Source organism: Amphiura filiformis, chromosome 4 (assembly GCF_039555335.1).
Source record: "Amphiura filiformis chromosome 4, Afil_fr2py, whole genome shotgun sequence".
Lineage (NCBI taxonomy): Eukaryota > Metazoa > Echinodermata > Ophiuroidea > Amphilepidida > Amphiuridae > Amphiura > Amphiura filiformis.
In genome coordinates this window covers 40,839,323-40,983,501 of record NC_092631.1, presented here as the reverse complement: position 1 = coordinate 40,983,501, position 144,179 = coordinate 40,839,323, and the positions used below count along the sequence as shown (strand labels likewise).

Below are 144,179 nucleotides of genomic sequence, written 5' to 3'. Positions count from 1 at the left end.
AACAAGTAGACATGTTCGCGTCTATGGAACATGTTGCGTTTGTTGCGAGTACTACGCGGAGTGCGCGCCCGTGCAATTATACAACATTTATGCACAGTCAGTCGTGAGCGCGGTCGCTAAATGAACTGAATCGGCTAGTTGTGAAATGAGGATCTCGAAGAATCTCATGGTTTCTCGCTCGCAATCCGTGTACAATAATTTAGACAAAAACATGCTGAGCACTGACTGACCTGAAAAATAAGGTGTATACTGGCATCTGCTTTCTGAAAAACATTTCAAAATTGCTTCCAAATTGCTAAGAAGGCATGTACATTTAATTCTGTGATAAAAAACGAGACCATGTTTGCTTTATTTTTGTTGTTTTGATCATTTAAATGGCACTAACTTTTTGTTGAATTTTTCCAAATTGAAAACCTTAGGCGACATTCGTCTACCTCCTCTCCGATTTACCTAATCATGAACTTTTTGACGTCATTTTCATGTAGTTCACATAATTCCGCTTCGTTTGGTATATTTATACGTATGTGTTATTTAGATTAAGTGTCTAAATTGTTCTTCAACAATGATGGAAAAATGTGAATTTTACCGAATTGCAGGCATTTCTCGTGGTATTTTTTGCGTCACCTATCAATCAAAATCAACATTCGGGTTGTCTGCGCCCTAACGCAAATACCGCGCCGGCGCGCGGTTAACTTTGCCTGACGCTCGCGCTATGCAAGTGGTGTGCAGCAGGGCCGTGACACTCGTATTCAATCCCTGTACAAAAATTGAAGTCACTTCGGCAGTTTGATTGACGGTTGCTAGGGAGTTTGGTACCATCGGAATGTTGATTGACAGTTTTGGGTAGTTTGGTACCCTAAATTTGTCCAAGATGGCGCCCATCGACTGCCAATTTTTCGGACCCCTTCCAGCAAAAAAAATACAGCTTATTTAGCCAGTCTCGTCATAGGGTCCTCGAACAGAATATTTTCCTAGCATATTGAGCTAACTCCTCAGCTATTTGGTTTTCACGATATGATAGTAATAGAAAGATTCGACCAAATGTTCGCCGTTTTTCGCCATTTAATTTTTTGGAAACGATGACGTAAACATTGCATCATCTCTTCCACAGGTTATACACTCATACACGTACAGGGGTACTATGCCATCACATGCATTATCGCGCATAGGCTGAATGACTGACTTCATTTGCGCAAACGAGTGGCTTATCCTATAGTATATTAGTACTCGAGAATCCTTGTGTGCAGTGTGATACGCGTTTCAGTTCGTGACAGCATAAATAAGTAAACAAAAAGTTTTTAAAAACCTGAATATTTTCAAAGCTCAATTCATCTTCGCCGATAACTGTCTACCTCCCGGGTGATTTACGTCAATCTGTACAACATTTTCGTGGCATTTGTGTACAAAACCGTTTTATATTTCATATTTGTGATTTTTAAGATTGTGTTATTTAAATTACAAATACAAAATTAAGTTTAAATATGGTGCTTTTTTCCCAACGTTTTACTGAAATTCTTTAGTTCAAAACACACGTTTATTTTTCATCTAAATAATCTTTGATTTCCTTCTTTTTTTTTTGACATGCAAGTTCACTAGTTTGGTATGATAATTTGAGAGAGTGATAATTTTTCTTGTTAAAATAAAGAAGTGAGAGCTCTTCAAACAGGGGAATGTCACGGGCTGATTGTTCTCGAACCTCATTTGACCTTTGTAAAAAGTGTCTACCTCCTGGTCGATTTACGCCAATTCGTACGGATTTTTCGAGGCACTAGTATTCAAAACCTTTGTATCGGTCATATTTTTGAATTATACGAATGTGTTATTTGAATTACCGCCGAAAAATGGAATTTAATACTGTGTTTTTTCCGATTTTTGTATTGAAATTTGCTAGTTCAAAAAACACGTTATTTATCCATCTAAATAAACTTAGATCTATTTCTTATTTTGCAACGTGCAAGTTTAATGGGTTGGCATGATAATTTGAGAGTTTTGTAATTTTTCGTGTTAAAACAAAGAAGTAAGAGCTCTTCAAACAGGGGGATGTCATGAGCTAATTAGTATGCATAATTGGTCACGGAGCATTACGCGCACTGATTGTTATGCATATTTACTTTCACACAGAGCAGCGTTTGAGCGTGCTCACGACTGACTGTGCACGGCTAGTAATTTACTAAAGCTGGTTTCATACTTTCTGCCGCTTGCCGCTGAGCGGCATGACGCTTCATCATGCCGCTTGTACTTTTCTGCAAGCGGAGCGGCACACCGCTAAGCGGCAGCGGCATGACTCTGAAAGCTACTCTTGCCGCTCAGCACCGCTCCAAAATCGTATTTTGTTCTCATACGTCAGAGCGGCACCGCTCCGAGTTGACTTGAATTCAACTCCCAGCGGTGCTGCCGCCGCGGCAAAGCGGTGGAGTAATCGATATATCGGCTTGCCGCTGGTCACCGCTAGCGTTTTTAGTGAGATTGCGCAGTGAAGTAAAATCATCTTCAGAGCTGCAAAGCGGCAAGCGGCAGCAAAGTATGAAACCAGCATTACGGAGGCTTTGATTGGTTCTCACTATCTAGGAGTGTATACAATATCATCATTTCGCCATTTGCCCACTTCAGTGCCCCTTTGTTTTTGGGGTTTTTTTTGTTTCTTTGCATTCCGTACCCATTCAAATCTTCGAGGTGTAACTTTTCATTAATCTCCTAATCTATACAATGAAAATTGAGTTTCTGCATGACTATTCCGACACGCCTTAAGGTTATTATGATGTTGCGATTATAAAATTTGAAAACAAAATTTGATTAGCAAGCTAGCCAGAGCTGCATCATCTTTTCTTCCATGAAAATGAAAATACAATGCGTTTGGTGAATTGTAATTCATTATGGAAATATAATAGACATATTAATATTGAATAGCAAAAACTTGTTGCATCGAATATTCGACGTGGACCAAAAAGTGACACTAACAATACCAAATCCTTTTATTTATTTTCAAACATATTTTCTCATTTTTAAATAGGCCTATATCACATTCTCAAAGATCATAGTTTGCCAATACCATGTTCCTGGTTTTGAGGGAGCGATTGACATATTTTGATACAGTTTTCTTATAATTGACACCCTTCCTGACGTTGATGACGTTTTGGGCGCTTTGGCTCGGCTAACTCTAATCAGCCGGAATCAGTGGACCGGAAAATTCAGGGCAACTTTCATTGCCTCAAAAATGGGTCATTAAAGGGAAAAACCCCGGAAAACATATCAAGTACTGAGTAAAATGAAATCATTTACTAAGATATATTATTACTGACTTTTCCTTGGTCTCACATGAAATTTCTTAACATATCCAAACTGAATGTAGAACGTAGCCTTTAAAGTGTAGGCCTATAGGCCTACCCGTGGCCTATACGAGGGATCCAACATGAAAGCTTACATCGGCTTTGCCATTTCAAGCAGCTTTTGATGACATAATGGTAATCTAGCTGAAACTTAACCAGGTATTTTCTTGTTTTGAAAGGTGCAGTAGCTTCTAGTGACAGAATTTAAACTTCTGAAGTCCAAAATCAAATATCTACAGTTGGTAAACATCATTAGCAAACATTCCTGACTTGAATATCTAAAAGTTGATATCCATGGTTTAAAAAGGGCACCTGAGTTTGAGAATAATTGTACAAGTGTGCACTTTTCAAATATGTATTTGGATTTCCCTTACGATAATACATGTGAGAGATATAAAGGCTCGAAATGGTAAAGAGACTTTCGAGATAACCTATACTTAGAATGTCATGTACGTAGAACTATAATAAAAAGGGTTATGCAAGGGCCAGAAAGAACCATTTTAGGCATGAGAAGCCAGGTTCTGTTAAAGCCAGAAGGAACCATTTTGAGTTCTTGCAATTTCCTAGAACCCCTAGTTGTCCTGTATGTAGAACCCCTACAACCTGTTTGTTTCTAAGATTGTGTCATCAGTTGATTAATAGGCCTACTCTGTCTTCGTGTTCATGGATTTCAACCCTAAAAGTTCAGTCAGAGCACTCAACTTTTGAATAGACGGGTATAATGTGCCTGTCAAGAGTTACCTTATAACTGGCACCCATCCTGACGTTGATGGCGTTTTGGGCGTATTTGGCTCGACTAACTCCAATCAGCTGGACTTAGCGGACCGGAAAGCTGCCAGCGAGATAGCTAGATCTCACACCACTCTTCGCCATACATACATTCTCCCACCCACATTTCCCTAACATAATATGAAATGAAAAAAAGGGAAATTTAGTTCGGCAGAGGCGCCATCCAGTTTTCTGGTCCGCTAATTCCGGCTGATTGGAATTAGCCGAATAATAAGAAAAGACCCCTTTTTTAAAGTCAATATGCTAGATGAGACCCTCCTTCTTTTTTACATTCTACCCAATTTTATCATAAAAATGCCATGAAGTAATTAATGAAGAAACTTAAAATCAAACTATTGGCATCTATATTTCTATTGCAAATTTGCAAAAAATTAAAACTTTTGAAATTTGTTCCATATTTATTGAAATTTCTCTACCCGATAACTCCTTTTTTCAAGTCTTATACCCAATAAACCCATTTTGTCAAAAATTTACACGCAATTACCCTTTTTTCATTTTTATAATGCCCAATAGACCCTTTTAATCACCATTTATTACCGACAGGCCCCTACTACCCAACGCCTGTCGGCACTATACCCCAACCATCCCCCCCGAGTTCAGTAGGGCATACATGTTTAGAAAATGAACGCTTTTCCAGTTTTTTGGCCACATAGGGGCCAAAAATTACTTTATGGCCAATTTGGTCAATAACGAAGCATTTTAGACAGTGCAAACAAATCCTTCTTTGACTTGCTTTTGCATGACGAGCAATTTGAGACCATTTGCGTTGAAATCGGAGCATTTTTAATTTTTTTTTTTTTTTTGGCCAAAAAAACTGACCACCGCCCAAAATTTGACCTTTTGCTTATAACTCAAGAACGGTAAGTCGCAGGTAGGTCAAACTATACTTTTTCTGAATCCTTGCAATGAGAGGAATAATTTGTTAACCAGATTTGAGCAACTTTGAAATTTGACCACTGTGTTGACCTTTAACCTTGAATATGGCCGGAGTGCCGGTATTTTTGTTAACATCTTGAATGTGTTATAGGGGAATTAAAAGCGAAAACAAACATTTAAATAGGAATCTATTCTTTATGCAAATCACACATTATTGCTTTAAATGTGTTTATCGTTAGGCCATAGACCTAGGGGCTATAGTTAGCCCTTAGTGTTTTTGAGTATTTACGTGACTGTTTAATTTACTGTTTAATTTGGTTAATTTAGTCTTTACCTCATGTACCTTAACTGTAATCATGGTAACCTTTAAAGGTAGGCCTATTACAAAGTAAACGTATTGAAGTGTTTAAACAAGTATTTAAAACCCAAACATTTTAATTTTCGGTGCATTAATAGGGAACGCTATTATTATACCAATTCCTGTTTAACAAAAATCTAACTCCATACTTTTTTTATCGTTCATTAAAAAAAGTTAGGTTTCTAGCATGTTTCGTTTTGTACCTTTACTCTGTTGAAATCCCGAAATCTAAAACCCCAGATTGTCGCCAATTAAATATGCAAATTAGGTTATTTGTTGTATTTTTCGCTTTTATTTAACCAAAGTATTAATTAATAAGTTAATTGATTAATTAGTTTCTTTCTTTCTTTCTTTCTTTCTTTCTTTCTTTCTTTCTTTCTTTCTTTCTTTCTTTCTTTCTTTCTTTCTTTCTTTCTTTCTTTCTTTCTTTCTTTCTTTCTTTCTTTCTTTCTTTTGTATTGGTTTTTTACCTATAAGGCCCATTATTGTCATTTCGGAGTAATGACCTTTCGGAATAACGAACCCTATTGAATCGAATTTACAACCAGGTTCGTTATTCCGAAGGGTCAATACTCCGAAGGGTCATTACTCCAAAATTCGGAGTAATGACCCTTCGGAATAACGACCCTTGTTTTAAATTCGGAATAACGAGCATGGTTTTAAATTCGGAATAACGAGCCTGGTTTTAAATTCGGAGTAATGACCCTTCGGAATAACGACCCTTGTTTTAAATTCGGAATAACGAGACTTATTTTAAATTAGGAATATCGAACCTTGCTTTAAATTCGGAGTAATGACCCTTCGGAATAACGACCCTTGTTTTAAATTCGGAATAACGAGCCTTATTTTAAATTCGGAATATCGAACCTTGCTTTAAATTTGTCGTAATGAACCTTCGGAATCACGACCCCTGTTTTAAATTCGGAATAACGAGACTTATTTTAAATTCGGAATATCGAACCTTGCTTTAAATTCGGAGTAATGACCCTTCGGAATAACGACCCTTGTTTTAAATTCGGAATAACGAGCCTGGTTTTAAATTCGAGTAATGACCCTTCGGAATAACGACCCTTGTTTTAAATTCGGAATAACGAGCCTTATTTTCAATTCGGAATATCGAACCTTGCTTTAAATTCGGAGTAATGACCCTTCGGAATAACGACCCTTGTTTTAAATTCGGAATAACGAGCCTTATTTTAAATTCGGAATATCGAACCTTGCTTTAAATTCGGAGTAATGACCCTTCGGAATAACGACCCTTGTTTTAAATTCGGTATAACGAGCGTGGTTTTAAATTCGGAGTAATGACCCTTCGGAATAACGAGCCTAGTTTTAAATTCGGAATAACGAGCCTTATTTTAAATTCGGAATAACGACCCTTGTTTTAAATTCGGAATAACGAGCGTGGTTTTAAATTCGGAGTAATGACCCTTCGGAATAACGAGCCTAGTTTTAAATTCGGAATAACGAGCCTTATTTTAAATTCGGAATAATGAGCCTACTTGTAAATTCGGAATAACGAGCCCTGTTTTAAATTCGGAGTAATGACCCTTCGGAATAACGAGCCTTGTTTTAAATTCGGAATAACGAGCGTTGTTTTAAATTCGGAATAACGAGCCTAGTTGTAAATTCGGAATAACGAGCCCTGTTTTAAATTCGGAGTAATGACCCTTCGGAATAACGACCCTTCGGAATAACGACCCTTCGGAATAATGACCCTTCGGAGTAATGACCCTTCGGAATAGTGAACCTTCGGAGTAATGACCCTTCGGAATAATGAGCCTTGTTGTAAATTCGGAGTAATGACCCTTCGGAATAACGGTCCTTCGGAATAACGACATGACCCCGAATTTTCAGTGCAGTAGTTGTAGTCCTTGTCCCTATAATATACAATATCTTACTTGTCACCAATGCGCTATAATTTTTGAGAAAAATGCAAAAAATAGGACAAAATTAGCCAGGGGTGTAGTACCCGCTTAATTCGTTACTGACAAAATCCGGCAATAAATGTCAATTACCTTTGCAGCCTATTGACCATAACCTATTTTGCGATATATAACGAAACATTTTACGGTAATAACTATTCCTTATTTGACTTGTTTTACATCACGAGCAATTTGAGAATCCTTTTTCTGAATCCTTAAGACCAGATGAATTATTATACTTTGGTATGGTTTGTAACAAAATTTGAGCAACTTTGACATTTAACTCCTATGTTAACCTTTGATTGACCCTTGCGCGCTTCGAATCACTTTTTAATTTTGGGAACCTTTTTAAATCTGGGAATAGATACCCTTAGTACTTTAAAGAAACTAGGTGTCATTAAATCCCAGAGGGTTTCATGAAAAGTAGCTAATGATGAATCGAACGGACGAGAACACGAAATACACCACTTGAGGATTAATAAATATAGCAGTTGGATGTGGCAAAACATCGGCAGAATGCAGGGGGCAAGAAACAACAAATTTAGGCACAGAAGCTTCTAAAGTTCGATAACCAAAAATTATTTAGAATGTTTAGGTAAGTACCAAGTGCCCGGCTATGTAACACTTTTTCAACACAAATGTCAGTAGCGCCCTTTTAATCCGATTTTATTTTGTATGATAGGGGCCCGTTGGCACTTGCCACGTGGCAGTCGGATACTAAATTTCCCATTTTTATTTTGTTTTGCACTTATTAGATGTGACTCAAAGGGACTGCATTGTATACTAACCTGGCTACACGGTGCAACATCATCTGGATACGTGGTGCAACATCATCTGGATACGTGGTGCAACATCATCGGGCTGTGTGGTGCAACATCACCTGGATACGTGGTGCAACATCATCTGGCTGCGTGGTGCAACATCATCTGGCTGCGTGGTGCAACATCATCTGGCAACGTGGTGCAACATCATCTGGCTGCGTGGTGCAACATCATCTGGCTGCGTGGTGCAACATCATCTGGATACGTGGTGCAACATCATCTGGCTGCGTGGTGCAACATCATCTGGCTGCGTGGTGCAACACCATCTGGCTTCGTGGTGCATCATCATCTGGCTACGTGGTGCAACATCATCTGGCTGCGTGGTACAACATCATCTGGCTGCGTGGTGCAACATCATCTGGCTGCGTGGTGCAACATCATCTGGGTACGTGGTGCAACATCATCTGGATACGTGGTGCAACATCATCTGGATACGGGGTGCAACATCATCTGGCTGCGTGGTGCAACATCATCTAACTGCGTGGTGCAACATCATCTGGATATAATGCAACATCATCTGGCTACGTGGTGCAACATCATCTGGATACGTGGAGCAACATCATCTGACTGCGTGGTGCAACATCATCTGTATATAGTGCAACATCATCGGGCTGCGTGGTGCAACATCATCTGGATACGTGGTGCAACATCATCTGGCTACATGGTGCAACTTAATTAATGTTTACCAAATAACGTGAACAAATATGGCAAGTAATGCCAACACAAGCGACAAATTGCTGCTTCGGAACATTAACTCCAATGTCATTAAGGATGAACTACGTGTCATTATCCTAGAAATTGACAACATTAAAGAAGACAATTTAGTGGCCATTGAATTCAATTCCGTCGGTGATGGTGTTACCAATTCAGCCCACTTGACCTTTGATTCGGTAGAAGCTGCCGAGGACGTTTCATCTGCACTGAAATTGTGTCCTCTCGGCCTGACTTTTCACCACTAGAAGTGATCTCTGTGGCTAATTTTGAGGACGTTGAAGAGGTGGATCCTTTAGGGATGGTGCATATGAAAGAACCTTACGAAGATACTGAAGAAGATGATCGTGTGTTAGGAAATGATATTGAGCATATTTCAAAGTTGCGATTTGACCGTTCTGAACATGTTCAACCGTCAGAGAAACGCCCACCTTTGTCAGAGAAGCTGTCTAATCCAAAATACAAGCATGATGAAAAACGAAAGCCTGATACGTTGGAAAGTACCGACATTATAGCAGAAGTACTTGATGAAGGGAAACCAAAATCAACTAGAAAGAATGCAAAGACCAAGCCAAAGACCAACAGAAGTGGCTCGTTGATATTGAAGATCAGAAAAGTTGATAGTACTCTGGACATTGACACCTTCGTCATATACCTTAAGAAAAAGGACGTAACGTTTTCGAATATTGATTTTAATGTATGTGATGACAATAGTGAGAAGGATACTAATGAAGCTACACTTTACTTCTCAAGTGAAGGTGATGCTCTCGCAGCTCGCGATTCTCTAGTCGGCAAATGTGCAATTGGTGAAGAAAGTGCAGAAGCGGAAGTGATAATAGAAGAGATTGACGAACCTTATAAGCGAGGGCCAGAAGTTGGGGCAAAGGAAAAACAGACGAAAGATTCCAAGCCTGCAAAGCAGAAAGCTCGTCAAAGAAAGGAAAATGAGAAAGATAATCAAGCTGAAACAGGACGAAGGTCAGGCCAACGTCATGCCAACCATCCTATTCTGCCTGTGTACAAATCTCCGCCTCCAAACATGCCACCAGACAAGCATCCGCGTGGACAGCCCGTACACGCGAATCCTGGAAGTGCGCAACCAAAAATGAATCATATACCGCAACAACCTGACGGTCAGTTTCGTGGTCACCCACAAAACAAAATAACACGAGGTCAAATGTCCATGCCCCCTTCCAACTCAGACAAACATCAACGACATCCAAGACAAGGACATGTGCGTGATGCTCATCATGAAGTAGATATACCGAAACAAAAAGGAACTCATAAAGTAAAAGGAGGTATTTCAAGTGGTGACGTACCAAACAATCCGGTAAGCAGCCACCAAAGGCCAAACCACCCAAACAGAATCGTAGCCATGATGAGAATACCGATGGACAAAGTTATCCTAATCCGCGTGCATCTGGAGGAAATGCTAGAGAGAGGAAAATGAACTCTAATCAACGGGGAAACAAACCATCACGTGCGAAACAAATGCGTGACAAATTATCAAGGTTGGAAATGGAAACAACAGAAGCGAAGGTGTCTCGAATGCTGCAGACAGGTGGTACCCCGATGTATGAAGAAAACGAATCAGACGATGCAATGGCTGACGGCGCAGCTGCAGATAATGATGACAACGACAGCATTATGTCTGGTCTAAGTTCTGCAAGTCATCGGATACAATCTCCTGGACAAGATAGGCTTTCATCTTCGTCATTGCTTGTGACTGGTTTTGATTCATCAACTAAATGGTTTACCTTTGAGCAGTTCCTCAAGGAGCGTAATGTGAATTATGTAAGACACAGTTTTCGTGGAGTATCGAAAGATCGCCAGCCTTATGCAGTTGTTCATTTCAAGACACCTAGCGATACAACAAAGGGCAAGAATGCAATTCATGGCGCCATCATGAAGTCTTCGAATGGAAACGGTAGTATGTTGAAAGCAAAATTCCAATGGACTAATGACAGAAACAGACGACCTGATAAAGGGACCTCTTCAGCGGCTGATAACAAAAGTGAAGTGGGTAGCACAATCTCAACACAAAGCACCTCTAGCAAACAGCAGTTATCCAGTAGTCTTGAAATAACCGGAATCAAACAAGGCATCGATCCTGTGGCATTGTCTAATTTTCTTCAGGAACAGAAGGATAAGTTGAAAATCTCGAATTATGAATTCAAGGAAGACGGAAAGGGTAATATGTATGCTTTGCTCCATTTTAAAGTACCAAAGGATTGTAGTCGTGCGAGAAGTACACTGCATGGAAAACCTTTAGCTATGAATGGAACCAATATTAAAGCTACTTATCCAAAACGCAAACTCACACAATCTGTAACAGTTGCAAATCACATTTTGAAGTCACCTGAAGACACTGGGTTGGCACCAGGGAGAGGAAAAGGAAGTTCAGGGTCTTCCTGTCAACCTAATCAGCGTTTAACTTATAAAAAGACTAACCCAAACCAAGAGCGGTGCTATGTGGACGTCACTGCCATTGACGAGTCTGTAGATGAAGAAGACTTCAAGCGGTTTCTGCGCCGTAAGCGGATTAGACCGAATAATGTAAAGTGGTGGACTGTCAAAAGACCAACAGCCAGCAATAGAGCCAACCTCAATTTTAGCAACAAAGTAGACGCCACAGCGGCACAAAGTATCCTGAATGCCTGCTTACTTGGCGAGGGAGAAATAATAGCTGAAGTGAAAACGTCCAAAGGATGCCGAAACCGCATAAGACCATTAAAGAACTCTAAATATATCGACAATGACGTAAATGCCGATGGACATGATGATGATGATGCAAGTACTGACATCAGCAGTGTTATGTCTTTGAAAAATAGAAATGAAATCAGGCGAAAACAGCGTTTCGAAACTTCGGTGAATGTAAGAAACATCGACCCAGATGTAGACGAAACTATGTTTCTTCAGTTTCTCTCAGGCAATCTGGAGGACTTCAGCGAATTGCAGTTCTTCCTGTCAAGACGTAGCAACAATGCTATCATAGGATTTGATTCTGCAGAAGAGGCGAAAATAGCCAAGGAAAAGATTCAGGGGAAACTGCTTGGCAAAGGTCGCAAAAGACATCTTCAATGCTCTTTAGTGGACGGGTACTCGAAAAACAAAAGGTCTAATAAAGATACAATGGAAGAAAGGTCAACAACCGATACTGACATGTCCGCATTCGGAGATGACGGTGTTAAAGACAGAGCAGCAGAGGCTGCGGTGTTAAAATTGGAGAACACCGGAAGAGTTCATCGAGGAAGGCCACACCCTCGTCAACAGAAAGGAAATCCAAATGATGTTGTGATCAAGGATATTGCTCGCTTTGTTGGTGAATCAGAGTTAGCTAAGTTGATAATGGAGTCTGACTGCAAAGGTTTTGTCAATGTTGTCATTATTGAAGATGAGGCTGCATCTTCCAAGCGATCCGCTGTGGTGACATTTGAATCAAGAGCTTGCGCCATAGAAGCGACTACAAAACTCTTTGGAAAACGATTGAAGGGATACATCTTGAACGTGAGACTCGCGCAAGAACAGACAGGTCTCAGTAGCTTAATTGCTAAGAAGAAAATCCAAGCTTTGCTAAACAAAATCGAATCTGAAGGAAACAAAGTTGATGTTGAGCTAGCCACCAGAATTAGTGAGTTGGCGTTTCAAGTGAAAGAACTGGAAGAAAAACTTAAAGATTTTGAAGATTGTGATTCAATCAAAGAAGCCATCCAGCTTGATCAACAGAGAGATGCTGTCAAACAACAGATTGAAGAGGTTCAGGGCTATCAAGCAGAATTTCAACAGGTGTCTGTTTTGACAAAATCTCAGTTAGATCAAATGCAACCGTTGACAGCTGATAATGTAGATTTGACAGTGTTAGACAATATAAGTCAGCGGTTTTTTAGAGAATGCCTCCGAACGCAGAGACCATTACCAATCTATGGATACAAATCGTTTATTTTAGAAACCATTACCGCATCTAATACAAATGCATGTGTTATTCGCGCCGAAACGGGCTCTGGAAAAAGTACACAAGTACCACAGTATCTGATTGAAGATACTAAATTTCTAACCAGTCCAGATGGCTCCAAGAAAACCGTCATCTGCACCCAACCGAGGAGAGTAGCGGCGATATCATTAGCTCGACGGGTTGCTGAGGAATACGGTTGTAAAGTTGGGGAGGAAATCGGGTATGTTGCAGGGCAGAGCAGAAAAGTGAGTTCCAGAACACTGGCAAAATTTATGACAGACAGAGCTTTGCTCAACATATGCCTGGCGGATAAGAGTGACCTAGCAGACTGCGCTTGCGTGATTATTGATGAGGCTCATGAAAGATCTGTAGATACGGATATATTGCTTGCGATGCTTAAGAAGATGCAACATCGACGTCCAGACCTCAAAGTTGTAATCATGTCGGCCACCATTGACGTTGACCTCTTCTCCAAGTATCTGTACAACTGTCCAGTTGTCGATGTACCTGGCAGAACATTTCCTGTTGATACAATCTGGTGTGGATTAGCAGAAGGCAAATATGCCGGAGACTACTTAAATAGAGCAATTGAGAAAACTGAACAGACACATCGACAAGAAGACACTGGTGACATCCTTGTGTTTTTGACATCACAGAATGAAATAGAGCGAGCTTGCAATCAGACAGCAAGCTCCTTGAAGAATGGAGATGTCATTATTTTGCCGCTTCACGGCCAACTTCAACCTGATGACCAGATGAAAGTCTTCAAAGACACGCCAGAGGGAAACGTAAAATAGTATTTGCAACAAATGTTGCAGAAACTTCAGTGACCATTCCTGGTATCAAGTATGTCGTGGATTCTGGTATGGTGAAAGAATGTCAGTATGATCCTCAGAGAAACATGAGTTTGTTGAAGGTAACTGCCATAACGCAAGCATCGGCAGATCAAAGAAAGGGTCGTGCAGGGCGCACAGGACCAGGAGTCTGCTATCGCTTATATAACAAATCAGACTACGATGAGATGGAACAATCTTTGAAGCCAGAAATCCTGAGAGTGCATCTAGGAATGGCAATGTTACAACTGATACAGATGGGTGTTCAGGACGTGGAGAAGTTCGATTTTGTAGAATCTCCCGAAAAAGGTGCTATCCAACAAGCAATGATGTCGTTGGTTCTTCTTGGCGCGGTGGATGATGAGAAAAGGCAGCTCACACCTCTAGGAGAAAAAATGGCACAGCTGCCACTGGAACCGAGACTGGCCAAACTGGTCCTAACTGGAATCGAGAAAAATGTTGGCGATGAAGCCGTAGCACTTGCAGCTTTAGTCTCAGCACCAGGTAACATTATATTCAGAGGTAGTTCAGAAGTAGAACAACGGAATTCGGAGATGATGAAGTTGAAATACAGTTCTGAAGGTGGTGATATCCTCACTATGTTGAAGATCTACAAGACATGGTCAACTGTACCAGAAAAGGGTCGCAATGTATGGTGTAAACGCAATAGTATGAATGCCAAGACATTTCGCGCGGTGAAAGAGAATGCAGATGAAATAAAACAGATCTTGAAACGAAGCTTGAAGATTGAGATTGAGCAGACTGAAGTACCTGATACTGATGATGACGATGAAAACGGTAGTACTTTCTTAAGGAAGATTTTGATGTCCGTATACTTCGAGAATTTGAGCGTTTACAACGGGCACCCAAAGGCAGGATACACCATCGTAGGACAACAGAAGACTGCTGTGGTTCATCCATCGTCAGTCTTGAAATCGATGAAGTCACAACCAAAATGGCTCATTTATGGAGACCTCAGAAGAACCTCTCAAGATTTTGTATGCGATCTCACGCCAGTAGAAGCTGAATGGATTGATGAAATGGTGCCACAATTATTCAAAGAGAAGATCGATAGAGAGGCTCTTGAACGAAACATCATCAAAGAAGTGAAGATAACAAATGTGGGTACAGCACTGATGAAAACATTGGCCATGAAACGGTTCGAGCGACTACGAGGTCTTGAAGACAGAATCACAAAAGAAAGCGACACCCCTTGCATAATAGAATCAGACTGGGCAGCAGGCAGTCTCAATATCTTTATAGCAGCTCGCGGAGAGGCGTGTGCCAGAACAAATATTGCTGAATACCTGAAAGATGAAAGAACCCAAGCACGACGTGAACAAAAAGAAGTACCCGTTGGATCGTCTGGTAATGTGAGACATGTAGTAGTCACTGGTGGTGAAACAGGTTTTGTTCTGATGGGGGATGAGTACAGATCGCTTGACATAAGCAGCATTCCGGAAGGAGTGAGTGAGGAAGAAGTGCTCCAACTGTGTGGATGTCAACCTGATCAAGTGAAAGAAGTATTCAAGTTCCCAAGTCATTGGTCGCAAGCAAAGAAAGGGAAGTGGGGAAGAGTAACATTCTTAGATCCGTCTGATGCAACACAGGTTAAGAATAAATTGGATGGCAGAGTGTTCCCTGGTGAGGAAGAACCAATATCAGCACAACCATCTTTGCCAAAGCAAAACACATTTGATCCTCGGAGGAAACCAGCCATTGAAACAAAGGTTGAAGTTACATGGTTTCTGGGACGTTCAAGAGGATTCGGATTCGTAACCTGTCAAACAACCAGAGACTCGGCAAGACTCATGGATGATATACAAGGACTCCCACTCCGCGGAAGACAAATTAATTGCGAATTTAAGAAAGAGGATACTAGAGTAGTGTTCATAAGCAAGCTTGATTTTGATGTCACTCAAGAGGAACTTGAGAATGCTCTGAAGAGAGCCAGCCGTGTATCATTTAATTCGGTCTCTATAGCGCGAAACAGACCAACAACTATTATGAAAAATTCCACGGCTAAGAGGCATCTGCGTCCACTTTTCAACGTCGACGGTATTGGACAACTAGATATCAACGTTTTAGACCCCAGGTCAGAGAGGAGTCAAAGGAGAATAGCATTCGTAAACTTTGACCCGTCTTTTCATCAGCAAATGAGTGAGAAGGTGAAAGTGCTGCAGACGTTACCAACGTACACGGACAGTCGAGAGATTTATCACATACGCATGCGTGTAACGAGCTACCTCTTCTGTACAGAACACATCTTGAGACTCTTGAAAGATCAGATTGAAGATTTCATTGATGCTGTTGAAGGGAGTGATGTAGATATCACAGTGAAGATTATGCAAATGAGGAACCGCGCTGATGCAAAGCGTTTGCAAATATCAGGAACTGACTATCAGAAGGTTAGAATCTTATTTACTTCGACAATAAAAGAACAACATAGTCATTAAACTTGTTTAATAACACTTGCATTTTAATTCAAACAATAGCCACGAAAATCTGTCTACATGTTTTACGTTATCAGTCGGGAGGTTTGTCAGTTTTTGTTGTCGTGGGAACTAGTGGTACGTTTTGGTGGACATTACTGTCTAGTTTATAGACTGAACCATTTTAGAAGCTTAATGTTGTTTTTAGTATAAAGCTATTATGGAACATGTACTATCACAGCCGTTTTCGCCAAACGTTTATGAAAATGTTCAACAAACGTTTGGCTCCTTATCCGTTTATAAACAGTTTGATCATAAATGTTTGACAAACGTTTGTGGTCGGCAATTGTTTGACACACGTTTTATTATTATGTATATTAAATGAATTAAATAAATGTTTGGCAAACAATTAAAAAATTATTTATTAATTGTTTGCCAAACATGTATTTAATTCATTTAATATACATCGCTACTAAAACGTTTGTCAAACAATTGTCGATCACACGTTTGTCAAACGTTTATAATCAAACGGTTTATAAACGGATAAGGAGCCAAACATTTGTCAAACATTTTCGTAAACGTTTCGCAAACGTTTGTGATCACTAAATGTTTGTCAAACGTTTGGCGAAAACGGCTATGTATATGATGGAGTTAACTATTTAAAATGACAATTTTAGGGATTCAAAGAAAAAAGTTGGAAAAAATAATAGAATTAGAAGACAATATAAGGGATACAAAATTAGGATTGCTGAAAATTTGTCTCGCTTTAGAATACGATTTTAAAGTTATCATTCATCCAGGTAGTAACAACTATAATTGAAGACGCGACGTAATTGGTTGCTGACCTGCGCAGTACGGCATTTTTGGTCTGATTGACAGGACGTCATACGCAAACCAGTCTTTTTGATTCGGTCTTCAATAATACTGAGTGGTAATATTTCACATCCTATCCCGAATGCATTATCAGGCCAACTTTAACCTGTGACACAACAACATCTACTTCACAGGTCAACGAACTATTGCCACCAGAACACCAGCTAAGCCTGATAATGCATCCGGAATGGGATGTGAAATATTGCCACTCATAAAAGGAAGTCCGGTAGATCATAATACAATCTCAAATTCTCGCTTTAGAAGCGTCTAGAAATAAAAGTTATTTTTACTTGTGTACTTATCATGGTCAGTTTCTCAACTTTCCAGATACTCCAAAGTTGCCAAACATCTTTGTTTTGTTTTATATCGTGCAGGTGTATGATGTCAGGATAGCTTTGAAAACACTCCTCCACGGAGAAGAAGTACCTATTGAAGACTTTGTCGGTGTTGACAAATCAAGTCAGTGGGTGGAAAGAGCGCTGCTAAGCCTCTCTGATGCCCGACTTGAGGAGCTTCTTGGTGATGCGAAATCGGCTTTCATTGACACTGATAGACGTCGCCGAGTTATTCATATCTATGGTAAAGAGGAAGACAGGGAAGAGTTCAAGATGCTACTTCAAGGTTATTTCCTTTCGTTGACGGATACGCAACCGATTAAGATGCAAAACATCAAAGGTGCAATTTGAGAGCGCTGGTTTTGAAGTTTGGTCCTTGGCTTGAGCAGCTGAAAGAAGAACCTGGAGTTGAAGATGTGACCATTGATACAAAGAGAGGACTGATGATGTTGACGGTTTCGGAAGATTCCAGAGAAACAACTCGGGAGAAGATTGAAGAATGCTTGAAAGACGTCAACAAAGTGGAAGATGTAAGTGAAGAAATCGAGTGTGGAATTTGTTTCTGCCCAGCTGAACCAGATGAGAAGACGTACCGTCTTCTTTCATGTGGACACTACTTCTGTCTGAAGTGTCTTCAGAACCTTCTTCAACATAACATGACTGACAAGATTTTTCCTGTCATTTGCCCCTGCGAAGGTTGCATGGAATCACTGACCCTTGTTGACATTCGCACCATTATACCTGAAGAGGAAGCTCAGAGTAAGTTCTTTCGAGCAGCACTAGAAGCATTTGTATCACAGAAGAAACATAGTGACTTAAAATTTTGTCCTTCGCCTGATTGCTGCATGATCTATCGTCGATCTCAATCTGGCGTAATGTGGGCGTGTTCGGAATGCGGCCATCAGATATGCTCCGGCTGCGGAGGAGACCCTCACCCTGGAAACATGACATGCCAAGAGTACAAAGTCAGCTTACAGAGCTCTGACGCGATTTGGCAGTGGGCTCGAAAATCGGGTAATACCGACGACGTGAAACAGTGTCCCACTCAGGATTGTGGTGTTATTGAGAAATTTGCAGGTTGTAATCACGTGACATGCACTCAGTGCAAGAAGCACATTTGCTGGAAGTGCCTTGCAGTGTTTGATGCCAGTGAAGAGTGCTACCACCACCTCCGTACTGTACACAGAGGATGTTTTGATTACTGAAGAGGAGCACATTTGTTGGAAATGCCTTGCAGTGTTTGTTTGATGCCAGTGAAGAGCGCTACGATCATCTTCGTGCTGCACTCGGAGGATGTTTTGATTACTGAATATTTGAAAATGTGCTTACTTGTTGACGGAATTTGATTACCATCTGATGTTCAGCTTAATCATATACGTTTAAGAAGATTAATATACTAGTAATTAGATCCGACAATACAGATGTAATCTCATTAAAAAGAGCGAAGACGCCAACAATACAAGACCTGTGTGATGCATTAACACCGGGCCGATAAATGACGTGTATATACTATTCGCTGTAGAAATGATGATGTAACAGGATTAACTACCATAGCATTAGAATATTTTTGAATATATCGTACTGCACTAGTACGTTCACGCGATACCTCTGCATTGAACCATAGATGTCAAAGATCAGGGATAAATCGATCGTAATTCAATAGAATATTCATATCATGCTGATCACTCACACCTGTAAGATTAGTATCTTTGAAAAGAGTGGTATTGTATGATTGCAGACATACACAGGTGATGAATGCAACCTGCTTGTAGTGCGGGACGATATATTCAAAACTTAATGTATTCTCCTATTCCTGTGGTAGTTAATCATGTTATATCATAACAGTTATACGTCGTCGTCATGATTCCCGTCATGATTCCTTCATACTGATGAAGTATTCCCGGACGAATGACTGACGAATACCGGGATACTTCAGTGTCTGTCTCTTCAACATAACCTGATAACATGACTGACAACTATTCCCGTCATCAGACCCTGGCCAGGAGCCATTTACCCTTGTTGTCATTCGCATTATTATACGTGAAGAAGCTCAGAACAAGTTCTTCTGAGCGACACTACGGAGCATTTTTACCCCAGAAGAAACACGACGTCCTGATGTTTTGCCCGATTGCAGTATGATCGTCGATTCGAATCCGTCGTAGCGTGGACTTGCACAGAATGTGGACACCAGATTTGTTCTGGCTGTGGAGGAAACCCTCACCGTGGAAACATGACGTGCCAAGGGTACAAAGTCAGCATGGAAAGCTCTGATTAGATTTGGCAATGGGCTCGCACGGCTGGCGCGAATGTGAAGCAATGCCCCACACTGATTTTGGTTTTATAGAAAAATATGAAGGTTATAGTCGGGTGTCTTGCATCAGTTAAAGAATATGCTGGAAACATCTGGACTCATTTACAAAAGTGACCAATTATATGCACCTTGCAGAAAAGCGTGGTGGGTGTTTTTATTATTTGGCGATCGTGATGAACAGAATGTAAAGGAGAAAATGGCAAAAGCAGAAGATGACAAAAAAGGTTGTTTTGTCCTTTCCCGACCGACCCAAAAATCTAAAAATCACCTGCTTTTTATAGGGGAAAATATTTAATTTTCTAATGGTAAAAATGTTATGAAAATTGTTGAATGTAATTAATGTAAAAAAAATGTACATGCGTGAAATGATTGTCACCTGAAACCGCCAAATAAGTTTGTACCGTAAATTAGATATAAACAACGACCAGCATTGTTTGTAGTTTTGGAAAATAAAAAAAAACTGGGAGGTTTTTCTCACATGGATTGGTATACACCATGCACACACTTCTGGTTGCAAGCTATGAAATTGCCTACTCCCTATTCCAGAAAAATACAGAACTTTTTTTTGTGAATAAAAAAATATTATCCTGTTTTGCCAAATGAAACATAGCTACATCCTAATCCTTTAGTTAGTCCTAACTAGCAATAAAAGTCAAATTTTAATATTTAGCCCATGGTTTTTGGATATAAGGGCCAAAAACATGCATTTTTAGGGTGTTTTCAACCTTTTTCGGATTCTGTGACAATCAAGCCCAAAGACTTGAACAAAGACTAATTTCAATAAGCATTCTAAATTTTGGAAAACACATTTTCCAATCTTTTTCATAACCAATTACCAAATATAACATACAATATTTAAATTATGAACTAATTCTTATCCTATACTCAAGATTTTGAATGCTATTTTGTGACTACAATTGTAAGAAAACATGCCAATTAAATTGCATGTTTTTGGACCATTTTTCCTCAAATTGCAAAAATATTAAAATTTGACTTTTATTGCCAGTTAGGACCAACTAAAGGATTAGGATTTAGCTAAGTTTCATTTGGCAAAACAGGATAATATTTTTTTAATTCCAAAAAATTAGTTCTGTATTTTTCTGGAATGGGGAGTACATTCATCATTTGGTCTAAAGGTTTGAATATTTATATAAAAAATATCTAGAAGATATGATCAGTAAGTAGACATGATCTTTTGTTTTAATTTGTGTGCTGTCACATAGAAAGGAAACCTTGAAAGATACGGTATCACTTTGGGTGATGTTTTCCAAATTATAACAATTCAAGTAGAATGTATGTAGTGTATGGTGTTTTTGCGTATGTACTTTTGATGGTTATAATGTACAATTTTTTAGTTTTCATAATTGCAGTTTGTTAAGGGGGTACTACACCCCAATTTTGTACCAATTTTTGCATTTTTCTCAAAAAATATAACGCATTGGTGACAAGAAAGATATATATATTATAGGGACAAGGACTACAACTACTGTACTGAAAATTCAGCAACTCAAGGCAAGTGGTTATTGATTTATTGATCAAATATTGGTTTTCCTCATTTTTGACTGTAACTCCACAACTGTTGTCTGTGCTGAAATAAAATTTCCAGTGCAGTAGTTGTAGTCCTTGCCCCTATAATATACATATCTTACTTGTCACCAATGCGCTATAATTTTGAGAAAAATGCAAAAATACTGTATGATATAAAAAGTACTTATATAAGTCTATATTATTGTAAGAGTATTGGAGTATTTTTAATGTTAATAATTGCGAAACGCCGGCGGTAGAAAAAAATACAAATGCAAATTTACGATTCATGCCTTACGATTTATCAAACGAACACAATCGTGGAATACAATAGATATGCCTATAATAATTTAGTATGACTTCGCGTAAATAAAACCTAATCAATGGCACATCATAATTACAAATTGTATCTCAAACCTTAGTCAAATCAGTTCTAAATGCATGATTACAACGCAGCATTATTTCATAATGGTACGAGGGTGGGTCAGTATGTAATAAGAGTTGACCTTTTACCCATATATTGAATATTTGGATGGAATTTCTTTATGATCACATAAAGACTGTACCTTTGTTTTTCAAACCATATAATTATGTATAAATGATACCGTATACTTGATAACGTAATAGCATTAGCATACAATCAATACACTGGAGACACTGGTAAATCACGCAAAAAGGCGGGCCTTTTAAAATACAGCAAAGGCACGTGTTTAAAATGTCCGAGAACAGCAAAAGTAAAGTGCATATGGCTAGTTTTGGGCAGGAATAAACACTAGGTCCTCAGTTTGCTTTTGATAAAATATGAGACTTGCCATCAAACTTGGGTGGAAATGGGACGTCTGGGAACTTCAACGCCTTTAGGGCTTGAATGGAAGCAACATTAGCCTATTCTACAAAAATGGCGAAAATGAAAAATCAGTTATTAAAAATGACATTAATTATCTCCAAAATGAAACATATTAAAATAGGGCCTAAAATATTATAAAATGCTATGATATTTTTAATTTAAATATTCATATGAATTTTTATGGATGATCCCTACCTCAAATGAAAAGAAAAGTTTTAAAAATAAATTTCTCATTCAAACGATGGCCTCTCTCTCTCTGTACCACTACTTTTGTATAAATGTAACAATAGTAGAATATTTTCTGGGAGACTCCCGTTAAATGTTTGGGGATTATTTAATAGAACTGGCAAAAAAAATTAAATTTCCATGTTTGCTATTGTTGGCAATATCAAAATGTTTATAGACAGAAAAGCCTTGTTTTTGTCAAAAATAAAACATATTTGACCACGCATTTTAAATAAACTAAAACCTTTACAGCCCAATATATTCATATTCATATTCAATTCCCTCAAATGAGGGAAATTTATTCAGTATAATAAAGCCTCCGGCCCTAAAATACATTGTAAATTACATAAACAATATTAACGTATACATCTACTGACGAAAGTATATCTCTCTTCTTACATGCATTAAATAGATATTTACACAAATTTTTCAAGATCCTGCTATCAGAAGTCTGCCTGAATTGGCAATACTTCAGATCAGATGGATTTTCACGATAGTATCTAGGAATAAAACGTTGCCGCTCATTCCTAAAATAATCACACACTAGAACAAAATGCAGTTCATCTTCGACCAATCCAGACAGCTCCAGACTCACATAATTTACAGAGACGTTCATCGCGTGGTATACCTTCACTTTTCATATCTTCCTAAAACTACTTCCAAATTCAAACTACCCAGTCGGAGTTTAGTCAACAAAATCTTCAACATAACATTTTCAATTATAAATAAATACTTTTCACATATGATCTCAGTCTTAAAGATTGAATACTATTTAAACTTAGAATTAGTACGCATAGACTCAGCAAAACGTTGTAGTTCTATGTCTGTACAACGTTGCTTAAAAAGTGAAATAAAAACATTTTTATTGGCAACACCTTGTGCAATCCAAACGTGACCAAATCCTCTAGAGAACAAATTATTTTTGACAGCTAGTGCCCCAACACTCCTGGCCACGTTCGGCTTTGTTGTACTGAAATTTATAACACTGAAATAATGTTCTATTATGACTTAAGGCTACATGCTCTTTTTTTTTTGGTTGAAATTTTTGGCGGGAAATAATCCCGCCAAAACATTAAAGTAATCTTTTCCCACAACTAAATATCATAGTCAGGAAATTAATGATGCATCTGGTAGCTTAGATCATAACTTTCATTATACTTAGTTGCAATTATCCCAGAAAATTCTTGATTTCTTTTTACAGAGTCTTGAATTGTCGATGTTTTGGATCAAAAAACATCACTCGGTGTATTTTGAAACTCGAGGCATTAACTCTTCTCAAATTAGCCCCAAATCATAATTTATTATATGCACGTGTAGCAAACAACCAATGGGAATAATTGGACGTTGTTTGCGGAGCCTAAATTTGGTTTGATTTTATTTCACAATAATTCTAAGGTGAGAATTTTGACCTAACATGTCCTTTTTGGATTTCCAATTTAAATTCATTGATATGTGATATTTTGAATAAATAAAGAGTACGCTTACCTTTCTGCAACACTTCCCGGTATCATTAAGCATCTGCTGATAACCAACATTTAGCTGAAAACGGTCCCTTCCTATCATTTTTGAACAAAATATGGTTCAAAAGTGCGTACACTACGCGTATATAATGGCATAGCGAGGTAATGAAGAGAGCTATTTACGGTGGGGTATCTATTGTAAGCTATTAGGGTAGGCCTATAGTATATCTTCCCGCAAGTGATAAGATGTGCATACATAAGGGCGGTATATTCAAACGATATTGTCTGGATCATTGAGTATCGATTGCGCACGTATACAGTAACACGGATGTGTGGTCCTCCCAGGTTTTGACATGAATTACAAATGACGTCGTGAGTGACCCAGCGTTTTCATTTTATTATTACAAAATTAATCGTCGTTTATCACGAGTCCTAAGAGTCGTACCAGTTCAATTCATCAAAATTAATTTGTATTGAATGAAAAACAAACAGACAAGTAGGGCGAGTTTCCCGACAGGAGTCTTATTAAGCCGTAGTCTTAAGGTGGCCTTGAGGCTACTAAGCCTAGCCCGCTCTCGAAGCCCGAGTCTTAAAGGCCCATTCAGTGATTTGCTCATCCGGACGATCGTAAAAATCATCAAAATTCAGATTTTGGTACCTTTGTAATTGGCATAGATGTGCTAACATAGCCTGCTAGTGGTTCGGTCGAAAGCCGTGTATTTTAGACAAAATAAAGCATTTGATGATTCTGGACTTTTGATACTGACAGTACAAAAAGTCCGACTCGAGATCGAAAGAAGCTCACTCTCCACGTACCAACACGCGTTGCGTATTGTTTCTACTACTTATTACATCACTAGCTACTATTTTAAACAAAATACACAATTTTAACTGTTTTTCATATTTGAATTGACCGTTAGTTTGCCTCGGTGATCTTTAATTGCTTATTTTGTTTTCTACTACAAAATTGTAGCTTAAAAGCGTCTGTTTTAAATCAATTTAGACTCTACTTCCCCCGAGTTAGAAACACTGGACTAGGAAGTTTTTCCCGTCGATTGGTGGCGCACTGTACGAAAATCTCGATTTTCTCAGAGTTGAAGTAGAAAACCTTTCTAAAACTTCTGTTTTTTGACTAATTTGTCGATGTATTCAGGGGAAAAGTGGTTTAATGAAATTCTGTAGACTTATTCTTTATTTCTAAGCAACTCTGACAAATTTCCATTTTTTTAATGTTCCTGTGAAATCACTGAAAGGGCCTTTAACTCTAGCCGGATTTCTTCAACGCAAATTTAACCTAGTCTTAGTGGCCTTGTAGGCTTAACGCTTGACAACCTCGTCCCTTTCAACCAGCGACTTAATTGTATAGGCTGTTGGAGGTAGATGTACATAAGCGGTGGTCCTCACGGTTTACCGTACTAACAAGGTTGCCGTCTCATTTATCGCAATGTTCCCGGCGCAATCTTGTGCTTGGGCTAAATACCGTAGGCCTACACAACTTGATGCAAGATTATTGTGTCTGTTTTCGTGTCTTTTATGTATTATTTTATTTCCACTTGGCTTTTTATTTGTCCAACTTGTATGAATGATACGTATATGCTTTATACTCGTGATTTTTTTTTTTTTTTCCAAAAAGGGTAAAACTGTAAGCCTAATGGAAGGGAATCTGTGATTCCCCTAAAAAGGAAAGCAACCAACGTGCTATCTACTGCTGATATCAGTAGTCTTCTCAGATCTCACATGAAGTTATCTGTTGGTACAATATTTATAATTATTTAAGTAGAAGATATAGCAATATTATATGCATCTTATCCGTAAATTCAGTTTTAATTCTGCATGCATTATTGTTTTGTGTCAAATATTTACTATATCTTTACCAATTTTGTCCTTCTTCTGTTGTATTAAATTGATGTCCAACCTGGTATAATATATAGAGTAAAGTTACCACATGACCCCAAAAAATTGCAACAGAAGGTTTTTGGTATTTTCTTGCAGTATAAGGTCTAATAAATAACATATCAAAAGTTTAGAAAAATTGAACTTGGGCGAGGGGTCCAACTGTGACGTAATCAAAAGGGCCGCCAAAATCTGGAAAAATACCCATTAATCTACTAATTTTATCCATTTATCACTCGTTATTGTGGGTTCCACTGGTGACAACCTTGTTCAGAAGTACCTTACTGGATGTAGTATGGAATCTTTATATTGTGGTATTCAGATGGATCGATTTGACAGCCATAATGAATTTCAAATGGCCGCTATTTTTGTGTTTTGGCTTATGAAGTCAAATCATGCACGTAATTGTAAGGGGAAACTTAAGGCGTTAGATTTTCTAAAATAGCCAATGTCCTTTGCACCAATATTCCCATTCAAATTTATAGAGAGGTAGGCATACGAACCAAATAAACAGCAAGAGTGAATTTCAAAATGGCCGCCATTTTGGTATGTTGGCTTATTGAGTTAAATTATGCACGTATTGTAACTTGAAACTTGAAGTGACAGAAATTTAGATTAACCAATATCCTTTTGCACCCATAGCACTATTAATATTATACTTTCAAGTAGGTATTACCAATTTGGCAGCCATATTTACATTTCAAAATGGCTATTATAAAACATCAACATCAACATCAACATCAACATCAACATCATCTGAGAATAGTACATGATCCATATTCTCACATATAGCCTATATGTCCACATGCTCCAGTGCAATTGAGTCCATTCTTTCTGCAGCTACATTCCATTGTAATGCATCCTGCAGAACAATTGCATCAAATCATCTTCAGCAATGATTCTGGTGCTGGATTTCTTTTCATCATGTCTTTTCCAATTTGTCATTGAACAATCCATCCCCAGTCAATTGGATTCATACCATCACTTTTACACATCCACTGGTTTCATAGATTTCTCAGGTTTAACAAAGTTCTTTGCTGATGTGCAAACTTTTTTTTGGAAAGAAAACGGTAGCATAAGGATTTCAAAGACTCTGATTGCTGACCATTGAACAAGAACACCATTGCTTTGCGGCCTTCACTTTCTACATATTCGTGATCCATACTGGGAGTGTGATATGTCTACCTTATTTGCAACCCGACTCTTGCGGCACTGATTTGTGTTATCCTTTGTGCTTGGTTCACCAGTGTATCTATCATAAACAACCGTGGCCTTGCCATAGTGATCATAAAGATGCATTATTATCAGCAAGGGAACTATAATGTGCTTCCTTCTGTCCACTTCAAGCGATGTAGAAGAGAACCTCCATCAAGAACATAGTGAACAGTCCTTGGAACTGTCTCAGGGGCATTATACATTAGCCTCTGATGAGGACCCATGATCCTGTATGGCTTGTAATAGTTGTGCTTTATCTGGCTTATGTACATACTTTGCCTCAAAGATGGTGGATATGGTGATAGTTCATGATAAAGCACCTTATCTCATCACAGATCTCCAGATTGTGAGACAACCAGGAACCTTTGAAATAACAGAGCTGCATGGATCAATGGTTTGATCAACAGTGACCTTGACAGTCCGAGCAGATGCAAGCTATATGAAAAGACAGCATGTCCTTCCATTTGTTTGACTGTATCTTTACCTACTTTGAACCGGTTTTGCACATTAACATCATCATCATTATTTATCCTTTGTCACTACTTGGACTGTCAAGGTCACTGATGACCATTGCACCACTATTACAAGCTCACTTATCAGAGGCTGATGCCCCCGAGTCAGTTCCAAGGACTGATCACTATGTTCTTGATGGAATTTCCCTTCAGAAAATTATGCATCTTTCACATTTGATCACTATGGCATGGCCACGGTTGTCTTTGATGGATACATTGGGGACCGTATGCAACAGAAAGAATGCTATGTGATCCACGCTGAAGGAGATGCAGATATGTTGATATAGTGAAAGCAGCAGTCACAATGGCATCATTTAAGTCAACAACCCTATTTGGAGAAGACACATCTGTTGGTATATTACTTCTTCATTATGCAGAAAAAGACTGTAAGGACTTGTTACTTTCGGTCTGACAATGATAAACCATATGTGTTTGATATCAAGGTTTCGAAGCGCTTACTCAGTTGTGACATTTGTTCGGATTTGTTGTTTGCCCATACGTTTTCAGGTAGCGACACTACTTCAAGAATATTTGGGGTAGGCAAGTCTGTATTCAACAAAATCATCAATGGTGATCCTGTATTACAAGTTTGCTCCAAGGCATTTCGCACTCCCAATATGGATCAACAATATGTATAAAGTGAAGGCTGCAAAGCAATGGTGTCCATGTTTAATGGTCAGCAATCAGAGTCTTTGGAATCCTTATGCTACAGGTTTCTTTCCAAAAATTGAGCTTTGTTAAACCTTAAATACTTCCACCCACAACCTCTGCTGCAAAGCTTCACTCCAGGAGAATGTATCTACAGGTCGTGCAGTGGATGTGTAAAAGTGATGGTATGAATCCAACTGACTGGGGATGGATTGTTCAATGTGGCAAATATGTTCCACTCATGATGAAATAAAGTCCATCACCAGAAACATTGCTGAAGATGATTCGATGCAATTGTTCTGCAGGATGCATCACAATGAAATGTAGCTGCAGAAAGAATGGACTCAATTGCACTGGAGCATGTGGACATATAGGCTATAATGTGAGAATATGGATCAAGTACTATTCTCAGATGATGATGATGACAACTAATTGCAACATAATGTATAATACAATGTGGTCAATGTATACTACTGTCAACAAAGGCATCGCATCGTGGTATAGCAAGATGAATTTTTACATATTCCTACTTAAAAGTATAATTTTAATGGTACCATTGGTGCATAGAATGTTGGTTATTTTAGAATTTCTGTCGCTTTAAGTTTCAAGTTGCAATACGTGCATAAGTCAATAAGCCAACATACCAAAATGGCGGCCATTTTGAAATTCACTGTTGCTACCAACTTGGTTCGTATGCCTACCTCTATATAAACTTTGATGGGATTTGAGTGCAAAGGATATTGGCTACATGTATTTTAAAAGAAAATTCAACGATTTAAGTTTTGCCTTACAATTACGTGCATGATTTGATTTCATATGCCAAAATACCAAAATGGCAGCCATTTTGAAATTCGTTATGGCTGTCACATCGATCCATCTGAATACCACAAAAAAAAGATTCATTACTACATCCAGTAATGCACTTCTGAACAAGGTTGTCACCAGTGGAACCCACAAAACTGAGTAAAAATGGATGAAATCAGTAGATTAATGGGTATTTTTCCAGCTTTTGGCGGCCATTTTGATTACGTCACTGTTGGACCCCTCGCCCAAGTTTAATTTTTCTAAACTTTTGCTATGTTATTTATTAGACCTTATACTCAGAAGAAAATACCAAAAACCTTCTGTTGCCTTCTTTTTTATATGGTAATTGATGTCGTATTTTGATCCAACTAATAGGCACTCCAAAATAATAGGCCTACTTATGAAAAGTACGAGTATCAAACTATTAAGGCTTGGATAGGGACAGGTGGTATCATATAGGTCTTCATGATGATGATGATGATGATGATGATGATGATGATGATGATGATGATGATGATGATGATGATGATGATGATGATGATGATGATGATGATGATGATGATGATGATGATGATGATGATGATGATGATGATCATGATCATGATGATGATCATGATGATCATGATGATGATGAAAGAATTTTTTAAAGTTATATTGTGTTAAAAAATTCTCATCATTCAAAATGAGTAGGTCTTATGATAGCAACAGCTACTTAAAAAAATTCAACTAACTCAAATGAACACTAAAATAAAATGCTGAAATGTTCAACTAAATCGAACAATTACTTACCCACAGTGGCGTAACTAGACATTTTCATTTGGGGGTGGGGTGGAGGAAAGCGGGGGCCAACATAATAAATGAGGAGCAGGCGTCGTTCATGCTGTTTGGGTTTGTAAGGGGTGGAGTGGGTCTGAGGAGTTATGGGATCTGCTTGGAATGTGTCTCCGGAACATTGGCGTAGATTTCTTTTTGACATGGGGGGAGGTGGGATTGAAAAAAATTATGGTACAAATGCCATATTTAAGCTATTAAAGCTGGTGACATATAGGCCAATGGTACAAAAGTGGGATAAATGCAATTTATTTAACCTTAAAATTGAGTTTTAAAGTTAAAATGACCAAATATGAGGTTAATTAATAACTCTCGAGAAGTAGGCCTAATTTACCTTTTTCAAGGGGGGGGGGGAGCTCCCCCCGCCCCCAGTTACGCGACTGCTTACTCATGTTAATTGAAAGACCGTCAAAAATATGAAAGATAAACTTTGCGTTACAATTCAAATAATTTGTAAATTGAAATAGACCAAGGCTTACGACCTAAGACCTGCTCTGAGGCAGGGCCAAGAAAAGCCGCTGTAAGCCTGGTCTAACAGGCTTGCGTAGACTACGGCTACAGAAGACTGATTTCGAGAAATGCAAATTTTACTGAAGCCTGGGGCTAATCCTACAAGCCTAGCCCATGGGCTAACAAAGCCTCGAGGCTATGGTAGCCGTGCTTCGGGAAATACGTTTTCAGTTAAGCCTGGTCTTACGACCTCTTAAGCCTTGAGGCTAGACAAGCCAATTGCTAAGCCACCCGTCGAGAAATTCGCCCGTAGAGTCATATGTCTTTCTATAACTGTATTCCTACCAAAATCTGATTTTCAATACACTAGAAACGTGTTGATATGTATATCTTTGAAAATCGCCGAATGTTAACCACAGTCACCGTGGCACAGTAGGCATCTTTAGCATTCATAGTGCAATTGGCAGTGGTTCGAACCCTGGTGAAAATTTTAGTATTTTTTATTCTTTTTACCAATGCGCTGTGCCGTTTTTTAAACACGCCCCTGAATGAAATTGATGGGCAAGTACCCTTAAGGGCTGGGGTATGAACGTTTGGACAGTATTTATTTTGGGACATTAGAGCACATCAGACATATCGAATTGCATTCTGAATACGAAGAATGTCATTCTGATATCAAATAATTTTGGTTTTTGAAATTCGCAATTTAATACACATTTTATGGCAAACCATTAAAAATTGATATTTTGATATTTAACAGTACTCGAAGTAAACTTTATAAATCTGATGATTTATACTTAACGTGTATGTAGGTGGGATGAAATGCCGACGATCAATTGAAAATTTTGACCTTTCGTATTGAAGATATGGATTTTTTTTCCCAAAACACCAAAAAAAATAGGTCTTTTGGGAAAAAATCTATATCTTCAATATGAAAGGTCAAAATTTTCAATTGACCGTCGGCTTTTTCCTCCTGCTACATACACTTTAAGAATATATCATTAGATTTATATAATTTACTTCGAGGACTGTTATATATCAAAAATTTGAAAAATATCACATTTTTATAATTTGTCATAAAATTTGTATTATATTGTGATTTTCAAAAAATGAAAATTATTTGATATCAGAAAGACATGCTTCGTATTCAGAATGCAATTCGATAGGTCTGAGGTGCTCTCATGTCCCACAAAAAATACTGTCGAAACGCAATAAACGCTCATTTTAGATCCCTTAATTCAAGAATATATAACCAATACTTGATAACTCTCATCACTGAGGGTTTGAATAAACAAATGATATCTGCCCAATTCACCTCGCACACCATCACTAGAAGTTGTTTTTGGTACGTTGAGTAGGTACCTGCAGAAACTTAAATGGTTTAATGAACTGGAAGTTTGTACTGTTCCCAAAAGGCAGCATTCTCCATACTTTAATTCCAGAGAAAATACAAAATATACAACACCACCTCATTTCAGCCTCTTAGCGGGCCTCTTAGTTCCCTTAACTCATTTTCAGCCAGTGACTCTAGACATATTGATTTTATGCTAATGCTGTTACGTAATCATGTGTGTGATATAATTTTTACATGTGTTGTTTGAAAGACAAAGGTAGGCCTACAGTGGTACATCTTCTCTGGTTTATCAGTTAGCAGCCTGCACAACCGATTCTTTAGAAATGCTTAGTCGCGCTGAAAGTCGATCGATACATGTTAAAATCAGCACAATTCAGAGATACACCTTTTTGCTATGAAATTAATTTTCTCGGTCAAATATAAAGCAATATTTTTTTTTTCTTCAGTAATGTCAGTTAAAAACTTGGTGCTTGGATATACATTTTTTTTACAAATCCTGGTGTTAAAATTAAGCATCAAATTGTGTCTTTTAGTGTGATATTTTTGATTTTTATAGGCCTTCAGTTCGCACGCGAGCTTTTTACGGAATTCATTTTTAGCGTCTCAAACTAATATAGTTTGCTAAAGAAAGATATTTCCCACCTCTGTAAAGCACATCGTGTGGGTCTATATATTATAGTTTTGTTAGAATTTCCGTTTTTATTTTACCCTTTTTCCCTTCCTACTCCGAAAATGTCTAACTCAGTACTTTTATCTCGAGAGCAACCAACAGAAATAGTCGATATTTCCTTTGTTGTTTATCCAGGTCAATTTTCCATTGAAAGCAAATTGCCCGACCAGCGATTTGTTAGCCCAAATCCCCAATTGAGTGTTCTGGTTAAACATGATCAGTAGGAGCGCTATAGGCCTGGGAATTTCTTTGCTATATTGAAGTTCTAGCAACACTGTAGCCATGCCGGTATTCCTATTAAACCCAGGGATATCGATCCACAATGCTAGTATTAGCCTATAGATTTCACTCGTTGATTTTGAAAAATGGTCAGCCGGCAGTTAAAATAGTGAAATGAAAACGCAAATTCTGACAAAACTATGATATATCGCTCACGGTGATGTGCGTTAGAAAGTTGGGAAAAATCCTTCATTAGCGAACTATCTTACTTAGAAAAGCTAAAAGGTTGATCAAAAAAGGCTCGCGGACAGAGTTTAAGCCTATCAAAATCGAAAATCTTACACTAAATGACTAAATTTCACGCCTAAGTTTAACACTAGAATTTGAAAAAAAATACAGTATCAAGCACTACAATTTTTCCTGATATTTACTGAAAAAATGAAAATGATTGCTTTTCATTTGGCCGAGAAAATTAATTTTACATCGAAAAGGTGTAACTAAAATTTAGCTCATTTCAACACCAAATTCGATCGTTTGTATTGCCTCATTAAATGACTGAGTGAGCCTTGCCAAACAAAAGAATCGGTTGTGCAGGCTGCTAACTGTTATGTGATCATTGAGAAATGCCATGAAAACAATCCATATATGGCGTCACAAGTCAGCTCTTATTACATACTGACCGACCCTCGTAGTATTTCGCACTTATATCATTCATATTCATAATGAAAATTCCTTTAAAAAAGGAATGGGGCGCCCAACTGTTTGGATACTTTTTTTCTCTTTAAAACAATAATGTAATATTAGCATAGAAAGCAAAGAAAGATTTGGAAATATAAAGCTATTTATTGCAATGGGAGAGGTGTAAAATCGTTTGCATGGGATGTAAGAGGATTGGTTTCAAATAAAAAGGAATAAAGCTCAGGTTACCATTTCGGTTACTATTGTTAGGAAATGGTAGATCATGTGGGGGAGTGATTGTTGGAGCAAAATTATTTCAGGTTTACATATTTTATCCTTATGGATTGTTGTAAAACAGCTTTTATTTCTTATGATTGACTGCATCAGGTTACCATTTGGTAGGAAATGGTTTATGATGGGGGGGGTAATTATTTTATTCAGAATATAGGTTTACATATTTTATCCTTATGGATTGTTTTCCAAACAGGGGTATTTATAAATTTCTTATGATTGACTGCATCGGTAAAGAATACAAGGACAAACAATCTGAAGAAGTGTTATTTAGTGATTTAAAAAAACCAAATCAATACTAAAAGATATATGAATATTAACGTTTAGATAACAATGCTTTAGGCCTATACATACTAGTCCTAGATTAGATCACTTAACGTGTTATAGAAATAGATTTTATAGAATTATAGGTTGTTACTAAGGTGCTATAAACATTTAATTTATTTTTCACAAAATATTTAATAGGCCTACTGAATACAAACTAGCCCATGTTCAGGGCCTACGTGATAGTACATAATAATCATTGCTATTAAGCCAGAATTTATTATTGAATAAAGCCAATACATATCTCAATATGTGCTGAACAACACTGAGAACTAAATGCCAAAAGAAAACCCGTAGGCATACAATACCGATTTTGTTCAAGTTTCTCCCTCTCTAGCTCTGCAGGGCTTCCATCACCTTTAGTCAGGTAGTTTGACAAATTATCTTTTGTCTCAACACCGATAATATTGCATTTCCCCATGTGGAAATACACCTAAAAATATTTTTATTGGACAAAATACGTGTCATACGAGTGAGCGGTTTTGCCGTATCGCACATCACCTGGAACATACTCTGTGTTAGTATAGCGCCATCTCTTGATTGCTAAGATCTTGGCCATCAAGAGATTTCAAGAGATGGCGCTATTAAAGAGACTGTAAACGGGTTCAAAGGTCTCGGTTTATTTGGTGTTTTTATAAGTCCATTAATTTTGTATTTTAAGCAAAGAATATAAGCACAACATTTTATCCCGTACATATCAGAAAACAATAATAAAATCAAATCCTAGCAAATTGTGGTTTTATTTCTAAGCTGGGCATACTTTTAAGCAAAACAGTTGCGAAGTAAATCTAGCAAGACCGAAATTAGAAGCTTTTTGCAAAGTCAAGCCAAATAATGGGCCGCCGCCGTAGCGGGCGCCCCCCAAAAAGGACAGTTTAAATTCGTCCTAAAAATCGAAGTCGCACTAACTCAAAAGCATTTCATTATTCGGTCATTGAATTTCATATTTGTATCAGTAGGCCCTATATTTCACATTTTGTATCATTGATATTCGTCAAATCTGTGATCAATTTCGTCTCGCGTGGCGATGGTTTAGTAATCGTAAAAGCAATTTCGTCTTTTTATATCATTCATTTTAATACATATGCCATTTATATTCGCCAGGTACTAAATGGATGTATAATATGCCTATAAAAGGGCAGTGTTCGTTATGTTGAAGTTCTTATTCTTAGTTGAAAAGGAAAATCTTAAATAATCAAAGAATTCTATAAGAAAATGAAAGAAAACACATAAAGATCAAGACTATAAAGAATAGAGTAACGTTAAAGAATTAAAAAAAAAGTACCGTATACATGGAACAATCTGAAGGAATAGTGGGAATTTCCAATCAAACAGGGACATAACCCAAAACATCAAAAATGCTCAGAACTTTAAAACTGCAAGTGCTAAAAATTTGGTATCGAATGCTCTTTAAATCAAGTCGTCTTGAATGTTTATCCTACACATTCTTAGAAAACCTGTTTTTGGCCAAATGTGTTACTTTTTTGAGGGAAATAAGACCTACATTTTAGATCTCTTTTGCGCATATTCGTTGATTTTTTTTATTGCATGTTGATGTTTTTGTTTGTTTGTTTGTTTTATTGCTTTTATATATTGTTTTAGGACACCATCAAAATACAAATGAGTGATTTTTTAGCATGTCCTCCGCTCTAGCACGAGTTTTTTCACAGCTGTCCCATATACGTATAAAAGTTGATATATTCATTTGGCAATGAGAGAATGTAGCCTGGAATTTAAAAAAAATACACTTTGAATGTGTTTTAAAGCGGGAGCATAAAGTATCTAAAAGGTTGCCTAAAAAATTGCCTATAGGCCTTGTATGATATACCAAAGAAAGAAAGAGCGACAGAACAGAATTACATTCAATAAAACAATCAAGAATAATCTCCACAAGAAAAATAAAGTTACTTTAAAAATGTTTTGGAATAATCTTTAACATGTTTATTTTGTAACAATTGGATTAAAAAAGGTAAAAAATTAAAGCCTACATATATGAGCTCATAAGCATAAGTAAAAGATAAAATATATTTAAAAATATTTAAAACAAAACAGACCAAAAAGAAACCCCAAAAATGAACGCACGATTAACATAGGGCTGTAGGCCTATATGAAACGAAATTAAATGAAACGATAATGAATTTCAATAACAAATGACGAATTTGTTTTTGCGAAAGGGATCGCTACGTATTTTCAGACGAATTTTACCTGCAATTTGACGAAAATCAATGACACAAACACGACATATAATGCTACAATGTTGAAATCTAATGGCACAATAGTGAAATTGAACTGTAGTTTTTGGCTCGAAGATTTTTCGGGACGAAATTGAAATGTCTTTTGTACGAAAATCACAATGACACAAGTGCGAATTACTCTGGGAAAACCTATATTAACATTTTTACATTGTAAATCTTAAACTTTTCTTTTCTGTATTATTATCATAAAACTGTTTTTCAAATAACAATGCATATTTAGCATAAATCCGTTTAATAGAGCAAACGCATATTGACATAATCCAGCCATTCTTATAATCCCAATACTATGGGTCATTTTCATTACATGCATTTGGATATTATTCCTAACAAAGAAAACCCTGTTCTACGGGCCCGACCGACCCAGATTTTGAACAAATTGGGAAAAAATTCCTGTACAAACGACCCAAATTTCGACAATTTCATGAACATTTTTGTGTGTATTTTCCCACATTGCAAATATCATAGATTTTGGTGATATTTTTTGGGTCATTTCAAAAAAAAAAAAAAAAGCCCGACCGACCGACCGACTTGAAAGGGTTTTTTTCGTCGCCTTATTCGCACTTTCCTTTTAAAGGAATTTTTGAAAGTCAGAATGTCAGTTCTTGTTATTATCCACAGAATTATTCAAGTTATCTTATAATCTTCTCATACATTAGTCGTAAATGCCCTATTGGGGCTGTACTCAATAGCCAATTTGTGTGAAAAAAAAGTGAATCGTTTTTACTGTTTTATATGAGTATTTTAATTTAATATTATGCAACCTGCAACACTAACCAGTAACAGATAAAACCCAATTTTACCATGTTTAGGCCTACTCAATTCATTATTATGTTTTGATGAATCCAAGTGTATGAAAATCAGTGGTGGCGCCACAGGGGCACCAGGGGCAAATGTCCCCAGACAGAACTCTTCCCCCCCCTCCCGTAAAACCCATAATTACGAAACTTTCACTTTTTGCGGCAATTTTGATACAACATTAGATCGATTAAGCCGATATTTAGCCTATTGGTCGAAATAGGAGTTTTAAAATATTTAACTTCCAATAAATATTGGGCGAAAAGCATCAATTTTATTATTATTATGTTTTGGATCAATATTATCACACACTTGGATTCATCCCCCCGATCCCCCCTCCCCGAAATTCCCTTTGTCACCTCAATGCCCAATCCCCCCGAAAAATTCCTGGCGCCGCCATCCAACACATAATACTGATGATAAAATTGGATGCTTTACGCCCAATATTTATTGATCGCGCTATGAGTTTTAAAATATTTACGTCTCGTCCAATATTTTAAAACTCCGATAGCCCGACCAATAAATATGGGCTCAATCGATCCAATTTTACATCAAACTATGGACACCAAAACAATGATCATAGGCCTATCACTGTCAGCCAGGCTATAGCTATTTTAATATAGACAGTTTCGGTATTAAAACAAGAAATGTCTTTAAAAAAGACAATGCCTCAAGAGATTCCAGCGGGCACCATCTGTTATTTGCCATAAGAGATACTTGAAATGCTAGCTTTAAGCCTAGTACAAGGAACTTATACGATGTCCTCATATTCACAAACTGATACTATCTGTCCATCGTATAAGACTATTACCGTAAGGCAGCGTATTGAATGAATATTAAACAGTCAAGAATAAGCTCCGCCACCCGCTGTTTCGGATCCCTCACTGTCTCCCAAAACATCAAAAGCGTTGCGCGTATACTTAAGACTGTCCTTTTTCACACAACGCAGAAAGTAAGGCCAACTTGCCTACAAATGGTCAAATTTTGGCAAGAAATATCTCTGTATTAATAATCCTATGCAAGTCCCACATCACATCCATCACATCGATATCGGCGATCGTATTTTTTTTTTTTGAAGTTAGGCTAGGCTGGTTACCACCAGCGTCATGCGCGTGACGTGACACAGCTAAAATAATCAACCGGAAATCGGGGATCATTAAAACGTCAACAATTTCAAAATACGCAATGACAGTAAACTTAATGGCGAGCGGTCCCAATTTTGAGCCATACAAGTTTACGTGGTGAACTAGCTTTATTTAAGCCATCTTGCAATGGTAATAATTCTGATGTATTTAATGCGGGAATATACCCACCCAGTTTTTGCCCACTTTGTACATATATTTTCAATTTACACCCCCAGTTTTTTAAATTTACACACCCAAACCTTCTGATCCTGCCTAAGACCCTGCCTAGCATGGAGGACAGGCCTAGGCAAAATAAAAGCTTGTTGTCTAATAAGTTCTGCGCAAGAGTCATTTATGTCAACAAATTGTTCGCAAATCCACAGCAGGGTTGCAAATATACCATATGTCACTCGGAGTGCGACAATGTGTACAGATAAATTTATCACAGGTATTTTTCTATTAATTTGGCCATTCGTCTGCATATTACCAAAAATAATGCATTTTGGGCGACCGCGTTTCTCCCTGAACGTTATTTATGTCGACAAATTGTTCGCAAATCCACGACAGGGTTGCAAATATACCATATGTCACTCGGAGTGCGACAATGTGTACAGATAAATATATCACAGGTATTTTTCTATTAATTTGACCATTCGTGGTGCATATTACCAAATAATTTTTTATAACCCATTTTGGCCCACCGTTTCATCATGAACGTCATTTATTGCGACAAATTGTTACAAATCCACCGTTAGTTTTAAGAATATAATACATGGCATAAAATGTGACAATTTATCAAAATAAATTGATAATGAACGCTTTTGTGGATATTTGCCAATACAATTATACATCTGACATGTATATGAATTATGATTATGTCTTCAGGCTGTCTTCAGTCAGTAGGAATTCAGATGAAAGTACATGCAGCTGAGACTAGTCAATGCTAGTCTCAGGTTGTAGTAAGCTCTACAAATTTCAAATGTAGGATTTGTTCTCATTGCTTACCTGTGTTTCACATCATATTTTGTGGTCAAAATGATTACAAATGTGTAATTTGCAGTCATTTCCGACGGCTAGTAAGGATTTGAATGCACACTAAACCCCAGGCCGTGACACTCGTATTCAATCCCCTGTATAAAAGTGAACGGCAGTTGACACATCGTAAGTTTGAGTGACAGTTGCTAGGCATTTTAAATACAAGATGGCGGATGTCGATCGAGTACGTGCTATTTTATCAGCAAAAATACAGCTGATTTAGCCAAATTCAACATGGGGTCATCGGTTATAATATTTTCCTAGCATATTGAGCTAACACCACAGCTACATGGTTTTTCACAATATACTAGTAATAAAATAAAGAAAATCAGTAAGCTTAAGACGAATATTACCAGGGAAGTGCAACCCTGATATTACCTAGGGGAGATCGGGGAAAGTGGAACATATTTTTTGTCCAGCCCAAACAGGATTACGAGCAAGCAAGGCAAAACGTAAGGTTTACAAGATACATATTTGGTGCATACGCACCAATATGAACCTCGCGCCAATCAACCTTTTTTGTTCCTTATGACCGGAGGAAAAGTTGAGTACACGTCTCTTTAGGATATTTGATTAAAAGATACAGAGTTAAGTGCACAAAGTACAATAAGTGACTATATCTCATTAACCAATGATCGTACAGATACGCGACCACTGAATTTTTTGTTCCTTATGACCAGACGAAAAGTTTGACATATCGCACGACTCTCTAGAATATTTGGTTAAAAAGATAGAGGGTTAAATGCACAAAATTGGAAAAGTGTAACAGCTCTATCTCATTAACCAATGATCCTACAGATATGCCACCGCTGACTTATTTGTTCCTTATGGCCAGAGGAAAAGTTTGACATATCGCACGACTCTGTGGGATATTTGGTTAAAAAGATAGAGGGTTAAGTACACAAAGTAGAAAAAAGTGACTATATCTCATTAACCAATGATCCTACAGAGATGTGACCACTGACTTTTTGTTCCTTATGACCAGAGGAAAAGTTTGACATATCGCACGACTCTGTGGGATATTTGGTTAAAAAGATAGAGGGTTAAGTACACAAAGTACAAAAAAAAAGTGACTATATCTCATTAACCAATGATCCTACAGAGATGTGACCACTGACTTTTTGTTCCTTATGACCAGAGGAAAAGTTTGACATATCGCACGACTCTGTGGGATATTTGGTTAAAAAGATAGAGGGCTAAATGCACAAAGTAGAAAAAAGTGACTATATCTCATAAACCAATGATCCTACAGAAATGCGACCACTGACTTTTTTGTTCCTTATGACCAGAGGAAAGTTTGACATATCGCACGACTCTGTGGTATATTTGGTTAAAAATAGAGGTTAAATGCACAAAGTAGAAAAAGTGACTATATCTCGTTAACCAATGATCCTACAGATATGCGACCACTGACTTTTTTGTTCCTTATGACCAGAGGAAAAGTATGACATATCGCACGACTCTGTGGTATATTTGGTTAAAAAGATAGAGGGCTAAATGCACAAAGTAGAAAAAAGTGGCTATATCTCATAAACCAATGATCCTACAGAAATGCGACCACTGACTTTTTGTTCCTTATGACCAGAGGAAAAGTTTGACATATCGCACGACTCTGTGGTATATTTGGTTAAAAAGATAGAGGGTTAAATGCACAAAGTAGAAAAAGTGACTATATCTCGTTAACCAATGATCCTATAGATATGCGACCACTGACTTTTTTGTTCCTTATGACCAGAGGAAAAGTATGACATATCGCACGACTCTGTGGTATATTTGGTTAACAAGATAGAGGGTTAAATGCACAAAGTAGAAAAAGTGACTATATCTCATCAACCAATGATCCTACAGAGATGTGACCACTGACTTTTTTGTTCTTTATGACCAGAGGAAAAGTTTGACATATCGCACGACTCTGTGGGATATTTGGTTAAAAAAAGATAGAGGGTTAAGCAAAGTACAAAAAAGGATGCAGCCAACGATATGAACTTGTAGTCACCTGCTCCGCAGCCGACTGATGATTCCGCTTTGCCCCGTGTTCCATTTTGCCCCGATCTCCCTAAATATCTCAGGCTGAACTATTTAGCTACCGTTCACAAAAAATTCGACATTTTTGTAAGACGGGGGGTGCAGGCCCTTTAAATATCCCTAAAATCCTTCACAGATACCTTATTTCAGATTAACTTCTTTAAAACAATAAAAACTTTACACATTCAAAGCTTTATATTCTTTTCAAAGTCCAGAATCAAGTCAAACATTTTTATAATCACTCTTCAAGGCAAACATTTTACTACAACCCCGTATAAAGAATTTATGACCGTCCCTTTCTTTTTATTTTCTAATGCATAATTCATTAGCCCGAAATGCAGACTCATTGAGCATTTTGTACTGTAAGAACTTCGTGGCAACATGGAAAACGTAGCCCAAATGTACTTGACAGAATGATTTGTCATGGCAATCCGGCCATTATTTCGCCCAATAATCGTGTTTCATGTTCCAATTCGAATACATACTGCTTTCGGCAGAAAAAGGTTGCAAAAGCAAAACTATGGCCGTAGCGTGTGTGGGATTTTCGAAATTTTGCGATCGATTGACACCCCCTCCCCCCACACACACACACCCCGTGCCCCTATGACGCTACACCACTGCATTACAACACAAATATCTCAGCTAAGGTCACTTTTTAATGACAGCCGAGTAAAATAAAAGATTATAGTGAATAGATACATTTTTACATGGCTGTTTACCCCCGGGGCTGTCACCTTTGTCTAAAAATGTCACACGAAAAACTGAGCACAAGCAGATTTGGCTGCTCTACTATATAAATCTTAATCTACTACTAGTACTAATCAATTTTATTATATTACCATCTGACTATTACCACGATTACGACGACTAGGGAATTTCAATCAGTACGTCTCTTACACGCATGTTGTGTTACACGATCTAATGGTAGAGTACACAATCGTATCGCTATATCTATAGCGGTATGCGAGTGATTGAACGAGTTGGAATGACATTATGACGTCATGACTTGGGAAACCGGAAAAACTAGTCCTGTACAATTCGAGCAATTTCATGCAATAATATTTGGGAAATTTCGAAATGCTTTAATTTAAAGATAATTTATCATATAGTTCGTGCATAATTCAATGTTAACCGCTTCATCAAGCACTACGTGTCGAGCCTGACATATCGTGCTACATGGGGCTACATGCTAAAAGTGCAACTTGTGAAAGATCTGCAAAATTATGTCTACCACTACCAGTACCAGCTAAGGCTCAGCAGTTACCGACAACAACAGCATCAGCATGCAGCATTGCAAACTGCAAGGTAGGACCATGGTAGGACATATTATGTCTGGCTATTATTGAAATGTTCTTTTGTTCCACAATATGTATGAATTAAGAAATATCATGTAGGCCGTGTAGGAAGAAAAATATGGCCCGTGATTGTAGCCTTTTAATAATTTTAACCTTTTGATATGCAGCTTTAAAGTACGGGCATTTTGTGATCCATCAAATTACCTCATCAATCCCCCACTTTTCCCAAAAAAAGTGAGATTTTTACACCACTGGATACCAAGAAAGCTGTTTTCGGGATGTGCACATTAAATATTTGCAGATATATTATAGAATCCATTATTTAGCAACATAAGTCAACATCACTTAGCAAAAAATTTTTATATTTTTTTCCATTGATAATTGGTAACCTGATTTTTCGTATAGCACTTCCCTATGGCTTAATAGGCGCCACCTATAGTGTGATGTGAACATGATTAAATCTGGATATATTTCTTGCAGATTAATTGCTTTAGCAAAAATACTAGAATTTGAATTTCGCTCTGGGGCACCAGCTGAACGAAATACAACACATTGTCTGGAGCAGTGTAATACACATAATCATGCATAACTCACAAACGCATAAAATCGGAATCAACTGAAATTTTGGAAATAAGCATGGATATCTACTGAAAATGTCATAAAGAGAGGATGCTAGGATCACGTAAATCCTCCTTTAATATAGGCCTACAATAATCGTAAGATTATTAAGGACCGCTTCATTATTTAAAGGGAGGAGGTGGGAGGATTTCAAATTGAGTTCATAAAGTTACACAACCCCCTAGCAGCATTTTTAAATTACACAACCACGAGATAACCTGATTATCCGGGATAACATGATTATCTCGGGATAATTATCCCGAGATAACCTGATTATCCAGGATAATATGATTATCTCGGGCTAATTATCCCGAGATAACCTGATTATCCTGGGATAACATGATTATCTTGGGATAATTATCCCGAGATAACATGATTATCCCGGGATAACCTGATTATCTCGGGATAATTATCCCGAGATAACCTGATTATCTCGGGATAACATGATTATCTGGGATAATTATCCCGAGATAACCTGATTATCTCGGGATAACATGATTATCTCGGGATAATTATCCCAAGATAACATGATTATCTCGGGATAATTTTCAAAAAAATATTTGTTACATGTCACCCATGAGGCTCCGAAGAACAGGTAGGTCAAGGAAACCTACATAAATATGTTGTTTATAGATACTTCACTTGACCCAAATATATGATTTTTTATGGTGATGAGACACTCGCACATGGAATTTTAGAGGGATTTTGATAGCAGTTCCACATAGAAAAGCTGCTATCATCATGAGACTAAGATCTAGAAACACCACCGAAATGATGTTTTGTTAGCTGAATCTTTTTGATGAAAGTCAATCTTTGACAAGATGTAACTTTGCTACGGAAAGTGCTATGACAAAAGGTTTTCAGTTTTGGCTTTTTTACTCAAGGGCTTTAATTTGATACATAAAATGATACAGTTTGATGGCAAATTTGAATTCACCTGGCATACCTACATATTCAGTTATCATGAGTAATTGAGTATAGGGACAACAATTTGATAAAGTGTGTGCAAAAAAAAAAAAAATTTGCTATTTCAATGCTAAAATTCAAAGAGGGATGTATTGGAGTCACCAAGCCACAGGCAAAATTTCCCAATCGTCCCACTTATCGTCCCACTTACCAGGACAAATGTGCTCGAAGCGTGTGAAAAAAATTGCAATTTCAATGCTAAAATGAACAAAATTGAGGACAATCTTGCCAAAGGAAGTTGCATAGGGCTTTACAACTTTTGGTTAATTTAGGCCCAGTATTTTGATCCAGTATACAAGTTTTATGCTTTTTCCAGGCATCAGAGGAGCTACCGGTACCCTAGCACTCATATTATTTATGAATTACATTATAGAAAGGATGGAATTATAACTCTTCATTTTTGAGATTCGTGTTCAAGTTCAAGATGAAAAAAAAGAAAGAATTTACAAGAGCACATCTTGCAGATCTACTCTCGGAAAGGTTTTCCTGAGATACATGCGCCTGAAGCGCTCAATTTGGCATTTTATATCTAAATGGGCCAAAATGGGGTTACTTTGGGTCTAAAATAGACCAAAATGAAGATGCAAATCGTAAGTTTTGTCACAATATATCTGTCGACTGAGCAGGGGCGAGGGACTGACTTACCACCCTGCCCTATGGCTAATCTCAATTGGTGCTGATGAACAGTGGCATAGATTTCATTTTGACATATGAGGGGGAAGGGGTCGGAAACATTTCTTGAAGTATTATGTGAATCCAGCACCATTTGGGGACAAAATAATTTTTATGGTACAAATCTTGCCTGAAGTGCACAAAAAATGTTGTCATATTGAAGCTAAACTCAAATATGGTGCAAAAGTGGAATAAATTCGTGCGAAGTGCGAAAAAATTGACACTTGTGGCTAAAATGGCCAAATATGAGATAATTATGTATGGTTGCTATAGAGAGAGAGAGAGAGAGAGAGAGAGAGAGAGAGAGAGAGAGAGAGAGAGAGAGAGAGAGAGAGAGATACATCACAAGGCTATCCATGATAGGCCTACTTGGTCATAGTGAATAATTATTAAATTTCACATGACCCCCCTATCAGGAAAAATAAAATTACATAACCCCCCCTGTTTGTTAAAGTGAAAATCACATAGCCCCCCCCCCCTACATTTTTCCTGCCCCACCCTCCCCTTTAAATAATGAGCGGTCCCTAAGGGGCTGTGCAATAATCATCTGTCCCAGTCTCCCATCCTAGCTGGGCCAGGTGGCTGGAGCAAACGATTTTACAGGGCAAAATTTTGTGGGTTTTTTTTTTGGGGGGGGGTACAATTTTTTGGCAAAAAGTGGAGGGGGGGGGAGCAACTTGCGATTTTTGGAACGCTCGATCATGGGGTTACTTTTATTTTAAGTAATGTACTTGAAATTGAAATAATATGAAATTGGTTAATTTTTTCCAAACATGATTTTTTTTCATTTTTATGTTTAAACATGTCCCAAATTGCACCTAAATTGAATTCAGCGGTCAACAGGCAAAGATCGACATAAAGTCGTTAGGGGCTGTGCAATAATTATGAGACCGGGCGGGGGTGGCAAAATTTCCAAACGGCCTGCCAAAATTTTGATTTAAAGCATTTTATTCAAAGGCGCCCGAATGAATGTGTGCCAAAAATTGTTTGCCCCCCCCATCTTGGCTGGCCAAATATTGCTTGCCCACCTTCGGCCCCCCAAAAATGTCTTTGCCGCCCCCCCCCCCCCCAATTTTACCCTCCCCCAATTTTACCCTCCCCCAGGGCTCATAATTATTGCTCTTGACCCTGGAATTATGGAAACTTTTGGGCCTCATAACTGCAAAATGTTGGTCTAACTCTAAAGTACATAAAAGTATATCCATATTTAGAATGGCAAAGACTTTATCAATTCATCTGCAAGATCAAATTTGGGCCAAAATGCTCATTTTGGCCAAAAATGTTTTTTTTGGCCCACTACTTTTTGGCTCAATGTAACAAAATAATTATTGGGCCAAAATGTTCTTTTTAGTTCTTAAAAATTAGATAAAATATCTAGGAACCATTTTTTATTTGAATTTGGAACAACTTTGAGAAATTGGCACCAAAAATGGTTCAATTTTCAAAAAAAAATCATAAAAAACCCTAATTTTCACCCAAATTTCAAATATTTTTGGTGAAGTTGGTCAAAATAAAAAAGACTGAAAAAAAACGGTTCCTAGATATAACGTATCGCTTGTCTTGAGTCACTGAAATTCCAGTGTACATGTAGTAACTGGATTCCTTGCCCCTATAATATACATAACTTTTGTTACCAATGTGGTATTCTTTTTTTGAGAAAAATGCAAAAATAGTCACAAATTTATAAAGGGTGGTAGTACCACCTTAACAAAAATTGTAACATAACAGTATTAACAACTTTCAGTGTTTCTATCAATTTTAAGCGAAATAATAGGGTAAAATGAGTATATAGGCTTTACTATCTCGACCGTTTAACCATGCGTCTCTTGGGGTTTGGGTTTTTAAATACAAAAGTGACAACATTTGGCTGATTCCAATTAGGTGTAAGTTGCAAAGCTTCAAATATAATGTGACTAAGTTACCCAATAGTCAGTGGTAATAGTTTTAGTTATGTTTTGATTCTGAATTTGGTAAATCCACACTGTTAATATTTTTATATTAAACAATTCATTAGACAAATATATCGTAGAAGATGTATCTGCGACCATTTTGTAATACTTCAGTTATTATACCATTCTGAATTTGGTCAATCCACACTGTTAATATTTTTATATTAAACAATTCATTTATACCAATATATCGTAGAAGATGTATCTACGACCATTTTGTAATACTTCAATTTTTATACCATGTATAGTACATGTATTTTATATTATGATATATCCAGGCCCGTAGCCAGGATTTATTTGGGGGGGTGCTGATTTTGAAAAAGTGGACTTTTTTCAAAATTTGGACCTTGTTGGACTGGTGGGGGCAGATTTGGACATTTTTGGACCAAAAAGGCATTAAAAACCTCTATTTTTTCACTCGCTACGCTCGCAAATGGGACTTTTTGGGTCATTGGCATTTCTTGGGGGGTGCGCACCCCCCCCCCCTGGCTACGGGCCTGGATAATCCAATTTGATAGTATGGTATTTTGCCTTGCTGATTTTGAGAACTTCTCTTTTTGCCCTAACTTCTCAATGAGAAGATAGGGCAAACAAACGAAATGCCTTTTATCTTTTTACATTTTTACAAAACAGCTGTTTTGCAAAATTGATGATCTGATAACTTTTCATGTTTTTGCAAGCTCATTCTGACGCATGATAAAATACTAAATCAGCCTAAATCATAATTAGGCCTATAGCTTATACAATCCCAATAAATGGATCATTGTGGTCTTGGTAACAGTATGCACTGTTAGAACACTGGGTATCAGTGGCGTAACCAGTGGGGTGGCGGGCCCCCGGACAAAAAAAAACTGGGAAGAAGAGCAAAAAATTGGGAAGGGAAAAGGGGGAAGGAGAGAAAAGAGGGAAGAAAAAGGAAGGAGAAGAGAAAAAGGGGGAAAAGAGGGAAGAAGAGAAAGGGGAAAGAAGAAAAGAAAAAAAGAGGGAAAAAAGGGGAAGGGAGATGAGAAAAAGGGAAGGGAGAAGAGAAAGGGAAAGAAAGAGGGAATTTGAAATTTGTACTCTGAAACACTGCTTTTTTAGCTTCTAATATGCCAAAAACCAGGAGCTTCAGGGCGCTCCGCCCCCTTGACCCCCACCGGGGCTTTGCCCCTGGACCCCACCAGGGCCCCTAAGGCGGGCCCCTGGACCCCACCCGTTTAACGCTTCGCGGCCAGCCGCGAAGCGACTTTTGGTCAACAATTGGGAAATTTTTCAATCTTGCCCCCGGAAGGTCAGGTCTGGTTACGCCCTGCTGGATATAAAACCAATTGGGTTAAAAACTTTAACCCATGAGGGTTGTTCATATGCTACCCAACGGTTGGGCAAAATGGCACTTTTACTCAACAAGGGGTAAATTTAACTACTGAAATAACCCAATGTTGGGTGCAATTTACAGAATGATGGGCAAAATCTTTTATTCAGAGATTTTACCCAACAGGATCTTAAGGGTGGTGCAATAATTATGTGGCAGGTCGAAAGGGGGGGCAAGCGATTTTTGGCACAGATATTTTGGACATCGTTTCTATATTACGCCCTAAAAAGGTGTAGGAAAACATTAGGAACACGTTCAAATATAAAATGCAAAATTTCCTGCTCGCTACACTCGCATTATATGATAAGACAATTTAAGGTTATAAATTAGGGTTCCCCAAAATCTATAGTGTGTAAGGGGGGGGCAAAGATTTGTTGGCACAGTGAAGGGGGGCCGGGGAGGTTTTTGGCACGTCGAAGGGGGGGGCCAAAGATTTTTTAACGTCGAAAAGGGGGGCAAGCGATTTTGGCAGACCACTTTGAGAATTCACCACCCGGGATAGGCCTATACATAATTATTGCACAGCCCCTAACCAAGTCTTCTTACAGTGTGAAACCGGATGATGACCAAAATGATTTGTCCTCACTAACTCATAAAACCACTAATATTCATAAAGTGCAGAAATTGTTCTACTCAAAATCCCATGTTAGTGTTTGTTGAACTCAGATGACATATTGTAAGTAACGTGTAGACGGATCATGCAACTAGATAATTGTAGATATGGATATGTATTTGCATTAGCAATGATTAGATGATATCTGCACAACCTTTGGCCATAATTTATGATAAGAGTATTCAATAAAAAAAAAAAATTCCAAATTTATATTTGGTAACTGTTCTCGCGCAATAGTTGATGCCTAAACAATTTAAATATTGATTCTTATAATGACCCGTTTTAGTATTGGTACCCAGCAGCAGAGAATATATCTTGCCCTCCATCCCAGAATCATTTGCATAATGATACATCATCATCACCTCATTTCATCAATATAAATATATTACGAATAGACTGGCAAAACATAGCTCAATAATCATGAAATAAACATCATTTACAAGATCTGGATATACTGGGTGCCCCTCCCCCCCCAAAAAAAACCCCAACAACAACCAACAACAACAACAACAACAAACAAACCAGAACCCTCATTGCGCCCTGACTTATGTTGTAAATAAAAAGTAAGAAACAACAAAATGGGAAAGTAAGAAAAGTAATAAAACAAATAGGCATGAATAACCAAGAAAAAAATAAGTAATTATTGCAAGTATAGCAAGAGAAGTCCCATTCCACATCCATTTTGCCGACATCGACAAGTTAATGACACTTAACAAAATCCATAGCCCAAAACCACACCTGTAAAGCCCATTCCCTAAATAAAGTTTGTTATTTGAAGCCGTTTGATATTCATGCATGGTACGTGTACTCCTTTTCAATCTTTGAAGTAGCCAAACCTCCCCGTGGACTGAATGAAAAACGGGTACATTTCTTTAAAAGAGCATATCTTCAAAAGTAGTGAGCCGATTGAAATTTTTTTTCGGTTTATTAAAACTGACGAATAAAGGTTTCTTTACATACCAAAATATATTTTATCAACTTTTCAAAAATAGGAGGAAAAGGGGGCGTTATGAGGGTTCTGTATTTTTGCGACACCCTGTATATAGGCTACTGTGTTCAATAAGGTACATTTTCTCACTACCGTCGTATCGATTCATGTTGTCAATCAGAATTGATGCATAGTGGGAAATACAAAAATCTTCTCTGACCCAGCACACAAGTTTGACAGGAAACGTTTGAATGTCGGGTTATATAAAGGGTATAAAATAACTCATTAATGTTCCATGTATGTTTCTCATGTTACTCTTCTAAAATGTTTTAATAACATTCAAAAACATTTTTTAAACGTGCTGCAAAACATTCTAACATAACCCCGTTATATAAGGTATAATAGCTGGTATATAATCTACCTCACCTCCCGACACACACCCATCCAAGGCCCATCTTCTTCAATCGTTATAGCGCCATCCTTAAATATAAATTTTATACTGGTGCTGACAAAAATATTTTGCAAAAATGATTGCCAACAATTATAGATGTTATAGTCTTTTATCATATAAAACGTTTTTAAAACGTGTTCATGACCTTTAAATAACCCCACACAATGTCATTAAACCATTTTGACCAACATCAAAACACGTTTAACCCGGTTTATAACCTCTTTTCAAAGGAATTGGTTGTTGTTTGTTTTACCCAGGAAATTCATTGATATTAAGGGATGGAATGAGCGTTTTGAGCGTTTCGACAGTATTTTTTGTGGGACATGAGAGCACATCAGACATATTGAATTGCATTCTAAATACGAAATATGTCTTTCTGATATCAAATAATTTTCATTTTTTGAAATTCACGATATAATACAAGTTTTATGACAAATTATTAAAATTTGATATTTTTCACATTTTTGATATACAACAGTCCTCGAAGTAAATCTTATAAATCTAATGATATATTCTTAAAGTGTAAGAGGAAAAGCCGACGATCAATTGAAAATTTTGACCTTTCATATTGAAGATATTGATTTTTTTTTTTCAAAAAGACCTAATTTTTTGTGTGTTTTGGGAAAAAATCCACATCTTCAAAACGAAAGGTCAAAATTTTCAATTGATCGTCGGCTTACTGTTAAATATCAAAATATCAATTTTAATCATTTGCCATAAATGTGTATTACATTGCGAATTTCAAAAATCCAAATTACTTGATACCAGAAGGACATTCTTCGTATACAGAATGCAATTCGATATGTCTGACGTGCTCTAATGTCCCACAATAAATACTGTCCAAACGTTCATACCCATCCTTAAAGTCCACTTGTTATAAACCCCAAAACCCTCGGCTTTGTACCAGTTTTATGACACCAATAACAGAGGCGTAAGGTGCGGAGGGTCAGTGGCGTAACTCCTATGGGCTCTGGGGGGCGTGCCCCCGGGCACCCGGGCTAAGGGGCACCCAAGCCTGGATAGCCTTTGACACGATAGTACTTTGTTATAGGAAAGAAGTGGAAACCTTTACCCACCATGCATTGAATTACTCTTCATTTGGGTGCCCCTTCAACACAAAATTTTTCCCGCGCTTCGCGCGCATTGCAACATATAAATTGTCATTTTAAAGACCTAAATTCAACTTGATTAAATACCAAATTAGTGGTATTTATGCACATTTTCGCGCGCCCGCACGCAATTGTTGGCAATCTGTTAGGAAGAGGGGGTATTTTGTATTCTTGCCCCTGGGCGCCATATGCTACGTCACTGCAGCTAGTGACGAGTCTCCAAAGTAAAGACATTAGAGAATATGAAAACATTTTGTTTTATGAACATGAACTGCATTGAAACATGATATAAATTTAATCTGAAACACTTCGTAAGTTATTCGGTAGATCTATGGCTTTCACTACTAAAATTGATTAGCTCTGCACCATGTTGGTCAGGGGCACCGAACTACTTTCGCCCCGGGCACCCCTGACCCAAAGTTACGCCACTGCGGAGGGTGCTCTCGACCTCGCACCCTGCCCCGAGATGTTATGAGAAATCATGCAAAATCAGCCTATTCTCAGTATTTTAGGAACATATCAGCCCCGTGTGTGAACAAAAGTCCCTTTGTTGGGAGGCTGACCCCTCCCCTTCCCTCCTTCCTTCCTTCCTTCCTTCCTTCCTTCCCTCCCCCTCCCTCCCTCCCTGTAACGTAAGTGTGAAATTATGAAATGTTAACTTGTACTTACGATACTAAATTGCAACATGTGTTTTGTTTTACATTTATTAGATGTAAGCCCAAAGGGAATACAATAACATGGCTACGTTGTGCAACTTCACTGTGCTACGTCGTAATGCAACACAAACATGGCTACTTGGTGCAACTTTACTTTTACTTGGCTATACGTGGTGCAACTTGATTAACGTTTGCCAAAGAACATGAACAAACAATATGGCTAGCAATGCAAGTGAGCGGTTGCTACTTCGCAACCTTAACCCCAATGTCACCAAAGATGAGCTGCGTGATATCATCCTGGAAATTGACCACGTGGAAGACGAAAATTTATTGACCATTTTCTTCAACTTGGTCGGTGATACCAATTTAGCTTTGGTGACATTTGATTCTGTACAAGCCGCCGAGGACGTTTTATCCATCCTTAACGGGTTCCCCTTGGGCCCAATTTTTCACCCATAGAGGTGACTTTTGTTGCCAATTCTGAGGGCCCTGATGAGATGGAGAATTCAGCGTCGGTTCGTATGAAAAAAATTCATGAAGATACTGAAGAAGATGATAGTGTATTAGAAAAGGATATTGTGAATATTTCTAAGTTGCGACTTGACCGTTCTGAACATGATCAACCATTAAAGCAACGTTCACCATTGTCAGAGAATTCAACCAAGTCAAAATACAAGCGTGATGAAGGACGAAAGCCTGATACGTTGGAAAGTACCAATGTTACAGCAGAAGTACGTCAGGAAGGGAAAACAAAATCTACTAGAAGGAAGACAAAGATTAAGCCAAAGTCTAAAAGAAGTGGCTCCTTGATATTAAAGATCAGAAAAGTTGATAGTGCTGTGGACATTGCCACCTTCCGAATATACCTCAAGAAGAAGCAAGTAAAGTTTGCGAATATTGATTTCAAAGACTGTGATGACGATAGCGACGAGGAGACTAATGAAGCTACACTTTATTTTTCAAGTGAAGGTGATGCGCTCGCAGCTGAAGAATCTCTACTGAACAAATGTGCTATTGGCGAAGAAGGTGCAGAAGCTGAGGTGATATTAGAAGAGATTGATGAGCCGTATCAGCGAGGTCCAGAAGTTGAGGCAAAGGATAAACAGGCGAAAGATTCTAAGCCTGCAAAACAGAAACCTCGTCAAAGAAAGAAAAAAGAAAAGGAGAAAGATGGAGCAGAACAAATGTCCGGCCCGCCACGTGGCAATCATGCTAATCTACCCAATCAGGGGTACATGTACCAAGCTCCGCCTCCAAATATGCCGCCAGGTCAGCATCCGTATGGTCAGCAAGGATACATGAATCCTGGAATTGCGCAACCATATATGCCACAACAACCTGGTGGTCAGTTCCATGGTCCACCAAACCAGCACATGTTTACTCAACCGCCAAATAGATACCAATATCAATCCGGTCCACCTCCTCTTTTAGGTTCAATGCCATTTAATTATGGGATGCAACAACCAGCGACTATGCCTGGAAACCAAAGGCCTCCATTGAACATGAATTACATGGGACAGCCCCCAAACCAAGGTTATAGACAAATGGGCCCACCACAAAACCCGAGTTACACGCCACAGCCGAATTATAATGTACCGAGATTTGGTTTCGACCCAAACCAGCCGCAGCAGCCACGAGGCCAAATGTCCACATCACCTGCCAATCCTGTCCCACATCAACGCCATCCAAGACCAGGGCATGTGCACGATGATGAAGTAGAAATGACACCGAAACATAAAGGAACTCAGAAAGTAAAAGGAGATATTTCTTCTGGTGACGTACCAAAAAAATCCGGTAAGCAGCCACCAAAGGCCAAACCACCCAAACAAAATCGTAGCTATGATGAGAACACCGATGGACAATGGAATCCGCGTGCATCTGGAGGCAATACTAGAGAGAGGCAAAAGAACCCTAATCAACGGGGGAACAAACCATCACGAGCAAAACAAATGCATGATCAATTAAAAATGTTGGAATCAGAAACACCAGAAGCGAAGGTGTCTCGAATGCTGCAGACAGGTGGCACTCTGATGTATGAAGAAAACCAGTCAAATGATGCAATGGCTGGCGGCGCAGCTGCAGATAATGATGACAACGACAGTATTATGTCTGGCCTAAGTTCTGTAAGTCGCGGCAATCGCCATCAGTCAAATTCCCACGGACAAAGTAAGCCGTCATCTACGTGTTTGCGTGTTACTGGTTTTGACTCATCAACTAGATGGTTCTCCTTTGAGCAGTTCCTCAAGGAACATAATGTACCTTATGTAAGACATAGTTTTCGTGGAGCATCGAACAATCAACAGCCTTATGCACTTGTTGATTTCGAGACAACTCGCGATACAGCAAATGGCAAGAAAGCAATACATGGTGCCATCATGAAGTCGTCGAATGGGACTGGTAGTATGCTGAAAGCACAATACCAGTGGGATGATGGTGGTAAACGACGATCTGGTAATGGGACTGGTTCAGCGGCTGATAACAGAAGTGAAGTGGGTAGCACGATTTCAACACAAAGCACCTCTAGCCAACAGTTATCTAGTAGTCTTGAAATAACTGGAATCAAACAAGGCATCGATCCTGTGGCATTGTCTAATTTTCTTCAAGAACAGAAGGATAACTTGAAAATCTTGAATTATGAATTCAACAAAGACGGAAAAGGTAATACATACGCATTGCTCAATTTTAACGTACCAAAGGATTGTAGTCGTGCGAGAAGTATACTGCATGGAAAACCTTTAGCTATGAATGGAAGCAATATTAAAGCTACGTATCCAAAACGCAAGCCCATACCTCCTGTTGCAGATCACCCGGCAAAGCCATCTGAAGCCACTGGTGTGGGAAGAGGAAGTTCAGGATCTTCCCGTCAACCCACTCAGCGTTCAAATGACAACCACGATGGACAAAAACAAACTTCTAACAGGTCTAAAAATAAACCAAACCAGAATCGGTGGTATGTGGATGTCACCGCCATTGATGAGTCTGTAGATGAAGAAGACTTCAAGCGATTTCTTCGCCGGAAGCGGATTAGACCAAACAATGTAAAGTGGTCGACTGTCAAAGGACCATCACCTAGCAATCGAGCCAACCTCGATTTTGCCAACAATGAAGAGGCCACAGCGGCACAAAGTAACCTGGATGGCTGCTTACTTGGCGAAGGAGAAATGGTTGCTATAGTTAAAATGTCCAAAGGACGCCGAAACCGTAGAAGACTAAGACATAGCTCTAAAGGCATCGACAACGATGTAAATGATGATGACAATGATGATGCTAGTAGCGACATCAGTAGTGTTTTGCCATTGAAAAATGATGATAACATCAGGCGAAAACAGCGTCTTGGAACTTCAGTCAATGTGAGAAACATTGATCCAGATGTAGATGAAGATGACTTTCGCGAGTTTCTCTTATGCAATCTGGAAGATTTCAGCGAATTGCAGTTCTTCCCATCGAAACGCTGCAACAATGCCATCATAAAGTTTGATACGCCAGAAGAGGCGAGAATAGCCAAGGATAAGATTCAGGGAAACTGTTTGGCAAGGGTAGGAAGAGACATCTTCAATCCTCTATAGTGGGTGGGTGCTCTACAAACTCAAGGTGTAATAAAGACACAATGGCAGAAAAGTCAACCGATATCGCCATGCCTGAATTCGAAGATAATGATAGTCCCAAAGATAGTCCCGCAGGTGCTGGAGTGCTAAAATCGCAGAACGCTGGACGAGTTAATCGAGGAAGACCACATCTTCATCAGCAGAAAGGAAATCCAAATGATGTTGTGATCAAAAATATTGCTCGCTTTGTTGGTGAATCAGAGTTAGCTAAGTTGATAATAGAGTCTGACTGCAAAGGTTTTGTCAATGTTGTCATTATTGAAGATGAGGCTGCATCTTCCAAGCGATCCGCGGTGGTGACATTTGAATCAACAGCTAGTGCCATAGAAGCGACTACAAAACTCTTTGGAAAACGATTGAAAGGATTCACCTTGAATGCGAGCCTCGCACAAGAACAGGCAGGTATCAGTAGCTTGATTGCTAAGAAAAAAATTCAAGCTTTGTTAAACAAGATCGAATCTGAAGGAAACAAAGTTGTTGTTGAGCTAGATGCTAGAATGAGCGAGTTGGCGTTTCAAGTGAAAGAACTGGAGGAAAAACTTGAAGATTGTGATTCAATTAAAGACGCCATCCAGCTTGATCAACAGAAAAATGCTGTCAAACAACAGATTAAAGAGGTTCAGGGCTATCAGGCAGAATTTCAACAAGTGTCTGTGATGACAAAATCTCAGTTAGATCGAATGCAACCGTTGACAGCTGATAATGTAAATTTGACAGAGTTAGACAATCTGAGTCAGCGGTTTTTGAGAGAATGCCGGCGAACGCAGAGACCTTTACCAATCTATGGATACAAAGCGTTTATTTTAGAGACCATTACCGCCTCTGATACAAATGCATGTGTTATTCGCGCCGAAACGGGCTCTGGAAAAAGTACACAAGTACCGCAGTATCTCATTGAAGATACTAATTTTCTAACCAGTCCAGATGGCTCCAAGAAAACCGTCATCTGCACCCAACCGAGGCGAGTAGCGGCGATATCATTAGCTCGACGGGTTGCTGAGGAATATGGCTGTAAAGTTGGGGAGGAAATCGGGTATGTTGCAGGGCAGAGCAGAAAAGTGAGTTCTAGAACACTGGCAAAATTCATGACAGACAGAGCTTTGCTCAATATATGCCTGGCAGATAAGAGTGACCTAGCAGACTGCGCTTGCGTGATTATTGACGAGGCTCATGAAAGATCTGTTGATACGGATATATTGCTCGCGATGCTTAAGAAGATGCAACATCGACGTCCAGACCTCAAAGTTGTAATCATGTCGGCCACTATTGATGTTGACCTCTTCTCCAAATATCTGTACAACTGTCCAGTTGTTGATGTACCTGGCAGAACATTTCCTGTTGATACAATCTGGTGTGGATTAGCAGAAGGGAAAGACGCCGTAGACTACATCAACAGAGCGGTTGAGAAAGCTGAACAGATTCATCATCAAGAAGATACTGGTGATATCCTAGTGTTTCTGACATCACAGAATGAAATAGAGCGAGCTTGCAATCACATAGCAAGGTCGTTGAAGAGTGAAGATGTCATTATTTTGCCGCTTCACGGTAAATTGCAACCTGATGACCAGATGAAAGTCTTCAAAGATACGCCAGAGGGGAAACGCAAAATAGTATTTGCTACCAATGTTGCAGAAACATCCGTCACCATTCCTGGTATCAAGTATGTCGTGGATTCTGGTATGGTGAAAGAATGTCAGTATGATCCTCAGAGAAACATGAGTTTGTTGAAGGTAACTGGCATAACGCAAGCATCGGCGGATCAAAGGAAGGGTCGTGCAGGACGCACAGGACCAGGAGTCTGCTATCGCTTGTATAATAAGTCAGACTTCGATGAGATGGATCAATCTATGAAGCCAGAAATCCTGAGAGTGCATTTAGGAATGGCAATGTTACAACTGATACAGATGGGTGTTCAGGATGTGGAGAAGTTTGATTTTGTAGAATCTCCTGAAAAGGTGCTATCCAACAAGCAATGATATCGTTGGTTCTTCTTGGCGCGGTGGATGATGAGAAAAGGCAGCTCACACCTCTAGGAGAAAAAATGGCACAGCTGCCGCTGGAACCGAGACTGGCCAAACTTGTACTAACTGGAATCGGGAATAATGTTGGCGATGAAGCCGTAGCACTTGCAGCTTTAGTCTCAGCACCAGGTAACATTATATTCAGAGGTAGTTCAGAAGCAGACCAGCGGAATTCGGAGATGATGAAGTTGAAATACAGTTCTGAAGGTGGTGATATCCTCACTATGTTGAAGATCTACAAGACATGGTCAACTGTACCAGAAAAAGGCCGTAATGTATGGTGTAAACGCAATAGTATGAATGCCAAGACATTGCGCACTGTAAAAGAGAATGTGGATGAGATAAAACAGATCTTGAAACGAAGCTTGAAGATTGAGATTGAGAAGACTGAAGTACCTGATACTGATGATGACGATGAAAATGGTAGTACTTTCTTAAGGAAGATTTTGATGTCCGTATACTTCGAGAATTTGAGTGTTTACAACGGGCACCCAAAGGCTGGATATACCATCGTAGGACAGCAGAAGACTGCCGTGGTTCATCCTTCGTCAGTCTTGAAATCGATGAAGTCGCAACCAAAATGGCTCATTTATGGAGACCTCAGAAGAACCTCTCAAGATTTTTTATGCGATCTCACGCCAGTAGAAGCCGAATGGATTGATGAAGTGGTGCCACAATTATTCAAAGACAAGATCGATAGAGAGGCTCTTGAACGAAACATCATCAAAGAAGTGAAGATAACCAATGTGGGTACAGCACTGATGAAAACATTGGCTATGAAACGGTTCGAGCGACTACGAGGACTTGAAGACAGAATTACAACAGAAAGCAACACCCCTTGTATAATCGAATCAGATTGGGAAGCAGGTAGTCTCAATGTTTTTATAGCAAGTCATGGAGAGGTGTGTGCTAGGGAAAGGATTGCTGAATACCTCAAAGATGAAAGAATCCGAGCACGACGTGAACAAAAAGAAGTACCCGTTGGATCTTCTGGGAATGTAAGACATGTAGTAGTCACTGGTGGTGAAACAGGTTTTGTTCTGATGGGAGATGAGTACAGATCGCTTGACATAAGCAGCATTCCAAAAGGGTTGGGTGAGGAAGAAGTGCTTCAACTGTGCGGATGTCGACCTGATCAAGTGAAAGAAGTATTCAAGTTCCCAAGTCATTGGTCGCAAGCAAAGAAAGGGGTATGGGGAAGAGTGACTTTCTTAGATCCGTCAGATGCGATACAGGTTAAGAATAAATTGGATGGCAGAGTGTACCCTGGTGAGGAAGAACCAATATCAGCGCAACCATCTTTGCCCAAACAAAACACATTTGATCCTCGGAGGAAAACAGCCATTGAAACAACAGTCGAAGTTACCTGGTTTCTGGGACGGTCAAGAGGATTCGGATTCGTAACCTGTCAAACAACTGGAGACTCGGCAAGACTCATGGATGATATACAAGGACTCCCACTTCGCGGAAGACCAATAAAGTGCGACTTTAAGAAAGAAGATACTAGAGTAGTGTACATAAGCAGGCTTGATTTTCACGTCACTCAAGAAGAGCTTGAGAATGCTTTGAAGAGAGCCACCCGTGTATCATTTAATTCGGTCTCTATAGTGCGAAACAAACCAACTACTATTATGAAGAATTCCACGGCAAAGAGGCATCTGCGTCCACTTTTCAACGTCGACGGTATTGGACAACTTGATATCAACGTTTTGGAGCCAAAGTCAGAGAAGAGTCAGAGGAGAATAGCATTCGTGAACTTTGACCCGTCTTTTCACCAGCAAATGAGCGAGAAGGTGAAAGGTCTGCAGACTGCACCAACGTACACGGAAAATCAAGAGATGTATCACGTACGCATGCGTGTGACAAGCTACCTCTTCTGTACGGTACACATCTATAGACTCATGAAAGATCAGATTGACGATTTTATTGATGTTGTTGAAGGGAGTGGTGAAGACATTACGGTGAAGATTATGCAGATGAGGAACCGTGCTGATGGATGGCGTCTACAAATAGCAGGAACTGACTATCAGAAGGTGAGAATCATATTGGGTTTTTCCCTAATTATAGTAATGTAACAATAAAATAATAAAGAGTTTTAGACAATTGCTACCTATTACCTATACTGAGCACCTCAATTTAATGGATGACAGCGCATGTCAAACATCCCACATGAAGGCTATGTTTTGAAGTCCAAAACACTGTGCACAATTGTTTATAAATTCATTCAAAATCAGTATCTAATCATTAACCTATTTCATTATGTATATTTAACTCTATAAGTCTAAGTCGCTAACTCTAAACCCTAAAAACCAACTTTAAGTCTAAAAGACAACTCTGACTCGATCTCAAATTACTTTTACTCTAATAACACTTGCATTTTAAATCAAACAATCGCATAGAAATCATTCTCTGTCATCAGCAGTGCAGTTAGACAGATTATTGTAGTAAGCAGAGTTTAATTAACGTTTCTGGTGCATATCATAATCTTAGTTTTTGAGAGGACAGGTGATAGATTGCATGCATATTCACAATTTTGTTGAAGTATAAGTCATAGTTTTCTAGGGAAATTTTGACAAATATTAGAACTACAAGAAGAACGGGACGCAAACCAGTGTTGAAAATTGCCTCTTATTGTTTTTAGGGGCGTTCAGAAGTGAACTTTATTTTGCCTTGTCTTGTAATCGTGGTCAGTTTCTCAACATTTCCAGACACGCCTGAAGTTGCCAAACATGTTTATTTTTTGTTTCATTTCTTACAGGTGTATGACGTCAGGACAGCTTTGAAAACACTCCTCCACGGAGAAGAAGTACCTATCGAAGACTTCGTCGGTGCTGACAAATCAAGTCAGTGGATGGAAAGAGCGCTTCAGAACCTCTCAGGTGGCCGGTTAGAGGAGGTTCTTGGTGATGCGAAATCTTCTTTCATTGATATTGATAGACGTCGCCGAGTTATTCATATCTATGGTAAAGAGGAAGGCAGAGAAGAGTTCAAGATGCTGCTTCAAGGTTATTTCCTTTCGTTGACGGATACGCAACCGATTAAGATGCAATTCATCAAAGGTGCAATTTTGAGAGCGTTGGTTTTGAAGTTTGGTCCTTGGCTTGAACAACTGAAAGAAGAACCTGGAGTTGAAGATGTGACCATTGATTCAAAGAGAGGACTGATGATGTTGACGGTTTCGGAAGGTTCCAGAGAGACAACCCTGGAGAAGATTCAAGAATGTTTGAAAGACGTCAACAAAGTGAAAGATGCAAGTGAAGAAATTGAGTGTGGAATTTGTTTCTGCCCAGCTGAACCAGATGAGAAGACGTACCGTCTTCTTTCCTGTGGACACTACTTCTGTCTGAAGTGTCTTCAGAACCTTCTTCAACATAACATGACTGACAAGATTTTTCCCGTTGTTTGCCCCTATGAAGGTTGCACGGAACCACTGACTCTTGTCGACATTCGCACTATTATACATGATGAAGAAGCTCAGATCAAGTTGTTTCGAGCAGCATTAGAAGCATTTGTGTTGCAGAAGAAAGAAGCCGTTCTGAAGTTTTGCCCTTCGCCTGATTGCAGCATGATCTATCGTCGATCCGAATCCGTCGTAGCGTGGACTTGCACAGAATGTGGCCATCCGATTTGTTCCGGCTGCGGAGAAGACCCTCACCCTGGAAACATGACGTGCCAAGAGTACAAAGTCAGCAAGGAAAGCTCTGATTCAATTTGGCAATGGGCTCGCACGGCTGGCGCGAATGTGAAGCAATGCCCCACACCAGATTGTGGCTTCATAGAAAAATTTGAAGGTTGCAATCGTGTGTCTTGCATCAAGTGCAAGAAGCACATATGCTGGAACTGTCTGGACTCATTTGACACAAGTAACCAGTGCTATGCGCACCTCACAGAAAAGCACGGTGGATGTTTTGATTATAATTTGGGATAATAATTTTTGACTGTTCGGATTGCTATACTGGCATAAAGAATGCACAATCAAGACGAACATGCCTTTTTCAGTTGACATTTGCGAGACTATAGGAGTTACTATGATTCTTCTAATCACGTTGCGGTTGTCTGCATGATGTTGATGGTGTAATTGAAGACTAGTGGAAGTATAGCCAACGTGATAAATAGCTTGCTACAACTGTTTAGAAATTATTTCTATAAGTATATATTTTTCGATCATTAATCAATTGTTAATGCAGGTCAGTATTAATTAAACATTAAAGCAATAATGTGTGATTTGCATAAAGAATACATTCCTATTTAAATGTTTGTTTTCAATTCACTGATCACATTATCCTCTTTTAATTCGGCAAGCCAAACATATGAGGTATAACGAAGAAAATTGCGATTTCATTCCAGCTCCTACAATGCGTGTACTACGCTCGCCGATCGTATTACTTGTAACAATGCACGGAGCATTGCGCTCGACGTGTACGTGTGTACACATAAGCTGACATCCACGGGACATGTTTGTAAGCACTCGATCGGTGAGCTCTATTATAAGAAGTTAAATTTTACTGTTATTAAAGTACTTGAGGCTTAGTCTTTTACGTGGTATTTTAGTACACCACAGGGCATTATAATAATGCAAAAAGTAGAAATCGAGTAAAATTGAGGACGTCGCTGTGAAGCAAATCACACATTATGGCTTTAATGTTTTCGAACAGAATAACTATAATGAAAATGAGATTTTAACCATTTTTAACATCATAATTTAGAAACAAAAATTTAATTTAAGTTTCTGATTGGGAGCTTTCATTTTAAAATATGATTTTGTTTGCACTTGGCATACATGGTATACGTTTTCTGTAGTCTTGAATTTCTTGACATCACATTCTTTTCTACACTTCGAAAAATCCGGGAAATTTATTTTGGGAGAAGACTGCACGTGGAAACCGTGGCTGAGGTCAATGCCCCCGTTTCCCCGCCGCTGTTGCTGTGAATAACCATGGAAATAGTAGATAAGAGCCTCGACATGCTGTATAATGTAGTGTTCTAATTTCAACAACAAAAATAGGCGACGGGAAAAACAAACATGTACGGGTCCGACCGAGACGGATTTTAGGTGTTTTTTCCGAATGCTTTAAAGATCAGGGCGAGTCTGGTTCTTGTGGCAAAAGCGGATTCATATTGACTGACAAAAAATGCGAATGAAGCGAGTTAAAAAAAGGGGGCAAATTTGGACAGATTTTGGTGATTTTTAGGGTCATTCCATTGGGCAATAAAACCGTCTGACCAACTAACCAAAATTGAAAGGTCCATGCACCCGTATAGGACGGTTTTTCCCGTCGCCTCATCTTTGTCAAGAATGTCTTTCTACAAATGAAAGCAAATTTCATGCACATAATTATATTAATACTATAGCAAAAAGATGCAAAATTATTTTTCAACCCTTTAAAAAAATGTGTTATTTTTTATCAACAATTATTTACAAACATGTTCAATACGCGTGCATGCAAATCACGAAATCTGAAATAGCTTGAAATCGGCAACACATATTCAAGAAAGCAATTAACTTTCAAATAAATGTATTATTAAGTTAAGTTTTTAAGTTAAGGTATTATATAGTTAAGTTAATAAGTCTTGGATTGATATATATGTTGCGTATGCATGTATGGTCAAAAACGTGATTTTTGTTAAATATATCGGGCACAAGGGTGTGATAGAGACCCATTCTAATTGGTTAAAGGCCGCATTCAGAGATCCCAGCGCAAGTTGACAAAATGAAAGTTGTTTTATAAATTGCTTTAAAGTGAAGAATAAGTCATTCATAATGCCATTTGGTATTTTTGAAATGAAAAATGTTGCAAAAACCGAAGAAAACAGAATTATTTGAAGTCCCATACATGTAGCTAATTTATTTACTGTCAGTATAGTATATAAATTGCAGATTTATGTAAATACCTTTGTCTTAAATACACAGTTTGCGGCTGGATGACTAGCAGGGCTATGTTAGCTCATCTATGGCAATGACAAAAGTACCAAAATATGAATTTGGATGATTTTTACGATCGTCCAGATATGAGCAAATCACTGAATGGGCCTGCAACGACACTACCATTGATCCCAGCGAAAGCTTAAAACATTAACATTTTGTATGAACTGTGTAAAGGTGAAGTAAAATAAGTCATTAAAATTGTCATTAGGTATCTTTTTCATGTGAAAACGAGAATATTGATAAATATGCAGCTCAATTTAAATCTAATGTATAGCTACAAACGTTATAGTGTTTTTATATACCAACAATTTGTTCGTTGATAAATCACAAAACCAGACTTTTGCATTTTGTAAAGAGAATTGGTGTGCTAACTGCAAGTGATAAGACCACAAAAACGACTTAATAAGTGCAAAATGTCAATGTGGGGTAAGTTTGTTCCGAACAAACGTATCCCACATTGACATTTTACACTTATCATGCTTATTAAGTCGTAACAAACTTACCCCACATTGACGTTTTGCACTTATTAAGTCGCTTTTGTGGACTTTTCACTTGCAGTTAGCACACCAATTCTCTTTACAAAGTGCAAAAGTCTGGTTTTGTGATTTATCAACTCACTGAACATGCTGAAAGTTCTAGTACCTTCAACTAACGACTCGACAGATTTCAAACTTTCACGTCAACAGAAGTGTAAGCATGTAAAAAGTAACACAATTACCCAAAAATTATCCAATATGAATTATCACGAGTCGATAAAGTTAGAAAAACATGGTCAGATGGAACCCCCTTGTGTATTATGGTTATAAATGTTTAGTGAAATAGAAAAGTATTTCTGTACATATTTATCTTCACATTGTTTGATGTATTTTTGCCTCGTTACGTGGCGATAGCTAAGTTTGTCTTAATATGCACTTAGAGAGCTGGCATTTTCTTCAGAAAAGGGTCCCAAGCATATCAGCGACTAGAGTCAATCATTTTATGAAGCCTCTCTCGGGTTGTACAAAATTATGACAGCCTAGAGTTCTGCACCCACAGGCCTAAAACATATTCAAAAGGACGATCAGGAAATGTGTTATACTAGTTCTGCAGAGCTACTTTATTTGGAAAGAAGTGCTTGCGAGAAAATATCAATGTAATTTTTGTCAATATCTAGTAACATTATATAGTTACAAGTCCTTTGATATAAATGTTGATAAGTTTATGACCCCTTATTTTTCTTAAAAATATGACGCCCACAGAAAAAAAAAAGCACGTCATATAGGCCTATATATGTTCAGGGACCCGTACCCACCTTTTGAAGAAAAAGACTGCCCTTTAAAAGAGCATTTCGTGATCCACATCATCACCCCCCCCCCCACACTTTTCTCAAAAAAGATTTGTTTACCGCTGCAAACCTCCTACATAATGTCTATGTACAAAAAATATCTTGCAGATTAATTCGTTCAGCAAAAATATCGTGAAATTTGAATTACGTTCTGGTACACCAGAACGAAATTACAACACATTGTCTATGGAGCAGTAATACATTATTAAATCATGCATAATTCGCGAAATCCGAATCAACTGAAATTTTGGGCATAAGCTTTTTTCGTCGATATCTGCTGAAAATGTCATAAAAAGATGATGCTAGGATCACGAAATACTCCTCTAAACCATTTTAATGTCAAAAAAAATCAATCAAAATGTCATAAAAAGATGATGCTAGGATCGCGAAATACGGTACTCCTCTAAACCATAAGTTTAATAATGTGTGTCACATCTTATACGCTCTCTGTTGATTTCAGGTAACTTAATTGCAGGGCAAGAGACCCTATAGCGCACCCTATAATATAAGGAATGAAGGAAGGGAATGACTTAAGGACAGCAACTACAACTACTTCTACAACTACAATAGTGCAGTTATGTCTGCAGTAAATTTTCCATTTACAACATTTACCGGGTTTAAGTGCTGTTTGTGAAGTGCCAATAACCCAGGGCTATAACTAGTTCCATCTACCATCAGTCACAACCAATTAGCCTAGAATGGGCCACTTGACTGCCATGGTTACCATTTCCGGTTGGCTTCACACTGGTTTGGGCTCTCTCTATTGAGTTTCATGCGATCTTCTGTCATTTTACGTATCAAGGCGGTCCCCCGTTATTATAATGACTATGCTAATGAATTAAAGGCTGGCATAAAGAGTATAGATCAAGCTTGATTGACAGAAAGTACTAAATTCGTACCTCAAACAGTTTCGCGACACCCGTCTTCCAACTGCGGCAAACCCAGGCCGGTTCGGTGAGGTGAAAATTAGCATAACTTGGTGGAAAGATATTTTTTGGCGGGAAAAGGTCACACAGGGGTCAAATTTCAAAATTGCTTTAATCTCTTTAAAAACTATACCAAAGCATTCCTCTAGTCTTAAGGATTCAGAAAAAGTATAGTTTGTCATATCTGTGATGTACCATTCTCAAGTTATAAGCAAAAAGGTCAAAGGTCAAATTTTGGGCTCCACGTGGGTCAACTTCGAAAAAATGCTCCGATCTCCTTAAAAATGGTCTCAATGTGTTTGTCCTTTAAAAACACTCCAAAATAAGAATAGTTTGCCATATCTTGGATGTTTCGTTACCAAGGTAGCAGGGTAAAAGAGGTCATTGACCATTGAACTCCTATTGACCCCGACCTAGTTTTCGATGTTACGCATGTAATTAAACAACCTAAACAGTGCAACTATTCTTTAAATGAATTATGTTTGCAAGCTGAACAATTTGAGACCATTTTGGTTAAAATCAGACAGTTTTTAGTTTTTTGACCTCTGTTGAACCCAATATTTGACCTTTGACCTTTTCGGTTATAACTCAAGAACTGTACATCACAGATATGGCAAACTATATTTTTTCTGAATCCTTATGACTAGAGGAATAATTTGATATAGCCTAGTTTTTAAAATGATTGGAGCGATTTTGACATTTGACCCCTGTATGACCTTTTCCCGACAAAAACTACATTTCCACCAAGTATATTTTAGTATACTTTTTGTATGCTGTTCAGGGGACATCCGACTAACATTCATAGCAGTGAAAAAAATTATGTTGCATTTAGTGGTGAGTAAAAACCCACGTTGACTGGACTAACACGTATTCATTTAAAACTAAAATTTGCGGGTCAGCTGGAAATCTGTAAAAAGTATATGTTCCGAAAATAACCAATAAACATGTTGCACCAAACAAAATTGTCTAATTCGGAGGGGTGAGGGGCCACATCGCCCCTCAGACAACCCTATCGGCGCTCCGCGCCGATGTTCAATATTTTGACATTTTGTTCAGTTCAGCCCCCGGCGCGCCGGTCTCGGAATCTAGAAACGCCCTGTAGGCCTAAATAATAACGATGATAATAATTTTAGAAAATAAAAATGTTTTAATGAAATAGTGAATAAAAATGCTTCTAGTTTCTTCTTGGTATTGGTTGAAATTGTTTCCATGAGTCGGGGCCTGAACAATTAATTTACTACTCCATATAATGTTGCTGTTCAAGTATAAGCTAGTATAATACTCTATGAAATATTAATGTAGAAGTTTGGTACATTCATCACCACATGTTTTGATGTGTACGGAGAATTGAAAGTCTGCCAAATGTCGTCGATGAAGAAAAGTTATTCTGCAACATTTAAGCTCAAAGTTATGAAAAAGAGCAACACAATTTTTTTAGCATTCCCCGATTTTTTACGTTTACTATCAATCAATCAATCAATCAATCAATCAATCAATCAATCTTTATTTTCATCAATCTCATACAAACATTATTATATAGCATTATTATATACAATTATTGTGTATTAACAAGATAACAAGGTAGGTACATCACAAAGCCGAGGCCTGATAACGATGTACCACCTTTTAACTAACAAATAATTATAATTTAATCAAAACAACGAATATACACATAAACATAAATAAAAAACAAAGAACCCATCTTAATTTACCATAATACAATTTTAAGCAAACAAATATTTTAGCAGTAGTATAATATCAAGTAGTATAGTGAATAACATAGAGTCAGCACAATATGAATTATAAGGACCCATCTTAATTTACCATAATACAATTTTAAATAGGCAAATATTTTAGCAGTAGTGTAGTATCAAATAGTATAGTGAATAACATAGATTCAGCACAACATGAATTGTGACATTATTTGTTATCTTTTAGATACCTTAACATACTATTTTTGAATTCATTTACCAGTTTAGCTTCTTTAATTTCACTTGGCAAACTATTCCACAGCCTAGGACCAAGTGTTAAAACATCAGTGACTTTATGGATGTCAGTTCGATAATTCTCTTTCTTTCTGGTATTATAATTGTGAATAGACTTCATGTTTATGAACAAGTTGTCAAATGAACTTGGTAATAGACCCTTATGATATTTGCACATAAATATACCCAGTTCTTTATTATACAGATGGCATATATTAAGTAAATTGTACTTTTCAAACAATGGTTTGGTGTGGCAAAGATACGAACTATTATTTATAATTCTTACTGCTCTTTTCTGGAGCTTCACAAGTCTGTTTAAATTATACTTATTAGCAGAACCCCACAATATTATACCGTAGCTTAAATATGGTAAGATTAGCGTACAATACAGCTGATACAGACTTGTTTTTGGTAAAAAAAGTTTAAGCTTGTTTAGGACACCAATATTTCTAGAACATGTTTTACTAATATTGTTAACATGTGACCTCCAAGTTAGGTTGTCATCAAGTGTAATGCCTAGAAATTTAACGTCATATACACGTGAAAGTTTGCATCCATCCAGAAATACATTGTGGACATCAGTTATATTCTTTGTTTGATGAGGTGTTCCAATAAACATAAGATTTGTTTTACTGGCATTCAGGGATAACTTGTTACACTTAAACCAGTTAACAATCTCCTTCAACTCTTTATTCATATTGTCACAAAGCCTTTGAATATTGTTATCAGATAGAAAAACAGTTGTGTCATCTGCAAATAATATAAACGATAAAAGTTTGGATGTTCTGCTAATGTCATTCATATATATAATAAATAGTAATGGCCCCAAGATGGAGCCCTGTGGCACCCCACACTTCACACTGGTATACTATATATAAAGAGTGTACCCCGAGCCTGCGCTTTAATTCATGAATTGGATAGTAAAATTAGCAGGCACTCAACTTGGGCTAGCTACAACCCTGATTAGGCCTACTCGCAAAATTATTCCCGCTGCGCCGGTCACGTTCACCAATCACCAACATTTACTAATATCGTTTGCGGCTGGGTTTTGAGACTAGGGAGTATGTGATTTATGAGACGTCTCTGAATTATGATACTGTCAGGTGTCTCGGCACTGAAGAGTCTTTGATATCAGAGACGTCTTTGAATTAGCAGTGCCCCCGAACTGATATAGCTCCATATTCGAATCACTATAGATTCAAATTTAATCATGCATTGAATTGGGAATTCGATTGACTATGCATAATTTGAAACAAAAAATATTGAATTTAATTTGAATCGAGTCAATAAAAGTAATAGGGATAGAGAATTGAATTGGGAATTGAATGAAAAACAAATTATGAAGCCAGTGGAATAATCGAATTAAAATCAATCAAAATAACACTACTCCAGGCGGTGATGGAAGCGATATCGCCAATTTTGAGGTCGCCATTGGATTAACACATAATCATGAAATCTTCATAAACAATTCTAAATTTGTTATGTGGTGTCAAAGCAAAATTATCTTACTCTAAAACCGTCGGGGTACGACCGTGTACCACACTGCAAGTATGTTAATTTTCCATTTGTAATTGCTAACCGTGAATTTTGAAAGGGGCTGTCAGCCCTGTATCTTCGCCAGCCTCATACGTCACGTGTTGCGCTTCCTATGCCGCCTGACTACTCCGGGCGTCCTGCCCTCCCCCCTCCGACACACAAACACAGCCACCATTTAAAACGATTGCACTGGAGTCTAACTGTTGTTTTGCGATCTCGCCGAGGGTCAAAGGTTAATGCAAAATTCATGAGTGTTGAATTTGAGGATGACACGGGCTTGTTTTCCGCCTCCAAATTTGTCGAAAATACCAGTTTGCAGGGAGCGTTTCGTTTGAAATGAGATAAACTTAACTAGCAGATAAACTATGGTAAGTAAACCTTGTATTGTTGAAGTGTATAAATGTAAGGAATCTTGATCGTAGTCAAGTCTAATTCGTGTTTATTTCAGATTTGATCATTCATGCATTTATTGCACATGTACATCAGAGCTTGATGATTATAGACCTTTTTCTCAGACGTCACCAATCAATCGATATTGGGGTCCAGCATTCGAGTCATCAGCACCCAAACGCAAATACCGGCGGGCTGCGTGATCAACTTTGGCGCCACGCCAGGCGCCCTGCACGGAACTGCCAGCTCGCAGTACGCGTTTACTAGTTCGCCGGTGTAAAAAGCTTAAAAGTAGGGGGGTCACATCATTCTTTTATCTACAATATAAATGTTTGGCATTAAGTTTTTCAGAAGCATCTTGCAAAATGATGAAGATAGCAATTTAAATGGTTCAAATTGGATAAAGCGTTTTGAGTTACGCCAATTTAAAAGTTCGAAAAAATGGCTGTTTTTCAGCATGATTTTGATAAAACGCATGTTTTCGACAATATGGCATGTTTGAAGACTTAAAAATCAAAATTATATGCTTCCTATGTCCGGTTTTCACTTAAAGTTGCTGTATAACCGAGTCTTTCAACATAGATATGTCAAGAGGTACATCATTTGCTTCAGTTTTTGAAAAAGATTACTCCAAATATGGACTAAAACACCAAAATCAAGGATCGTCGCACTCTCATTTTAACCCCTTGCAGAATAAAATTGCAGATTTACGACAATCTCAGATTAAAAATATGAATTGTGAATGGCTGCATTTACACTAAGCCAACTCTAACCCTTGGGTTGAAACACAAAAACAACAACAAAAGCTTCATGTGCATCAAAATATTGTGAGAAATTGCCTCCAAAGTGGGGAAAATCTAGAAAATCAAGGAAATTGCCGCTCAATGTAAAAAAGTGCTACAGAATGAAACAGCAAGTTACGGACACCCTCGGAATAAAAATATCAACTTTGTACATCCATATTCAAGGTAAAACAACTCTAGGACTTCAAGTTGGACCACTGCAGTAGATAAAAACAACAAGTTGGTCATAATATGTTGATAACTACACTCCAGAAATGGAAAAATATGAAAACTTCACAAGTAAGGTCAACAATTTCTATGGGAAAATACACAGGAAAATGGCCAAAAAACAAATGTTTCAATATATTGCCATTTTTAACCCAACATCCTAGAAATTTCTTGTTTACGTCAAAAGAAAGATATTTTGTGGAGATTCAGGAAAAAGGAGTCTCAATTTGATTGCACATGAGGCACACAGTAGGGTAACTCATCATCTACAGTCATCATATCAAAATTTCACCCTTGGACAGCGTTTCCTATGGGAAAATACACACGTTTCGGGCAAAAAAACATCAAATTTTCAAATTTATCGTAGAAAAAAACAAGTTGTGCCAAAATAAAGATACATTTCTCATGGTTCAGAAAAAGTAACTTTAAAATTCACTACATCGTTGGCACCGGTCGAAAAACTCACTTTCTAAAGGCAATTTCTTAATTTCTTCTGCGGATCCAGACACTGGTCTTTGCTGATAAATAATCTGGTGCTTTCACAGAGCCGCCGTGTAAAATTCAAAAGGTCATTAATAGACCTAAAAATATTTTTTTTGTAACTACACATATATACTAAATAAATATTTGAAAATGTTTAGGTCTCTATGAAGAAAACAATTTGATATTTTTTTATGCTCAAAACATGCCGTTGTTCATTTATGGGTCGTATGCAGACACCTAATGAGCTAATGTGTGACCCCCCTATTAAAAGTAAACAAAAATGTGAAACAAAACAAAAATTTATTTTCAAATTATGGCGGATTTTCCGTATCTTTTGTATTTTGTGGTATCAAAGCAATCTGAAACAAAGGTAACCAGTAAGTTAAAAATTATTTTATGGAAACTATGTGAAAGATGACAAAACAGAGGAGAAAATACGCAGTATTTGGTGTTTTCGCACTGTATGTGGGCATTAGTATGCCTGCCACTTCCACATACTTGTGCATAATACGGAAGGTCGATTTGTGCCCATAAATGTTTAGGCCTATGTTAAACTGTATTATGTTATACAAATTGTACAGCTATCATTTCTACCCTATGACGAACCGACATACCTGTAAATCAAATAGCCCACAAAAAACTGGTCATCGCTGGTATTTTTCATGAAGAAAAACAACACTTTTTTACGCCGGAACATGTCCAAAACACGTCAGCTGACGTACAAGTCTCCCCACGCATGTACATAAACAAGCCGTGTTCATTGTTTAATTGTCACCTGCAGCTGTTCGCAAGAAAACTTTCTGCATAAAATTACCTGGGGTCGTTATCAGGCCTGAGACACACTGGCGCTAGTTTGAGGACAGTCAATATGAGTTACTATAAATGTCGGCACATGCAGAAAATGCGTGATGGGTCGCCATTTTGTGACTCGTGCAAGCTAACACAAACAAATTATTGGACTTAATAATCTTTGCAAGTTTTAATAAAGCGTGCATCTATCATGATAATATTACATTTTATTATTTTATTATTTGAATTACATAAGCTATGTCAATTTTGTGTCCATGTTAATTTTTATATGGATTTACCTGTGTTGATTTTAAACCGTTGTGAACGTGGAGCTACGCAAACTGGCAGGCGATTACCCACCATGCAATGCGAATACACGGAAATGATCCAGTTTAGGATGCATCGCAGTTCCTATTGTGTAAACCAGGCGTAAACCGCCCATCCAACCTGATCGCAGGGTTCCCGTTAAGGATTTAAAAATGTGCGTCATGTGTGACGCAAGTTTGCTGACAAGGTTGAAAAAACTTGCGTCCAGACAGATTTTTGTGCGTCCATCTGAAATTCACGATCAATCATAGGGGAGATTGGGGTTAGTTGGAACGCGGGGTAAGTTGAAACATTGTATTTTTTTCTGACACAAAAAATTAATTTGGTAAAATACTGGCACCTAGTAATAGGTATTAGTATGGGTCATCCACCAAATTAGCAACAGCACTGATGCCCCACCAGTGTTGGCTTGGGAAAGGAATATCTGTTTTTTGACTTACTGACTAATTTTTATACCCCTCAGAAAAGATGCGTTATCTCCATGTTGTTTGAAGATTCAGGGGATTATTTTTTGAGTATCATAAGCACTAGTAGTAAGCCCCAGAATAATGTTAAATAAAAGTTTTATTGTATTTCTTATTTTGTGTAATGAACTTTGAAATGTAAAAATAGGCATCGGGGTTAGTTGAAACTTTTGAGGTGGGGTTAGTTGACACGTGAAAATCGCATAGAAAAAATATGGTTAAAAATTTGACTTTTTAAAATTTGTAACATGTTTACCATTTCTTCAATATTGCTTTAATATGGTTAAAAAGCAATAATACAAGCAAAAAGTGCACACAGAAAGTACATTTTATAATATTTTAGGCTTCTCATATTTTGGTCCATGGTGACACTCATCACCTTGTGTCCAAAGTATTGACCCGCACTCCCACATATTTATTTATTCATTTTTTCACACTGATTGTATGTTAAAGGGTGCCTTCAAGGGAAGTATAACCCCAACAACACAATAATAATTATTTTGAAATTTTTACAAGCTGTGTTTCAACTAACCTCACCCTATGTTTCAACTTACCCCAGGGGTGGGGTTAGTTGAAACACTTTTTTTCAAATTTTCAAATTGGATTATATGAATAATCATAAGCTGTCCAATAAAGTTTAAGGCTGTATTTGTAGCATGTATGTATATGTTTATACTGATATGGTTAGTGTTTCTTGAAAGTAATCGGCTTGCGTTAAAAAGACGATTTTGTGAAAAATGTTTCAACTAACCCCAATCTCCCCTACTGGGAAACGCCGCGGAATTTCATGGTCAGAACGGCAGCCCCTTGTTGCTAACACATGTACCCGTACCCCGGGTCTACACTTCATCAAATGTTGATTGTTAAAATAAAATAAAAGTGCATTTTTGCCATGATATTCCATCTCCAGTCGCTATGTCAGGGATGCCAACCTTGCAACTCAAGAAACTGTACTCACAGACCCCAAAAACTGTATTTTGCCATACAAAACTGTATTTTTTAGGGAGCGAAGCGACCGTATAGCATCGCGTCATGCAGCCGGGGTCCAGGGGCCGATTAAGGCCCCCTGGTGGGGTCCAGAGGCAATGGCCCGGTGGGGTCGTGGGAGCGAAGCCCCCAAAGCTAGAGTGTTTCTACACTGTAAAAACCCTTTTAAGCCCCTTACAGAAGACAAATTTGATAGTTAAAATGCAATTTTCAAAGAGGCTCCATTTTGGAGTTATAGCACTTTTTAATGTCCACTTTCCTATACTAAACCATGTACAAGGCATTTTTGAAACTGCTGCACTGGCTTTATTACATGATTTGCATGGCTGGCCTTCATATATGATGAACTATTACAAACTCATAATTCATTGATTCAAGTGGACCATTCCACCAGAAGTCAAACACCCACCTCCCCCACCCCCACCCGGGGGCCACTGGTGATTACTATTTTTCACAGCAAGGACAAGGTATGTATCAACAAGAAATTAAAATGTAAAATTCAAAGAGGCTCCATTTTCGAGTTATAGCACTTTTTAATGTCTACTTTCCTATACTTAACCATGTACAAGGCCTTTTTGAAACGGCTGCACTGGCTTTATTACATGATTGGCGTGGCTGACCTTCATATATATGCTGCACAATTTCATACTAATAATTCATTAATTCAAGAGGACCATTCCACCAGAACTCAAACACCCACCTCCCCCACCCCCACTGGGGGCGGGGGTCACCTGCGTGGCCTACCTCACATCATAGATACATGCTTGAAACGCTCAAGCATATTTGAATAAATATTAATGTGCCACTGCCTGCACCATTAATTTTTTTAATGTGCATGCATCATCCGAAAGTAGGCAGTTAGGTAACCATCTTGTAGGCCTATTCTTTTGCACCAATTGACTAAATACTTTTAGAAGACATTGCATATGTAGCAGTTAGATAGTTAATAAAAATATTAATGTGCATGAACCATCTGAAAGTCAAGAACAAATTATTTCGGAACCATATTGTAGGCCTATTTAAACATATTAAATATTTTTTAATGTGCATGCATCATCCGAAAGTCGGCAGAAAAACGCTGTAGGAATCCATCTTGTAGGCCTATTCTTTTGCACCAGTAGAGCTAAATAGTTGACTAAGAAAGTACCTTCAGAAGACATTGCATAGGTAGCAGTTAGATAGTTAATGAAAAATATTAATGTGCATGAACCATCTGAAAGTCAAGAGAAAATTATTTCGGAAACCATCTTGTAGGCTTACTAAACATGTTAAATATTTTTTAATGTGCATGCATCATCCGAAAGTCGGCAGAATGCGTGATTAACGGGCAGCGGAGTTGGAACAAAGCCCGATTTTGTTTCAACTTTTTATACAACCCTAGGCTTCAAATTATCGGTTATTTTAACTCCAGTAAGTGAAATTGACATCAGTCGTTTACGTTTTTTTTTTTCGATAGGCTAAACGGAAAATCGTATTTTTTAAGGGGAAAAGCGTAAAATCGTATTTTAAACAAAAATCGCATAAAAAATACGGCAAAATCGTACTAGTTGGCATCCCTGCTATGTAAGCAGGTGGGTCAAAATTTTGGGGCTTTTATTATCTTAAAAATATAAAAGAATAAAAATGTCTTATTTTTATCATCAATTAATGATTAAATTTCGAAGTTTTGTCTGCGTCCACATGGACGCAAAATACTTGATTAGCCATGTGAATTTGCGTCCAAATTTGTAAAATACGCGTCTGGACGCAATGACGCACACTAACGGGAAGCCTGCCTGATCGTGTGCACAGGATTTGTGCTGGAGGCTAGTTAATGCGCACAACCAATGCGCAGAAGAAGACCTTGATACTAGGCGGAGCTTACGTTTCACAAGAATGATTGACAGCTGTGAGTAAGTGAAATTCTGTTCTGTGATTGGTACAAAAATATGGTTCTCGTATAAATGAATATAGGCCTATTATCCATGGCTTCAAAATTAGGAACTGTTTCTTCCACAGAGCCCTATATAGGGCTCTATGGTCTCTACTCATCATACACGACCGTAGAAGATCTGGCCAGCGGCGACGCTTGCCAATCAGGCTAGCTATTTGTACGGCGTGGCCTCTCATCCTTTTATTATCTCTGGTCTTGTCACGCTGGTAGATTCGCCCACCTGTGATTACTGACCTGGATCTGACAGAAGATTGTGGAATTTACGATTTTCAGCAGCAGGATTTTATGAAACTGCCAATATTTGCAAGTATTCTGAAGGATCGGTAATAATTAAAATATTTTTCATGGTGTCGGTAGTGCAAGTTGAAGTTAGTGAATTTGTGGTTTTCTATGTTATGTGCAAGAGTGTTTTCAGGAAGCGTAAATAGGCAGGCCGTTATGCTAAGCTCTCCATCTTATATGTAAGTTCGGCGACGAACTGGACACATCACACGGTACTGTGATGTGTCCAGCCTGGATATAGGGCATTAGTCCGAATAATCAGACCCAGAACAAAATATTAATTTCTGACATGATCGTGTTCTGGGTCTGAACTGTTTTCATTCGAAATCTTGATGGCAAATTGGACAAAGGAAGCACATGGTCCTACTTCACAGTTTTTTAATCCCCTATTCATGTTGCTTGACTCACTCTATTGTGGTCCATCCTTTTGATACTTGAGTATTTGGACAAGCGGAACAGTTTTGACAGGCCCTTTGTCTACCTCTCTGTTTGTAAACAAGCGAGGAGGTTGAATCCTCCTCCTCGCCGAATCACGAAAGTCGGCGTAATTGTACGGCACTATGTGGGCATGTGGGAAACGCATGTGTTGTTTGTTTACATCTGAGACCCCAATATCGATTAGGTGACGTCATCAGAAAAAGGTCTATATTCTACAGGATTTTATGGGTAGACAACCTATATGCACCTACATGTGTACAGTTGTATCGCGCCCATCTTGTCCTCATAGTCATAGAGGGTTGAGTGCAGATATCGAACCGGGAATGATCCCCCTTCTCTTTTCCAATAGCTCTGACACTTTTTAAAGCGTGCACAGGGATGGATCCCCTGAACATTATACTAGGTATGACAGGAAAACCACAGTTAACACATTTGCTAGTCAGCCAAAATGGCCTACCCGCAATACAAATTTACATTGAAATTTAAAAGAACCGCTTGCTCAAGGAAACCTTCATAAATATGTTGTCTATAGGCCTACTTCACTTGACCCAAATATATGATATTTTTTTGGTGATGAGAGACTCGCACATGGAATTTCAGAGGGATGATGATAGCAGTTCCATTAAAAAAGCTGCTATCGTCATGTGACTAAGATCTAGAAACACCCCCGTAATGCTGTTTTGGGGAATTTTGCTAGCAGAATCTTTTGATGAAAGTCAATCTTTGACTAGGTGTAACTTTGCTACGGAAAGTGCTATGACAAAAAGGTTTTCAGTGTTGGCTTTCTTTACTCAAGGGCTTTAATTTGATATAAAAATGATGCAGTTTGATGGCAAATTTGAATTCACCTGGCATACCTACATTATGTCTACAATACGCAGATGATACGAATGATTCCGTGTGAATTCAGACGCCAGAGCAGGTCAAAGTACTATTTTAGCCTAAGGTCATGTGTCGTATGGTGGGGCACATTTGCGTTACAAGCACTGATTTTGATAATCTGTCTTCCTCTTCACTTAAAATTGATACAAATCTAAAACTATACATCTCACACCAGCAAAACTATACATTTTTGGAAAGCTTATGTTCCAAGGAATACAACTATGCACAATTTAAGTTGGTATACAGGGTGCGTAAGAAAATATATAGGGTGATATCATGAAAAAATTTAATTTTACTAGTAAATTGATAATTGATTGGATTTGCTAACTGATATGGAATACCTCAAATAAAATCTAATTTGATGACAGGCCACACTATGAGCTTGAATAAAATGTATACTTTTGCTATGTTATGATGATTGACCAAAGTGGTGATACAGGGTGTGAAAATATACGTAACTTCATGCACCAAATGTTGATTACATTTTTGAAAATATTTTATTTATCCAGCCAGAAGTTCTTGACCTGATTTGCTTTTCAGCTTAAAATATGCATAATCGAGGGTCAAATCACCATATATTGTTGCAGGTTCATGAATTGTGGTGGGAACGACCACTGTAGGCAGTCAAAAATGTCAAGGTCATTTGGGGGTCATCCAAGGTTATCCGAGGTCAAATCGCCATAGATTGTCGCAGATTCATGAAATTTTGTGGGGACAACCACTGTAACAAGGCAAAAATGTCAAGGTCATTTTGGGGGTCATCTGGGGTCGCCATAGACTGCTGCAGGTAGTGTGAAGGTCATTATTGGGTCAAGTGAAATTGCACCTAGGTTAAAATGATGGGCGTCAAGGTGGAGGCATTGCGGCCTACGCTTTGCGTCGAGAACCGTGAAGGTCAAGAACCGTGAAATTCTAGTTAAATAAATCTTTTTCTACAAAATACATGTTTTCTGATCAAGAAACATTGATTAGAAGTTGCTTTTGAAAGCTAGCGAAACCTGTGATGAAGGACATGACGCCCCAGGTGTGACTGACATTGACGCACCTATGTTGTGACTGACCAGTGGCTTCCTTGACTGTACTCTGCGTTCCAACAATATGACAGAATGACCCACCCGTGACGCACCTTTCCTGGCGGTCGTATAGTGTGTCGTAAGTGACAGACCTGTGCTTCAGAATGACTGTGAACACAGGTTTTCAAGATCCCATGTACTTTTGTTGAAAGAAAGGGGATTATTCTATGCACTTTTGCCATTTTTCTAGTGCATTTTCTTGCAATATTTGGCCTGCATGAATTCACATTCAGTTCCAATTTATAATTCCAGAGTAGTTATTATCTGTGACATCCACTGGCTGCATTAGATGTTTGCTGACAAAGTTATAAACAGGAACTTGAGCAGCAAAATTGCAGCAAATTTGAGATCTGTGACCTTGAGCTAAATTTGACTTGCACAAGTCTGTCTAGAAGCAATGTGCAATCAAAATGTTATTATTTAGTCTGCAGCTTGTACATATGAAGCAGAGACAATAATAAAATGAAACAAATGTATTGTAAATAAACAATGCCTGTGCAATTATGGGGCTGTGCAGTCCCTAATATCAGGGTTTGCAAAAGAAGCTATCTCACACTTCCCATAATGCATTTCTTCCATTTCAAGAACACTGATTTGCTATCTACATGTAGTGCAACATGGGCCGATACAATTGTGACAAGTACCATCCAGATCTTGCAAAATGTGTATATTTTATTATTATCTTTTTTTATGTCGAGCATATCTAGGCATTAACCCTATTCTGACAATGACATTTTGTATTAAAATGCATCAAACATGTTTTATAGGCCAATGGTAAACATTTTGAGTCCAAAACAAACTGAATGTACTTTGAGACTTATTCTCAGACTAAACTTAGTCCATTACCTGCAAATTAGAATACCTGTGTTTTATTTTTTCCAATGGGTAATTACGCACTATAAATAACAACTGAATACACTTTACAATGTACTTGTCTTCTGCTTTGAATTAAAAATATATTGCATGATATCTGAAAAAGGGGGCTTGTTTAGCCCAGGCCTCCAAAAAATTTTCTGCTGTCTGGGAACTTAATGACAAGTGCTGGAAATTTTCTGTGAAATAACTGAAATAGGCCTATGTGCGCATAGCGGACATCACAAGCGCGAAGCCCTAACGGCCGGGGTCCAGGGCCCGCTTAAGGGCCCTGGAAGCTCTCAGGGTTTAGATGCTCTCTCGTGCAATCTGAGCCTTATTTTGGAACAGTTTTCTATAAAAATTTACATCCTTTTTCACAAAAAAACACAACTTAAAATTTCAAAGTATTACTGTCAAAACTCACAAATTTCCAACAATGTTGTCATTTTTTTTGTTGTAAGTCATAGTACATATATATAGTATATGATTGATACCGGGTATAATCACATCTAGGGCTCAACCGATTATTGGATGTCGGATGTCGGTAAAAAAATTCAAAAAACAATTTTTTATTTATTTTTTAACATTTTTTTAGAAGTATTCTGCAACTTTGAAGAACCACTGGACCTATTCTGAGGGCTAGGATTATTCACAGATAATTTGAAAAAAAAATGGAAAAAATTACGAAAAAAATTACAGTTTGTTTTCCTTAATATGCAAACCATAAAACTTGTGTTTACCTCTTCATCTATCACATATACAGTAAGCCAAAAAATTAAGGTACCAGTTGTGTTCACCCCTGTATAGACCAATTATGTCAAATTTAAAACAATCAGCTAATACCTGAACTTTTTAGCTCCAATTTAAGACCTTATTTGTTGAAATTGGTTGAGAATTAAAGAAACGGTGATCTAAAACCTAATGAAGGGACGAAATCAAAAGTTGCACTTTTGTGTTCTTATCAATGAAAGCATGACGCTAGTTTTAACGTGCTAATCAATGGAAGCATACGCTTACACACGCTTTGTGTACAAATCAATAGCGCATGCAATGAAGGAAACTGCAACTTTTAAATTGGCATCTTCCTTGGGGTTTTGGATCGTCGTGTCTTTATTTCTTGAACAATTTCAACGAATGAGGTCTTAAATTCGAAAGCTAAAAGATGCGGTTATTGGTTGCTAGTTCCAATTATGACACACCTTCCTTTGTTTAGGATATACAGGGGGTTAACATAACTGGTACCTTAATTTTTTGACTCACTGTATATTATAAATGCATGGAAAACCAATGCATTTATAATATGTGATAGATGAAGAAATAAACATTAGTTAATGGTTTGCATATTATACAGGATAACAAACTGTAATGTTTTCGTAATTTTTTTCTGATTTTTTTTTTTCTTTTTTTTAAATTAACTGTGAATGATCCTGAAATTTCATAATAGGTCCAGTGGTTCTCAAGGTCGCCGAAAACTTTGGAGAGAAAAAAAAAATTTAAAAAATTTTTCTGTGACCTCTGTGACCTTTCTGGGAACGCCGTTCCCGCGTTCCCGCGGTTTTTGGAGGCCTGCACTGTATATTATAAATGCATGGAAAACCAATGCATTTATAATATGTGATAGATGAAGAAATAAACATTAGTTAATGGTTTGCATATTATACAGGATAACAAACTGTAATGTTTTCGTAATTTTTTCTTGATTTTTTTTTTCTTTTTTTAAAATTAACTGTGAATGATCCTGAAATTTCATAATAGGTCCAGTGGTTCTCCAAGGTCGCCGAAAACTTTGGAGAAAAAAAAATTTTAAAAAAATTTTCTGTGACCTCTGTGACCTTTCTGGGAACGCCGTTCCCGCGTTCCCGCGGTTTTTGGAGGCCTGGTTTAGCCCCTCTCTCCCCTACGTGTATCTAGGCCTACTTGTACTTTGTTCTACAGTACTGTATAATGGGTTGTTTTTGCTGTGTTAATTTTCCACAGTGTTAATTTTTCACAGTGAAACTGTTCTGAATAGTTTGTTTACTTTGTTGGCTTTGCAGTTTCATACAGTTACACTACAGACATCAGCATTTAAAGTCTTCCTCTTAAACTTACAATGATCCGCAGCATCCGCTCCCACAAAATGATCATAAAGGGCACTAGGGACCATTCACAAACACTTGTAAGGGGGGGCCTGATGCAAAAAGTGGGGGCCCTGAAGATTTTTGACCCTCCTAAGGGGGCCCTGAAAAAAATGACCACAAATTTTCCTGGAAAAATTGAGTTTATTTGCTTTTCTATGGGGTTGACCCATAATTTTCATGTCAAAAGGGGGGGGGGGCTGAAATTTTCGAGGTCTGTAAAGGGGGGCCCGAAAAATTTTCGCGATACAATTTTTTTTTGCATCAGGCCCCCCTTACAAGTGTTTGTGAACGGTCCCCTACATGCATAGACGATACAGTCCATAAGCATGACAAAATTCAAATTCAAAGAAAAACAAATTCTGGGCTAATTTTTAAGACCAAAGCAAGGAGCCATCGTGATATGTTTGGTATGATTTTACTTAAAGGGCATAAAAATTAAAATAAGGATTTCAAATCTATAATATCTCACACAGTTATTTTGTCAGCATTTGTCTGGTTTCAGGCATTTCGTTCCTTGAAATTTAATCCCAAATTCACACATTTTTTCCTGCATTTTCCTGCAAAGTTTCATTGGGCCACTTACAATAATCTGAACAATACACCCCCACAAAAATTTCATTTGGACGGTGTTCCGATCAAAGTACAATATTTAAAGACTAAGTTTTCAAATGACTATCTGTGAGTTCAGGTACAGCACAGCATAGATAGTACTCAATACAGGGTGTCCCAGAAAAAATTACCGGGCAAATGAATTTGGACGTAAGTTGAGAAATAGACATTAGAATCAAAATTGGCCCTTAAAGGCCCTTTCAGTGATCCCAGCGAAAATGTGCAAAAATACAAATTTAGTGTAAATTGCAACAAAAAAACCAGCACTTGACAAAGTTAAACCCCAATTAAATACATGGAGCTGATTTCTCTTTAGAGAAGTTACATTTTCATGTAAAGTGTCTTATTTTGTCTTTTATAAGGCTAAAAAAATATATTTGGTTGCCCTCAACCGACCGACCCAAAAAATTGGAAATCTTTGGTCCTTTTTTTTTTCCAATCACTTTTTTAGAAGGAACCATAAATTCGGACAGAATCAAGGACTTTTATATTTGTTATTCACTCATATTATTTATTAAATGCATATGGTCATTTTCACAGTAAAGGGTGTAAATTTTGATTTTTAGGGTCAAAATTTCAAACCACTTAAATATGTTTCTGTTTACTGAAATCATGCATAGAAGCAACTTAAATTCCAGTAAAATGATGTTTCAAGGCTTAAACCTTTTGATTTCTAATAAAAAAATTGACATTTCCATAACATTTTGGTTAAAATCTAAGAAAAAATGTATTTTACATAACCTCAGAAAATTATGACATAAAAGCTGGAATACATGTGAAATCCCATTCCAAAGTAAGTCAACAGATATAAGTTAAATTTTATACCATGTTTTGCTATGTTTGTAATTGCAGTTTTGCAAATTTTTAACATCAAGTGTCATTTACAATGGAAATTTCCAAACCTTAAACATATTTTTTAAGTTTTAATTGGGTTCCTAAAATAATTTGAATGTCTAACTTCATGTACAAATACTACTTGATGAAAGGAACCTCCCAGCCAAGTTTCACAGAAATTGGAGTTATTTTTAGAATTGGCAATTCAAGCAATTTGTGTTTCGGAGGCTTCAGTTAACCACACAGGTGATCATAAAAGTAAAATATTTGGCTAACTACTACAAGTTGACATAAAAAAATAGGTAAAAAATATCACAATTACCAATTTTCATGCTTTGCTTCTAAGTATTGAATTTCAGTTGTGACAAAAATTAAATTATCACAGCAAGTCATTTTTTTTTTTGTTTCGAGGCTTCATGTTAACAATTGTTAAACATTGCAGAAGTAGTTTTTTGAAAACAACAGTGTTGGGATCATCTAAGCTGTTATTTTCTTGTGTGTATTGAATCAATGATTCTATGCGGCAGATATTGTAGATTTATCACATGTTAATTTTTTCACCCATTCGTTAAGTGTGGTGTTTTTTGCATGTGAAACCTCCGAAACAGGCTTTTTTGGGTATCAGTATATTTTTCAAACATTAACCATAATGTCAATTTTTTTAAAATTTATGACATTCTGCACATATCAAGTAATAATTACAATGCAGATATCAGTATGAAACACACCAATTTAGATATGCATAGATGATAATTAATCTTATTGTTGTTTCGGAGGCTTCATTTGTTTCGGAGGCTTCAATTGTTAACGGAAAGTTTGTATTGGGTCCCATTTTCAAACGGTGATATATAAACACCTCAAAAAAAATAAGTCCCCTCTCAACATGTCGTCATAACATCGTAAGGTTTCATTTTGTACCAACAAAACTAACTTTGAAATAATTATATGACTGTTTACTAAGTGCTGTGTGAAAATGAGAGATTTCCATGACTTCAGGGCTGAATGAGCCTAAATTGAAGGCAAAAACTGCCCTTTTCAAAAGTCACAAAGTAAGCCTATGCTTGTCACAAAAGTTGATTCATGGCTTGTTACTAATGGAAAACCCCATGTGTTTGAGTGCAGTTTAAAATCCTCACCAAGTGAACATTTACTGTAATGTGTATCGATTCTTGATCATTCAGCCATGCAAATCCCCTTGGTGCAGAGTTCAGCACAGTGAGTTGTAAGATGGTCAGTTCCATTCCTTGTCCCAATACGCTTTGCAGTTAACAAGCATAGGCCTACTTTGTGACTTTTGGAAAGGGCACTTTTTGTCTTCAATTTAGGCTCATTCAGCCCTGAAGTCATGGAAATCTCTCATTTTCACACAGCACTTAGTAAACAGTCATATAATTATTTCAAAGTTAGTTTAGTTGGTACAAAACGAAACCTTACGATGTTATGACGACATGTTCAGAGGGGGACTTATTTCTATTGAGGTGTTTATCTCCACGATTTAAAAACATGTGACTTGAGGATCTACTTTGCTACATTTTGATAAATAGATTGGATGAGCTCTTTTATTTATATTTGCACAAGCTTGCTGAACAGTTTGTTTCGGAGGCTTCAAAAAGTTAACGGAAAACGGCTCTTTGAAGTCAAGATTTTATAAAAATTTTAAAAGCTTGCAAATCGACTAATTTTTGTTACCCATTTCAAGTTAAGATAACAACTGTTATGAATCAAGAAGAAGTGAAGAAATAACCAAGAATTATGAACCAAAGCTACACCCACAAAGTTTGTTAACAATTGTTAACGGAAAATGAAGCCTCAAAGCGACAAATATCAAGTCCGGTTCTCAAAAATACAGGGCTGTTCACAATTAAATCTAATGTGGCAGTGTTTACTGAACATATGACTGTCCTTTCAGGATAAGAAAAATTATCCATGAACTAACTGAAGAAAACACAGGGTTTTACAAAAATGTTACTGTTTTTTATAGTTTTTCAAAATGGCAATATTAAGTACATTTAAGCCTGCTAAAACTGAACGCAGTAACTCCCAAAGCTGATTATGCTACCCAAGGTAGCTGCTAACTAGATGACTTATGTAGCCAAAAATCATGGAATTCTGTGGCTTTATTAGAACACTACGGATTAAAATGTTAAAAATCCAAAGTTACACCCTTTACCGTGAAAATGACCGTATTTGATTGAAAACAAGAAGTATTTCCATTTAAATCCAGTCCAAAAACACTCAATTTTTTTTACCATAAAATGATCAAGCATTTGTCATTCAAGCCTTTTCAAAATCGAGGAAAAATCGAGGAAGAGTCCATGAAAAAAAAAAAGGATTGACCTACCTACCGACCCCTCTCGGAAGGGCAACCAAACAATTTATTTTTTTTGGCCTAATACAGCTTTTGGCTTAACCGCATTCAGGCTGTGTTAGCAGAACTATGTTTTAAAACAAAGGTGCAAAAAAACACAGAATTTTGATGATTTCATGAATGAGCAAATCACTGAATAGGCCTTTAATTCATTGCATGCACATTGTTTGCAAGTAGGCCTATTCAGCATCGAAGTGGTTACGTAATTCGCTTGGTTACCGGATCACGCTATTTTGATATGCCTTCAAGTGCCATATACTTTGTGTGGTGATTGTTTCGATCGTGGTTCATAACTCAAGCGCGTGATCCCGTTGACATAGTAACATTACGTAACTTCGATACTGAATAGTGTGAAAAATATTTTCAAAAATGGGAAATTTGAAGTTGTCATTATTATAATGCGTATCATTTGCTGATCACCCATAGATGGTTAAAGTTGCCCTTGTGGCTAAGATTGGACTCAATCGATTGGATTTCACATTGTAACACTACCCGCGTACCCGTTAAGTAAATTGCGTTCAGTAGATAATGATACAACTGAAATACTCGCAGGACACACACCATTAACTAGTATGGTGTACACTGAGGTGTACACATTAGATTCAGCCCTTGAATTTTTAATTGTTAGAAGAATTTGAAAGAGCAGAGCTGCTAAAATCCACTGAGGCATTATTTGAAAAGGACAGGTTACAATCATTATCTGCATTACATTTTGTATTATGCTGTTTGAAATCAATACCTGAAAACGGCCTGGAATTCAGTGCAACATGGCAAAATCACACAGCACCTATAGCAAATTGTCTTGTGCATTTTGTCAATTTCGAGGCTGATTGGATTTGCTAAATTAATGAGGCTGTTGACAAAAAGTTGGTTGTTTTTTCAAAATTTGTATATTTTTGGATTGCTAAAAAGTATGCATAAAAGGTATTCTTTCAGGTGGTGATTTAATAAACAGTGGCGGCACCAGGGGGGGGCATGGGGGGCAAATGCTCCCCAGTCAGAACTCTTGCCCCCCCCTGTTGCCCCCAGAAAAAGCCCTAATTTCCTGGCGCAGCCACTGTTATTTCGTCCTACACTTCAGAGGACCTCATCAGGTATGACTGTCTGATATGGTCACATGATCCACTTTCCCAGCAAACAAGGTTGTGGTTTCTGGTATTCCTTTATAGTCTCTGTTGCAGACTTCAGTACCAGTAGTGCTGTATCAAAAACAAGACTAGGTATTGAGTCCTCTTCTCTGTTTAGGGTCTTCTTATTTCCATGGCTTTTCAAATGTCTCTACATTGTAGACCTTTTGTAATGTTCCCTTCATACCTGATGAGTCCTCCAAAGTAGATGTAGTCGTAGGACGAGTTATTAGTATTATTAGGCAAAAAAAAAAGGTTTGTCTCAAAGCTTGCGCGCGCGTTTGTAAAATCGCGTGATTTGGAAAAAAAGAAATGCGGAAATTTTTTTTATTTAAAAAAAAAAAATTTTTTAGTTTTTTCCAGAAAAATTCGGCGAAAATCAGATTTTTTCCTCAAAATACCATAAAAATACCACGTCGGCAACAAAAAAAACAAAAAAAACAAAACATGAGCTTTGAGACAAACCTTTTTTTTTTTTGCCTTACAGTGCGTACAAATTCACTTGCTTTTTTCCAAAAAAAAAAAAAAAAAATCCAAAATAAACTAAACCTGATGAATCTTGTGTATTCAATGTGCAGTATAGTCTGCATGCAGCCTTCTACTTTAATGTCTGTATGCCCGGTATACATTGTAAGTACAAATGTAGTTTGACAAGTCTGACTTGATTTGCCCCCAAATCATTTCATCTTTTATGGGAAATCATGTAGGCAGCTACTCGCGCTAATCAAAATCTATTTTTCTGTGAAATTGGAAATGGCAGATTTGCAATTTGGGAATATTTTCTAGCTTGTAGCTCTTTTTTCTTTCTTGATCCTAATCAAAGCAATTGAGATGTGTAATGACGATGTCTGCTCGGAAGAAAAGGAGAGAACCTTTGCACCATGTTGAGATTCTCAAGTGCTGTATAACAAAACTATAACATACATGTAGCAGGATAAATCTTCTATCATCAGATGTTATGGTACTAAAAATGGGTTCAGAAATCAATTTCAAGCAGAGTTCAGTTTTTGCCAGTAAAGTGGCAACAAGTGGTAAAAACAGGAAAGTACATGTGGGTGTGTGTGTGTGGAGGGTGTTTATTTAGGTGCCTTAACATGCTGCAGAAATCTTTTTTTTTTGCCTTCAAAATTATATTTATTTTTTCCTTGTCCCGTTCCCACTTTTTTAATAAATATGCCATCAGCAATCTAGACTGATATCAGCATCTTTGGTGCTTATCACATCCCAAAATGTAATAATCATGATAATTTCTCTCTGGCTCACCTGTCATCAAGCAAAGACTTGTTTCTATACAAGGTGGCTGGGATGCAGATGATGAGAGTTTAATAACATCTTCTACCGGAGGCATTTTAGACTGATAGCTTGTGATTTTCATCCAAGTTGTTTGAGGCTTTAAAAAAAACGGAGGTAGAGAGAACGGCAGAGGGTTGATTGAAGAAAAAAATACAAATACTTTCTCTGAAGCTACATTGATCATTTTACGGCTACATACATTGTACAGAATTCATTTATTTTTGGACCTAACATTAACAATATCCTCATAACAGTTGCTGCAGGGTAGCATGCAGGAAGTAATACAAAATAATTTATTGTTTTGACTCTAGGAGCTTCCTGAAAAATACAGGTACATTGTAGGCGTTATGTGTACATTATATTGAATGCTGACATTTAACTTCCAGGTTACACTTCAAACTGTGATACAGGAATTAGAAATATGATTTTCTATATTTTCAAAGACCTTAAAAATTGTGGGTTTTTTCTTCATGTATTGGACTGTTCAGTTGAAATCCATACATTCCTTGAAAATTGAAAATGGGGTTACCTGAATGGTTTACTTCATTTGAAATCTACATCCTCTGTGTGGGAGATTAAGGACATGCCTTCAACGGAGGGGGAGGGGTTAATTTAGAATACCTCCCAGCTTCGTAATGATGGGTAGGAACTGTCCATACTTGCAAGTCTGGCTGGTCAAATGATATTTTTTACTTTTGAGGGAGAAAATATTCCACTGAGGTGATGAAAAAAAACCCTGTTTAGACTACGGACACTCAGTTTGTCTGGCATTTTTTTTTTCTGGAGGCTAGAATTACCCTAAAATATCACCGAAATATATGAAAAATCTTTGCAAAACATATTTTAATATTTTTTTATTTCTATAAATTAAGAAAAAAAAAACAGCTGATTTTACATGATTTTAGCAAAATTAAAAAAAACAAAATCTCAAAGACGCAAATTCTGAGTCGCTTCGGGCCCGTAGAATGGGGTTTTTTTGTGGCCTAAATATGATAATAATGGTCAACCCAAAATTGATGAATATAGAGGACATTGAGATGTACACAATACTCATCAAATCAAGTCAAGTCAAGTCAAGTTAAACTTTATTAATCCATTTCTGGAAATTACATGCACATATGAGATCATAAAACTACAATATATTAGAGAACAAGCATTATACAAAAACAGTTATTATAAGCAAAATGTAATTCAAGGGTACTCCCTAGAAATGGAATGAAAACATAAATTAACGACGGTACTTCAAGTTATGATAAAAAATAGCTTGAGGAACAAATGAGTTCAGGTACCTGTCTGTATTTGCACGCTGCAGTTGCATACGACCAGATTTTGAGTTATGGTGATATGACAAGCGATGGTGGAGTGGATGTTGGGGATCCTCCATCACATCGGTGAGCTTTTTCAACAAAAGATCGGTATACACTGTCTCGACAGCCTGTCGTGGTGAGCCTATGATTCTACTAGCTTCTTTAATTACCCTTTCCACCCTCTGTCTGTCCCCTATGGTAATGTTCCTCCCCAACAAAGTAAACAATATCGCCAAACACTTGCTACAACTGAATCATAAAACAAAGCGAGAATACGAGAATTAACATGAAAGAAATTCAGTTTCCTGAAACAATACATGCGAGAGTTCAGTTTTTTAACCATGTGATCAACATGTTTATGCCAGTTCAGCTTGTCCAATTCCAACTCGGAATCAAATTATATTTATTGACTGCAGCCTGTAGGGTGAAAATACTCAGCTAATGACATTTAAAAATCCAGATCTGTTGAAGTAATTGATTTACTTGACTTGGAAATAAAATTATCTTGCTGTGGATGCATTTGATGGATCTAATATGACAGATTATCTTTATAGTGTGTAGCGGAGTCGATGTTTCTGTAATCCTTCTTTTTTTGTGAAGGTTTTGGGAGCTGTTGCAAAATCTCAATAGCTGTTTTTTTTTTTGTAGTGATAGAGAAATGCAATTAGAAATTAAAAGAATTGTTTTGAGACGCAGCCTTGTCTCTATTGATACTAGTTTTGTTAGAAGAAGGGCTCAGTGTGCACCCTCAGAAATCAACTTCTAGAATCAATGTTTCTAGATCAGAAAACATGTGTAGAAAAAGATAAGCTATGATAAAAAAGGGGCCGTGGGTCAAATTTCATACAAAATGTGGTTAAGAATAACAAAATTAACGTTGACGGAAATCGTACATTATGGCTTTCAAATGTAGCGCCACCTGTAGTTGAGGAAGAATAGGTAGAACATCACCAGTAACTGTTCTTTATGTGACTAGTGTTTCAATAATTAATAACTTAACAGTTATTCCTGTGGCTCAGAATAAGAGCAGCACACGTTGCTATAGTAAAGGTTGCCTAGGTGTTGCAGTACTTATCTCACTTAGTTTTATGGCACATGTGAGGTTTTCATGTACTAAGGAATTGATTTTGTTCGCTATATCTCGTTACTAAAAATATCGATTGAAGTGAATTGTGTAGTAATTGAGGGACTGGTAATTGTTTTGATTGTTTTCCTGTGCATGTCTACTGCACATGTTTTTTTACAGTGTTCAATAAAGTAGGGTTCACTGAACTAATTGAGAAATTGCATGATTGCTACATGTAGTTGCCCATTAAGCATGTTGAGGTGAATATTGGGTTCCGGTCCCTTTGTGTATCGGTATAGTCATGTGCTCCATAAACTTTGTTTGAAAGTTCAAATATTTAAAGGAGCATTTCATGATTCTTGTATAATTTTTTTTGTGAGTATGGTTAAATAGAAAATTAACAGAAAAAGCTTATTTCCAAAATTTTAGTTTATTTGGACGTTGAATGACACAGTGCCACATATACAGGTCTTTGTGTTGTAATTTTTGTCTGTCAACAGTCGGAAGATACAAATTGGGACTATGTCGTTAAAATACTTTGTTACATGTAGCTTTGTCTGCAAGAAAAGTATATAATGCACACAAACATTATTTTTTGGCGATGGGGTGGGGTAAAGGGATGAAGCTGTGGATCACGAAGTACCTCATAGTATGTGATGTTTTTTTAAAATAAATTTTGTTAATATTTGTCAAAAAATCAAACCTATTTGTTGGCATTTGTGGTGTTTATGTATACATACAATGTAGGCCTACATGTTCCAATAATTTGGAACCAGCAAAAATATTTGGTTATGTTTGTAGGAGACTGCCATGGTGATTGCATGTGGTAGACTTGGAGGTGCTGATAACACTAAAGTTTGTTCGGGTGTAGTTGGGCGCAGCACTGGGACGCGCGCAGTAACAAAAACCAAATATTTTTTGCCTATTATAAGCTGAACAACCTTTAGCAGCATGATTGTCAGTTTATTGAGGGAATAGTGCAAGTAGGCCCTATCTGCAATAGCTGCCCTGTAGACATTTTACCATTTCTGCATTCTATATTGTACCCACACCTGGCAGTTATTGCAGATAGGGCAATGTTGAAAAAGACCCTTGATATTGAGGTGTAGCAACAAGGCCCTATCTGCAATAGCTGCCATAATAGACATTTGACAATTCTACATTCTTTGTTGTACACATTTAAAAATATGACACCTGGCAGCTATTGCAGATATGACCTTCTTTTAATTGCACTTACCATGTTAGAAATAACAACAATTTTATTTGATTTTGATCGTAATAATTTGACACTGACACAATTTCTTTGTCCTTTTCTTTTGTTTGTTTTTAGGAGCTGAGTAGCGCAGGCTGGGTAGGGCTGGGTGTGGTGCTTTTCCTAACTACCTTTGGCATCTTGTCGCCTGTGTTATTGGTGTTCTACTTAGCAGCTTTTATTGCAGGGTGAGTATTAGCATTGCACAGTTCCGCCACGGCCATGATGCAAGGAGAACCTCAAACTGGCTTAACATGAAAGGAAGAATTACAAAACTTTACGCAATGTTAAATATGACCGGTTCTATTCCCATTCATGCATGCTGCCAGATCAAGGCTCTCCTTGCACATGGCGAAACCATGCAATGGGTGAATAGGCCTATATACAAGGCTCTGTGGCCTATTGCCATGTTTTTTCTGCCTCATGATGTATACCATAGGCAAAATTCACCAAATTCATGTTAAAAGTACAAGATATATCTTTTAAACAGCTGTATCAACCTCACTGTACTGAGCATCTGCTTCACCACATTGTTAAACCATGGGGCTGTGACCTTAACCACCTGGGGATGTGGTTGGCTACACCCCAGCTATAACGGCCGTGAAGGTACCAGGCTGTACTTGTACATCTTTGACATCTAGAAAGCTATCTTAAAGTTATGATGTATTCACATTTGACAGGTGGTCTGGATCACGAATCATGGTTCCATACAAGGGTACCTTGGTCCCGCAGGTTAATACACAGCTACATATAGCACACCCTCTTATATATACAAGAATCTGGTCCCAATTACTATAGTTTGTTTGGCTTATATAAGGTAAAAATTATTTGGCTTTTGTTACTGCGCTCGTCAGTTAAGTTCCAACTCACGCTCACATAAATTCACATACATGTGCGCCAGTCACACATTACATAACGCACAACTAGCATAAGCACTGCGCCCAACTGCATGCACACCATTCTTTACCAATACACAGTGTTATGAGTCTTATTTTTGCCGCCTTATAGGGCCTATAAGCTGAACAAACTTTATATACAATACAATTCGCCGAATACCAGTAGTGACCATGGCAAAATAGCTTTGCACTACAAAAATTTTGTAATCATAATAATATAATTATTTCCTCTTTTTCAACCCATGTTTTATGCGAAGTACCAGATGTCTTGTTTCAGCTTCTGCTGTAGCTTCATACAAATACAATTGACCCTCGTCTAAAGAGGTCCATCAGATTGAATGATTTTGATGCAAAATCGGACTCCGTCCATGAAATGCTGTCCCCCTCCATTGAAATATTAACGTGCAAATGCATAATGATACTGATTTTCTCTTTTTCAACTCATTTGTTATGGCAAAGTCCCGGGGGGCACTCAACTTTAGAAGTGACGGGCGTCGCGAAGTAGGGGCCTATCGGGTACAAAGCGTATATTACTAAAAAAAGGGGGTCATTGGGTACAAACAAAATAAAAAAGGGGGTCATTGGGTATAATATTTTGAAAAAAGGGGGTCATTGAGTATAAGATTTCAAAAAAAGGGTCATCGGGTAGAAAATTTTGAAAAAATGGAGCAAAATTTTGAAAATTTCGACATAATTTTGAAAAAATTGAGCAAAATTTGAAAGTTTCGGCATTATTTTTTGGCATTTTGATGATGCTATTCTAGAAAATCTAGAAAAAAGGGGGTCATTGGGTAGCCGCAACCAAAAAAAAGGGGGTCATTGGGTAGCATAACTAAAAAAAAAGGGAGTCATCGGTATGGCTTTTTAAAAAAAATGGGGTCATCAGGTATAGTCGACTTCAAAAGAGGGAGCCTATTGATAGGCACATACCGGCACTTCCAAAGTTGAGTGCCCCCGGGGGCGAAGTACATCTCTTGCGCAAGCTTCTTCGGGAGCTTCATGCTGTTGATCCTCGTATTTGACCCATGTAAAATCTGACTCAGTCCCTTTATGGAATTGCCAACAGATGTCCGTCCATGAAATGCTGTCCCCCTCCATCAAAATATTAACGTGTATTGCAGGCATCATCTCAGGTGTCTAGATTTGAAATTATTTGGAGTGAACAAAAATATCACTAATAGCTTGTCTGTCTATAAATAGCAATCCTCTAAGTGGACAATATGACCTTTTATGAATCGTGGGTGTTAATAAGAGCACTTCCGCCATTCAATGCATCGTCAGCATCATCTTCAACTCAAGTATTTATGACACTTTCTGCGATCACGTTTCTATCTGTCTCAAGACGGGACTCGCTGATAAGCGAGCACACAATCCAACTTACCCACGGGTGAAGCGTTGTCTGGGCTGTGTGACCCTCAAGTCTGGTGGTAACTTGAAGCTGAGATGTATGTGTGTTGCAAATGAATATTGCTAGTGGCATGGGTTGTTCTGGAGAAGTGTACATCATGTTATTGATTGCACATTAACTAAGGCTCTCACCAATTCCCGGGTACCCGAGTTCCCGCCCGTTCTTGGCCTACCCGGGTCTGAATTCACGGGTTAAAGTACCCGAAAAACACACAAAAAATGCAATGCATGCATTTGATGTGATGACGCAATCAGCCTTAAGTCGTATATACCTAGGGAATCGCTGGCCGGGCCAGCATCAACCGTGTGGTTACAGGCTGGTGATCTTCTGCGTGGCATGCTAGGGGTCCGAGGTTTGAGAGTACCAAGTGACATCTTTGTTCATCTTCTCTCCTTTTTTTGTTTCTTCTTTCCCTTCCGATAGCAAAAAAACTTTTGTTCAGTTAGGCATGTTTTTCCTAGATTAAGTTATTATTATGTTCACATTGTGGTGATTGTACAAATGCAATGTAGCAAATTTAGGACCCATTTTCAAAACATCATTCCCCATCACAAAGCACAATAGGAATTTCTACTACACACAATTTACCAAAGTTAAAGAAGACCCATTAGAAAATATGGAATTTAAAACATATTGTCATAAACTGAAAAAGTCTGAAATCAGTAAAATGGTATTTAAATGTGATTGAATTTTCTTTTCATGGGAATACATCTGAACATCTTGAATTCATTTTCCTTCCAACCCCACATGTGAGATCACAAAGCACAATAGGATTTCTATGCATTTACCAAAGACCCCCCCTTAGAAAATATGGAATTTAAATAGACAATCTGGTCCATCAAGCCAAAGGCGTCAAATTTGAAATTGAGATAAGAGGCAAAAATATGGAGTAAAACACAGTAAAATACATAAGAATCACATCACAAAACTTCATAACTGAAGTCTTTATTTAGAACCAAGTATGCTAGACCTTTTAGTGTTTTCAGTATATTTTAGCCTAATGTTTCTAGTAACTCAAATTTCCAAAATGCTTCCTTTGGCCTCCATGGACCAGATCTTGTCACATTGTCATAAAACTTAAATCCATAAAACCGTGCTTAAATTTAAAATTTCAATTTTCTTTTCATGGGAACACAATGAACGTCTTGAATTCATTTTGATAAAATATTCATTGCTTTGGGAGCTGCTGTATGAGCAATAGATGCATTAATGGGCAATATGCATTACTCTCTTGAATAGCTATTCAATCTACTTACAAGTGTAGATGTACATGAGGGAATTCACTTTATCGTTCTGCTATTCAGATGATCTGTGCCTGGGAGAATAGTTCGCTCTAATTACGGTGGGAAATTAATCAATGTATTAAGACATTGGGTTGGAGGTAATATTGTTGACGATAGAAAGTACAGAGGTCCAAATCAAAATGCAAATATTTTGCAATGTAGATTGTTTATTTTTGTAACATTTATGAGCTACAACAAAATGTTGAGTGAGAATTTCAGGCATTGCAAAATTATACTGCAGAAAAGTGTGAATTTCCAAGTTTGCCGATATTTATGTACAGGAAAGAAACATTTCAAAGGATGCCCTTATGGGATATTATATAGATGTTAATTTTTTGGTCTCTCTATAGTTTAATTGTAACACAGGCATTTCTTTACTATCTTCTGAAGATAGCAAGCTATAATACATTGAAGCTGGCATCTGGTTTACATGTAAAGTAATGAACCAGTAATTTGTTCATTTCTTTAACATGCACTTCCCTTTAATCTATATACATGTATTTCAAAGTTATTAGTTTTGGACTGGCAATGATATTTTTAATTTTGCCAGAAAGTACAGGTTTTAGAGTTAGGGGTAGGTTTTAGGATAAGGCTTATGTTAGGATTAGGGTTAGGATTAAAAGATAAGATGTAGATAAAGGGTGAGAAACAGACCATTAGGTACCATATAGATAATCGGTGTCTTGTTGAGGTATGGTGAGCGTGTTTAGTCGCTCGGCTTAACAAAATCATTTTGGGTTGGTGCTTATTTTTTTACATTGTTTAGGCCAACAAGATGCAAAAACGGCCCAGAATATTCATCTATCATCATCAGTGTGTCATAGGTTTCAGACCATGATTCAGATTTGCATGGGCAGTTTTAATAAACTAATATGCATTTTGCTTGAACAAAGTCACTGGATGGGCGCTATAGGGGCATGGGCGGTTAATGCTAAATATGGTACATGTACAATGTATATATTCATGTGTACCGTACCTGCAGATTTTCTCAGAGATTCAAATTCTGTAAAGTTTTATTGATGATGACACCAAGCTGTTACACCACTGGCAAATTAATAGGTTTCACATTCTCACTAGAACTGATCAGACATTGCGATGTATGTACTTGTCATGTAGTAGGATACGAAAATAACTCAGGATCGTGGCAGTTACAAAGACATGTGTGATCGTGCCCTGTTTACATTCATGTATGATGTATTTACTGTCAAGTGTCATTTATAACAGTGTTTGTTGCCACATAAAAGTGACATATTTTCCATGAGTACTTTTTCGCACTTTACCAATGGTGAACTGTTTAACGTGTGTTTAAATTTGCGATTCTAAAAGCTCCCTTACATTGACCAACATGAAGGGAATATATTTGTGTGTTATTATTTTCATGGTAGCTGCTTGGAACACAAAAAGAAAAGAGTGAAAATAAATGTACCACAAAAATATCACAAAAAAATCCACTTGAACTCTATCCTCTGTCATCACTTGACTATATAATGATCTCATCCACAATGGCAAAGCTCAATGACCCTCATTTGAAAAGCAAAGCTCAACTTTTGACCTCATGTTGTGGAACATGAGTTTTTGTACCCAACACATCCAAAGGTCATTCTTTGAGTGTAGAAGCATATTGGGGTTAAGGAACTGTGTCCTAGAAATTGTCATGTTGGAGGAAAAGTGCAGTATCTACATTTCAAATTAATGGCAGATACTTTCTTTATCAATTATCAATACAAACTATATATTTAAAAATGTTTTGCAGATTTGATTTTAAAAATGAAATGTACATGTACTGCTAACCGTCCAGCGCATATTATTTTGCGCAACTTCCTATATATGCACACGCTTGACATTGTGCCAGCATCATTTTGTTTTGTTTATATTTCAGAGGGTTGATCAACAATTTCCATGTGAAGGAAGACACCAAGATGGAGATTGACACCTGCCACTCATCTTGATGATGCTCATTTGCATATGTAGGAGTAGAACAGGTATCCAATTTATGGTTGCCTTGTGTACCAATACAAACTAATTCCCATGCATCATTTTCTTCTGTTTCTTTTTCAGAGGGTTGATCATTTTGTACACTTTCCATGTGAAGAAAGAATCTGAGATGGAGATGGACAGATTGACACCTGCCACTCAACTGGATGATGCTCATATAGGAGTACAACAGGTAACATTGATTGAATATGTTGGGTACAGATACTCCTGCACCGCACCTTGAGGTCAAATGTAGAGCTTCTATTGTTAAAAATGGAGGTTGATGAACTGAGCCATGGAATAAGTCCATCTTGTCCTATTCACTACTTGCACGGTTCCGCCATGATGCACAATGTGCGAACTTCGCACATTGTGCATCGTGGCGGAACCGCGAAGAGAGTCACTGCGAAGAGAGTCTCGAAATGGCAGCACACATGAAATTATGAGAAGCGAACCAGTCATATTACATTGTGTGTAACGTTATGTAATTATTCCTTTCATGTGATCATCAGTTGGAGGCTCTCCTTGCACATAGTATACAAATATTAACTGTCTATGAGTGTGATGGTTGAAATCTAATCACGAGGTGAAAGATGGATTGTTCCATTCCACGAGCCGGAACGGCGCGTGGAATGGAACAATACATCTTTTCCCCGAGTGATTATATTTTCACCATTACACTAATTTAAGACAGTTAATATTTGTTTTATATCACTCATGCTTAAATTCTATTACTAAAATACTATTTAAGGTAGGAAATACATTTTTTCATCAACATAACACCATGTTTTGCCGTGATATATTTCACATTTTGGGGACCACCCCATAACTAAATCGGCGAGTCCAAGAGTCAGCGCAAGACGGCTTGGCGCAGGCGCACTCACGCCAGAGCACATGATGGTAAAGACTATCACACGGAGAGGGTGATAGTAAAAATGGCAAATGGTAATCAACCAATGAACTGTCTAGAATTTATGTATGAGTGATATAATACATAATGGCGGAACTGCAAGTAGTGAATAGTCCTATATAGCTCAATGCACAACCAGGGTTGCCAATCTGTGATTTGGTAGCCCAATTGGGTGACTTTTGAAGATTTTCCCTGCAACTTTCAACCAGATAAAAATCACTGGTGAAGAAGAAAATTTGGTGACTTTCCAATGTTGGCTGTCGCGACTTACAATAGTCTTATGTCCCATAGAAACCAATTGAATACCTGAGTGGAAGAAGGGCCCAACTCCATCAAAACTGTTTTTGAGATATTAAGAAAAAACTTAATATTTGGAAAAGTTTTATAGACAGAACGTTTTCATCTTCAGTGGACCTTTAATACATGAACATACAATAGTACATACATTCGAAATTATATTTGATGTTTCCATGGCAGCGGTACAGGTCTTAATACAAGTTGGAGTTGTGCCCTTCTTCCACTAATATACTGCAAGTGCCAGTTCTGTGTTATAAATAGCTACAGAAATTACGTAATCATCATTAATTGCACAAGTAGAACTTATGTAATATGTTAGCAAGAAAATTTATTGTAGTGAAAAGCAGATTTCATGGATGAACAAAATTCCTCTTTAACCCTATATTTGTGGAAGAAGGGCCCAACTCCATGGAGTTGGGCCTTTCTTCCATGAAAACCATGATTAAGTGTACGTGAAAGAATATTTAGAGAGTGGATTTTGGCTCATCTTTCACACACAAGGAAGATCAGTCTGCTGGCAATAAAATGCTAGGTCTAACTCATTTTTGTAAAAAATTGGAGTTGGGCCCTTCTTCCACTCAGGTATTCAATTGTTAAGAGAAAAATTGGGCGATGTTTTGATTAATTGACCCATGATTTGGGCTGACAAATAATCAAAAATGTAGCAACCGTGACCTCTCCCACTAACTAATTCAGTCATCTTGATTCCTAATACCATGAGGTGCAATAAATACACATCTGATGATTCAATAACTGGGACATACAGGTCTGTCATAACACCCACAAGGCAAGAGATATAAATTTATTTTCTGACAGAAAAACAAGAAATGATGGGTGTTGAAGCTCAGGTGTTGGTTAAAAATAGCAATGTATTTAATATGATGTTGCTGGAAGGGAATTTAGCACTCAACGGAGCTGATGTGTATTCCCCTGAAATGAATTAGGCCAAAAGAAAAAAAAAATGTTTGATTTTCCATAGATGCCCTTCATTGGGTAGGGTCGGTCGGTCAGATTAAAATAAATTCATAACCTCACTAATAAATGCGATGCGTGCGATCCAATTACATTGTGAAAACGCGAACGCAAATCGAGGTCATTAATATCTCACAATTGACCGCAAAATGCGTAATTGTTCCAATGTCGCATACAATTGACCGGGCGTTATGCGTGTTGTTGTGCGTTGAACAAACTGCGCGCGCGCTTGCTGCAGTATTTAGATTGCGCGCTACCATATTTGCGCAGATTGTGATACGCACTTTTGTTATTGGTCGTCCTGTCGTAACCTGATCGATTTTTGGAAAGAGAAGATGTAAAATCTTATTAAACTTTTGAGCAAAAATTTGTGTTATTTTGAAAGGTGAAGACTATTAAAGTGACAGTTATGAATGAGGTTATTAACTTTGCATCGGTAATATGTCGGGCATTGTGAAAAATCTAAACATTTTGCTTTGGACCTCGGATGTTTAGATTTTTCACAATGCCCCACAAATAACCGATGCGCAGTTATTAACCTCTAAATAAATAAGTAGGTGTGAATTGGGATATATCTCTACTATATACCACTTTGAATATTTTTAAAACAGATAAGAAATGTGAAATAACTGTTTAAAAACTTTTCAGGATGTCAACAAATTAAAAAAGGTATTTTCTGGAATTTCTTAAGGGTTGCTATTCTTTTTGTACACTGTGCAGTAAAAGAAGAAAGGAAACTTTTTTCCAGATTTTCCAGATTAGGGTTGGTCAGATCAGGACAATCAAGCAACTTCTTTTTTTTTTTTGCCTTATAATTGTGCACTGTCCAAGTAAAAATGCAGTATCTCTTTGTAAATTACAAGGCAAATACTGCCATGTTAGATTTAGGAAGCAGATATTTTTTCTTGCCAATGGAAAACATGTACAGATTCTGCTGGTAATTAGAAAAAAGGGTCTAAGTGGCAGTTGAATCATAGCTAAATCAAATTTCAATTTTTAAGATCATTTATGTGCCATTTTCAGAGATTTATTTTGATGAATTCATCACAGTTGGACTTGCGGTTCGAGGGATATGGTCATATTAGCGCTGCGACATTATTATTAGCTGTATCACAAAATCAATATAATAGTGACGAACAACTCATTTGGCTTGATGACATCACATAAATGAGCGCCCTCGGCATAACTGTAGCATACCTGCCACACCCTGTGTGTTAATAAGCCCAATCGCCATTCTAACTTCCGCTTTTTGAGAGCAGTTTTGGGACACTTTGACCTCTGACATATCGGGAAAATTGACGTAATTATTATTAATTTTCTTATTATTGTTGTAATGTTGATCATTAAAAATACTAAATAATTAATTGATAAAATACTAATATTTTTATATTTGTTTTAATTATTGTAAAACATTTTAGATTATATTTTGTACGTACAAAAACCCAATATTTCTGAATTTTCTGAAAGGTCAAAGGACAAAGTGTCCTAAAACTGCAAAAACTTTCCTACAATGCATTGCAAACTTCCAATGCCGATTTGGCTTATAGGGAAAGGGTATGATGTGTGTGTTACATGCTTTGACTTGAGTTAGGGTTAGGGTTAGGCTTATGGTGCACATGGTATTTTATTCACAGTCATGAAGATATACAGACCATCCACCGACAGGCCAAGTCCCTGTCCTTTGTATGCTCTGAATTCTTGCATATTCATGAGGGTTGATTGTGTGGGTGTATAACAAATCATGCCAGCATTATGCGCCTTGACGTTACATGATAGAGCATTGAGTATCTTTGTGTTCAAATATGCAGTACATGTATGTGCGTAACAGTTTCATACATGTATACTCAGTGGAACGATTGGTCCTCATTTAACAGGTGATGCTGGGAATTTGAATTTCTCTGTTGATGGCTAGTCTGTATTATACTTTCTCATGTGTGATTCTATTGTTATTCAGCATCTTCCCAGGTGATTGTTGTAAGATACATGTATAATGCTTCATTGTTTTATTGTTTATTCTTGCATCATATAACAGGTTGTTGAGCCAATGAGAGACAAACCAAGTAGCTACAAAAGTGACAAGAGACTAACAGGGGCTAATATCATTGATGGTGAACTACAAGAGGTCAGTAAATACAATAACATCCAAATATGTGACATGATCAAGGGGAATGAGTCACATGTGGGCAATTTTCAATTAAAACTTTTTACATCATTTTCTGGCAGTTTACAAATGCTACATTTTGATGCAAACCCCATCAAAATTGGACACCTGGTTACTGAGTTATGAGCAATTTATCACTGGCTGAAAACAATATAAAACAAAAGGATATTAACACTCTTTTTGCCAATATCTCAAAAAGAATATTAGCGACATCCGACTCATTCCCCTTGATCATGTCACATATAGTTAAGCTTTACAGACCATCACTCTCACTTATGGACAGTGTATGGGCACCTCAAAACAAATACGAGCTGTAGCTCGGAGACATACCATTTTTTTGGCCTTTGGAAAGAAAGTAGAAACAAAACTCCTGTCATCTGCATTTCACCAGGATATGTTCCCATATAATTTTGTATTCCTGATTTGGTAGTGGTGTGTGAGATGCTGAGATCAGGGTTTCTAGAAGTTCTACTAGATAACTTGATTTCTTGATCTTAGCGAATGTTTAGAAAAAGAGATTATTCATATTCCTGTGACATGTTGATTTACTTTGTGAGGTCTCTCATGATGTGAATTCCTTCCTGAATTTTCCTGGTATCGTAAATTTTTTTCCTAGCAGTGGGTTAGCCAGGGTCCAAAAACTGCTGCCCACAGACCCGATCTTGGCCATTTTGACCTGGGATCTAAGCTGGCCAACACAAATTTTGCAATATCAGAATGGTGACTCTACCACAATGTGACCATACATGTAAATGCATCAGAAATTGCCATCTTATGACATTTTGAGTTGACTTAGGTATTGATTGAACAAAAATTTAAGAATTTTTAAAGGAAATATAAAATTATCTCATCAGGGATTTTATCGGACATGGCCTGGGCATATTTTGGGAATGTACAGTTTGTGATTGCCCAACTCAAACACAGGAGGATGAATAGCTGGGTAAGCCCTTTACAAGCATAGGTAAAATTGATAATTTTCACCGTTTTTATCTCTGCTGTATAAGAGCATATGGTTACCACTTCCATCACTTGTTCCTCCTTATTAGTTTACTGGGCTGTCTTGTGACCCACCTTTTTACCTTGTGACCACACTTGTAAGGATCCCCTACCTTACTATATAATTAATAAACTTGCATTGACTGAAAAGAATCTTTATGTTTGATCTGCATTTCAGGTGCTGGAGTCTGCCTTCCGTGATTACATTCATCCATGGTATTACTCTCTGAGTAGTCATCAGCAGTTTTTATATGAAATTAGACAGAGTACACAAAGTATTATTATTACATTAGCAACCAAGTAAGTACAAAGTTCTAAAGTTGATTTTAAAATCATGATATACTATAGAAAGCAAAATTATACTTCTACGCTACTCAAATTTGGTACACTCACCGGAGCGCCTTCACTGGGTTAACCGGCGTCTTCAGTGGATGTTATTGCTCTGAAGATTGTTGTTGCTAGTGATGTAGTACTAGGACACCTCCAATGACATCACAGATATTGATGACATTTGACGTCATCAACATCCGCTGAAGACATCGTTTGACCCGGTGACAGTGCTCCGTGAGTACCAAATTTGAGTAGCGTAGAAGTATAATTTTGCTTTCTATTTACGTTTACCGCTACGTATGAATATACATCATTATATGATATATACTATGAACTGTGAAACTTTTAACACTGTGAATCACACTGGAAATCGTAACTGGTAGCAATGAAAGTAATCAGAACAAAGAAAGAGTAACACTGATATTATATTTAGAGGTATTTTCAGTGATAGTGGTTATTGTCTGCTATAATGAGCAATGATCCAGGTCATTTCCAGTACAATGCAACTGGGTAGCTCATTTCAGAGTGATTAAATCCATTTCAGCAGGATTAAGGAATGACCAATTATTTTCAGAGATGTTTCAGTCCATTTTCGGTGTGGTTGAACAGTGCTCAATATTGTATGTCTAAATAACACAAGTTCATTTCGAGTCCATTTTGAGCATATTTCAGTGCTTTTCCTCTTTTTTCCATTTTTTTGAACAAAGTTCCTCTTTTTTCAATAGAGGTCACTCACACCCCTGGGAAATACGATGAGTGACTGCAATTGCGGCGTAGTATGAACGGACCTTTAGTTTTTGTAGTATGGCATTGAGCCAAATTCTCACGATAGGCTCTATTTACAGGAAACAGCTGATCGAGTTCACATGGCTTATCATGCAGGTACAACAAATTTTCATTTTAGGAAAACTAGGCTCACCATATTTATGCATGGCGTATGGTAGTATGAGATGAAGATTGGCATATATATTCCTCTATTTGTATTTTAATGTTTTTATCGTAAAGCATTGTGGCAGTTGTTAATATTGTGCTTAATAAGTGTTGTACAATAAATGATAATAAAATAATAATGCACTTACTGTATAACAGGTTATTTTATCGGGGTTAATTTTTCACAATTTTAACTGTTCAGAATAGTTTTGTAGTTGTTTTTTTTTTTGCATTTTGAAATGGCTACAATTAAAGGTGATGGGTTTGAATATAATTTCACAGAGTTTTAAATTGCAGTTGCCTGTTTAATTGCAAAAAATATGACACTTAGCCCCTCCCCCACAAGATTTTCCTGTTATATATAATCAAATTAAGTATTTCTTGGCCAAACTGGGACATGCGCGTTGCGTCCATGTAGTGTACTAAGCGTGTACACAGTGAAAGGCACGTGTATACTTTCTTCTGAACTGCCCTATATTTGTGTGTGTTTATCGCGGAGCCACTAGCGTTCACAGCGTTCCAGTTTGGCCAAGAAATATTTGGATTTGATTATAGTAATTGTGTATTGGACATATCTATGAAGAAAATGTAACCAATATTCCATATCTCCAAATGTGTGTGTGCTCCAGCACTTATAGTGAGTGCCTGGGATTTGAAGTTGCACCCAACTATACTTCGTTTTACCACAAGTTCGATAGTGGCATTGGTGCTCTATGCGATTGCGCCACAAGCATGCCGACAAATGGCCCTTGCACACATGTGTAAATAAATGCTTTGTGGAATAAAGGTTGGTATATGTGACACAATCTGGTCTGTGGAGACCAAAGGCGGCAAATTTGAAATTGAGATAAAGGCAAAAATATGGAGTAAAAAAAAGGGAAATACAAATTGTAGAACCAAGTATGCTAGACCTTTGGTGTTTTCAGTGTATGATAGTCTAATGTTTGTGGTAATAATTATAGTAATTTAATTTTCAAAAATGCCTCCTTTGGCCCCCATGGACCAGAATGTGTCACATGTGTGATATGATTCTGTGACCAGCAAAATGCGCATCGGCTTCGGTATCAAACCCAAGGTGAAATAAAGTATAAAGGCACACAGACTGTAATTGGGCAAAAGTATTACAATAATAATGTTTTTCTCTTTTTAGATCCAAAGAAGTAGACTGGGAAAAGTTCTTTACCAAGAAATTAGTAGATGATTTTGCTTCACATCTGAGACTATTCAGAACGGCACAGGAGAAAGTTAGAAAATGGGAACAAAAAGAAGGTAAGTATTGAAGGCCAAGAGGAGAAAGAACCAAGCATCACACACTAGAACATACAGGCCGAGGGGAGAAAGAATCACGCATCACACACTAGAACATACAGGCCGAGGGGAGAAAGAATCACGCATCACACACTAGAACATACAGGCCGAGGGGAGAAAGAATCACGCATTGCACATTAGAACATTGGAAACATTAAATTACCATGTAACCATAGGTAGATAAGCCCAGAGAAAAAATTCTGGACTTACCTGCCTGTGCAGGGACTTGAACCCCAGACCCTAGAAAGACAAGTCTGATACTGTGCCATCTGAGCTTTGCAGGCTGGTATACAAGGCTCAAGTCTGGAACTCATGATTGAGTGATATGAGTAAACAAAACAAATCAGAACAATTGATTTTTATTGGGGTGCGCCGTTGGATATCACATTACCGGTGCAGCCGGTCAATGTGTGAAAACTACACTACTGGTGCAGCCAGTCACTGTGTGAAATTGGTCAAGCTTTTGTCAGATGTGGCTCTGAATTCATCAGGACTAAAGACAGAATTAGACAGAATTAGTCTGTCTTTAGTCCTGATGAATTCAGAGGCACGTCTGACGAAAGCTTGACCAATTTCACACAGTGACTGGCTGCACCAGTACTGTCGTGTTCACATATTGACCGGCTGCACCGTAATGTGATATCCGACGGCGCATTCAAAAATCAGTTGTTATGGAATTCCGTGAAAGCCTATCTACTTACAAAACAAATCAGGTAATGTATCAGGTTGCAAAGGATTCTGGGAAGGGTAAGAAATCTTCTCTGTCCTGTGATGATGTCACCACAGGGCAATCGTTCCTTTTAGTAGCAACTTTTTTCCCTGCATTGTAAATACCAGGGGTGTGCTTTTTCAGGATTTTTTGTGTCCAAATTTGTGTCCAGGGAACAGGACAGACAACATAAACTGGACAGCAGGACAGGTCAGGACATAACATATCAAGACTGATGACACAGTATAAACAGTAGAGTTTAAAGGGCAGGTCTATTGCAAAAACAAGTTTATCTCTATTCGAGGAGAATAATTATTACATTACAAGTTGACACTTGTTGCAATTTTTTATGCATATTTCTCCTGAAAAAAAAAGAGAAATTGTGTGGGTAAAGTTTGGGCTTGTACGTGTTCTCCCCCGTTTGAAGCGAAATTAATTTTCAAGGCAGCCGGCTGATGATGTAAGTAAATGAAGCGGACACTATATCATGCTCTCATTTAGTTGTGAAACACAATCACAATCACTTTGACAAGTTTGACATTAGCAACAATGAGTTTTACTATTATTTACCATAACAATGCTGCATAACAATATGCAGACTATTGTTCTCATTTCGGAAACAAAGCCTCACACAGTATTGTTACTATGCGTTTCTCATGATATTGATATACATAAAGAATTGTAATATCACAATTTACTAAAAAAAAAAAGAAGAGGATGATTTTATCCATATGTTTAAAAACCATTAAATTTGTAATACTTAATTCTGTGAACAACAACAGTATACATTTCTGTGCATTGAGAATGTTTATAGACCCTTCTGGCAAAGCAGGCAGTCATTTCATGATGTCAACTTTTTTCTAGGTCAAATCTGTCTCGTTCGAAGGAACTCATCGCTTCAGTTGGATTTTGCGGAATATCAATTTTAATCGTATTATTTTCTCAAAAAAAGAGTCCTTTACACTGTCCTCAAAATATTAGCTTGCCAATGATATGATGTTGTCGGAGCAATATATATGACCTTTAAAGGTGAACCTCATTGAAAATAAAGTTATATATCAATGGAAAGCTTATGATGTCAGGAAGCAGAAAAGAATATTTTTATTTGCATAGCGCATCAGGCTAGACATAATCTCCATGCAAAGATTGGATATTGGCACCCCCTAAATTACAAAACTAAATCGTTCAAATTGGGCGCTTTCGTTGATGACGCCAGCCCAGGGACACACAGTTACTTCCGGGTTTGATTGTAAACACAATGTCCGTGTATTACTGTGGCATGCATCGGGCCAATGCACTAATTCAGTCATTGTCAACTTACTTTACATGAAAAATATATTCATTAAAATAAGAATAACATGAAGGAAATATCATGATCAAATTAAGAATGAAGTTCCGAATAAAGTGTGTGGATTTAAAATGGGAAAAGTGCTGGTCGGGTGATTTGGGATAGGCCAAGCCATCCACGATATGCATAGGGAATATTACAGTAATGCACGAAGAGCGAAGATTCGCCGAAGAACCGGAATGAAAACAGATTACAAAAAAAATAACTGCTAGTGCTACCAGTTCAGATCGTCACACCAAGTTGAGATGAACTTATCACAATGAGAAAATGAAGGAATAGAATAAGGTACATGTACAGGATTTTTTTAATTATTTCTCAGTTTTACAACCGGTCATGGCCGGTCATGTATGATAGGCGAACTCGTATAGACACATACGGAATGAGCTCAGTGACTGACTGAGTCTCACTACGCCGAGTGTTCAGTATCCGCGACTGTACTGTAGGCCTACTAGTACTTGCAGACAAAATGACCGATTTGATATTCACATTCTGATATTTCCAACTTATTGCTACTTCATCAGCAAAATTTATTCCTGTAAATGTTCCAAATATAACGATTGATCAAATCTGCTGAAACACTCAATGAAACACGGAGGACGAAGCCCAGAAGCGAGTCGCTGTGTTTGTGCATATCCGTCCCTGCAATTCAGCAGCAATTTACGCATCGTGTTCGGTAATCCATAAAACATGAATGTTTCACCTTTTCAGTACCGTACACTGATTGTACTATCATTAAAGAATCATGACACAAGTGGCAATATTTTAATTTTATTCAGATTTCAGAATTCCATCAAATAACGGTCTACTAAGTCTAAATTGTATTTATTTTATAATAAAGTATCTGCCCGAGTATCTGTTTCTTTCAATCGCGATTGTGTGGAAAGAATGTATTACCGCAATACGCTAAATATGAAAACCTTTTATGAGCTGGATTTGATGAAATCGGCACTTTTTTATTAATTTTTTGATTACTGCAAGACGATATTTTTTTAAATCAGACATTTTAAAATGAATCAAGAATATATAGGGAATGTCACAAACAAGTATTTAATTTGTTATTCGATCATGTTTATTCAGTCCATGACATGAACGGTAGTAGCATTTGCGCATGGGATTGATCCCAGCGCGAAATTCAAACTCAATTACCCAGTTATACCCAGCCAGTTATGACTGATAAAAAAAAAAATGTACGGAAAATTTATGTGTTGACAATAATTCTATTATTTCTAATATATATAGAAGGAACCAGCAATTTGAAGATTCCTCTAATTTCAAGCTTTATTGTGAAAATCAGACTGTTGGGCAGCTTGCAAAGTACAGGAAGCAAGTCTTGTTTACGTGTTTCCGAGTAGCATCACGTGACTGCGAACCCTGAGCTTACGTCACGAGCATTCCCAAGGTCATAGACGATTGATTTGGGTGCTTTTTGGGCGCCTTAAAAAAGATCAAAAATTCAATCATTTTTTTAATTTTTCAACTTTTGGCCATCAAAAAAATCGGGAAAAATAATTTTTAATATCCTGACATCATAAGCTTTCCATTGATATATAACTTTATTTTCAATGAGGTTCACCTTTAAAGTAATAACAGACTAAGTGTACTTTCCTCTAGCTTCTATTTTGCCCAATTTATGTACATTTTGTTAAATTTGTTTCTTTTTCTTTTATTTCCTAGATGCCCAAGAAAGCCCACCTGATTTAGAATCTGTCTTCTTTGACCTGGAAGTAGAAATGGAAAATGACATATGTCGTGACCTCATTTGTACCTCTGAAGCCAAGGAAACAGGTGAGAATGTCTGCGTTTATGTAGGGTGTGGGGGTGGAGTGTATGTGGGGGTGTATGCAGCTGCCATAGGAGAACACAGCAATTTATTCTATGTGTAACCCCCCCCCGGTGTATTGTGTTTGATATAATCATGATCATGAAGCCAAAGGTTGATAAATTATGAAAAGAGAAAATAAATAAAAATTCCTTTAAAAAAGGAATGGGGCACCCCATGGGAGCTTTGATGTGATGTGCTGAAATGTAACCGTTTGGATACAATTTTCTTGGTAACATTAGCATGGTAAGCAAAGAATGGTTAGGAAATGTTAAGCAGCAGGGATGTCAACAGGGATGCCGGGAGGTTTTACTTGCCCGCCGTGTACAACTCTTCTGAGCTGACTGACACCGTATATAAAAAATATTGTTTTTGTTTATATTCCATTTGCATGTTTTTGTAGCGTAAGTTTATTGTAGCGTAATTGTAATGCGCTTTGGTATTTCATGATAAGGCGCAATATAAATCCTATATGTATATGTATGTATGTATGTATGGTGTCAACGGCTCAGAATAGCCAACAGCGCCCCCACATGCCTATGCAGTTATTGGGTCTAAAGACGTCCAAGAGAATTATGGATGAAAGCTTCCTCTCGGTAAGCAATCATAGTTTGTGAGAAAAGAAAAAGTTATCATCGTAAAGCATATTTATTGAAGTGAGAGAGGTGTAAATGAATTGGCAAAGGAAAATTCAAACCAAAATCCATAGAATACTCCTGCTAATGTTATAGGGATTATGGATGTCATACAGTTGAGAAAAAAGTGGTTTTTTTTTGCATTTAACACCCAACCTACAACAATTTTTGGAAGGAGAAACATTTAGGGTCGGGAAAAGCACTCACAATTTCCATTTGAGTGCGTTCTGAAAAAAAAAAATATTCGAAATTGGGCTATTTCAGTTGGAATCCATACACCCCCTTATGGAAGACACAACCTTAATCTTCCACACAGGGAGTGTGAATTTTAATTGGGGTTGCTTAAATGGGTGACTCCATTTGAAAGCTACACCCTGGTGTGTGAGATTAAGGTCATGTCTTCTATATTGGGTGTATTGGATTGGAACTGAAAAGCCCAATGCACCCAAAATCACACAATTTGGATGGTTTGTAAAGAAGATTTGTAAAGAGTCTCATGTGTTGGTTATTCTTGGGGCTTAATACAGGTGATCCGCATCTCATGCAATCTATCAGATCACACAACCTTGCGGTGAAAGTTCCATGGTCCAGGCTGGTCTTCCACAGGAAGATCATTTCTCCCATACTCTGCCCTACCAGCACATTTAGCTTGAAACCAAGCTTTGCAGAGCTTTAAGCAGGAGGTTAATAGCTATCTTTGTATCAACCTGTCAGCATTGCCTAAATAGATAACTGCAGTTAATGCCAAGATAAGCCTTGACATTAAAAAGTATCTCATGACCTTCCTACCCCTATTTTTCAGCCTGGTACGGCAAAATATAATAATTTGTTTATGCCATATTAACAAAGGTATATTTTTATTTTCCTTCAACAGAATATTTACAAAATGTCAGTGAGGTTCTACTGTTTCTTCTCATCCCAGAGAAAGATTTTCATAGTAAACCTTTCAGATTTCTGATGAGAGAGATTCTAGCTTGCAATGTCATCAAACCATTGGTAGAAAGAATCACTGACCCAGACTATATCAATCAAACTATTATATGGGCGGTAAGTGTACTATAGAATAAGCCATGCATGCTCCCAACTTTGATTGAATTGCTGATAGAATGCAGATTAAATTTTATGTAAGAATTTATTCAAAAACTGGTCAAAATGAACATGAATCCATAATAACAAGAAATATGGCATCCATAACTTGGCTTAAAAGTTTCATTAAAACTGCCTCTTGCTTTGAGCATGACATCTATAAATTGTTGAAAAGTTGTAGAACTTTTATTAGGTCTTATATACCTTGGTGTAAGATATTCATGAGTTAGACTAGTGTAAAGACTCCATTCAGGAATTAAAGAGGAGCCAACACATCTGGATTTATTCAAGAAATGTTACAAGCTCATCATTTTATGACTTATTAAGGTAGAAACATCGGCTACGGTGTCATGCACAGATTTAGTTTACAATGATACAGGATGTGTAGTTGGGTGAGAATAACTTGCCTGCCAAATTTTAACTTTTGCCAACAAAGCGTTTTTGAGTTATGCCATTTTTTATCATTAGGAAACCCCATCGACTTTGCACATAAAGTGGTTTTGACACTAAGCCTCGTTCACTAAAATTGATAAAAGTTTGAAAATAGAGTACTACGTTTAAATATTATTTTTGCTCCTTTCTATCCCCTTTATAGAACTGCTTTTTGGATCTTTTTATTACAAAAATGTTACCAAATAATATTAGTGACTTTTTTTCCTATATATTGGCCAGTAATAAAGTGGATATTTGAAGGTAATGTTAGTACTTGCTCAAATTTTCTTGATTTGATCTAGAAACACTGAATGACCCAATTTCATAATTATTGTCTGAGGTAACCATAGGGCCAATTTTAACAAACAAGGTGTCATATGAAAGGTTATTAAATTTAGAAACTTTTCTCGCCAGCTTTTTTAAATTAAGTCTTTCTATTTTAAGTTATGGGTGTTTCTAGATTTCCCTAATTAAAAATAAAAAAAAAAGATTTTTCTCAAAAAATAAACACTTATCAAAAAAAATCTGGCGAGAGAATTTAGATATTAGGCTTATAACCACCCCACAAACTTTGAAAACCATATCACATTCCCTCTAGGCTAGCAATAATTATTTGTAGAAAAAAATAGGGAATTTTCAAAAAATAAAGAAAAACATAAATTTAAATTCTCATGAAACATTAAACATAAGTGGAGTAAAGACTTATCTTAAATTGGTTATATATTTGATATGGATACATAATTCTGATTTGATATAGTGGCTATTTTCCTGCATGGGCCTATTATCCGATGGTCCTACCTTAGAATGAAAAGTGATTTTCTTTTTGTTTATTATTTTGACAGGTTAAAGACATGCCTTTTACCACAGAAGCTTTCTTAACCGTCGTCAAAATGTGTACTACAATAGAGGAATTAGATGCCATGATCGAGATTATAGACCAAGAAATATTCCGGCAACGATCACGAGATGCAAATAAAACGCAACGAGACAGAGGTAGGTGGTGAAGACTAGCGTCCAGGACACAAAAATAATATTGTTTTCTTGTGTGATGTGTCATATTAATGTATTGCACTCTCAAGTGTTAATGATCTAGGAGCTAAAGTCTCATACAATGTCATTTACAGGGTTGTATAATGTCTTAGCTATAGTCTATATATCTACCACGAGTCACCGGCACTAGCTTTGAAGTTCAGCGTGTTTTGCATTAGCTTAGCTTTACTTGGTGCGTGTACATACTTTTAGAAATCATGCTAAACCAACGCGGGTACGCAGAACTTCATAGCTAGTGCCGGTGACTCACAGTGTAGATATACAGACTATAGCCAACCGTTCACCTGTCATTTTTGGACAGGCAGTTTTCACTTAGGATAGGCAAGATTAATGTCTTTGGCAGATGCTAGATTCTAAAAATAATGCTTGAATAAGTTATGTAAACTCAAAACAAGATCAGATTAATAAATCAAGGCGATATCAATAGCTATTTGAACTGACTGGCACCCCCAGAAGGTGCAGAGGTCTGGTTTATTTTTGGACAGGCATTTTTGGTGAAAGTTACGGGCACCTTTCAAATCTGAGCTAAGAACCTGGTTGTATCACCCTCCATTTATTGTGTGGCCATGTTGCTATTGTGGGGAACTATACTGTATACCTGTGACCAAGGCCACTTGTTTGATCATAGATGCCGTAGGTGTCGTAGATTTACGAGCATCACATCAGTCGACCTAACTGTATCTCTATACCATTTTTCACCCTGATGTGGCAGTGATGTCACCGCGTTGAGGCAACCGTCTTGCGCGTACATCTATGCAGCGTCTTTAATTGCTTGCGTGTGTCAGCGCTTTGAGCGAACACTTGCAATTTGTAGCTGCGCCCAATGAAATGTGCACTGACGTCACTGTCACATCAGGGTGGAAAATGGTATAGGGGGTTGTGGTCATAGCCGTATGTTTGCACAATGGCAAAGCAGCCATGCAGTACAGGGAGTGTGATAAAGACCATCTAAGATATACCTTACGATACAGTTATGAGAAATTGGCTGCTGGTTTGGTGTTTCCAAATAACATGTTGTGTTAGGGCTTGATGTTTTATAGGGTGTGGTTTGTTGATCAGATGTTTATCTGTCCGGGTTGGAATGAATAACATGGTCAAGTGAGTGAGTCTCATGTCAAAAATATTCAATTTTAAGTTTTTTTTACATCAGTTACCAGGACTTCAAAAGTTCTATGTTTTGGTGCAATCACCTTTCTTATCACCTAAGGAGCTTCTCTGTCATCTTTCTTCTTAATTTGTTAGTGCTGAACATAAAACAAAGAACTGGTGCACATTTTTGGCAACAACTCACAATCAGTGTCTCTTCTCAAGTTGAGAGTGACACCATGTTGTTTTTTACAGTAGCAGATTCAAATCAGTGCATTTACGCAATTGCGTCACGAGCGTACATAATGTGTATATGCCCAGCGGGATTAGGTTAGCACATATGATTCAAATTTGCCACTACGAAATCCAACATGGCGTTTCTCTCAACATGAGGTGAGGCAGACTATAGCGATGTTAAGACTCATTCCCCTTGATCGTGTCACATTATAATGTTCTTTTGTGTGGGGAGATTTAGATTAGTTGGTACACTAAAATGCCGTAATTTGTGTCCCTGGGATAAATGTTACACTATTAGTTATGATTGGAATATCAGATTAATCCATTCAGATAATAGAAATACTTTCACTAATTTAACCCCATGAGCACTACTGACTAAATTATCAGCCTCTAAGAACCTTTTTGATTGGTTACAAAGAGAAGGAAATCATGTTTTGAGCCAATCAGAGATATGGTAAGAATAGTAAGGGCTGAAGTGGATTAAGCTTAAAGCTTGCTTAGAGACCTAAAAGCCCAATTTTGATTGGTTGCTCAGATGATTATATTATGTAATTAACCAATTGAGGGCTCTGTAACAAGGGTAGTTGTGCTCATGAGGTTATTTTGTCAATTTTGACATGTCTTGAAATAATATTTTGCAAAAAAACTTAACATCCTCAAATAAAGTTACATCATGGCTTTTATCACGACAACGGAAGAAAGTTAACGGAAGGTATCACTTTGGTAGGATATTACTTTTAAAGTCTATGATAAAATCTCATATACTCAACATCTACCTTAGGCAGGGGTCATTTCTTTGGTCTACATCCGCTACTCCTAAGGTCTGCTAGTCCTAATTAGGTTGGCTAGTCCTAAGGTTGGCTAATCCTTAAGGCTTGCTAGTCCTAAGGGCCACTACTCCTAAGGTCTGTTAGTCCTAAGGTCTGCTAGTCCTGAGGTCCGTTAGTCCTAAAGCTCGCAAGTCCTAAGGTCTGATAGTCCTAAGGCTTGCTGGTCCAAAACTTCGCTAATGCTCAAACCTAACCCCAATCTTAAGCCTTACTTATGGACAAGTGAACCCTTTGTATTTTTCGGTCTTGCATACTTTTTTGGACTAGAGAACTTTATTTTGCGACCAGTGAACCTTGGGTCTAGCAGTCAGTCCCCATTTCTTTCTTCATCTTTCATTATTTTGCTCTTAGATTAGAGACATACTTGGATTTGTTCCTTTCCGACAAATATACATGTATATGAAATGATGTGGCAATGTTATCTGTTTGTCACAATTCCCCTGCGTATACTTTTTCATTCCTTTTAATTGATGAATTTCAAGAGTATTGCATTTCTGCTATCTGAACAGGAATGGAGTAAAGAATGGCAATAAAGCAATGAAATGTTAGTGATTTTAACCTTTCTTTTGACATTTGTAATTTTGCCCATCAATGATGTGATAAAAGATATTTTAGTTCGTTACAAAGGGTGCTTCTTCCATCATCGTGGTTTTGCATGTGGGCATAAACAGGTGGTATTTGTTGGGTGTTTTCATTCATGCATGATGGAGAGTTTCTTTAATAATCCATGTGCCTCTCTCCCATGACATACATATGACTGTATGATAACATACTTGAGTGACAACATTTGATTGTCGGGGTCTGGATGACTTATACGCTATGGGATTGATTTTACGCTGTTCTTTTGCTACTGTTTTATTGCATTTTCCTGTTTTGTTATGTCTTTATTTGGAATTATTGGTTGGAAATGGTGAAAGCTTTGTCTCTCGGTAGCATGTGGGCTTCTGATTCTGTTTTCATTTAAGCATGTTGTCATCCATTCATAGGAAATGCAGGCAAACTTAAAAATTGTTCCACGCCATATTTTTTCAAAAATTAGAAAAAAAATTTACCCCATCACCTTGCAGTGCAGTGTTAGTGTTCTCTTCAAAATATTCAAATACAATTTAGACATACTGTATTCTTTTATAAATGCCTGCGGGGCGTGACATTATCAAAAGGGGGTCCTTTATTAGAGGTCTTTTTAACAACCATAATTCCTGAAAAATCATTAGGTAAGCTTAAAAATCATGTGACGAGACCAACTATGAACTTAGGATCAATGACTTTTGGTTCGCTTCCGGGTTTGTGATGTCATTTTCGGCTATTACCGATCGTGTGTGGATCATGGTAAGCTTACTTCGACGAGATTGAATGAAAATTTCAGCATTTTCAAAACATTTTGGTTAAAACAAATGGTGGGGGCATGTATTATTATGGGAAGAGGGGTGACTAGAGAGTATACGATATTCATGGTATTTTGATAGTTCAGGTTAAAATTGCAAACTGGAAACTTAATGAACTCAGATTTCAATAATGCTTGTAGAGAGTGATTTGTCAACAACAGTTCTACTTGTACTGTTCTATATTAAATAATACCAAACTGAAGAGAATTGTTTTTTAATTGGAATTTTGGTTAATCTGATATTATAAAGCAAAATTTACTCATTATTTGCATTTTCTATTCCCATCATCAAGCAGAAAACTTCAAAATAATTGTCGCAGTTGTTTCAAGCAGTAATGGCTGGACAAAGAAACAGTCCCCACTTTGACCAGGACCATGCATTTTAATAAAAAAGAATGCAGTTGGTTCAATTTTTATTAAATATTTTTTTCTTATTTCTGATTCTTTTCAGCATCCGATTCCAAGCAGCAGCTGAAGAGTTTAGAATATGTGAGAAAAGTGTGTTTAGATACAATAGATAGAATACTCTCTGGTGAAGATATAGACACGGGGGAAGAAGTGGTAAGGAGAATAAAGACCGCTAAGTTGGGAGAATATCCTGACAATCATAGTAGTGTGTTTAGATACAATAGATAGAATGCTGTCTGGTGAAGATATAGAAGAAGTGGTAAAGATCGAGTATCAGGAGTGGTAAAGTTGGGAGAATTTCCCTAACAATCAGGATAGTGTGTTTTGAGATTGATAAGACGAATAAAGATTGGCAAATTTGGGAGAATTTGCTCACAATCAGGAGCACCATTTTGTCATATGGTGGAAATCAATATTGGGTCTTCAATTTCATTTCAGTAAGAATCCTGGTCATGTAAAAAGAGGACAGGGAAGAGGGTTCTGGTTGGGCTTGGACTATTTTTCTGTTTTCAAAATTAAGTTGATGATGAGTGATCATTTAAGTGAATCAAGTTTGCAGAAAATTGGTTTCCCATTAGAGTAGATCAGCTGACTGTTAATGATGGTCTCCTCAATGGAGGAAATTGAATAATCCATTTGAAATCTACAATCCCACTGAGAAAGTCTTTGGAAATGCATCTAAATCCAATAGTTAAAATAATTGTGGATCCAATGATTTTCATCCATAAAAAGTGAAAATGGTGTGGAAGATTAATCCAGGGTTCAGAACCAGTAAGCCATAACTCACTATGACCGGCTCTCACAAAATGAGCAAGAAGTTGGCTCCTTGCTTTGGTCTTCAAAAATCAATTATTTCCTCCACAATGTATTTTGTTTTCTGTTGAATTTTGTCACGATTAATGGTGACTCTATGCTCTTTTTGTGGGAGCAGGTTATTGTGAGTTGAGGCTTTCTGGCTCTATAACCCTCGTAATGAATTCCAAACAAAAATTCAACTGGATTTCATAAAATTCAATAATTTTCAACTGGAATTTAACCAAAAGCTACAGCAATTTCTAGCTGGATTGAAAGTTAGGTGCAGCTGAAATTAAGATGGCGGAAAATCTTCCACAGAGGGTGTGAGGATTTTAAATGAAATAGCCCAATAGAGGTCATTTTAGAATATGTGAGAAAAGTGTGTTTAGATACAATAGATAGAATACTCTCTGGTGAAGATATAGACACGGGGGAAGAAGTGGTAAGGAGAATAAAGACCGGCTAAGTTGGGAGAATATCCTGACAATCATAGTAGTGTGTTTAAATACAATAGATAGAATGCTGTCTGGTGAAGATATAGAAGAAGTGGTAAAGATCGAGTATCAGGAGTGGTAAAGTTGGGAGAATTTCCTAACAATCAGGATAGTGTGTTTTGAGATTGATAAGACGAATAAAGATTGGCAAATTTGGGAGAATTTGCTCACAATCAGGAGCACCATTTTGTCATATGGTGGAAATCAATATTGGGTCTTCAATTTCATTTCAGTAAGAATCCTGGTCATGTTATTGTGAGTTGAGGCTTTCTGGCTCTATAACCCTCGTAATGAATTCCAAACAAAAAATTCAACTGGATTTCATAAAATTCAATAATTTTCAACTGGAATTTAACCAAAAGCTACAGCAATTTCTAGCTGGATTGAAAGTTAGGTGCAGCTGAAATTAAGATGGCGGAAAATCTTCCACAGAGGGCGTGAGGATTTTAAATGAAATAGCCCAATAGAGGTCATTTTGAGGTGTTTGTTTAGAAAATGCAGATGAAACTATAACAATATTTGTACACATTTTCTTTTACAGGATGAAGAAGATCGTCCACTTCCAGCCCAGAAACTCTACTCCTTGCCAATTGATATTGTGCTTGTAAATAGTATAGCTGTATCACATTTTATTGGTAAGTGCATCGGATCTTCGTCAAGGCTTTAGAATACAGATCTGAAACTTTTCAGTGGATTTCAGCTGTTTGTGTTCCATGTTCAGCTTTTACAGTCTGTGTTACCTTAAATTTAGCAGGAAAAGCCTAAAATGTCATATTTGTTTTTCAGTTTGTTTTACAGCTCTGTTTCATGATTATAGAGTTAAAGTTTTATTTTATGATTATATAATATATTTGACTTCATGAAGCGCAGGCAAACTGACATATAATAAATAGAAAGCAGAAAAAAATCAGGACTCGGCAGGTTTGAACCCAGGACCTCACGATTACCGGGTCGAGAGTTATACCACTGGACTACCTGAGTTCACAGTTGGGACACAGGTAATCTCACCTAGTCATGATTGCATTCTCTCTCACTTTGTCTTAATCTCACAATATATTCTATACAATCATAAATTTTGTAGAATTTTAGATTTTATGTGAGATGCGGGAGGTTTCAAAGCACCTAACATAATGCTTAAAAAAGAAAATTGTTTGATTGTAACATAAAAAGAAAATATATTTTTTGCAAAAAAATAAATAAAAAAACCCTCTAGGGTCAGGCCTAATTTTAGGGTTGGTCGGGTTACGCCAATCAAACTATTTTTTGTTTGAGCCCTAAAGGAAGCTTCCAATTTAGTGCAAAATCCCTTATACCTTAAGCTTTGTGTAAGTCTTATCTTTATATAGCACCTAAAATATATACTTGTATATAATTTAAAAAAACCAACCCAATTGACCGCAAAATCCAAAACCAGGTGGATATCCCTATATACACTTTCAATTGATGTGGATCTTATTCTCATAGCACCTAAAATGATATTCATTCATTCATTCATATTTTATTTCCATAAAAATCCAAGACATTACAAAAAAAATATATAAAAACACGGTACATATGGAGGAAAAGGCTGGAAGACCAAAAAGGTCTGAAAGTTAGCCTTTCCCTGAAATCAAATGAAATTAACAAAATAAATCAACATTACATAACATAACCAAAAGACAAGGGAAGGGGAGGGGGGGTGCTCACGGAAAAGATTAATTATATTTAGAGATCAGTTTTGTTTTGAATTGATTACGGAAATGTTTAACAGATTTTGAAGCTTTCAGATTTTTATCTAAAGAATTCCAAAGAGTGGGACCTCTTGTACGTATAGCATGATCAGAAAAGACTTTCTTATTTTTGGTTAGATTTAGGTCATTTACATATCGTGTCTTGTAGTTATCTATGTCAGAATGTTTGGTAAAATAATTATCAAATGAACAGGGCAGCTCATTTATAGAGTGCCTGTACATGAATGTACCTAATTCCAGTGTGTACATATCTTCAACTTTTAATATGTTATAATTAGCAAACAATGGCACTGTGTGGTCTCTATAGTGAACGTTTGCCACCGTTCTAATAGCCCACTTTTGAATTTTTACAATTTTATTTAAGTAAGTTTTACATGTATTTCCCCATAAAAGTACTCCATAATTCAAATAAGGCAATATTAACGTACAATAAAGTGTAAATAAAATATGACGTGGAACAAAATGTTTCAATTTATTCATGACACCGACATTTCTTGAAATTGTTCTAGATACGCAATCTATGTGACATTTCCAAGTGAGACATTCGTCTATTAGTACACCAAGGAATTTAGTTTGATGCACTCTTTCTAAAGCCATGTGATCTAGTGTGATTTGCAGGTCTTGATTCATCGATGTCATTTTGGGTGTGCCAAGTATCATGTAATTTGTTTTGGTAGCATTAATTGACAATTTATTAGCTTTAAAACAATTGCTTACTTCATTTAACTCTTCATTAACGAGGTTTGTCTGGCGTTCTACGTTTTTATGGGAGTATAAAATGGTGGTATCGTCTGCAAAAAGGACAAATTCGAGTACTTTAGATGCATTAGTTATATCATTAACATAGAGTATAAATAGAAGTGGCCCCAGGATTGATCCTTGTGGAACACCACATATAATATTGTGTGATATTAAAAATAACCACCCAGTTGGGTATAAAATCCAACACTCTGTGCCCACAGGTTGAAGCCATTGTTTTCATCTGATGGAGGTCTCATCCTCATAGCACCAATGTTAATATCGTTATGTCGTGTGCGTCACCTTTTTCAGATTTTATGCGAGATGTGGGAGGGCAATCCTATGTATTCTTCTACCATACGGTAGAGGCCTACCGTGTCATGGCGGAACAACAACTCAACGTTGTGCAATTACAGAAATTAGATAATGATAGGAGTAGCCATCAGCCCAAGGTGGATTTAGAGAGGCTGCGGGCGGCGGCTCTCAATATATACCAAGAATATCTGTCAGATGATGTGAGTAGCATTGTTATAATTTCTAAATTGATAAATTGATAGTTAAGTCCAAACTTTTTTACCTGACCAGGACGGGACCATGCATAGGCTGGATAGGTGAAAAATCTGGATAAGTATGCAATTCTGTCTGAAATGCTCAAGTTTGGCCAATAAAGGACTGAAAGATGGTATATTTCGAATGCTGCATGTATGTAAGCTGCCCTTCAAAATGCTTCAGAACATGGGATTATGGTGTCAAAACATTAAAAACACAGGGATTTTTCAACATTGACCCCTGTGAGTTGTGTTATTTTCCTGTCTTAAACAAAGCATTTGTTGAAAAATGGGGCTACTTTTCAGTGACTCGACCTGCTGAAAAACTTGCAACTTTGGTTTCTTGGAATAACTTGTTTCTCCTTATGTTTTTTTTTACAGGCAAGTACCGGTAACCAAGTTAGATTAGATAGCAACTTACTAAAAAGAACATACCAAAGAATCAAGATGGGACAACCATCTGCTAGTGTGTTTGACGAGGCGCAGAAAAAGGCAAGTAGAAGGGTCAGCGTATTATAATAGTATTCTGTCGGTCCAACATCTGGGCTATCTCTAGTCTCGGGCCCAAACTGCATGTGGCTCACGGTTTGTTAGGAACAACAGAAACCGGCTGTGAAGGAGGCTACATAGCGATGTTGTTGGAGTGACCTTCAATTTCGGAAAAAATGACACTCGACCATGGAATTTAATTTTAAGTTTGTCAGTATATAAACGGTAAATCAAGTAAGTTTCTTCCACTCTGAAGACTTAGAAACGGTTGTTTGATTCCACTGACTATTTGCGATCGAAATTTACATAACACCAATGACAGAAATCATCAACAAAAATCGAATCAGGGACTTGTTTTCACTCGAACATCATCAACCGGAAGTGACGTGACACGGACCGACAGAACACAAATTGTCTTTAGGCTGGAAAAGCCTCTTATGTACTTGTGGCCCTTGAACATGTTTAAAACAAAGCTGCCAATAGGGTACATAGGAGATTTTGTTTTAAACATGTTCAGGGGCCAATGACACATAGGTTTTTCCTGCCTAACAACAAAATATTAACTGTCTGTGAGTGCAATGGTCAAAATATAATCAGAGGTGAAAGATGTGTTGTTCCATTCCACAAGCCGGAACAAGTGGAATGAAACAATACATCTTTCAGCAAGTTATTGTATTTCGACCATTTTACAAATTTGAGACAGTTAATATTTGTTTTATATCACTCATACAAAAATTCTAAAACTTTTCAAGAAAAGTTTATAATCATTTGACAACACAACACCAGTAACCAGTTCTGCTGTTACATAATACATACAAGTGCACGACATGCATACCATGTATGGCTAAGGCGATGAGTGATATAATTTGACATTTTGTGTTTAGCGGTAATTATGACCATTTGAAATATTATTGTTGAAAGATGTTTTGTTTGGATTTTATAAGCCAAAATGTGTCCAAGTGGGTTAACCTATTTAACTATTCACACAGTATTCAATAGGGATTTTAAATGCACGCATGTTTTTGGCTCTTTTACCAGCATGAAAATTCACATATATATATAATATGTGGAGTGGGGGTCAAGGTCATTAAACCAAGTATTAAAAAAAAGCGAATGCAGTCTGTGATGAAATTGAAAAACATGTAATCCTTGCTTGTTACCAGTGATCTGGAATTTGGGGCTGTTAAAAGTTTTACCATTCCTTTTATGCAAATTAACTACATGTATAATACTGTTGAAGGAAAAAGATTGATAGTGTAGAACCATTGTGATGTTGTAGAAATGTTTGCTTATCACTGGGAATTCTTGTAACACTTTTAGGCCCTGGAAGTCCTTCAAGAGGAACGATTCTTCCCAGCTTTCAAGAAGAGTCCTCTGTACATTAAGTGTCTTGCTGAGCTGGATCTGCTCAAAGATGACAGCCTAGATAGCCGACTTGGTGATGATGAATCCATACAGATAGACTCATCACCAGAGAACAGTAATATGGGGGTAAGTCTATTATATGAATTTTGCTTGTCAATGGAGATTGTAGAGCAATTGATCTCAAAAGTTTGATAGTGTGCGTGAAATTGTAATAATGAAATAATCTTGCAGGCCACAACTGGTGTGAGCACGAAGCGTGGGCCTTAATGGGGGTCCAGGGGCCTGCTTTAAGGCCCAGGGGGCAAAGCCTCCCCCACCCGGAAGCTCTGGGTTTTTATGGAAATTTCTATTAAAAACAAAAAGCCCCAATAATTATAGACAAAAATTAGACAAAGGGACTTCTAAAATGCATGAAAAAAGTTTTAAATGTCAATGACTTGAATATTTTTTTACTCAGCAGCTTTTTTTACTGGCCATTTGAAATGCACTCGCTGACCGGATCTGGCCCACGGGTCACCTGTTGAGAACCCCTGTTATAGCGTAAACTGGTTGGAACTCTTGTTATGATAGAGAAATTATGGCACCAACAAGTTTGAGAAGTCTTATACTGCTGGAAATTGGGTTGCATGATGCGTGATCAATTGGAGATTGGATGGGATGGCAGATTCGGGAAATGTAGAATTTGATTAAATGGAAGTTTGATTTCTCTGAATTTATCCAGTGCCTCAGCTCCAAAGACATTTTTATAATGAACTATCTGTTTCCATAAGTTCAGATTGCACCATCTTACTATGAAGATCTCTAATATCGTTCTTGGTTGTATGGCCTAGGTTTTTTACCTATGTGGGGTATTTTGTGCATCTGTAATTGGTTGCTATGCAATGATATTGTGGGATCATTGATTGGTCAACATACTTGTGCCTTTATTGCGAAAAGTGGTTTGATGATGTGCGCATACTCCGGCATAAACCACAGTGACAAAGGACCTTGAAAAATACTAGAAATATACATATGCCGAATATAGAAATTCAAGCCCCATACTTGTTTGGTAAGATTTTAAAAACACACCAATTGTAATGATTTTTCTGTTCTATTTTGTGCAGTCTTCAGAAGACATTTCTTCTATTGGTAGTCAGGGGTCAGCTGATCATATTGAGCACAATCAAGCACCGTTATTATCACCACCACCTACAGATGGCAAACCTGTCATCATGGCCAGAATGGGACAATCAAGTAAGTATATTGGATAGAGAAAGAAAAGCGCAATGATTTATAGTGCGCTACGCACAGGTATAATGCCTAGGCATTGATCATACGGTTATCTTGCATCGAACCGAGGGATCAATACCTAAAAAGGCAATGATTTATAGTGCGCTACGCACAGGTACAATGCTGATAGTCATTGATACACAAGCCTCAGCACACTTTACAGGTTGTCAGTGACAACTACGGCCCCACATCATTAACCATTAAACAGCAACTCGGGGACTTTGCTGCTTAGAAGAGCACATCCTAGACATTCCACAATTGACCTTTGCAGCCAGGATCAGCTCTCCGAGTTTTGTATGGGTTACAACGAGACAATTAGCAGTAAGTTCCTTGTCTAGGGAACTGTCAAACTCAATTTTTTCATGAGAGCATACTAAACTAAACCACTGCCAGGGTTCAAACCAGCAACCTCTCGCACCATAGTTGAATGCCTTATCGATTGAGCTAACTTGAATGCAGGTTATGCTTCCCATGGAGATTGGAAAAGTCATGGAATTAAAACAATTAGTACAAAAATATGACAACATGACCGTTGATTTTTAAAGGCGCTTTGTCAAATTTGGCATAAATGGGCCTTAATATCCTTATGAGTATAACAAGGGAACTTACTATGAATTTCAGTAAGGGTGAGTGGAATTACATAACGATTCAGTTGGTGGTGTACCATCTCATTTGAGAGATTATCATATTAGAGCAAGATATGCTGGGATTAACAGGCTCTTGAAGAAATATTAACAAAATATATCACTCGTGTTCAATGAGTTGTTGTGCGGTACAACAATACATCATTATAATCATGTTTGCATAACTGTTTGATCTTGTTTTATATTGTAATGAGCATTAAAATTAGTTAAAATTCAAAATGTACTAAGATAAGTTAGCAGATTCCAAAGTGTTGTTGGTGATGTTTGTGTAGCATCTTTCCACTGTTTGTGTCCTGGTATAATTACAGAGTGCGCACAGTTGTTTGATGGGGTCATTTATTAATTTTTCAAACAAAACATCATGTATAACCAAATTTTAGGCTTAAACAGCTAAAAGTGATATCGTGCTCATGTATACAGATGCTTTTGAGTCGTTTTCAACTTTAATTTCCCCTCTTTTACAAAGTTATTTACTTTTATAGTATTTTTTAAAGCTTTTTCGGATATAAAATGTATGTATTAATGCCAACAAATTACCCTTTCAAGGTTTTAATAAAAATAATTCCTTTTATTGTTTGATAAAATATGTTTATAAAATTTCCTTGTTGCTTGTTTCACCTATTCCAGCTGTTTTAATGGCGGTATTAATCACCTAACCCTTGCAAATAGAGAAATACGATTTAGGATAAATAGCGCCATCTATAGTTTGCATTTAGTTAATAATGAAACCAATTCTATATACATCAAACAGCCGTGTGCGCGGGGCCTGTTTTCAGTCATTCTCCATGTTTGGTTAGCCTTATCCAAGCAAGCAATTCACAGGTGAATCCATTTATATTAATTAGACCTTAACATATCCCTTCATATTTCAAACCAGTGCTAAGTTAAGTTGTAATTAATTCCATATTCATATAATTTTGAAACTTTACATAGCAATGGTCCGAGAGAAAGGAGAGACACCGTACACACTGTACACCATCAATGTAGCAAGAGTGGATGGCCAAGGTCAACAGGAGATCTGGGATGTTTACAGACGCTTCAGTGAATTCCACGACCTTCATATGTGTCTGACAGAGAAGTTTGAATCGCTCAAAGGGCTTTCACTACCGAGTAAGAGGGCTTTTAATAACACCAGCAGGAGCTTTGTACAGAAGAGGATAAAAGCTCTCAATGCTTATATACAGGTAAACTAAAAAGCAAATTCCTTTTAGGCAGCGTTCAAAATAAGCCCTATCGTAGTGCAGTTTGCACCCCAAATAATCACCTTTTTCGATACAACTTTAAAGTTTGGTGCAAAATTGCGATACCACATTGTACTGACTTAATGTGTTGATTGTCCAAGACTCTGCGTCAGATGAAATTGCACCACAACTTTCAAAATGGGGCGCAAAAGTACACCACAAGGTAAAAAAATTAATTTGCAGACTGCTTTTAGGTGTAGCCCTCGTGTAGTAAGTACTCTCCCAACCTCAAGCGTGTACCATCTGACCTTGTTCAAAATAATATGCACTGGACCGACGCTAATAGTAGTATGTGAATTTTTGAAAGGAAATCTTGCATTTTAGTCTAAGCTGGCTGGAAGTACTTCTGGAAAACCTTTTTGTTTTTAAATTATTTAAAAAACTTACATTTCAGGTTTGAAACAATTAATCAGCATTTCAGTTGATTTCAGCATTTTTTGGTTCACTTAAATTTGTTTGTGCTTTTCATCCAATTTCTGCATCAGATTCACAGAAAATGATGAAAAACTTGAATGTATATTTATGTTTTTTAAATGATTCATGCTATGATCAGTTTTCATGTCTGTATATTGTGCCTTTTTTGCTTGGTTCAATACAAAATTAGATTAGAAAAAGGACAATAAAATATGTGAAGTAATGATGATCCAAACAAGAGTGTTTTGAGTGTGCAGTACCAGTAGATAGAGTTAGACTATTAAAGCCTGTAAATGAATGATGTTCAACAAAGTCCTGTAAGCCTTCAGATATAGCTGTGCATACCTGCATTCTTGTTTGTGTTATTCGGAAACAAATCTCTGAATATTTCCGACAATTTGGTGCTGAGTCCAAAGTGATTTCAGATCAATTATTTTTCCTGACTTCAAACTTATTTGCAGTGTTTAAAGGACTACACCCAATATATCATTTATCTATTACAGGTCTTACTCTAGGGCATGTTCCACCACTCTTCCATCATCCTTTTTTTTTTATTTGTGCGCCATAAATTGGGCTATTCCATTTAAAATCCACACTACCCCTGTGGAAGATTTTGGAAATATCTTCCACAGAGGAACATAAATTTCAATGAAATGACCACATTAGGCAGCTCTATTTGAATTTCATATACCCTGTGAGAATGACTCAACCTGAATCTTCCACTGAGGGAGTGTGAGTTTCAAATGGAGCTGCTAATGTGTTCATTCCAATTGAAATTCATACTCCCCCTGTGGAAAATATTTCCAAAATCTTCCACAGGGGTAGTGTGGATTTTAAATGGAATGGCCCAATAGCAACATAAACTTGTACTTGAGTTCAATAGAGTGAGTGAATCTTGAATATCAAAATTTTGTTTTGGCAGATTTGAACATCACAAAGTCCATCCTGAAAATATATATGTGATGCGATCAAGCAAAATCACTCGGAACTCGGAAATATTAAATTTTCAGAGTCTTCAAGGATAGTAAAAAGCATTTACAAAGCTGGATTTTGCAGAAAACCTCATTGAAATTGAAAAACCAGTTTCAAAGATATGAGCAATTAAAGAGTTTCCAAAACAATAGGAAACAAAAGGAAATGTGTCCTTTGTTTGGCTGTATCTCAAAATCAATATTTCCGAGTTCCGACTGATTTTGCTTGATGTTAATAATCATCTAATCACAACAAATAAATGTTGTTTGCTATTTCAGACATTATTGAATCCCGATGTATTAGCTACCAATCCTGGCATGTTACCAATTGTGTGCAATTTCTTAGAACCTGGGGTCTACAACAGAGGCAAAGGAATGCTGGCAAGAAGGGTAAGACTAGTATATAGTATACAGGAGGCTACAGCCTCTTTAAATAAGTCAGTCCTATTTTACTAAATACCGTATTGTTTGTAATAAACGCCACAGGGGCGTTGCATTTTTCCAAATGGGGGACGTTTATTGGAAGTGAATTGTCAGTGAAAAAAGCTTAAAAATCGGGTTCAATTTCCCGATGGTGCTCCTTTTAAAGGAGGGATTTACGACCATACAAGATGGCGGCGCCCACTGAAAATTACAATTTCGTGGGAAATACAACAAAATTACACCTGTAAGTGCATGGAATTAGTGAAATTTTACCATAATTAGGCAATGAATGGATGGGAGTTGAGTCAAAATAGGTTTTTCCATGCAATTTAGCGATCGTGACTGCCATTACTGATGCAAGTTTTAAGCTTACCTACATGATCTATGGCATACAAATGTTTGCATTTTTGTCAATTTTTCACACAAAAATTGGAGGGGGGCGTTTATTAGAGGGGGAGCGTTTATTACAAACAATACAGTAGTTGACTAAAAAACTTGAGCTCTATAAAAAAAAAGCTCTATAATTTTGTGTAATGTTATTTGCATATTTATTATTTGTATTTACAAACCTTTGTTATTTAGGGAACAAACCAAAAGATCGATGACGTCCTATAAACGAAACTAGTTTCGTTTAGGGAGGGGGTAAAAATACTCGATTACGTTTGTACAAAAACATCGGTCTGAAGAATGTGTCATTATTATTATTATGTCAAAATTTTTAACATTTCATTATTACGTTTCTGACAGCGAGGGAGGTGGTCGACTGATAAACGAAGCTAGTTACGTTTATAGCACGTCATCGATCTTTTGGTTTTGTTCCCTTACACACCTTTGTGTTGGGCCACCTAAATTAGGAACATGTAATTCTAGTTATTCTTTGACAAGGGTAAGGCAGTTTGCCTTTGGAATGCAAGAACATATGGTATGTATATGTAAGTCAGTTTTGCAGGAGAAGCATTTTTTATTGCTGGGGAGTGAGTTTTGCAGGAGAATTTTTTTTTTATTTCTGGGGAATTTTGAACGAACATTCTTATGTGCATTGAAGATTATAACATGCAAATATACCATATTTTATTTGTACATTCAATTATAAAGTCAACTGGCAATGACTACATGTTGACATTGGCTGAATCAAAGCCACCAGATAACTGGAAAAATATCATTTAGTATCGGAGCTAACATTTTGATTCATTATTGCAGATGGACACCCTTGTCAACCCTCTCAAGACTGGTGTACGTAATGTGGCCCACACCGTCAAGAATGTCCCCAGCAATCTGGTGGATGGCGTAACAATGGTATCAGACAAGATGACAGATACCATGAATGACATTAGCAAAGTGGTGTTCTCCGGTACGGGCAAGGTAAGGAGTTATCATTGCTGTGAAATATAATTATCTTTATTTTTAAAGGCTAAACAAGAAATCAAGATTATTCCTATTGTATTTAGAAATCTACAACAAAAATTATGAGAAAATATTTTGAAATTTGAGAAAACTGTTACTAGTTTTGTGTCTTTAGAACACAAATATGCAATTTTCGTCGATTTGGATATTTAGGTTAAGTTGTTATCGTGGACGGGAAAAAAAATCAAATTTGGGGCTTTCTCAAAATTATTGCAGGAATATGCCATGCTAGTTGGATTCCTTTAATCAGTTCCTTTCTAAAAATGTATACTTCATGTACTTACCATCATTACAATCAATGTCTAAAATGTCCCACTTTGTCCCATCATGCATGATCCTCGTGACTCTCTTTTTAAAAATTTAATCCCTTGGACTGGTCATACTTAATCACCATTAATCATAAATGGGCTATTCCTTATCAAATCTACAGTACCTTTGTGGACGATTTTAGAAATATCTTCCACTGGGTGAGTATGAATTTTAGATGGAAGTAGCACATTTGGCAGCTCCAATTGCATTTTATACACCTGAGAAAGATTCAATCTGAATCATTGACATGGAGGATGAGTTTCAAATAGTTGGATTGAACTTCATATTCCCCAGGTGGAGACATTTCCAAAATCTTCCACATGGGGAGTGTGGACTTTTAAATTACAGGTAAATTAAGTATTTCTTGACCAAGCTGGAACATGCGTGTTGCGTGTACGCAATGTAAGGCGCGTGTATGCTTTCTTCTGTACTGCGCTATGTGCGTGTGTGTTTATCGCGGAGCCATTAGTGCATGTTCATAGTATTCGATCTTGGCCAAGAATTGATTAATTTACCTGTAGTAAGTCCAATCTACCTCTATTTGTGATGATTTTGACTGACATAATCTGATTTTATTTTTATTTCACAGCCTGCAGATCAACTTGATTTAGACAGAGTATCAGCAGTTATCCAGCCAGAGGTAAGAGTTTTATTTGGTTGTTAGGGATCAATCAATATTTCACTGGTGGAGGGGAAGGGGGGAATTACTGAATTTACTATTTCTTACATAGGAAATTTGTGTCCCTCTTCATTTGCTCAAAATTTGTTTCCCCCCTCGATTTCTCAAGTTAAGTTTATGGTGCAGAGTGGTCCAGTTGTAACACAAGCTGTTTACTACCTCAATTTAGGCCCATTACCCAAGCAGTCTTATTGCATGTTTTGATTTTTAAATATAAAAATTGCTCCATTGGCTTGGATTGTTCAAGTAAAAAATGTGTATTACAGTGGCCCATAAACAGTCGGGTGCGTTATACGCCCCTTCATGTCAAGCAAGTTTCTTGTCCCTAGTTTGAAAACAGGCTTTTGGTGAATATATTACCCCATGCCAAATTTACAATTATTCAGAAGTCGTTTGTTTAGTGAAATTGATGGTCAATTGCCATACCATATATATCAGGCAGCTATTTTGTTATGCATGGTTAATTAGTAACATTAAAAGTGACTGCTGCTTTTTGTATTTTGTTCATGTAGTTTGTAATATTAATGAATCAAGATGTTAAAATAATCTCAAAAAAATTTAAACACATGTGAGCTATCTGAAAAGGCAATGATTAAATGTAAACATAAATGGCTGCCTGTATAATTGTGAGTTTGCTTAAGGATGCACACAGGATCACTGAAGTGTTACATGACCAAAATTGAGTTTTCATCACTAATGTCATCTTCAAACCGTATTTTATCTTGTAATAGATTTTAAAGAAATCTTAAAATTTGAACCACAAGAAAAGCTATTTTAAAGACCCTTTTTCATTAAAAATTTGTCAAAATGCAAAAGCAAATAAATCATTGTTTTCCCATAATAGATCGCGTTCTCAGAATGCAGCGTGCTGCGTCGTACAGCTATAGCTATAGCAAAGACACGCACACATGGTAAACTGGATGGGCGAGGTGATTGCTGATTGAGGCGCTGGAGTCTCCAATCGCAATCACTACCGTATTTTATCGTATTGATCTCTTCCAAGGTAGGTAAAGCTTGCACCATTGCATTGCGAAACTGCGGGCCGACAGACCACCCGTCCCAGAATCAGTAGGTCTAGGCCTACTCGATATTTCGCCAAAAATTGCTGGTATAGTGGTATAAGTTAGTCTTTTTATATGAACATACTAGTGTATTTTTTGTTTGTTTTTGTTTTGTTTTTCAAGTTTCATTCTGAACTTGAAAAGATGAAATTTATCTGTAAGAAGTAGTTACCCGTAAGAAGCCCTGTAATGATGACGCAATCTGGTGGATACGATAGAAAACGTAGGCCCTAAATATTTTGCTAGTAGGCTAGACTTAGCCCGTATAGTACATCATTAGGCTTATTTTTTTATGTTTAAAAATTTGTTTTATTTCATTCATTCATTCATTCATTTCATGACCATTAACGCAATGTCAAAAACGTTGACATTTCAATACATCATATCGACTATCTAGGCATAGGCCTACAACTCTATGTCAAAAATGTCTATTTGAAATCGGCATAGCGAGCACGCGTTTATGAAAGCATTTTCATGAATGTTTTAATGCTAAATAATAATTTCAAACGAGAAATATATTCGAAAACGCAAATTCGTGCTTTTTTCATAACCCATTTTAACTACATTTCCATTATAAGGCCTAGGCCTAATTCCCATTTTGCGAATGTTTTGGCCGAATGCCTTTTTATTTGCAATGTTTGTCTGGCTTTCAACTTTCACGCTTATAATGTTTTCTGCATACTTTAAAAGGTAAACTGCTTTAAAGCATTTTTCGTGAATATTTTCATGCAGTGTTTTAAAACGCTCTTTATAGCATGATGCCTATATATGGTAGACCTACTGCATAAACCACAATCTAATTTAAAGCCATAAGTGTTCCGTTTTCTACTTTTGAAATTTGGTTTTGTTAGGCTATGTCAATTTCCGTGTTTTTCAGTTTTCTTGTGACCTACCTCTCCGTGTTTTGCCCGTTTAACATTATATAGGCCTACTTTTTGTCCGTTTTACAAGTTTATTCAAGACACAACTTTTACCCCACTTTTTACACGTTTATTTGATTGAAAACAACAACAGACACACTTTTTTTATTTTTGTTGTTGTATTTTATTCACTTTTTATGTGGTACAAAATATTTTACAACTTTATTGTGGCTATGACTTTTGTACGTGTTTGGTATTCCGTAAAAAGTTAAAAATAAAATATGATAACAACAAACAATTGCAATAACAAAAACGGAATATTGAGTAATGACACATCAGAATCTTTTAAAATTTTACTTGGGATTCCCCTGTGGTGTAGGCCTAGCTATATAACGGGCGTTAAAATGCCTATCTTTGGCGCGGACGGGCCGCTGTGGTGCCTCTCAAGCACCAACTAAAAAGAAAAAGCAACGAGAAACTACAACATCGTTTTTGCGGTTCAGAAAAGGACAATGAACATAAAAAATGCAATATTTGTCAACCCAAAAAAAAAAAAAAAAAAGAAAATCACCAAAAACGATAAATTAAAAACATTGCATTTTTAAAGCAAAATTAGGACAAAACAGAAATCGCAATTATCATGATTATGTCTCAATTTATTCTTCATTTCATAAATCTTCCTGATTATCTGCTAAAATAATTGCTTGTCAGTTATTCTATGCTACTTTTAATGTTCTGATGTCCGCAAATTTTAATACAGAGCATGATCTTTTTTTTATATGGAACAGGACAAAATTGTGCTTAAATAATCATGATTTCGTTTCAAGGGCAACACGACCATGCACTGTGCAATTTATTCAGCAGTAACCTGTCTGTCTGTCCGCGCCCTGTCGCTCCTCAAACGCATAACGCTGACGCCGCTGCCTTGCCGGACGCTCTGCTGCACCATGGAAACAAGACTGCAGTAAATAAAATGGCTGCTCCATGTGGATAAACATCTGCCGAATGTGCACGGATAATTTTGTCATATTGTATATTTTACCTTCTAAATCACCAAAAAAATGCCAATCTGCTGCAGTTGGACGCCCCTTCTCATTTTCTTACTTGACCAAACGTCACAAGTCACCGGATTATATACTTATGGAATAATCTTCAAAAATGGACCTAAAATCCGCTGTATTTTTCTAAATCGCGATTTTCGGCAAGTTCACTTTTGACCACTTTTAACCATTTTTGGTCCGCCATAGCGTCTAAATGAAGCATCACTGAGGTAAGTTTTAAGTCGAACGTTTAGATATGGCCAAAATCTAGATAGTGTTTTTCATTTTTTAAATTAGGGCCTAGAACTTTTTTATCACCCATGATTCAAAAATTTGAACACAGGTCAAACGTTTTTACTGATTTTTTGCCTATATTTTAAAAACTAAGCAAAATTTTGAAAAAATAAAAAAAAACACTTTCTAGATTTATTTGTCTAAATTAATAAAATTCATGTTTTACAGCTTTTGATTTTCAAATAATTTTTTTATGGCGGACCAAAAATTTTTGGTCAAAAAAGCCGTTTTTTGGGATTTTCTCGAAAATTGTACTTTTTGACCCATAACTGACATTTTAAATGGATTTATGAGCTCATTTCCTTTCAAAAAATGTATACTTTTATATACTTTACATAAATAGTTTTCGAGTTATGAGGTGAATAATAATGGATAATTAGTGATCCTGTGTGCCTCCTTAAATATACATAACTTTCTTGTTTTCGTGCCAACGTTGACCTGTTGGCTGATACTGCTAAATTTTGTGTGCCTGCTTATTTACCATAATAAAATTGTGATCCACCATTGTCATAGATAAAATCTCCCATCTCAAAAATTTCCCCAAATAATTATTTTGACAATATCCCCAATGTAAGTTGTAACAAATATGTTATTTTTCATTTTGTCCAAAGGATGATGATAACATTCCTCTTCGCATCATGCTATTACTGATGGATGAGATCTTTGATCTGAAGCAGCGGGATCAGTGGCTGAGGCGACAGCTTGTTATGGTGCTCAGGCAGATTATCAAGGCTGCATTTGGCAATAAAATTAACAGGTAGGTAAAAATCAAAAGTAGGGAAGAAATTGTATTGTTCTTTGTCATTACCTGGCTTGTGTTACATAATGAGGTAATAATATTTTATGATGTGATTCAATTAGCCAATCATGAATGATCACACTTCCTTATTTAAGTAGTGCACATTAATGACATTGATAAAGTGCCCTACAAATGATATGTGAACATACATATCAAAAGGATGCACTTGTCGGCTGCTACATGTGTCTTTTACATAATAGCTAGGAATAAATGCCAGACTCATCTCAAGTGGAAGTCACCTCAAATCATCCCCAAGTCACAACCAATATGGTGTAAGGGTGTTCTCTGTATTCCTAAACCATGTGACTTGGGCAAAGAGGTTCATTTGGTAGGATCGTTGAGATCATAAACTGGTTAATTATGTTAGCCAAATCCAATAAATATTACTCACGGAACTGAGCTTTCGCCATCTTGGCTGATGGCTTGATCACAGATGAACTGGTCCACTGCTTTTCCCGTGAAACTTCGTTGCTATAGACGCATCCTCGTTACCCGGAAGTGATGTTGATTTAAGCAGTGGGTCATATACATGATCTAGAAAGTACGCACCCTCGCCACGGTTGAGTGAGTTCTTCCCCTTTTTTCTGATTTGGATGGCCTCCCTGACTCTCACTCAACTGCGACGAGGGTGCATACTTTCTAGTTCCGTGAGTAATATTTATTGGATTTGGCTAACATAATTAACCAGTTCCATGTGACTTGGGAAGATTTGAAGTGACCGCCATTGAGATGGTATCTATGTCCTCGCTATTATATAAAAAGAGACACATATAGAAGCCAGCATTCGCATCCTTTTGATATGGTATTGGTATATTTGTTTGTATATGCAAATTCATAGGAAATCAGGTGGTTTGGAAAAGTTTCTCCTACCTTATCCCTAACAAGGAACGAAACCTGATGCCATGGGGGAGTCGTTTGCCCGGCCAGCGACTTGGTACCCATAAATGACTTATGGTGATTGCGCAATGCCATCACGTGGAATGCATGCATGTGCAGTGGTTTTCCTTGTAAGATTTTGTAAGATTTATAGGTGTTAGGGTTGGCCTTATAATGAAAAATTCGTCTTAATTAACCCTAACAAGGAACATGCTTTTTTGCTATCGGAAGGCAGAAGGAACGAAAAAGGAGAGAAGATGAAGAAAGATTTCATGGCACCCCCGGAATTGACCCCGGGACCCTCGATCACGATCACCGAACTCATGCCACAGGGAGTCGCTTGCCCGGCCAGCGACTTGGTGCCCATAAATGACTTACAGTGATTGTGCAATGCCATCACGTGGAATGCATGCATGCGCAGTGGTTTTCCTTGTAAGATTTATAGGTGTTATGGTTCCGTTCACATACCAAAAATAGTTTACCATTATGCTATTCGCCTACATGTTTGGCTGCTGCATTAAAAAGAAATTTATATGCACTCTTCGCATTGTGGAATGATGCGCTTGGAATTGGCCATATGTTAAAAGGGCATTTCGTGATCCAGAGCCTCATCCCCCACTTTTCTTTTAAAAAGTTGAGATATTTATACCACTGGATACCGCTGGCTACATAATGTTTATGTACCAAATATTTCTTGCAGATTAATTCGTTTAGCAAAAATATCGCCAAATTTGAACTTTGTTCTGGTATACCAGAACGAAATTACAACAGTGGCCTATGGAGCAGTGTAATACACATAATCATGCATAACTCGCTAACGCAAAATCGGAATCAACTCAAATTTTGGGAATAAGCTTTTTTCGTGGATACCTACTGAAAAATGTCATAAAAAGAGGATGCTAGGATCACGAAATACTCCTTTAAGTGAAAGGGATAGTTTTCCAGTCAAATAAGGAAACCATGTTTAGCTTGTTAATGCATGATATGCTGATAGCACTTGCTGGGATAATGAAATGTGATCAACTGTCATAATGAATGATGATTTTTTTCTTTTTTTTCTTAGACAAATTGTTGATAGTGTGGAACATTTTACCTCGGCAGAGCAGGTGACAGAATACGTCAAGATGTTTAAGTAAGTAGGAACTGTCTGCATACACTTAAGGGCTCGGATAGCAATGTTTGCACAGTATTTTTTGTGTGTGGAACATAGAGAGCACATCAGACATACCAAATTGCATTCTGAATATGAGGGATGTCCTGATATCAAGACCGCTCATCCGGAGGGGTCATAGATGTGCTAACATAGCCTGCTAGTGGTTGAGCTGAAACCTGTAAATTACAGACATTTTAGGCAAATCTGTAATTTCTCTTCGTAAAGAAGATAAATTATCTGCATGTATTTTAATGGGACTTCAACTCTGTCAATACTGCTGTTTTCCATGCTAATGTTTTCATTTCAAAAATACCTAATGACAATTTGAATGACTTATATCCTTAAATATTTTGTTACACTTTCGGTGGGATCACTGAATAGACCTTTAATGTGACACATCATATGAAATTGATGCAGTTGTCTATCACTACATGTTCCTTCTTTCATGAGAACCAGCTCAAAATGTTTCAATTAAATCATAATACGATAATAAAAAAAGAGGTTTATTAGCGTGCTCATAATTCAAAATAATTCGTTGGCTGTATTCCATAGTGGCGTATAGTGATTTTTGGTCATTTTTTTGAAAATTGGCACATATGTTTTTAATGATGTTCTCTTTCATTTTTTCTAAGTCTCATCAGTCATAATTAGCTAATTAATTAGTAATTAATTAATTAAATGTGGCGTATAGTTACAAAGTGACATTTTTTGTATTCCATAGTGGCATATCGACCATACGCCACTTTTTATACACATTTTATAATTATGAAATATCGGCAAAATGAAAAACATCGTATGTCATAGTGGCGTACGCGTATCGGACCTATACGCCACTATGGAATACTTAACTTGACTAAAAGTAACGCCATAGGGATTACACGGCGACCGAGGTGGCGTGACGGTTAACGTAAGGTTAGGGTATTGCGTTTTGTTCGTTTTCCATAGTGACGTATAGTTTTATTGTCAGTTTGCCGGCAATAGTATATATTTATTTCTTTTGAAAAATATATAACAATAAAGTCTATTTAGTTTACTACAGAAATTTGACATCATTTACAAAATATAATGAATGTCTGATTTACACAACTCGATTTTAAATTGGCATTTCTTCAAACCCGATTTTCTCGAAAAGTTGTTTATTCGCGGCGCCCCACTATACGCCACTATGGAATACGGACTATTTAATTGGCCCGTTTGCTTCTCCGCACCTGTGAGATCCACATTTGAAAAGAGTGTGCTTTGTCTCGATATCAAATTAGCATAATTATGTACATATTTCAGGTAGGACATAATCAGGGACAGGCGATTTCTTGCGCGGAAAAAAAATAGCAAATTGCGCTGAAAAATATAGCAAATTTCATGCGGAAATGCGCGGAAAAATCAGCTAATTATGCGCGGAGATTGCGCGGAACTTTTATACATAAAACATACATAAAACACAGGAAGAAAAAAAAACATATCAAAATATGAAATTATATACCGTGTCATGCAGAGTATTATGTATGTTTAACATTATGATATCTAAATCACAAAATTTGTGGCAATTTTTGACCAATTTAGGCATTTTTGCGGCCATTTTGAAAAGCGCCCTCTATCTGGAGTTTTTCACACCATTTGACCATTTCATATGTTTTACATGCTTCAAAGTAAAAAGAAAAAAAGAAAGAAAAACACTTTCAAATCATATTTCCCTACTAATATCGTACATCCCACAGAATTAGAGAAGTACCCCCATACACGCGAAAGTAAGCAACACTGGTACGAGACAAATTAGTAAATGGTTACATTCATGTTTTTGTTAATCTATCGTTACATGACGCGTACTCTTCAAACAAGGCTGATATTTCAATACAGACAAACAAAACACCATTTTTGTTCACATTTCATAGTGAATTGCACGGAAAAACATGAATTTCGCGGAGAAAGGAAAATTTCGCGGCGCGATTTCGCGCCGCGAAAATCGCCTGTCCCTGGACATAATGTGTAATGTTAAAAAATAAAATATTGTGACAATAATTGTATATTATCATCTACTGTATTGGCCTCACTTATTCAAATTGGCCCATTCCGAATTTTATTGACAGGTTTCTATTGTAAACCTGGATTTGTTTGGAAGTCCTATTGTGGAACACAAAATAAATAAATAAAAGTTTACTGACCTGAGTTGCCAATTGCATAGACTTGATCCATATATAACACACTAATTACCTTTGAACTTATTTGATTTCACAGGGACTCGTTCTGGCCGGGTGGAATACTAGCAGAACCAACACCAGTGAGAGAAGACTCGGTTAAGTTAAGAACAAGAGTGGCTACAAAAGGCAAAATGTTCAGTGGAATACCAGGTATGTTACTCTATGAGCTCAGATGATCTCGCTTGTGTGTTCACATTATTAATTGTTTCGTCAAAATTAAGCAGTAGCCTATAACATCAAATTAAAAAGTTCTTATTCAAAGGGCATATCTTGGTAGAGAGATTTCTTTCTACAGGCATTAGAAAACTAAAATTTAGTGAGTAGTATCTCGTGTATATTCTTTAGCAATTAAATTTTTAAACAGTGATCCAACACAAAAGATAATTATTATTTTGTAAATTAAATCAAATACTTGAAGATGTTGTGATGACGTCAGATGTTGTTACGTCAGACGTAGCAAAGTGAGTTGCAAATTTTAGTTCCAGTATTTGATTTAATTTACAAAATAATGTTTTGAACTACTGGATGAATAATCTACACCAAGATACAAAAGATAATTGAGACTAACCTTAATACTATGTCCTTAGGTTGAATCAGTGATGTGTAGAGTGTCCTTGGTCACCGTTGAGTTGTGGCAAGTGTCTCCTGATTTGTCTAGGGTACTCTCTGTCTTCTCTGCTAAGCACTTTCACATTGTTCCAATCTATGGAGTGGTGTGTGTCTGTACTGTGTTCTGCATGTCATATCATATCATATCATATCATATCATTTTATTTGCCAGCAAAAAGACACATATACATATAAAATATTGCACAATATCAAAATTACACATAAATATATAAATTACACATGCAAAGATAATTATAAAAATGTAAACCATGGAAGGTCATAAAGCAAGAAATTTAAATTGAATTGACCCATGTTGGAGAAAATAGAGAGATGGCATGCCTTAACCAGGAACAATTTAAACAAAGGACAAGAGAACCCCTGGCAGGGATAGCCAGATAGTGACAAAGTCACTTTCAAAGTGGCTAAACCTAATTGATTCCCACAGGAACACAGACAATCAGCACAGGGGAACAGGGCAAAGGATGAATCTACCTACATTCTCCAACATAAGATGAGGCGTGATAATACAATGTAAACACAACCTTTCGATAAAAAATAAACCTAAGCCCAACTAAAAACTATTTTGAATTCCAGCTAATTGTTTTGAAATGTTTTTTGAGATTGTCCAGGAAATTAAATATACTAAACAAGAATTGGTCTTTGAGACTGCCAAGGGGTCATGCTGGGGACAGTAGATTTGTGTTCTTTTAAACGTTGCCCCAGTTGACGGCCAGTTTATCGAATGTAAGATTTTGGGCAGTCAGTACAATTGATTTGTACAAGTAGTTTCCTCAAAGTGGCCAGGGTTTATAAAGCCAATTTGATTGCAATTGGGTCACAAGAGTAAGAGTCAGATTTTGACAATTCAGGGACTTGCTTTGAAAAGTTAAACATGAAATAAAGAGGAGCATTGTATTCTAACAACTTTATATTTTTTACCTATTTTCTAGATGAGCTCAAGAATTTCATTGGTACAGAGACAACACGGAGAGGCACCGTCCGAAGTTTTCGACATGCTACAGAATCCAACCTTCAACAAACGACTCTTCTCACGTACTTCAAGGCCTCCTCGAGGTTCTCTCCCGGAAAACAAGTTCAAATATCTTCCACAAGTTGCATTCCCAGTCGCCTAGGATACGAGCCCGGAGGGAAAAGCGCCGTCTCAAAGAGGACACACAGTCGCTACGTGGGGAGCCGGTTCAGCAGAGAAGAGTACGGGGTTACACGAGGTGACAGTAGCATCCCTGTCCCTGATGCTTGCCATTTCAGAGGGAGGAGGGACAGACGAGATAACAGCAGAATGTATTTTACTATTGTTAGGAAAAAGGAAATTGTATTGGGACACTGTATAGCGGGAAATTTTGTGAGGTTTTTGTTTTCGTGGACAATTTCAAAACCGCAGATTTGACCCGATCTAGTCCACTCGGGCTAAAGTTATATTTTTTCAAAATTGTATAATATCAGGTTAATATAAAGTAAATAGTTTCCTTTCTATCAGTCAAACATTTTTATAACTGATTTGGTTCTGAAGTTACATATTTTTATTAATGCATAAGGAGAGACAAACTGAGAAAAAAAGCTTAAAGTTTGGTATTTATTATTTACCAGTATCTTTTTACCAGTCTTTTATACTAGTTGTTTTTCAACAACTCATATTCTCTCCATAGCAATGGAGGGTTAGAAGTGAGGTATAGTAATGAAACTTGGCAGGTATGTAGACCAGGCATGAGGATTTATCTGTGTGTACTGTTCTTACATTTGAACATCATTCGTTAGGGTTAAAGGTCAAAGGTCAATGACCTTTAATTTGGCATATGTTGTATTTTGGTCAATTTTCTTGACATTTTCTGTAATTACAAAAAAAAAAAAAATACTTTTATCCCTGGAATTAGGCTAGATATTAAAAAAAAAAAAAAAACTTAAAAAAAAAAAAAAAAAGATAAAATTTCTGGCTACACCACAAGTCAAAATCTCATTTCTCACAAACCAAAATCACCCCTGGCACCTATTTCTGGCTGTAATATAGTTTTGTAATTTCCGACATTATCCTGAGTGGACTAAATCTTAAAACCTGGGAAAATATTTTTTACCCACCCGCTTTGAGGTGGTAGTTGTTTGTACTGCGAATACAAGAAACAGCAAAACTGTTCAGGACGGTTAACATTACGTTTCACTACCTGAAGAGAATTGATCAAAAATTGAATTCCCTCCTGAGGTTGGTATATGTTAATGAGTTAACCACATCACCAGGCTGTCATTATAGCTAGAGTCAGTATATATGGCACACATGGGTCAGTGAGTTACATAAAAAATGTCCTTGTGTGGTTTTTGGTTCCCAGGATGTGAGTTTTGCCTGAGGCAATTCATGGTTAAATGTTGATCCCTCACTACAAGAGTTATTACCATCGATTTGGTTGAAAAAGGAGGTGAGACATGATCAAATCTCTCCTGGTAACAAAACGTAATGAAATTTTAAAAAAAAGTACCGTATTGGTCCGAGTATAGTCCCACCCGTTTTTTAGGTGAAAATTTTTCACAATTGGGGGGTGGGATTATACTCGAATTTCAAAAAAAAAATTTTTTTTTTTTATTTTTTTTTTTTTTTTTTTTTCGGTTTTTTGACAAAAGACCTAGATGCTAGGATCATTCATGGTTGACCTAAAAAAAAAATTCAAGATGTTTTGTATTTTTAATATGAAAATTGATAATTTGTATTCATGTCATACTCTATTAATGATTTCAAAATGCATTGAATTTGAATGCATCTTGATATCATTAATAAAGTATGACATGAATATAAAATATCAATTTTCATATTAAAAATACAAAACATCTTGAATTTAAAAAAATTTTGTTTTTAGGTCAACCATGAATGATCCTAGCAGTTAGGTCTAGTTACAGGGACCCTCCAAAACCAAAAAATAAATAACTGAAAAATTTTTTACAATTTCTGGAATTTTTCGAAAAATGGGGGGTGGGACTATACTCGGACGAATACGGTAATACCGCTAACAGATCCAGCTATACAGTAACAAATTTGGCATATTTTTTTACACAAATGTTGCTATCTTTCAATGTGGATAAAATTGTGAAATATATTATATATGTATAACGTATTGTTGCTATTGAAACAGAATTATCATGAACAGCATGTACATTTGATGCAAATTGTGAACACAGTTTTTAAAAAATCAATATACCCTACAAAACTTGGCAAATCAAGAAGTATTGTGATGACCTTGTAATTAGCACAAATTTTGTACAGTAAGCTTTTAGTGTGTACAGGGAACAATGACATTGTACGAAATGTAATGCAAGACCACAAATGTTATAAATGTGTATTTTCCTTGTCCAATTGTATGTATCCATCATCTTTCCTTGAACAATTTGATCTAGACCTTGCCTGTTATAAAATAATAAACAGCACATTTTTCAAAATGAAACAAATAAAAAAAGAGCAATTTTGTTGTAGCAGTAAATAGGTAAATTGGTATTTCTACTGCTTTACCCCATGAGAACTACCTGCTGATTGGCCAAAAAGACGTTTTCATTATCAATTGGACCAATCTGCAACATTGTTAGAATAATTTCACCACACAAAAAAAATATTCTGATTTATTTGTAAATTTCTATTCTGTTTGGTGATTAAAGTGAAGATATCATGTAATTTACCAATCAGAGGCAATGATAGATCAGCAGGTAGTGCTCAGGGGGTTAATTACAGAATTCTTGGTGCACCTTATAGTTATTGGTTAGCGCTAGTTTTAGAGTTGGGCTTAATTAGTGTTAGAGTTAGGAATAAGTATTGTATTATAGTCAGGGTTAAGGTTAGAGTTATGGTTAGGGTATACACCCCAAACTTGATAGTCACACCATTTCTATCAAACTTGAGGAATTTCTATTTTTTTTCAATTCATTTTTGCTACAACATGGGGGAAAAAGAATGCCAAACAATACAGCTTATATTCTGATACCCACATTGGATTATTCCAGTTGAAATCCATACGCTCACTGTGGGAGACATAACCTCTAATCTCCCACACAGGGGGTGTAGATTTGCATGAATGAAATAACCCATTCAGGTAACCCATTTCAAATTCACACTCCCTGTGGGGAAGATTTAGGTCATGTCTTTCATAGGGTTGTATGGATTTCAACTGAATAAGCCATTATTTTCAGAACTCTGCCAAACTTCAAGATGCCCTATTACATACCATGCATGTTCCTAAAATGTTTAGGTTAGCCTTTTCTGTTTGTGTGTGCATACTATGATAGGCATTTTTACAAGTAAATTTCAATTCAGTTTAAACCACTTACTCAAAAAGTGCTGTGGTAGTAAAATGCTATGTAAGTTAACTAAGGGCTTAAAAACTCTACCACGGATCAACCCCCGGTACCGTGGAAGAACCGGACGATTGGGTCTGATTTCTACTGTTTGTAACAATGGAATGCGGTTAAGGCACTGGTTCTGACGGGGTGCCGGTGGTCGAGTTTTGAAGCCATTCCTAAATAGAACATGCCAATTAGATGTAAAAACGTGTCAAAACATTTTCAATAATTATGTAGTCAACATCATTTATTATATTGTTAATGTATTATAAGTTAACATAATTGACAGGTTTTTAGTTTGTCAAAACCAGTGAAGAAACCTACTATTTTCTTGCTGACAGTTTCGTCAGTGAACCACTGACTTTATTGAAGCTTGCCAGTGTTAATGTTGTGACCCAACAGCTGATGACTGCCGGGAAGTTATGTCACTTTCGGTAGTGATGTTAGTCTTACTTGCAGTCTCCAAAAGTGGATCATAAACATGACTCAGATTGTAGACCCCCTCGTCTCTGTTCACAACATCAACAAGCTTCGATAAAGTCAGTGGTTCACTGACAAAACTGTCAGCAAGAAAATAGTAAGTTTCTTCACTGGTTTTGACAAATTAAAAAACCTGTTAATTTCGTTATTACCAAACCTGATGAACCTGTTTCAAGATACAAGTAAACATGTCCGACCAGTTTAACTACCATGGACAAATGGTTAGCATTTTGGTGTGAATTTGTGAATCATTAGGATATTCCAATTGAAATCCATACACCCCCCTATGGAAATCTTATACAAAGGGAGTATGGATTTCAAATGGGGCTACCTGAATAAGGCATTTGGCTGATAGCAATTGTTAACCGAAAATGATGCATACTGGGAATGAAAAGGGCTCAAAAGCTATCGAATTCATCACCCACGACAGCAAATTGATTTGCACAGAAGTTGATTTGCAAGAATCAAATGATTCCCGCAAATTTATTTAACAGCATTAGGTGTGGGATTATGATTTTGTTGGCATGTATTAATATGCACCGCCATTGAAAAAGTTATCCTGTCTAGATTCTATTATACCCATATAGTAGATCACAATTGTCTGTATGTGTGTGAATCACCAATATATATATACCACTGTGAGTTACTTGCAGTATTAATATCATGTCCAGTGTACAGCACTTTATAGAAACGGGCTATTCCGGCTGAAATCCATACACCCTATGGAACACATGACCTTAATCTTCCACACGGGGTGTAGGTTGCAAATGGAATTACCCATTCTAATATCCTGATCTGAAATTCCACTTTATGTGGAAGATTAAGGTCATGTGTTCTGTGGGGTGTGTATGGATTTTAACGGGGAAAGCCCATGCAATGTCTTGTATGTAACATGCCATGCCAAATAAAGCACACATGTTTGGCAATCATGAGCAATACACTTTCTTAATCCACCAATTTTTACATGTGTGTATGTTTGATGTGTATGCATGTTTGTTGTTAATTCTCAACAGTTTGACCAAAATTGTTTGAATTTGTAGTGTTAAATATGATGTGTCGGATTTGTGCTATCTGAAACTATTTGAAAGTTGAATGTCACAATTTGAAAAGCAAACATGTAAAAAATATAAAAACATGATGGAGTCCATCATCTCTGGTCTAATTCTATGTTGGTTACAGAAAGCAGAAATTTGTTTCATATGTTAACTGAAAGCCTTGTAGATAGTTCTAGTGACTGTAGGGCAAAGTGGACCAATTAAGATTTCGCTACTTTATATCACGATATGTGACACGATCAAGGGAAATGAGTCGGATATATACTAATATTGATTTTGAGATATTGGCAAAGAAAGTGTGAAAATTCTTTTGTTTTATATTGTTTTCAGTGATTGATAAATTGACGTAACTTCACAAAGAAGTCGTATCAACATGGGGTCTTCACTTTCTGAAAGCTCTAAATGTCCTCTTTAGAAACATGTGTAAAACTCATTTTTGACCAGGGCCGACATGTGACTCATTCCCCTTGATCATGTCACATATCTTTGGATATCAAAGTATTACGGATGCTGACTGGGATAATTATGATGTGTAAAAATGGACCTTATTATATAAGTGTGTGTTTTCATGTGTGATAATCCTATTCTGTCAAATTTCTTCCAAATCTTGTTTCAAAGAATTGCCAAGTCTTTATGTAGGTGTGAATACCTCTTGATGTATTTTTAATGCTGTTCTTTGTAAATATACAAGACTGTTAGATATCAATTGCCAATTCTGTATGTATGTAAAAGGACCAGAGTTTATTAGCAGATTAAAGTATGAATTACTGCTACATGTATCGATCTGTAGACCATCTGGTTCAATTAAAAAGCCCATTCGGTGATCAAACAAAAGTGTAAAAAATTAAATTGTGTATAAAGTGCTTAAAAGTGAGGGATAAG

At 37.2% G+C, this 144,179-nt stretch overlaps 4 protein-coding genes across 4 annotated transcripts; all 4 read left to right on the top strand.

The window, feature by feature from the left end:
- Nucleotides 1–17,677: 17,677 nt before the first annotated feature.
- On the top strand, nucleotides 17,678–18,436 carry LOC140150198 (uncharacterized). The gene has a single exon (XM_072172203.1). It carries the CDS (start codon nucleotides 17,678–17,680, stop codon nucleotides 18,434–18,436), a length of 759 nt encoding a protein of 252 aa, XP_072028304.1.
- Nucleotides 18,437–41,758: 23,322 nt separating this feature from the next.
- On the top strand, nucleotides 41,759–54,898 carry LOC140150899 (uncharacterized). Its single transcript, XM_072173060.1, has 2 exons — nucleotides 41,759–42,026; nucleotides 51,387–54,898. The coding sequence occupies exon 2, from the start codon at nucleotides 51,830–51,832 to the stop codon at nucleotides 54,896–54,898; it is 3,069 nt and encodes a 1,022-aa protein (XP_072029161.1). The 5' UTR covers nucleotides 41,759–42,026; nucleotides 51,387–51,829.
- A 41-nt stretch (nucleotides 54,899–54,939) lies between these two features.
- Nucleotides 54,940–63,146, top strand: LOC140150901 (uncharacterized). Its single transcript, XM_072173061.1, is given in 3 exon segments — nucleotides 54,940–56,907; nucleotides 56,910–58,991; nucleotides 59,717–63,146. Coding segments are annotated over 3 exon segments (5,220 nt in total). The 3' UTR covers nucleotides 60,887–63,146.
- Nucleotides 63,147–68,909: 5,763 nt separating this feature from the next.
- Nucleotides 68,910–139,272, top strand: LOC140150898 (sorting nexin-13-like). The gene is given in 25 exon segments (XM_072173059.1): nucleotides 68,910–69,023; nucleotides 90,623–90,732; nucleotides 96,190–96,298; nucleotides 100,317–100,406; nucleotides 101,620–101,741; nucleotides 103,852–103,970; nucleotides 107,741–107,851; nucleotides 109,395–109,567; nucleotides 110,881–111,031; nucleotides 115,077–115,186; nucleotides 116,864–116,957; nucleotides 119,103–119,305; nucleotides 119,720–119,830; nucleotides 121,148–121,318; nucleotides 122,296–122,425; nucleotides 124,039–124,289; nucleotides 126,011–126,121; nucleotides 127,355–127,516; nucleotides 128,457–128,507; nucleotides 132,413–132,558; nucleotides 134,540–134,608; nucleotides 136,862–136,974; nucleotides 138,384–138,439; nucleotides 138,441–138,529; nucleotides 138,531–139,272. Coding segments are annotated over 25 exon segments (2,991 nt in total). The 5' UTR covers nucleotides 68,910–69,020; the 3' UTR covers nucleotides 138,667–139,272.
- Nucleotides 139,273–144,179: the final 4,907 nt, after the last annotated feature.

What these genes read in the sequence shown, in the direction of transcription:
- LOC140150899 (XM_072173060.1), top strand. Translation starts at nt 51,830, where the DNA reads ATGGAGAATTCAGCGTCGGTTCGTATGAAAAAAATTCATGAAGATACT.
- LOC140150198 (XM_072172203.1), top strand. Translation starts at nt 17,678, where the DNA reads ATGTTGACGGTTTCGGAAGATTCCAGAGAAACAACTCGGGAGAAGATT.